The sequence below is a fragment of the Hirundo rustica genome, chromosome 6, assembly GCF_015227805.2.
Source record: "Hirundo rustica isolate bHirRus1 chromosome 6, bHirRus1.pri.v3, whole genome shotgun sequence".
In the NCBI taxonomy this organism is placed as follows: Eukaryota; Metazoa; Chordata; class Aves; order Passeriformes; family Hirundinidae; genus Hirundo; species Hirundo rustica.
Window position 1 is genome coordinate 6657138 of NC_053455.1, and position 139406 is coordinate 6796543.

At 40.8% G+C, this 139406-nt stretch overlaps 3 protein-coding genes across 7 annotated transcripts in view; all 3 read right to left on the reverse strand.

Moving 5' to 3' along the window:
• Positions 1-6232: 6232 nt before the first annotated feature.
• PPP2R5E (protein phosphatase 2 regulatory subunit B'epsilon) lies at positions 6233-77289 on the reverse strand. Of its 2 annotated transcripts, none has more exons than XM_040066101.2 (14): positions 76754-77289; positions 73988-74151; positions 36388-36584; positions 24006-24107; positions 21329-21421; positions 17218-17348; positions 17074-17133; positions 16336-16444; positions 15310-15363; positions 15162-15212; positions 14208-14327; positions 12955-13082; positions 11056-11157; positions 6233-8450 (listed from the first exon to the last, which is right to left on the reverse strand). In XM_040066101.2, the coding sequence occupies exons 2-14, from the start codon at positions 74142-74144 to the stop codon at positions 8351-8353; spliced, it is 1404 nt and encodes a 467-aa protein (XP_039922035.1). In that variant the 5' UTR covers positions 74145-74151; positions 76754-77289; the 3' UTR covers positions 6233-8350. The 2 variants fall into 2 exon arrangements, with proteins under 2 accessions (XP_039922035.1, XP_039922036.1); XM_040066102.1 differs by having other exon boundaries at positions 73988-74148; positions 76754-76867.
• A 25056-nt stretch (positions 77290-102345) lies between these two features.
• WDR89 (WD repeat domain 89) lies at positions 102346-121019 on the reverse strand. Of its 4 annotated transcripts, none has more exons than XM_040067767.2 (2): positions 120868-121019; positions 102346-103998 (listed from the first exon to the last, which is right to left on the reverse strand). In XM_040067767.2, the coding sequence occupies exon 2, from the start codon at positions 103975-103977 to the stop codon at positions 102808-102810; it is 1170 nt and encodes a 389-aa protein (XP_039923701.1). In that variant the 5' UTR covers positions 103978-103998; positions 120868-121019; the 3' UTR covers positions 102346-102807. The 4 variants fall into 4 exon arrangements, with proteins under 4 accessions (XP_039923701.1, XP_039923700.1, XP_039923699.1 ...); XM_040067766.2 differs by having other exon boundaries at positions 120925-121012; XM_040067765.1 differs by lacking the exon at positions 120868-121019 and adding an exon at positions 120703-120825.
• Positions 121020-127887: 6868 nt separating this feature from the next.
• The window catches only part of SGPP1 (sphingosine-1-phosphate phosphatase 1), a 17297-nt gene continuing 5778 nt past the window's right edge, over positions 127888-139406 (reverse strand). Inside the window, exons 2-3 of the mRNA XM_040068501.2 lie at positions 134149-134238; positions 127888-131940 (exon numbers count right to left, since the gene is read on the reverse strand). Coding sequence (XP_039924435.1) covers positions 131389-131940; positions 134149-134238 — 642 coding nt within the window. The 3' untranslated portion in view covers positions 127888-131388. The remainder of the gene's footprint in view (positions 131941-134148; positions 134239-139406) is intronic.

Sequence of the window (139406 nt, forward strand, 5' to 3'; positions counted from 1 at the left end):
ATTTCGCCCACCCTGGTTACTGAAAAAGAATGTTGTGATGGAAATGCTTTCCTTTCATCTGATTTTTCTGTTTCTGGTCAATAAAGCGCTGGGATGTAAAAGTGAATCCACTTCTGCCTTGAACTACCCTGCCACAATGAATGAGGTTGGCCCAGCAGCAATCCCATGAAATCAGGTTTATGTTGAAGCAACAACTTAAGTATCAGAAATCAAGTTTGTTTTATTGCTGCAAGATCTGGATTCCATGCCCACACTCCCTGCTGCGCTGATGATGCAATCAAAACAGGATATTCTACATCAGTGACTAATTGACATCCCAATTAAAAAAAAAAAAAAAAAAAGCCACTATGACATTAAATGGCTTATTTATAGATTCTGTTTTCCTAGACAATTAATTCAAGCATATAAATTTAATTATTCAATTTCAAATCCTAGTAGTAGCTTGGAAATTGTCCCATGAAATTATATATAGCATACATATAATTGTCAATGACTTTAGAGGGGGTTGGTAAATTAGAATAGGAAGCGAGAAGCAGTTTGGTGGTAAATTAGCAGCAACATAAATTGTCAAAATTATTATTGGAAGGGGAGAGGAAAAAAATGTGTGTGTGTGAGTTTTTATAATCTAATTTAGTTAATTTCTTTTCCAAGCAACTGATATCATAGGGGAAAGGGCACATTCTGGGCAAAGGGTACATTCTGGGTACACCTGATCCCCGCTGGAAGAGTGTTCTCTTGCACCTGAATGCCAGGACCCCCTTCTTGGTTTGGTCAAGTCTGAAGCACTCGATGTAAACCAGGGGGATCTTTGTTACTAGAGTGTATTTGAACTGCAGAGGAGGTCACTGAACACCAGATGAAATGTTCAGGGAAAAAAAGCTGAAAAATTGGAAGCTGAGACAAGAGGCCACCTCTTCTCTCCCAAATTCAGACAAAAAACTACAAGCAAGCAAGAACTCTTACACATGCTTGGCTGTCTAAGCCGTATTAGCAGAAGAATCCAAAAGGCTTGTGCAGCTTGTGAGCTTCGGATCCTTGCAGATATTGATCAGAGGACTTTTTTACAATGGTGTGTGGTGAGAGGACAAGGGAGAATGGCTTCAAACTGATGGAGGGCAGGATTAGACAGGATATTAGGAAGAAATTCTTTATTGTGAGGGTGGTGAAGCCCTGGCACAGGCTGCCCAGTGAAGTTGTGGCTGCCCCATCCCTTGGAGTGTTCAAGTCAGATTGGATGGGGCTTGGAACAACCTGATCTGGTGAAAGGACCTCTAAAAAATCCCATTTCTTTAGCTGACCACGTGGAAAGGCATTTGCTTGGAAAAGTCTGAAAAGCCCCCTAGTCTGTAGTTACGTTCCCCTTACGACAATCTCAACTAGCACAGCACATTTTGCTTAAATTCAGCCCATTACAAGTCCTACACTTGTGTTTGCAGAACCTAGTGCAGCACAGGAGAAAGAGGGGCTGGGGGCAACACACTGCTGTGAGAAATATCCTTTTCTTTGTATTCCTGAGTAATTTTTGTCTGGCCAGAACTGATGTTTGAAATGTGCAAAACTACTAACTGTGACAATTGTTGTCTGATGAGTGTCGTGGAGAGCAAATAGCAATAATATCCCCTTGTGCTTGTGAAATAGTCTGTGGGCTAACAAACTAATTACCACTGTCTGAATTCCACATTTCCTTCCTCCAGAAACCAAGAGTGTCGTTTGCCAAGCTGCAGTTTACTCCAAGATCTGGCACCTGCAGACTTGAGCCTGGTGCCTCCAAGATACCTGAAATGGAAGATTATGTCACGCAGATGCCCACGTTGGATGGAGACAGTTAAATAAATACACAGGGATTTTCCACTCATGCACATCATATGCATGGCCAAACATCTAAAAAAGCAGGGGAGCTGCTGCATAGCCTTTAGGATGACAGATGAGCACAAGCTCAGTACACTTTGCAGAATTAATATTGAAACTTAAAACTGAGCTGGATCATTTGTCCAGTTTGCTCACACAGCTCAGCCACGCGTGCTGAAAGTTCAAAAGGCGAAGATTCAAACCCGACCCGAGCCTGCTCAGTTCACAAAAGGTTTGCAGGTAACCTCTGCCTTTGCTGCTGGAGGGCTGCACAAATCCTTGTGCAAACACAAGGACTTTCCCTCCTGGCTGTCAGAGCCATTCTGTCCTAGTGTGCTCCTGCTGTGGCTCCAGCAATACTCACTGCTGGCTCATGGCTTCCTCTGGCAGGGAAGTGCAGAGGCTTCTTACACCAGGAAAAGCTCACAAAGTAAGAAGTTTCACAAGATTCAGGTGGTGTATAGAATATTCCTTTCTCATTCTCTTTGTGGAAGCTCTTCCTGGATTTAGGGATAATGCCAAGTTCCCAGATACTTTCAAATGCGTATCGAAGTGTGAACCACTGTATAAAAACCAGACATTCCTTTAAATGCATCTAAAGCTTTCCATCCTTCCCGAGTGACCCCCGACTTCTCACGCCTTCAGCGACTTCAAGGGGGGATAACACTGACTAGACAAGATGGACAGGGGGGAAACAAAACCAAACAAACGTAAAAAATAGCGCAAGATCAAGTTTGTGTATGACCATTTCTCGTGTCATGGAAACTCCCAGAAGAGCCTGTGGGCACTGCTCACAGTGGGTTAGCACACTTGCTTTCAAGGTATTTGCTAACAAATTCATGATATTTACTTCAGCTCCAATGCGTAATCTTTAAAACCACAGATCAGAATTTGAGACCTTGTATCAGTGTCCAGTTTAACTCCCAAGCAATTCCTTCACGGTACACTGAGGCACTAATTAATGCAGCCTTGGGAACAGCCTTTACCTGCACACAAAATTACTTTTGTAGGCTGCACACTTGTGATCTGAGGTCCAAACTTACTGTAAGATAAACCAGACATTCTGCTGCTCTTTGAAAAACCAAAAACATCCCTGAAAAGGAAAGACCAAGATGAAAAATTAGCAAAGCAATTATAACTGAAAGTAGGAAACTAATTTAAGTTTTTAATTCCCGACCTGTAAAGGTCGATTTCTAACTTGCAAGTTAAGAAGACAAATCCTACCCTGGAGGCCAACTTACTGCATGTTCTCTTTTTTTTTTTTTTTTTTTTAAACTCTTTAGAAAATACTTGCCTTGCAATAAGAAAGTAGAGAGACATGAAGTTGTTAGGCACCCTGAATATTGTCTTACAAGTATTTAAAGAGATTTGTGATAATGAACTCTTCTAACAAAGACAGGCAAGATCCAACTGATTAAAATTTAAGTTGAAAAAAAAAAAAAGGAAATAATTAAGGATTTCTTTCTATTGGAATAAACGATGTAAAACCCACAGTATTTAAAAATCAGATGTTTAATAAATATTTTCTCATTTTATTGAAGCAACCAGCTCTCCCACACTGCTGCTCAGTCCATTCACCTGCAGTGCCGCTTTCCAGGCTCTATCCCTGGCTCTCTCCAGAGGGTTTCCCCCACGTATGTGACCATCTCCACCCTTCACCTCCAAACTGCAAGGCACAATAGCATGAGCACTGAAACACTGGAATGCTGCCATAAAGGAACAAATTCCTTCACCAGCTGTAAAGCGTAAGGCTCAGAGGGTTCCCAAAGAACACTGTGTGGCTTTGATGCCTTTTTCCTGACCTCCCTCACAGGGGGGGGTTGTGCGAGGTACAAGGATACTCACCATCATCAGAGGACCTCTGAAAAAAATTACCTTAATGAAAACTGAGTGTTTACTGGTAATTCTGTCTGAAACTCAAATCATCACCTCACTGCTTCGTTTTTCGGGGTTTTTTTCCCTCCAGACAAGAGTCCTTATATTTGACACATGCAGATGGGTACCGGATTGCTGCAAGCTCACGGCTGAAAAGGCTCATGAAGTCTAGATGGGAAGAGGGGGAAAAAAACGCCAAGCACCTGGAAAACACTTCATTGCTTCTTTATTTAGATGCACCCACAGTACAGAGCCTCTTGAGCATGTGCAAAAGAGGAAGATAACACATTTATAGCTGGGAGCACCATTGAGTTTGAGTTTCTTTGATACCATTTTTAAGAAAGTAAACTGTTTGCAAAGAATGACATTAGAATCCAAGAGTTTAAGACCTGCTTGTACTTTATCCAGAGGTGAAAGATATTTTTATTATTACTTGGATGTAGAGTAGAAGACATTTTCACAGTCTGGTTGAACCAGTCTATATATTTCCATATGCACCTTTTAATATATATAAAAAAGTTTTGGTTTTCCCCCCTACCCACAGATAGTTAGATGCACCTAAGTTTAAAAACAGTAATGGGATCAGAGCATTCCTATGGGGAAAAATGAACTTTTGCTGCCCTCTCCTGCTTAAACAATGAAATGCTAAAATATTAAGATCTATGAATCTAGATGCTAACCTTGAAACAAAAAACATGACAGGTCATTAGCTATACTACAATCAAAAATAGGACAACAACAAGAAATGTATCAGTACTATTTATATTTGAAAACTCCTCATGGCTCCATGAGGTTATGAATACAACATATTTACAGCAGGTGATCCAAGTAACAAAAGTTCTTACTCAGAGAGGTTGTGATAAAAAGCACACGCTTCTGTGGAAGGGAAGCAACATTTGGATAAAAGTTTTCAACCAAAAGTAGTTCCATTCTGTTTCAAGATGCTGTTCCAGAGAGTTCAAAATGGGAAACTGGGCTACATAAAACCTGCTGCACATACCAACTAGGAAAAACTAATTCATGGATCACTCCAGAGCTGCTAAGGGAAGCACATGAGCCAAATTTAAAAAAATCTACAAGTAAATAAAAACATTCTTCAACCTTGAGCATCATCACCTTTGTCTTCTTTAAGGGCAACTGCTTTGGGATAGTGGTGTCACACAATTAAGAGAAAAGGGCATCTTTGTTTTCAAAGACAGAACTAAAAGGAAGTTATGTCAGTTTTACTTGGAGGGAGAAGAATCTCATCTTTCCCACTCCACAAAACAATAAAGAGCTTTTTAGAGCTCCTAATATATTTTCTTTTCCATCGAGTGAGAGAGCCTAGGGCTGTACTTACGCACGTATAATGTGAGTACAGCTGCTGCATTTCTTACTCAAGCAATTCTTGGCTCCGACACCCTCGATTTTTCCATATATGAGAACAGATAAAAAAATAAATTAAACCCTTTTACTTATGCTAACAAAACCAAGATTAAATTTACTGTAACTCTGCTAGCGAACGCTCCAACAGCATTAGAATACTTTTATTTAAAGCATTCCAACCTTTGGAAGAGAGACAAAAAACACTCAAAAGCAACGAAAGGAAAACAGTAAGGGAGACGTGCAAGATGAAGAAAGCAACGTGTGGTCAATTCAGAGTGCATGAGAGGAACTTTACTTGCACAGTTGTTACATCCCCATGACCCAATGCCCTTGCAGCTCTTTCCTGTGAGCAGACAGCGCTCAGAACCCTTCCCCCGGAGACCAATGTGGCCCAGGACACGCAGGACCACCCAACGCCTGCCGGACGAGCAGTCAAGAACAACTTTGACATGAACAAAGGTGGCTTGTGGAACTCAAGAAGCAAACAAAAGCGTAATTTATGACGCACTGATCACACTTGGGCCCACGGGCTGCCTTCCTCTTCCTCCTCCTGCAGCTCCAGCGGGAGCAGTGGGAGCCCTGTGGGGCCGGACATGGCGCTGGGACTGCGGCACAGGCAGGATCCTGGCAGCAGGTGCTTCTTCAGGTGCATCACCCAGCCTTTAGAGTCAAGTGACTTCATAACAACAGCACATCATCTCCTCCTCCTTAGGAACCTTCCTTCTCAGAAGTGATAAATCATGTCTAAACGTCAGACACTCCCCGCTGTCCCCGCGGCAGAGGCCACGAAATATTGCAACCCACCAGGTTCTCGTCAGTTTTGTACGACCAATAGCAGAACGACATGGCAAAACCAAAAGTAGTTATGAACAAACAACACTCACCTAAACTCTAAGTACAGGACAAGGTGCTTTTTCTAATTTCACATTGTTGTGTTTTACTCCACCAGGTGAAAAACATGAAGTTTTATTCCTCCATTCTTTCTCAGTTTTTCACAATGGAACACAGTCTTTGAGCATGAGTTTGAGTCCACCCTCTTGTACTGTGAAATGATCATTTCACACAGAAATCACACTAGAAAGCTGGTTTGGGTTTTTTTGGTAACAGAAACAAAAGACTGTCAAAATCAATGGGCTAAGGGACATGATTTGTTATAAATTTATTTAATCTTCAGTATTTCAGCTTGCACCTTTGCTTCAGCACTTTAAAATAAAATGTTTCAACTATGACAGTAACTGCCTAATTTACATTGCGTCCCAGTCAACGTTCTTAAAAGTAGCTCATAATAATCCCATAAAATCATGTCGTGTTTGGTGTTGCATATGACTAGTTTCACTTTTTTTTTTTTTTCCCCAGAATTAACAGTGTCAAGTTCTTACAAAACCTTGAGTTTACAACATTTGTGTGTGCAGACCCAGGAGTACAAACTGTGACCTGATAATCCTGAAACAGTCAGTAGTCTGGGAGGGAATTCTTTTTTACCTTTTTTCCATGCCTGAAAAGAAGAAAACTTCAAATTCTACTGTATATTTAAATGGTAGGAAGAAAAATATACAAGCTTGTATTTATACTGTATTTCTATCAATGGCAACAGGTCATAAATTCATGTTTGCAACTATCACAAAGACTCATGAACACCAATTCATTTTTATACTGTAAATACTGCTGGATTGATGGTTTAGGATTATCAATTCACTGTTGTCATATGTCTATAACAGTTCAAAAGCATCCTGGAGAAAAATCCCGAAACACATACCTTCCGGTATAGAATAATGCAACTGCATTAGCTAAATATATACTGTACATAAGTCTTATCAGCATTTTACCTACCAAAGATGTAAGATTCCACTTTCAAATACAAAGCAGATAGCCAATAATGTATACTTATAATACAGCCCTCTTCTTTGTTTTTGTATTTTTTTTTTCCTCTTTTGTTTTAAACAATTTGGTCACAATGCACCTTTGATATAAAAGCATTTTAAACTTTATTATTAATACTCAGAACATTAGGATTTCCAGAATTTTTTTTTTTTCAGTAGCATTTGTAGAACCACTTTTGGTAACAAATACAGTAGTTAGGAATGAGCATCCAGATGAGAATGCAGAAGTGTATAATCCAGAATCCTTTCCAGCTAAGACCATAGGGCTGGTACTGTGATGAGTAATAGTACTAGAACCACAAAAACACTAGAGTATGTTTCTTAGAGGCTACATCCTCTTTTGCTGGAACACTTTATAAATACATATTAAAAAGTAAGGCAACAACTCCAAACTGTCCAAACTGCTATCTCAACTCAATTTCCAATTAGATCCATGACCACTGGAGATTGATTTCACACTTGCGTTGTTTAGCATGTGTCTTTATTCTTTCTAAATGGTCCAATAAGAACATACTGTAATAATTCAGCAATTGAGTGTTTCTAAACCAACCCTGGCATGTGTGTCCAATGCTGTATCACTAATACTGGTTAGGTATTGAAGCCCAGGGTGTTACCACTGCCCTTTTTTTGGTTGTTGGTTTTTTTTCCAAGGATTGTGGACACTAATTTGGATTTGCAATAAATAGGTGCACGAATCCAAAGCTCCCTTTCCTACGATGTTCATCACCTACATGTTTTTTAATTCCTAATGTTCAAATTAAGGAAGCACCAGAGACAGCCTGGTACTAAAAAAATGCTCACACCAGTAAACAAAACTTTTATTCAGGACCAGTGTTTTTCATGGCCCTGATCTGAATGGACATTCAACTTATGAAGATGTGCAAAAGGAAAAGAAAGTCAAATTACAGTAAAGTTATCCAGAGAAGGAGGATGTTACACAAACTCATAAGGAAATGACAGTCTTTTTTCTCTTTTACTATAAATACACGTAACAGTTTAGCAGAAAGACAAGCTAAATTTTAAGATTGTTCACATTTGAAAGTTGTATTATACTCTCTGCTAACGATAAATAAGGAACAGGTCCTGACAATGGAATCTGACATTGCAATTTTCATCAACAGATCTTTGAAGACTGGTTTTAAAGAAGGGTTAAAACAATGATTATGTTTGCAAAGTTCTGAGAAGTCCATCTGTTGTCCAAACTTTGGATTAAAGTCCTTATTTTTTTCCTTTACTTAGAGACAGGTATATACAGTGCTGTTGTAATAATGAAACAAATGTGAAATCTACTGTAAAGTTGCACAATACAGAAAACTGTTGCTCCATCTTCTACTACATAAATGTGTGACTCCACAGGTTAATAATGCTGTTTTGTTTTTTTGTTAAGTTGGAATTATTCCATCACGTCTAAGACCTCTCTTTAATTCCAAATCCTCCAGTTTTTTCCACAGTTCTTCACGCTCTTTCTCTTTCTTCTTCTCACTGACAGATGAAATAAAACAAAGAGTTAGCAGGAGAGAAGAATGTATAATATTTATGTTAAAAAACATATAGTTGACATTAGGTAGCTGCACGAATTTTCTTGAACACAACTGCAATTTTCCTAACATATATTTGATTTTTTAATTTTTTTTCTTTGTTACCTACATAAATTTAACTAAACAATGCAGTATGAAAACCTAAGCTGAGCAAAGTGACAGTGTCCACAGACACTACTTTGCAATGAGGAATTAAAAGATGCAGTGGAATTTTATTACAGAACTAATCTGTCAAGATTATAAAAATTTCCATTACGCACTAAGTTATTTAATTATTTTTATGTTTATTTATTCAAGATATAAATAATCACATAAATCACAGTGGTTTAATAGAAAGCACTCCCTGATTCTTTTAGAATTATTATTTTTACTTACATTGACTGCTGGCTTCCCTACAGCTTAGGCACCAACCAAGGCAAAGTTCAACCTACAAGATGTGCCTTTTGTTCACTGAGTTACTCTTTTTCCACACCAAATTCCTGCAAGATCTATGTAGCATTTGCTTTAACGACAGACTGCAGTGGCTGATTTGAGAAAATTAAACAGCAAACCTAACATTTACTTTACCTGCATTGTTTGCTTTCTAAATTTCCTGTCTCTGCCACAGCCTACTGTGAATAAATCTCCTCGAGACTGCAAGGCACAAAATGCTTTCAAGTTCTATGACATCACCTTGTAGGTTTAGATGAAATGGAAATCTAACAATGACAGATACACAGATTCTCTGCCAATCACAGACGTCTTGAGAAGTATTTCAAGGGATTAGAAATATTCCTACATGCTTTGATTCAGTCAACATACCAACATTTGGCTCATTTGTTTGGAATTTTGATTTCCCAAGAGGATTTTAAGCATATAAAAAAGTACAAACAACTTTCAGATAAATCCCTGAAGAAAAGGAAAAGGAAATAAAAAGAGCCTATTTTTACTGGAAAGTATTTAGAATTAAATACAAGAATAAGTGAAATAGCCTTACATTTTCAGGCTACTTACCAATATTTATCTTCTAATCATTAGGAAATACACGCCTGCTTACCTAAAGGTCTGTTAGAGGATGATCATTTCATCCAACTTACCTATTTCACCTATTCCAGTCATTAATATTAAACATATTTCTCCTCAAGCTTTAAGTGGTATCAAAGCTACCCTTTTGAAATATGGCTTTATTAAGATGCTAAAGATTTTCTGAAAACATTAAGGTAAAAACTCCAGTTTATACATTCAGATTTTAAAATCATAAGAAGTAAATAAAAATGGTGAAATGGTTAGCACCAGCCTTGGTAAAAAATACAATGTCAGCAGGTGCAAATGAAATTATTTGTCCAGTTCAGCCACTAAACCTCCCCCATTACCAAGACAATAAAAATTTTTTGATAATTTATGCAGTGTCTGGTCCTGTTCAAAAGGTAATTTCTCATCTTAAGAGGCAAAGTGCAACACAAAGTGATTTAGGTCACTAAGCTGCCTCCATGAATAGCTGGATTAGATGATCCCTCCAAAAATTCTTTGCCTTTTTGGTAAGAAACCACACAGTTTTGTCTCAACTGCACTAAGAGATTGGCACTTATTTACCAATACATACCAAGAATATCTGACTTCTTAGTTTAAACAAGTCTCTAAAAGTAAAATACCATATTAATGAACTAGCCTGTTATGTGCAGATTTTTTGGGCTATAAAACAAAGTGGAATGAAAGGTCAGTGAAACTCCAGTCACACAAGTCAAAAAAACTGCAACAGCCAAGAGACTTTCAAGGCTGGACTGCCCTAAAAACCTCTGTTCCTCATGCAGTGCCCTTTGCATTGCTTGGGGGAACCTTGAGTCACAGCTAAGGTATGACTTAAATGAAGTGGCAAACTGTTCAAAGTTCCTGAAATTTCCTCATTTTTTTCACCTAATCTTTGCATGAGGTGAAACTTTTGAGAAAAGATGCTGCATTGTAATGGAGAAATAAAGATTAGGGAAAATAGGAGGAAAGACAAGCCACCACTGGAGTTGAACTAATGCCTCTATGAGTGGTGTATTAAATGGATCCTGCATGCTGAAAGACTCAGATACAGCAGCAACTCTGAATAAGAAATAAAAAGGCTGAGAGATGTCTCTTGGCTTTAAGATCACATCCAGCCTACAAAGAGCAGTCTGGAAAATCAAATCTTAGGGGTTTCCCTCATGGGTCTCAAATCTCGGCGTAAGTTTTCTTTTTTTTTTTTGAAGTCTTTAAGGGAAGTGTTACCTTTAAACCCTTGTTTTCTTTTTATTATTAAAGGCCTTGATACACTTAAGTGTTTTGGAATGCAGAGTCAAAAAGGAATTGCATGAGGAATGCGGATTCCCAAGCCATGCAATGGATACTGTATTTACTGAAGGCTTAAAGAACAACCTGCACACACAATCTCACATCCTGCAAAGAGAAGCCTAACGAGCAGGCAAGGGCAAAAATGGTGCAGGGTCTTTATGTCTGAGATTATGCAATTGCACCTGAGTGTAAGGGGAGAACTAAACTGCAGGCCGTGTGCAAGCTGACAAAAAAAAAAAGCTTTAAAAAGTTACCGCTGACGATCTGACTTGTAAGTGGCTGTCAGCTCGTCAAACATGGTGCTGTTCATTTCCATAAATGCCTTCAACACATTGTAGACTAAAGCCACAATAGCCCTGTGAAACATGGAAGAAGAAGAAAGAAAGGAATCCATTAGTTTCAGGTGAAATCAAACGTGAAATAAAAAGTGTCTTCTCTTCCCAGCCTTTCTGTGACCAATTCTGTTCCTGCAAGTATGGTTATGTAAATTCTTCGATTTCAGTGAAACTGCTTTTGATTTACATACTTAAAGGTGAGAATCAGCTTTCATGTCCATGCTGACTACTGAAATGGAGCAGGCCAAAACTCCAGGGTAAAAGGCAACAACAGAAAGCTATTACATGTAACTACAGTCCCTTCCCTCATGCTGTGGAGCAATTCTGAATGCAACTTCAGAGATTCAAATCATCAATGCTGGCAGAAGGAACAGAATTCAAACACAAAATGAAAGTGATTCATATTTCCTTATGACTCTTCTATGAAGCTGAATATTCAGTGCATCTATGCAAAATACAAAGCTGTATTTCAGGAGTGATTTCCCTGTGCTCATACAGTTCATATTCATTTTCCCTTTCACAGTTCCTGATCCACTACTCTGCCAGTCATATTCAGACCCAGAGCTGCTTAAGAAGCAGCTCTTCAGCCAGGAGGCAGTGAATCAACAGTACAAGTGCCAGGAACCTTTGGAGCTAATCCTTACAGCACACAAACTAGGTCCCATTTCCCACACTCCCCTGTCTCTCTCAGCTCTTCAAAATAAACTTTCATTTTTGTTGCCTACGTGAAAAATTGTCTTATAAACACAAAAATTGTTTAAATATCTCCGTTATTTTAGATGTGCCTTTACCTGGCTCGTATAACAAAATTTCTATGGGTATGAAAACTCTGTGAACTGGAATATTCTCATTACCAGAAGCATCCCAGTGCATAATATAAAAGGTTGGATACTGGTACTGGAGTACTGTGCCATGGAAAGCGTCCTTTTGTGACCAGTGTTACGTTACAGAGGCTTTCCAGCAGCATTAGATTTGTCATGTAAGCACACTTGAAAGTTTGACTAGGTACAGAACAAAAAGACCAATGTTTGAAAAGAGGAAACATTTTACAGTAAAGTCTCAAAGGAACTGGGACTTGCACATAGCACAGCTCATAAAAAATATTGGTTTTACTAAATGCTAATCATCTTGACTTAGAAAAACTTTCCAACTAAAATACAGGATATATGTCATCTAACTGTAATAGAATTTTTCACTAAAGCACTTTACTAGGGCATTCAGTTTAAAATAAAATTGCCTAATTATCACTATATCAATATAAAGTAACTGCTCAATTACTGTCATAGAGAACAGCTGTATTTCAATAAATTTAGGAAAAAACCCTGACCTAAGACTATACTGTCTGTATGTTTCATGGATGTTTTTAAAACAATGCCAACACCAAAAGTCTCCCAGAGGTTTCAGTTGATGATACATCTACAAAGCTTTATTAATGCCAAGTGATAATCTTCTAGACAATTTACAATCAGGCTGGAGAGCCAACCCGTTTATAAAAAAAACTGCGTAGGAGAAACACTTGATGAGCAACATTTTTCCTTCAATATTAATGTAACATTTAATTTCTTCTTTTTTCCAGCTTGTGAGAAGGCCTATTTTTATCCCACAAGGTAGTGATTTTTGTACACATACCAGTTAATTAAAAACACTGAGACAAGTTCAAGTGCAGACTAATATGTACTGGCATTAACAGAGTTGCACTTGCTCAGAGCAGCTTTGAGTCTGCACCTCTCCCATTCAGATGTTTTTCAGCAGACATTCCCTAAGTTTATCAGTGGGATGTCAAATGGTAAGACAAAGTGTGTAAATGCACAAACTTACGGATTCCAGTGTTCTTTAGAAATCCTGTAAAGGCTGGAAAACATGATGGGAAGTATAACGTTTGAGTTCTCCTCTATCAAACTCATGATGTATTCATTATTCCAATAATACAGTGCTCTTTCAGCCACCTTACAGTCAAAGAAATAAAATATTAGCAGGAATTCAAATACCTGTAATTTCATGATTTTCTGAAGGAAAAACAAATTACAGAGAAACTCCACGAAGATGAGCTAACAGGAGTCATTAGTTTTGGAATTAAATTCAAATCAGCAGCATAATATGCATTAATGGAATTAAGTTTCTATCCTGTAGTTCTGATCCCACAGCACCCATTCTCCATTTCCTGAGCAATGTGTTATTGCTCACTGAAGACTGGGTGCAGACACAGCATCAGTGCTGCAGTTGAGGAGGGGAAGGAAGAGCAAAGAGAGAGAGCGCGAGAGCGAGAGAGAGAGAGCGAGCGAGCTCCCATCACCCTTTCCCAAAATCAGGAAGAATGCAGTTGGAAAAAATCCAGCAGTGCTGGGATACCAGAGGAAGGAGACAGGGAAAGGCGCAGTAGCTGGGCTGGATAAGAGAGAGAAATCATAAGTGTGGGGAAGGTACCAAGGACAGTAATTACCCTGGAGAGGAGCTGGGGGATAGGAAGGAGGATGCTGATCTGAATTATGATTTAAAAAAAGATGTAGTCCAAGGAAGAGCTGAAAAGTCACATCTGTCTTTGTGCCAGGACAGATCATCAGTGTCTTAATATGGAGACACCACAGGCCATGAACTCTATATCCTCTTCACATATCCATTTACATCCCATCCACTCCCCTTCCTCCCCTTATACAATGTGATTAAAATAGGCTACAGTTTGTGTCGCCTCTAACTAGACACATCATTACCTGGTTAGAAGGAAACAAGTCAGAAAACAACTGCACAATACTGCACCAAAACCAAGGAGCAAATCCATCCTCCATTGTCTACAGGGCCAGCACCTGTCACTCAGTGAGAAGGGCTCAAAGTCTGCTTGGGCACAGGTTAAGGATTTATGAGGATCTCAGAAGGACAAGTTCTGTGCTGTAACCCCAAACACCTCTAACAAGTTATTCAGGGAGCTCAGACCTAACCTTCCACCCCAACATATCCTCTTCCACAGAAGACAAGTATTCAAAAATGTAACATAAAATAATGTTTGCATTTGGGGGGAGTTGCATTTGAAACTGAGACTCTACATTCCTGTAAAAACAATAACTTCTACCACTGACCTGAAAATGAGGGCTAGAGACACACTTGGCAATTTGTTTAAACAAGGGTTCCTGGATTTTGACAAATTGGGATGGTTCAATTACATCCAAGATTTCCTCCAGCTCTCCTAAGAACATGACCTAAAGACAAAAAAGAAAGCATTGACTATAAAACCTCCAAATCATCTTGCTCTGCAGAATGCTGGTAAACCTTTAAATTGCACTGCTTCAGGAAGAAACGGAAACCTCACTAGCTCAGTGAGACCCTCTCTCAAAAAATGTCATCAGTTCTACTGCTGGACTTTTAGACTCAGTCCCTTAAAACAAGGACAAGTTTCTTCTTCAAGTGCTGCATTTAAAGTATTCTGAATGAAATTCAGAATTGCACCAGTAAATACATCCATGCTGAAAGCTTTGTCTCCTACAAAGATCTGAACAACCAAGGCTTTAACTTTAATAACTAAGGAGATTCTCCTAATTTTACCTCATTTTTGAGAGCAATATTCAAAATAGCAGTTTTGCTGTTTCACAAAACCTCACTTGGGAAACTCTGATTTGCATCTGAAACAAAAATGCAAATGTTTAACTGCATCTTTTACATGTTTAGTAGGTAAACACCACATAAAGTATCCTTCATCCTCACTGGAAAAATACTGCCTTCATATGTAAACAATTCATATTCTAACAGTTTTCCAATCTATCCTCAACTATGTTTTATTTTCTCCTTTCTAAAAAATTCTCTGCAGAAGTACCAGGACTTATTTTGTGAATAGAAACCACAGTTACCAAACTTTTCACAGTCAAAACTGTTCAAAAAACTAGAAATAAAGTATTGAAAAATCATACAGAAGAAGTAATACCAGGATTCACCACAGCATGTGCTGGCAACAACGAAATATTTAAAGATACCCTGCTTATTATGTTCTACAGCAAAATAACTTTTTTTCTTTTTTGTAATACTAGTATATCACTTACCTCTTTCTGACTGCAGGTTTTTGGCCAGAACTTCATTAAACCTCTAATGACCTAAATTAGAAGGAAAAAGAAGTTAGATTTTTTTACTTTTCTCTCTACAGGGTAAACTATTCATAGTGAAAAAAAGAAGTATGGAAGAAATATTTACTGGTTCTGTGAGTGAGGGGTCCTTCTCCAGAAACTGTACTATGCAATACGCCAGCTGTGAAGAGGTAAGAATTTATGAAAAGAAAATTAGAACATTTCTATGAAGAAACCACAAAACCCCAACTTTTTAAAAAAGAGACAATTAAGGCAAGATGCTATTCAGCTCTCTCAAGCTACCTCTAGTTTTAGACTGACATGCATGGTTTGCACTGTGCAAATCCAAAGTTCAGTTTATAAGAAAGAAGAGGACACGTCACAAAAACAATTAGAGTGACAAAGTAGCACATAAAACAAAAATCAGAACAACGTGGAATTCTAAAAACAGTCATACAAGCAATGTTTTGAAGCTTCTGTCACACTCTTAAAAGATGTCTTTTTACTAATTTTATACGGTAAAGTTATGAGAATTCTTTCAAGATGAGTCAACACAGCTAAAACCTGGAATAAGACACTTAGAAAGCAGAGCTTTATCACCATAAGAAATATTGCACTATCTGAAAATCAGAAAGAAAGGCAACAGGTAGCAGTTATCAGAGGGAAAATTACATCACCTAAGTTAGAGGTATAAAGAGATGTATGAGAGCATAAATGCAGTATTAAGGAATCTGTAAGGGAGAATATTAAATGAAAAAATGTGGGTATTAGTATTCAGAAGGTTGCCAGGATGAAGAAGACCCTTGACAGCACAAGACTAAGGAAACCCAAATATTCTCTTGGGAGAGAGAATGGAAAAGGCAAACTTGTGAGAATGAGAACAGAGCAGAGAGAAAACCTAGAAAGAGAGCTTAACTACTAAATAAAATTTCCAAGATATTACAGATGTATGTTATGCTTTTAATTATCTGATCAGAGCAGAAACTAGATATTTATCATACAAAGGATACTGAATTAATTTGGAAAAAAACTACTGTATTTTTTCCACATTTAGAATTTTCTCCTACTTTTTATATGCATGTAATTAAATTTACAAAACAACCTTAAAATATATACGCCTGATTGTTATAGAAAACATTTTCATAATTTTTACCTGTGCATGGAAGAGTGATAAACTCCTGACAGTGTGTAAAGGGATCAGCACCTTCACCAGAAACTGTTTATGCTCTGCCTTGAGTGGTAAAGCAAAACCATTGATAATACTGGAAATTAAAAAAGAAATACTTGTCAGTGTCATCAGCACAGAGAGCAACACTGAGTTCTGAACAAGCACTTTCTAGATTAAAATATATTTAGCAGTCAGCACCTGGTTACAAACAGCCCTTGTAAACAGGTGCTGACTTTGGTCCTGCTTTATATTAGCAGGGCACTACAGATCTAGGTAGCAATCTAGCTCCCATTAGGAATAATCACATCAGCAGCTGCACAAACCTGTTGCCAAACAGCTAAGACCTTGTCTATGTGGTCTGTAAATTCATGTAAGCAAGGTGGTCTCGAGGAATTAACCTACCAAAATTAGAGTCACTTAAAACATTCAATCTGCTAAGTGTGCGCAGAAGAAAATAATCTTCCTGCATGTAAGGATGAAGTGTGCAGTATTTAATGGACTCGTACACATAAAATCGACCCAACACTTTGGCTGGAGCTTGCATGTAGTTATATATTCTTGGCAAAGATGTCACAGAGATTTGCACATGGGCTTAAAGATGAGCATGTGCTCACATCTGTTTTCAGAATCGGGGATTATCATAATACTTTTTCCGAATCCGACACTACCCTGACATGTCCACAAGGGAAGTCTGAGTTAGATAATAAAAAAAGACTCATTTACCTTCCTAAAATTTCCAACAGTTCAGCTACGCCATTGAAGTGTTCAGTTTCATAAACAAATCTAAAAAAAGAAAAGTTAAATATAAGCGATATATCAGTTTCCTAAAGCGTTCGTAAGCGAAAAGCACCTTCTTCCACAACTTACCGTAGAAAAATATTATTAATCTGTTTTCGGATAAATGCTCTAAGACCCAGGAACTTGCCGTAAATTCTGTGCAAGACTGTTTTTAGGTAGTCTCGTTCTCGAGGGTCTTCGCTGTCAAACAGCTCCAACAGCTGTGTTTAAAGGAAAAAGAGAACTGAAACAGGAGACATTTGACAAGCAGGACACGCAGACTTCTGTATGAAACTGAATTCATGAAAACACATGAACGAAAGAATGTGACATCCATGGTACCCAAGGAGTAGATATCCAGCATTAAAAAAATCTGCTGGAACCTCAGGATAACATCACAAAACTCAGAATAATAAATTTGTGGTTAACTAACTCCAAAATGCTGCCCTCCTTCTCCCCAAAAATAAATATGGTAAGACAGTTTGCCTTTTACCATCCACCAGTCCCTGACTCTGCAGAACCAGAAGATCTTTATTTGCTCTAATACTTAGTTCTCACAACATTGTGTCAAGGTCACATTTTTCTAATTGCTTGCAATTTATATGATGAGCTCTTAAGCCTTCCTAGTGATTGCATGGCCTTCATGCTGTGGAAAGACTGAACAGGGAGGTCCATGCCAGCACTGGATCTGCTGTTACAGGATCCCCACCAATGGCCACAAATCAAAAGCATCAGAGAGAATTAATCCTCCACTTTGAACAAAATGATGATTTCATTATCAACAACAATTAAAAAACCAAAACAAAACGATGAACAAAGGAAAAAAAAAACCAACAACAATAGAAAACCCAAATTTACTAAGTAGCTCTTAAATAAACAGCAAAATGATTGTAAGACTCAATCAAGAGAGGCGTTTTAGTGTCTGGTATTGTACAAAATACATCCCAAACACTGACACCTGAAGCTGCATGAAATGAGCAGCAGGAATATCACCTGCAGAACTTTGTTTTGTTCCCCTTGAATCCTCTGCTACAAAAGTATGACCTTCCCCTTAGCCACCTTCTTCATTTTTTGTGACACCAAAACATTGGCTGTTCTGGTGGATGTTTGGAATAAATTCAGAGGTAAACCTTACTTAAAAGCAAAAAGCACAACCAACTGCCACAAATGTGCAGAAAACAGGGAATTTCAGGTAATTTTTAGTAATCCTAAGCAACCAGTATCTGTCTTGCATGAAAAAGAAAGTCACTGTCAACCAGTACCCATCTTGCAAGAGAAATAAAGGCAGTTTGTCAAACAGGTCTTACAAATAGGTAAGATGCTGTCAGAAAATCATTACAGGAGTGGCAGAAAACAAAATAATCTTAGATACATAAACAGATAAATTATAAATACCTATTACAAGTAGATATGTCAGTGTATGCATGCTACACCTGATCTCTGTTAAACTGCTACACTTTGAGAGGTGAAAAAAGATAGGAAGAAAATTTGATTAAGAGTTGTTAGGCTGTCTGGGATTTTGCTTTCTAACATCCAGGTCTAGGAGTGATGCACTCATTCTTCCTCATTGTTTTGAACATTTCTGCAGCTTGCAATGAGACCTCACTGTATTTTCCTCGCAGTAAGAATCTCTGGTGGGATTTCATGATGGCAGTATGAGGTTTGTCAGCTGCCCTCCAGAGGTTATAAACACATTGCTTTGTTCAGTTAGTTCTAGATTTAAATAAATAAATAGTCACCTCATCCTTCCCCCAAATAGCACATTTCAGCCTAAGACAGCAAACAGCTGGAAGCTTTTATGTTTTTCATCTTCTTACTGGACTGAAAAGTATTTTTATTTCCAGTTTTCTTATGCAGATCCTCTCTGGAAACACTGCAAAACTAAGACCCGGTCTCTCATTTTAAAAAAGAAAGAAATAAATAAGACAATTATTTTGCTATGTCCAATTTGTTATCAGGTTTCAACAATAAAGTCTTATTTTTATGGATAAGCTGCAAGACTACCATAACTTATGTTGACTATTCTAAACATACACAGAAAAGGGAAATTAATTTTCCAAAATAGCAACCTACATAACACAGAGACTTGTGGATATATTTGAATAGTATGTCTCTTAGCAACCACTGCCAACCATTTCAAACTGTACATAAGCAGGCTTTAGAAATGAACAGCTACACTGGTAAATACAGTATTCTATTAAAACACAACATACAGCTGAAAGCCAGAAACACAGCTATACTTAAAAAAAAAAAAAGGCAAGTAAACAAGCAAAAAGTTTGAAAAACAGTCAATTTAAAATACTGTAACTTTTTAATATATTTTTTTTCATACAGGCATCCTTACTGCCAAGAAACACTTCATTAAAATTAAAAAAAAAAAAAAAATTTTTGAGAAGAAGTTGATTCCAAATACTCCAAATGTCCCACTTGTGTTGCCAGTGTCACAGGACACCAAAACTGCTTTATGTTCTTAAGTCACAAATTGCCTTCCTGTGTAAGGGATCTCAGTTGCAGATACTCAGGAGTTACTCCTGACACACAACAAACACAATAGGAAGTGGAACCCCAGTTCATACACAAAGTTTACACACAGGGAAATTTATCTACTTGCTTTTGTGTGTATATACATGTGGCTGAATAGAACTTTTTATAGAAAAATGTGAATTTTAAATTGACACACTGTGCACAACAACATAAAAATTTGCATCGCCAAACCACATGGCAAGAACATAGGAATCTCCTTTGACCTCTTAATTGTCATATCATGTTTTCTGATACATAGGTTTTAAATTCTCATATTCCTCTCTTTCAGCAGGTGCTATTCTTCCATTTAGTAGATTTAATGAAAACTAGCAGGATTAAAAAAAAAAAAACCACATTAAAATCCTTGGATTAGACCCATTCTCCTGTGCCAAACTGACAGTTATGAATGTCTTAAAAGGGTGCGAGTGGGATGTTGCCAGTCATGACCAAGTTCAGCAGCACAGAACAGGAGCATCTGAGAATTATTTTTGCTGGATTTTGAAGGAGAGTACATGCACTCATCCTAATGCAATCCTGCTCTATCTAATCAAACTAAAACCAGCCTGGAAAAACCTGTCAGGAGTGATTTATCATGCATGTTCTTTTATCTCCACCAGGTACTGGATGAACACATTGGTGCAACTCCTTGTCAAATCAGTACTGAGATGAACAAAAAGGAAACCATCATCTGGTTTGATCCAGATGAAAAATGCTCTTGTGTTTAGGAGATGGATAAAATAAAAATGTAAGTAATATCCTATTGCTTTTGTAGGATGAAGAAAGTCTTGTGGCACCGAGAAGGAAGTTGAATTCCCTGCTTTGAAATTTTGAATATAAGGACAGAAATTACTCTTTTCACTACATTTTTCAGGGATTCTTTCTCCAAACAACATACATGAACAGTAAAAGCACAACTTTCATTGCCTGAGCACTACAGGGAAAAATAAAAGCTCCATGAGTGATAAGGGGCAAGAGAAAAGTCTTCAGAAATGCTGAGTATCTCCTGCCAACTCTAGTTTGTTTTTTATTCAAGTGTCAGCCTGCAAGGAAATACCTTTTCTAACTAAGTAGGAACCTTTCTAAATTCCCCTGATTTCAACAGCAAGCTACAAACAGCATCAAGCACAAAGTTCTTTCTGACTCTGCAGTTATACAAAAACTCATGCAGGGAAAAGAAAACCCAAGACAGGCCTGTTCTCAAATCTGAAGGCAAAAGATGTTTGTGTGGAGTGTCCTGGCTTATCACACAAAACAACCTCCTTCAATCACCTCTGTATGTATAAACAATATTAAGACACATTAAAACTGGTGTTTAAGTAGTCTCTCTAGATAGAATGAACTGCATTTTGAGTCTACTTGTAGCAGACTTTTCATTTTTCAAGTTACTGTTTCAGCTCTCTCTCAAAACCAGTAAGTCAAATATTTTGATTGAGGTATCAAAACTGGATCCAAACCATCTATTTTATGTATCTATAGCAACAGAGACTGACATATAAACACACACACACACCTTTTTCCACTCCCTTCCTAGATTGAAAACTTTCACTGTAGATGCTGGTTTAGCCTTTTTCTGTTGCAAATGAAGTTACACTTTCAAATTCTCAACAAAATCTTTGTACAGGATTTTTTTTTTCCCCCAAAAGCGACACTAAGCCTTAAAGAAAACACACCAGCTTACCTGCAATACAAATTTCTGATCTATGTACTTTTTGGCAATGCTGGGCTGAAATTCTTGGCTTTCCAAAAATCGTATGAAAAACTCATATACAAGCTGCAAAAGAAAAAATAAACAAAACATGGGTTTAGTTTTTAATTTATCTTTATCTTTTTAGTATTCCCCTAAATTATTTTGTTAGAAGATTAAATGCTTTTTTTTTTCCAGTACAATGGGTTAATATAACGGAAAATATCTTTCTCCTTTATCAAATTGCCACCTTTTAGTTAAAATTAATTACATGAGGTTTTTAAGCTGCCTTTGCTTATTTAACTCCAGTCAAAGGCATTTCACCCACAAGAACAATCACTGCCATCTTGTAATGCTTGTTATCATCTTGTAAAGCTTCCTAGAGTAATTGGGAAGCACATTTAAACTGCCCTCTGAAATGCTGAAATCACATCAAATACAGACATTTTAATTCTGAAGGGGCTGGTGAAACAGTTTGGAAATATTTAAATTAAATTAGAAACTGCTTAGAGTAGCATTCTAGTACAGCTTGAAACACAGACGAAGAATACAAACCAGAATTTATTCAGACGTTCCTAACTTACTGTAAAGATTAGCCTCAGGGCTGGAGAAAATCTGCTTATTTTCATGCAATTCCATCTCTACCTAAAGTCTTCAGTGGGACAGCAAGACTTTTCATTTAGTGGAGAAAAAGAAGAGTATAAAAACCAGGGAACAAGGAAGTGAAGTGAAACAGAGACTGCTGTGGCCTCATAAGACAGCAACTCTGCTGTGTCACTGATAATGAGCTGCCAGCCAGCCATTCTCATTGCAGAACCTTTTCATAAAGAAGAAGCCATTGAAAACGTTTTCCTTTTTGTCTTTAGTGAGTATGAATATTGAGACTGAAAGGAGAAATTTTTAAAATACATTTAAAATACATTTTAAAATAACTTTAAACTTTTCCATGACAGCAATATGCTGCAAAACTGCTGCTGGTACTTTGTAACAGCATTCTCTGACTTCTCCAAGGAAGTAATAGGAAATCAAAAAGCAAGAGAGAGGTTTAGAAATAGGTTGTGGGAAAAGTGACAGCTTACATAACACCAACATTAAATCATCAGGAAACCAATTCCTTCGACTTTTCACAAATACTTTGGTGAGTTTCTTCTTGACAATGATAAGTCATCCACTGGATAAGAAATTCCATCATTTCTATGCAAGCAATGATTTCTTGAACTACAGCACCAGTGTCACCGAATGCACTGTTTCCAGGCAGGCACAGCTCCTCAGAGCTGCCTTGAAGTTTTGAAGATTCTTATTTTTTATGAAATTTAAATATAAATGAGGGATGAACCTACATTTCAACAGATTCTGAATTAGAGACCACAAAAGAGTGAGACAAACCACTCACAGGATTGTGAATGCAACTGTAAAACAAAATCCTCATTTCAGGCTGAGATCAATTTTGCTCCTTTGCTCACAAAACTCCAAACTCCACAAACTGTTACTCAAGGAAACTTCTTGTAAATCTACCAGTGGTGTGAGTCATTATCCTGACTAACACACAGAGGATCCTCATCTATATTTTATAAAAAAGAATTTACTGCATCAGTATCAATGAAGCTTTCTCCAGCTTAGTTTATGCTCTTCATTCAAAATCACAGAACCACGGAATGGTTTGGGTTGGAAAGGACCTCAAAGACCACCTCACTTCACCCTTCCCAAGACCAGGTTGCTCATCCAACCAGGGGCCCACCCAACCTGGCCTTGAACACTCCCAGGGATGGGGCAGCTTCTCTGGGCAACCTGTGCCAGGGCCTCACCACCCTCACAAGCTGAGAACTTCTTAATGAAGCGTAATCTGAATCTCTCCTTATTCTATCACTGTCTGACCACGTTAAAAAGTCACTCTTCCTTGTTTTTTTATAAGCTCCCTTTCAAGTACTGGAAGGCTGCAATGAGGTTTCCCTGGAGCCCTCTCTTCTCCAGGATGAGCAACCCCTGTTGTCTCAGCCTCTGCTCACAGGACATGTGCTCCAGCTCTCTGATCATCCTTGCACCCCCTCTCTGGACCCGCTCCAACAGGTCCACAATTTTCTCATGCTAGTAACTCCAGACCTGGATGCAGTGTTATTGCACATGGGGGTCTCAATAGCCCTTGTTTTGACAACTGAAATTCAGAGGAAGGGATGCTACTCAGTGAGCTTGAATCCTGTACAAACACCTGGGAGCAAACCTCGAGGAGAGGAAGGAGGACTAAGATAGGGATGCAGCTTCTCATTCATTTTTCTGATCAGCTGCCAGCACCTGTGCACTTTCATATGAATATTAACCACCCTCAATAAAGCAAAACTGCCTGCAGTGTCATCCTCACAATGCTCTTGCTGAAGTTGATGAAAAACACTTGTGCATCAAAGCAGCTGGGAAAGCAAAATAATTTTTAAATCAATGAGGGAAAACAGGAATATGAGAGACAACATCAATATAATTTTGAAAGAAATCTTTAACGTTTTGCAAGTATCACGAAGTTCTCTCTCATCTCTGTAGGCACTATATTAGAATCATAAACAGTATTAATAAATGTTAGTGTCTCAGAGACTAGTTCTGATTCACAGGTTAAAAAAAAACCCGAGAAAATTATTAGATACACTAAGCAATGACAAGAATTCTGAGGGAAATAATCAAAAACCTGTAAATGCGGCCACGATGCCTCCAAGGTGGGCTCATCTTCTTCTGGATCAAATTCATTGCTGTCACTAGGTGGGAGAGTTCTGAAGATATTGCAAGATACCTGAAAAGGCAAAGAAAGGAGGATGAGATCCATTCTTCAAACAGGTAACAGCTTTCAGGACTCGGTGTATCTGTACCTGCTCTATCCTCCATTACTTGTTTGGTTTTTTTTTTCCTGCTGTCTGACAAGGATCTTTAGCAACAGCACAGGGCTAAGGAACCTGTCACTTTACAAATCTGCCACCAGCCTTGGCTTTTCTCCTTTCCTCTAATATCCCAGCATTACCCAGTCTGCCATCACACTCCAGAGGAGCCCACCAACACACAATTCCCAATCCTGAAGGGCATCAATGGGAACCAGGAGTGCTTAAGAGTTGTAGGAAATACCATCAACTCGTACTTATAAGTGTTGTCATAGAGCACTTGGTTATTTTTGTCTGTACAGAGAAACATTAATGGTTAAAGTCTCATCTGTCAGCACTTGTTAGGGGCTGCCAGTGCAACTCACACATTAAATGCCTGGACGCCTCATGCCAAGTGCAGAACTTGGTACCAAATGAAAGCAAATAATAGTATTTGCTCGACACTTAGCCTACATTTTATTTCATGGCTGGCTCGCTTTGCTTAATCTTATTTAGAGGTACTTTGGTGAGACTGCCTGGCTTTGTGAGGTTCATGCTATCAGCAAAGACTGAGCCAGAGAGCTTTCCTGGGTTAATTAGAGTGCTGAATGGAGCGTACAGCTTATTATGGGGCAAATCTGATAAAGTGCAAACATGCTATAGGGCCTCTCTGCGCTTGGAAGGTGATGATGTGCCTTCCTTGCGCTCTGCTCCTGCGCATTTGACCCATCTTTAAGCTGGTTAATCAAACAGCTGGGAAAAGCAGCACGTTATCCCCTAATCTATACATGACCCCTTCAGAGTGGTTCAGACAAACTAAGCTATTTAAGACACAAAACTAGTAGCTTCTTCAGCATCTTTGTTTCTTTTTCCAGCTTTTTTTGCTCCTACATGTTTTAGTCCGTAAGGCATATTTTCAGTATGTTAGCAACTTAGTGAGAAAGGGCACTTTAAAGCTGAAATACAATCCAAATACTGATAAAACCAGATTTAAATAGGGTGAAGTTTTAGAATTTGCAAGACAAACAGAACAGATTCAGGGCACGGCATAAACAGAAAGACGAAGGAGGTAAGTGCAGCAAAGCACACGTGGTGCACCCGAGTGAGGGATGCTCACCGATCACAAAAGAGTGAGCAAGGCAAACCAGTGAGCACAGAAAACAAGAGGCCACCCTGCTTTGTGCTGGGACTTGTCCCTTCCTGCCACAAGAGGGTGTGTGCCACTGCAGTTCCACTCCTGCAGGCTCCACACGAGCCCCACTCTGCTTTCAGCCAGGAGAGCACAGCACTTACTGCAGCCTGCGCTGCTGGGGACTGAGCTCCTGCCCTGTACCCACATCAGCTGAGTGACTGCCAGCACTCATTAGGAGATCTTCTCCTTTCTCCAGCCTCTCCCCCAACTCATTCACTTCTCTCAAGAGCCCCTTCAAGAAGAAACATTTCTAATCTCATGAGAGGTCAAGTAACTATTCCAGGAATACACACATGTTACAGTTTGTCTTTCCTCAAGGATTCCTGAGCTCCTCCTTCTACTATCTCTGATATGAAAACGCAAGGAGAGGAGGAGAGTCATCAGAATTAGCAAGAGAGTTTCTATGGTAGAACACAAAAGAAGGTAGACAGCCCAAAGGATTCCCAAGTAAAAAGTGGGAAATGTACCTTGTATCCAAACATCTGGGATTCTAAAATACTTAGTCAAGCATTTTTTGTTAACGCTTCAGTGTCAAAAATCTCAGCTCTCCCAGGATTTGGATCAAAATAAGAAACTAAGAAAACCAAAGGCAGGGGGGTTTTTTGTTTGTTTGTTTTTTGTTGGTTTTTTTTTTTTTTTTCCTGCTTTAAATTTCATTTGAAACAAGAAAGAAAATTTCCTGCTTAAGTTTAGCTATACATGTATTATTAAAACTTGTACCTACAGATCACTCATCAGCTGTTTTGTTTAGAAACTGGAACAAATACTGAATTATGGCACAAGCAAAACCTGCAAGGGAAAGTAGATACTTTCAGAATGAAAAGCTAAACAAAGATAAATTCCTACAAGGCTCAAATTAAGTCAAACCAAGCCTCAAGCAGTGCCAGGGCCTTACCAGCAGGACAGAAATTTGAGAGGTTCAGCAACAATTAGTCAAGTGCCAGCACTGACACCTGGATCTTGAGCTTGGGACAAAATTAATACGTTTTCTGGAGAGCGCCTATTAAAAAACGCCAATCTCAAGGCAACTCAAAAGCATGGGGTTTTGCATAAGAAAATTAACATGCAGGAGTAAATGCAATGCAAGCTAGAATATGGTCCTAGTGTGCAGTTTGCTCTCTTTAATTTTCTGTTTTGCATTAGGAGTAGAGATAAGCTACGTGGAGCCAAAATGCAGATATTCTCCTGAGGAGAGCAGACAGAACAGGTTATCTTTAAGTGATTTCCCCAGGTTATCATAACTTTAGGAGATAATGTGTGCCATTACAGTTACATTAATCACCACAACACAGCACGACAGCTCATTTACATGCAGTGTCAATTTATAGCATGCTTATCTAAATCAGTAGCCTCTGGGTGGTTAATGTTTATAAGCCTCTAAGGGAGAACTGGAGGCAACAAGTCCTTCCATGCATGAACTGCCCAGCTGCACGTTGGAGACCCTGAGAGCCACCACACTAAGACAGGAACACGCTACAATGGATCTGGAAAGACCTTTTCTCACATAGGCATAAGGCAGCTATTTAGTATTTATCCCTGGGCCCAAGCAAGCATGCCAAAATTCCTTCAGCTGGATAGCTGCATCAATTCTCTCCTGACCTCTCCTGGATCATCAAGCCAGAGGACATCCCTGCCAGCCTGCATACACAGTCCCCAGTGACTCCTCTCCCAAAGCCAACACAAATGACTATGGATCGATACTGTCTTCCGTCTGCCGCTGATTAGGAACACCTCCAAACCCAGATGATATTTTTGGAAGGCAAAGCAGAACTCTAACATTCTAGAAAGTTGTGTAAAGAGAGATGTCCCCTCTCTGTCCTCAAAAACACCTGCATGCTCCTCTCCACGGCTGTACCTTTCAGAAGCACACACCAAATTGGGTGTACCAAGTCCACCACAGCTCCTCCACCACGCAGAATCTGAACACCCAAGTACCAGAAACCAACCAAACACGCAGTTAAATCTGCCCACTGGCACTGAACTGAAAACATCCAAGATCAAACTGGAAGTGGTGAAATGACAGATTTCTTAACTGGAGATGCACAGAAACCTCCGAGCTCTGTGTCAGTGTGTCAGTCAGGCACAGCTCACAGGATCAGAGTGGTTTGGGTTGGAAGGGACCTTAAAGGTTATCTCATTCCAACATCCTGCCATGGGCAAGGATGCCACCCACCAGAGCAGCCTGCTCCAACCCCATCCAGCCTGGTTTTGAACACTTCCAGGGATAGGACAATCATAACTTCTCTGGGCAACCTGTGCCAGTGCTTCACTTGCCCTCTTAATAAAGAATCTCTTCTCAAGATCTGATCTAACATCCAACTCCAACCACAAGCAAGACAAAAACTCTCCCAGGCAATTACAAGTCAATGTCAATTTGTTAAAAACAAACAAGATAGGGGAAGGCTGCTCTGTACCCCCTCAGAGAGCGAGCTGCAATTTCTGAACAGATCTGATGGCTGGTACCTCGCAATGCAGTACTACAAAATTATGAACACACAGGTAAAAGCATCAAGCTTCAAGAAAGCTTTATTGCCACATTTATATTTGAAATAACTTTTAGAAAATAAGGTAGAAAGAGGCTCAAGTCTAAAGTCAAAATTCATGTTTTGAGAAGTCCTCTCTTTGCCCCTCACTGGAGTGCTACAAAAGTGACAATGCTGTAACAGAAACATTTCACAAATTGAATTGCAGCTGAGCACTTCTACACTGTGCTGTTTGAAACAAAGATTTTTATCAGTAATAGTCTTCCTGAATGAAAGCTCAAATGAAAACAAACACACACACTGCAAAGTTTAATATATTCTCTACATAAAACCAGGGTAAAGTGGATACCCATTTAGCTTAGAGGGAACACCTGTTCTTCAATTAAAAGTATGTGAAATCATCCAAATAAACCCTATGTACATATAAAATTAAAACCCAGCATCTCTGCTCACAATGTTTAAACTGCTGTGCATAATAACAACACAGAGAAGCAATAAAATGTAATTAAGTCATAACATGAAGCCATGCTAACCTGGAGACAACAATGACCCCTGGAAAAGACACTGGACTTGTTTTTCTGAAATGTATCTGCATATGTGGAGTTTTTCAATATTGTTTACAGATTTACATATTCTAGAGCCTCAAGCAACTACTGCACTCACTCAGCTATAATCGCTCTATAAAATCTGCTGAATTGTTCCCAGAAGTTTGACTAAAGAACATCTTACAAAATGTAGTATCTAATTTTACCTTAAAAGATTATAAACTGTTCCACCAGCTCTCTTCTCCTAAAGTTTCACTACTAATTTAACTACAGCACTGCTTCTGATCTCAAGGCTGAATCTGCCTGGTACCCTGTTGGTTCTTGTTAAACCACCAGATCTCTTTTACACCTGTATATATATTTGCATATGCAGCATGTGTCTATCTATAGACAGGTATTTTTATATAGACATGACAACTCTCAACCTCTGTGTTGTTAAGTGGAAAAACAAAGCTCCTAAACCCAAGCAGTTGTTGGTTTCTGTGTTTGTTTTTAATCCTGTGATTATTTTTGCTTCCTTCCTTTGACCTCCCACCTGTGCACAAGTGCACTGGGGTATATATAAGAAGCCAGACCATCTCCCTCTTTTTTCCTGCATATTGTCGTATTAATTTATAGACATTCACTTCTTTGAACAGTGCAGTGTACCAGAAATTCATATCAAGATACCCATGATAGGCAAGCCACAATGCTCAGGTTCTTTTCTGCACCACTACTTGCCTGAATACAGTCTTTCAGGGTTTAATATTATGTGCCTTCTTTTGCCCAGCAGCATTACTTTTGACTTGGCTGCATCAAAATGAACTACATTGAATTGTGAACGCAGTCAACAATCCAGATCACAGGCTGGGGGGGAAAACAGTTCTTCTCATTTTCCCTTGACCTTTAAGTCTTCTAAAAATTCAATCAATAACCTGCAAGAATTTAGCTCTGGATCAAGGCTCCTCAACTTGTTAGCTTACCATCACCCACTTCAGTGGCGGTAGCATCCATATAGATGAGGAAGCAGCAAACCTGAGATCCCTGGGCAATGCTTCCCTTGGCACAACTACAACAGGAGAGAGCTGGTAGGACAAAACAGCTGGTGCTCAGTGCAATGTCCACGCCATGTGTGCTTAGAGGGAGGTGTTGCTTTCTAGTGACATCCTGCACTGAAAAAAGCAGTAGCTATACTCCTGCAGTGGATGCTGAAACCCAATTTATGAACCCTGAAACTTCTCACAGAAGCACAGAATAAACCACTGGGTTGGAAGGGACCTTATAGGTTGTCTAATTCCAACCCACCCTGCCATAGGCAGAGACACTTTCCACTTGACCAGGTTGCTCCAAACCCCATCCAACCCGGCTTTAAATTATTCCAGGGATGGCACAGCCACAGCTTCTCTGGGCAACCTGTGGCACACCAACCTAACAGTCAAGAATTCCATCCTAACACATAATCTGTCCCTGACCCCTTCCAAATTCAAGCCATAACCTTTTGATCTCCCAGTTTAAAGCCACCAGGCCTTGTTCTAATCTTGTTCACTAACAAGAATCAAGGTGGATTACAACACTTTGGATCTGAATTAGAAGTGTTAGTCCAGACCCCAGCCTAGAGGCAGCAGCCCTGGGTACAACCTTCCCACTTCTGGAAACTGGAGCTCTGCAATTCCACTCCAGGTCACCTAGACCAGAACTATCTGGGTACCCTACCAGCAACCCCATTCACCACTATCTCCTCGTGATAGGGGAAAAAAAAGCAAAGTTTTTGGATGATTCAATGGAAGAATTATTTATTTGATGTGTGCACAGATAATTCTATTTATTGTAGATTCTAATTATTGTAGATAATTCTACAATACAGTCTGAAAAATCATAGCAGTAGCTCAAGTATCTTGGGCAAATTAAAGCACAGTACCAGCAGAAAGAGCTCCTCACCTCTAGAGCAGGCGGGAGACCAAGGGAAAGCCTGCCAATGCATGAACTTGAACTCTAGACAGCATTACAAAACTCATGCTGTCCTGCACTCCAAACTAAAGAGCAAAACATACAATTCAAAACTCAGGAAAACAATCCCTCAGAAGAAGATTAACACTGTGCTTGTCTGTAGACAAAATGCTTTGAAGGTACTTAATAGGATGACACAGCCAAACTAGGGTGTGGGGATGTAAAGGTCCTTCAAGTAAATAAACAAATAAATAAATATAGGTTATATAACTGAAGTGCTTCTTGGAATAAGAAGGTGTTTTTCCAGTTTGTTCCTTTGCTTTAGACCTAGTCACTGAACTGTTAAGCAGATAAAGTCTGACAGATGCGAGGCCTATGTGACCAACCGCAGGAATAACGGATACGGGTAAATGTAATTACAGACTGTCCAGAAAAATTATTAGGGACAATTGCTGCAAGAGGAGCTGCCTCCAACTGATTTTCTGAGAGGAGTACGGAACATCAGAGCTTCTTCTTTTAATAAGCATTTAATATGTGCTAAGTGTATAAAGAAGGTGAATAACAAAAACATCTAACAAAAGTGTTTGGAAATAATGCATAAAAGAAATCAAAGATTCTTTTATTGCTTCTACAGAATTGGTAAACCTCACTAAAGAAAGAAGAATAGAATTTAAAATATGATGTCATTTTTCTGTATTTTTTTAACAATAGCATGGCTTGCTCCATTATTGCTGGACCTACATGACCATTTTTAATCAAAAAACATTGGGGGGGGGGGTGTCAAAGGACATTGCACTTTCCTTCCAGCATTTCAGACGGCTTCAAAACCTGTTCCACTTCCACTGAGTCAAGCTTAAGTTCAAGATTAATTCCTAATATTTTACAGAATTCCTGAACTTACATAAAATTCCAATTAGAAAGGGATATGATTTGTCAATTCTTGTGAGAGTATATGATTTCATTTATTTCCTTTAAATTCAAAATGACATTCAGTATTATATTTTGAAATCTAATACAAGCAGCAACAGGAACAGACAGACAGGGTTTTTGTTAAATCAAAAAGGTAAGACTGAATATAGGTGGGCCTGCAGTAAAATCTCTATCCAAGAACATTTTAACACAGAAACTCTGAAGATGTCATACTTAGTCATAAGACACAGCTAAAGCTATAGAAAATATAAAAGCCATAATGCCTATGAAGTCTAACAGCTAGAACACTTCCTAAAAATAGGTTCCTCAACATGCTAAAAAAATCATGGCTTAGCAAGATATTCTTTATGTTTAACGGGTCTGTCACAAACAAACTCCTGAACAGACTCTGCTCTCACATCTGTTGAGACAAACCTGCAGTAAAAACGAACGCAGTCTCTCTAGATTTATGTCAGCAGAAAGAAGAGAGGGAAAAAACCAAACAAAACACCCAAACCAGAACCTGACCTATAAAATGCATTTTTTGTGTTTATTTGGGTATTGATTTAACCAAGTTTCTTTCCCTGTGTTGCTTAACACAGCCTCTACGCCACATGACATCTATGATGTTTCACTTCAGCTGTACAGAAATTACAGTCTTATTTTACTCGATTTGCCATTACAGAAAAGATAAAGATGACAATGGGAAGCCAGAGGCATTTCAGCACTTAGAAAAGAGAACAAAGTATCACAATTCCATTCTAAAAGATGTATCTGAAGAGAGTTTCATTAGCCATCTCCTGTGGGCCGGCAAACACACATTGATGTTGCGTAAACGTCAGCGCTCAGGTTTACAGTTTCTAAAGAAGCAAGTAGGAGAGCTGAAAGGTTGCTCACCAACAAAGAGATTCATCCAGACTTCTCAATTTAACAATTTTTTTGTCCATTTTTTAAATGAAATGGATCAGTTTCCTCAATCTATGTCTTAACATCCATAAAACACAAACAGCTCTACCACACACACCCTTCAGGATACCACAGATAGTAACAAACATTTATTTCATTCAACTACCACTACTTAATCTACCAGCATCATTAGTTTAAGCCCCTACATTTTGCTCAGACAGGAATAAATTTTAGATTAAGCGTCCAATTATTGGCTCATAAAGTCCTATCACTGGCATTTCCCTCTTAGCAGAGTGTGGCTTAATTGGCAAGGCCATTTTTCCTAAGACTTGCCTGATTCTACAGAATATCATCTGCCCTTCTGAAGAACACATCAAACTGCAGGGGAAGCATGCTGAGCAATACCCTCCTGAATTCATCTGTTCAGCTCATGGCCATTAACACAAATCCCAATTGCTCTCCCCATCAACTGATATTGATGACACGGAGGAGGCCTCTGCAACTTGCTTTGGTGGTCATTAGGAGATTCTGTTTTATTCTATTTTTTTGAACAGCATGCCAGACACTGTATCAGGCTAAAGAGAGGGGTTTAAGGAAGCAGATTTGCACACAGGTTGACAAACAGCCAAGTGGTTTCACATTTAGCTATTTACGACATCGTATCACATGCTCAAGGGAAGAAGATGTAAACATGTGATATTACAAGCACGGATAAAGCTTTTAATGGCATAAATTTTAGATGGTCAGCATGAAAAACATCCATAAGTTATCTGGCTACCACAAATGACTTTTTCAAACCCTTATATTTTAGAAGCAATTAAAAAACCTCAGCTTTTCTGAAGAATTCTACTGGCAACATTTTCCTAGCCTAGTACGTCTAGAGCCAAACACCTTTTGGGTCACTAACAGAGATCATTAACATACACGTACATCATAAAACCTGAAAACAAAATAAGGCTCTTCCACTGATATTAATTTTTTGAATAGTTTAGATGATTTAGATGAGAAAACACTTCAGCTATTAATCCTTCTCTATGAATACCAGTAACCTTAAAAACTTTAGATTGGTCCACCTTTTTTTCTTTTCTGCTCCTGGATGATGCTTAAACTCACAAAAGAACTTTTTTCCCTTCACCTCCAAATCACAGTAGCCCAAAGGGACATGCAGGAAATATTAATTCTTCGATTCATAAACAGTAAACATAACAGGGCAGAGAACTTTCAAAGGGACATAAAAAAACTCGGCTCTATTTTGATCAGTTTTAAGATCCTGGTCTTTCAACCAAAACACTCCCATGACAATTGTGGCAGGCAGTCAGGGAAGATGCTAATTTGCTCAGGACATAGATACTGCTGTTTTCTTCACTGTCATAACAGGTCTGAGACTGTCAATGTGACAGCTCCCCAGTGAACACTTTTCCCTTTGGTGAAAACCCCCAAAAGTACCTGAAGGTGATAGCTGCACTCATGAAGTCAACTGTGCACATTTAAGTCTGTATCAATGTATGATTATGGGCACAAAACTGCCTGAAACAAGAACACGTACTCACTGCAAACAGCAAGATAAACCACAGAACAATGCTTCAGCACAAAGTGACCAATGCCATCTCTTCACCAGGCAGTATGTGCTGCTATATATATAGAATATATATATTCTATATAATATTAGATGAACTACCTTTCCCTCTAGGGCCTGTGTAACTGTGCTCAAAGTGGTGAAGAAGTCTTGCTTTTATAGGCAGAGACCAGCAGGAAAAAGCAGCATTTTTATCAGTCTATCTACAAAAAACAAAACATCTGCAAGCCTCAAAAGCCCTGGTGATGTGGTTCAGCAGAACCACTGCAATAGCATTTGTTGGAATGATCCACAGGAATCGTTCATGTATCCGCTATGGATTGATTCACACAAATTCAGTAGCAGAGCACTGCATCCTTGCTCCCATGGAATACCACCACCAAAGTGATTTTCCAGCAGCACATGCACCAAGAACTGTGGTGTGACACAACCACTGGCTGTGACAGGCACCATTAGGGGACTCCAGCTTTCAACTGCTTACACCTTCACCAAAGCTCAGGTGGCTGTTCCAGGCTAGAGTTTAATCCAAAATCTAATTTACAATTACAGTTACTTACATTTTTCTCATAAAATTCTTTAGGAAAAAAAATGTCCACTTCCCTAAATACTTAGGCATCTTTTTAGTTGTAAAAAAAATTAGGTTTGGGCAGCCAGGATCACTGGGTAGACAGACACAGGACATGAGAATATTCACAGTCCTCCCCTGCTTCAGTACCCCGGCACTAAAGAGGAAACTGCCTGGGTTCAGCACCACAAATGCAAAGTAGAAGAAAGCAGAATGAAGAAGGGCATGCAATGAAAGGAAAAGACAAGAGGACAGATTTCTATCAAAAAGGAGCTAAGCTGAAACTGGAATTTCTTAAGCTCCATTAGTAAATATCTATGAAACCCACTGGAAACATTCAGGCTCTATCTTTATTTCCAGTAACTCCTCCGTATCGTAGATACAGACTATATTTAAGGAAATTATTCAAAACCATGCTTCTCAAACTCTTTAGGCAAGACATTATTTCCTTAAGTTAAAAACTGCTGTATGAATCAATGTAAGTGACTGCAGGGACAGTAGGACCAAGGGGGTTTCACATTGTTTCATAGATTATGATCATTCAAACTGAACTTTTTAAACAATTACAAACCAAATTCTTCTTGTTTCTTGGGGCCCAAATTAAGGCAACACTAACTTACAGAGATTTTATCCAAGAGATGTTGCTGCAGCAAACAACTATAACCAAAGTCAACACAAGAATACAACCTCAGTAACAGAAATGCGAAAAAAATTACCAAATTCTCTGAGGGGATGAGTTTGGAGGCATCTGCTACACCCAGAAAAAGTCCCTCATTTTATTGCAGTTATCTGTGTATCAACATCCTTTCCATGCAAAGGGTGTGATATACTTTGTTCATCACAAGGGGTACACATTAGATTGAACTATCATTTGCAAACCGTTTAAATACTACAGCGCAGCACCAGCAGAAATATTGAGGAAAAAAAAAAAAGTCATTCTGTATTGTGCCTGGTATTTGAATGGTGCATGAGTTCACATACTGAAGAAATAACACAGCAAGCAGTTCATTCACAAGATTGGTCCAGCACAGAAGGGGGCAAGAGAGGGTGAGGGAGAAGAGGAAGAATGTGATCTCATAATTATAGGTTTTCTGACAATGCATACACACAAAGAAGCCATAGTAAGATTTTTTCATACACCCTTAATTCTGTGCTTTTTCCTTAATGATTAACTGCTTGATGGCTCTGTCACAATTTACAGCTATTTTTAAGTATTACAGACAAGCAACACAGCATGTATCTGTGTGTCAGAATAGAAGTGAGAAGCATATACAATGCAATGCAAAAAGAATTAACGTTTTTCTTCTTACAGCACATAGCCAGAGGATTCCATGAGCACAGAGTACCATTAAGAAATTGACATCACCAAATCTATACTTAATTAATTGCTTTCTCATTTAGAGAACAGGTTATAAGGGTTCTGTACAGTAGCACAGAACAAACATTTTAAAGCAGTGATTGATTTTGCCAGTTGCAGTGAACATTCTTCACCAAGCAGCATCTGGTACTGTTTCCATTTTTACACTGAAAACACTATTACTTAACAATTTCTATATACAAGGTATGGCTTTATAGTTGAGCAATTTTGCTCACTCTAACAGCACCTGCAGTGAATCCACATAACCCAACCAGGACATTTTCACAACAATCCTATACAGCATTTTCAGCATTTATTATTTTAAAATTATTATCCATGCATACTTCAAGCTATCTCTGCCTAAAGCAGACACCCAAGAGCTTGGAGAAAGTTCAAAGAAAGATAAGAAATTTGCAAAAATTATTCCATTATATATACTAGAAAGAGAAGGAAGGTAGATTGGAGGAAACATGAGGGAATCTGATTTTATGGCTGCTGGCTTTCTCCATCAGGAAACAATCCAGATTTCCTTTCATACATTTGTGACACTATAATAACCACAATCTACTTGACTTTTATTAAAAATATATAAAAATTAATATTTTTGTCTTTGGAGAATTATCTCCAAGCAATGTCTATTAGCAAATACAAGCCAAAGGCATCATTTAATCCACCTACTCCAGGGTTCAATTTCCCCCACAGCGTGTAACTGGAATTGCAAGTGGATTTAAAAAGAGACCATGAGAAAGAAATAACTCACCATTCTAACTACTTCAGGGTAAGTCTGCTCTGTCAAACAGCCTCTGCTTATTGTAATGTAGTCCACCAGTTCATTAAGAGTGGAGCGCTTGTATTCTTTCATTTTAAGGTCTGAAAGCGTGTCCATGAAGTCAAAAATGACACAGCACTGTTGAAGTTTCTTTAGGAACAGTTCAGGCTGCTCTGAAGATGGAACGTCTATGAAACAAGAAAGGAAATCTTTGTGAGTCTGGCATCTTATTATACAAAACAGGATTTCTCTCTGAAGATCAATTTCAAAGGAAAGCAGCATTCATACAATTCTTGTAAAACAGAGCTCAGATTAACAAATGAACCACTTATAAGAACTGTATTACTGTTGTGTGTTTGAGATCTTGAACATATTGTAGAAGGAACTTAATCATCAACTGCTATTAGGAAAATAAAGTTCACCAAGAAAGTCCAGGCTGAATTAGAGAATGGAAACACACCAGTATTCAAGACCAAATTTTACAATAAACAACTACTTTGACTGGAGGCTGGTATTCACCATCGTTAACTTAAACTCCAAAGAAGGATGAAAGAACTGTCAAACACATCAAGCTTGATTAATTTGTATTTCTAAAAACACTGCATCATTTATAACCCTGTAGGAATATACATGAATACATATATATGAATACACAGCAAGGCCATAATTCCACAAACAAGTTTTGAGTTTCAGTCATTACCCCCACCTTGACACTTCCCATAGCAAAACCAATTTCACTGAAATATAGAGAGGATTTTTTTGCTGTACTATGAACCCATAACATTCATCAATAGGAACATTTTCACAAAAAATATGTGCTTGACCAATAAAGTAAGCAGAATTCACTACTTTTGCTCTCTTTTCTTAATTCTCAGCAAATTACAAGACTTAATACAGTAATAAAAGGAATGTCAACTTCTAAGTTGTTCGTTACTTTACCAAATGCATTAAAAGAATACAGAGACAGCTTCATTTATGCAATGCTCATGTACACAAGAGGATAGCGATAGCAGAAAGTTGCAGAAATGAAATCCACATTTTTACTCTGAAGGTCTGTCCTCAGACTGGCGAGCACTTCACTTTCTTTGAGCTACCTGGTTTTATTTAAGGCACCAATGCCTGCCTCAGTACCAAAAACCATCGGTTCACTTTCCTGATCTCATTTAAAAAAAGCTTCAATAGTAAAGAATTTGTTTATTTCTTAAAACCCAGACTTCTAAAAGGCCAATCTAAGATGGAACTTCTCACTGCTGACACAAGAATAAATCGTAGTAAGGAATACTTGGCAAATGCGAGGAGGTGTTAGTAATTGTATGGTAGTTTTAAGTAGTTTTAAGACTTAAGTACCACGAATCTGTTTTGCTTAAACACAGCGCTTCAATTTAATTAAAACCAGTGCTTAAACACTAAAAAGAATAAACATGGATTGCAGTACAAATAAAGATGCAACAGTTTGTTCAACCTGTTTCTGTTTACAGCACTGAAGTAGTGACAGGACTCAACAGGGAATCTACATGGGAGAACAATCCTCCACAAACACCTCTGGAATACTGAAGGTCCCAAAAGCAGGCACCCTAAAACCATTCCGCTGGCCAGGCCTTTCTCACACATTCAGACACCTCAGAGGAGGCAGAGCTGAAACCTGAGAAGAGCCAAGGAGACACAGAAACTCATTAGCCTTCATCTGCAACAAAAAAGATCATTTCTATCCACGACCTTTCTAAGGTTACAGCCCTACAGGACATAAAGGGCCTGGGGAAGCCGAGTTCTGTGACTGCTCTCTTGACTACCTGCCTTCAAATAATAGGGAGATGAATGGACTTCAGAATTCACTGTTATTAACAGGCAGGCAACAGTGAAATGATGAAAAATGTCTTTCAAAGTCAGCCTTATATACAGGCTGAAAAAAAGGAAAAAGTGCAATTGGTTACTTTTCAAAAGCTTTATTTTTAAAACTTACACCCTTTCCTCTTTATTACACCTATAATCCATCACAGACCTTGAAAATATTTAAAAGGTATCAATACATTCTATGTTGTAACATGGCCGTAATGGGGTTTTGGTTGCACTCTTCTACATGACTTTTACATGCTTGCTTTGACCAACAAGGACATTATTAAGCAGGCTGAAATTAAGTGGGAACCCATTAGGATACAATTCAGCACAAGTTAAAACCAGACTCATATATATGACTCAAGATTACACTCATTTTAAGCAGGGTTCATATTAAATAAAAATTTTTAAATTACTAAAGCATTAAAATAAGTCATAAAAGTTTGTTTTCTTTTTCTTTCTCCTGTTAAGTATCTGGAGGTGTGGGAACAAAACAAAAAATATAATTACGTTCTTCTCAAGAAAAACCACTCTAAAACCCTTCATGAAATTCATTCCAGTCTGACTACGTCAACAGGCTGTAGGAGCCATAGGAGAAGCTAAGAAAAACCAAACCACAGCCAACCAAAAAACCTACAAACACACAAACAAAAAAAACCCTCAAAGCCCCACAGAATAAAACCCCACAAACCAATTGTTCTGGTCATATCTGCTTTTCTTTATTAAGCAAATTGCCACTCACACTAGAGAATACAACTCTTAAGAAGTTTCACTCAGTGTTTTTTCTCAATGCTCCTGGGAATTTGGGGTGCCTTGGGAACGGGGTAGCACCTAATGCCAGAGGTTTTTTGTACTTGGAAAAAAGGGAAGTATACGAGAGTAAATATACTTGAAAAATTAGAGGGTCCTAAGACAAGAAAAGAGTGGTGCAAATAAATAAAATCAGTATTTCGTGCTCCCAGCCTTCCCACACAGACCATGGCATTAGCTGGTTTGAGAGTTTGGGGTGGGGGGCTCTTTTTCAGGTATTTGGGGTACATACCTACAGACCCCACAGCAGAACTCCTGAACTTCTTCATGCAGCAGCTTGGAATGAAACACACAGGTGCTTACAGATGTTCACAGCTGGCTGATGAAAGAAAGCAAACCCTTTTCTTCTCAGCAAATACTCAGAGCTTCCAATGTATTTTATTCCCGTGCTAACACACTGCCAAACATTTAGGTCTCAAAATTTAATAACTTGCAATATTACCATTGTATCTACTTTCACATAAAAGAACAGAAAATTGAGCAACTGCTCTAATAAATCTGTGTACATACACATAATACTTTAATAGCCCATGAAATAAAATCAAAGTGACACTATTAAGTGGCACGTGTGATTTATGTCAAATGCACAGAGGAGTATACATTTATTAAAACCAAAATTTAAAGCAAGATAAATTTCTGTCTGGATGACTGTGAGAACTCTCCTCATTTTCAGGTCTTTGCTACAATTTCATTTTCAGGCTTGTCAGTTTTCTCTTTAGCCATTTAAAACTGTACAGAGCTTTTGAAATACAGCGAGTATTCACAGATTCAAAGGAAATCGGCTTAGTGAAAGCATGCACTGGTACATCTGAATGCTGATTATCAAGACAGAATCAGAGCTTTGAAGTCAAGTTTTTATAAAGTTATCAGAAAAAATGACAGGAAGTGCTATAATTTTTTTTTTTTTTAAGACATGGACCAACACTTTTTACTGCAAGGGCTGAAATACTAATTCTAAAATGGCTAAAGCAATTCTGTTCCTGTCTTAATAGCCTTTTCCCAAAATAATCCTAATCCAACCAGCCCTTCCCTTCTCATCAGTCTCTGCCTTCTGCATCCTTTTATCAACTAAAGACAAAAAAATCTGATAGCATACTTTTATTGGAAGTCTCTAACATCAATAAAAACATATTAACGTTTATACTACATTCATGTTTTAATTAAAGTAATTTACAAGGAACTCGTTTTGGATTCTATGCAACTAACTACGCACCAGAGAAACTGCATCCATGGAAGTGAGCTCTGGCTCTCCTCTCCCTGGTAAGTGAACAACCAGGGAGGGGGAGGACCTGCATCAGGTCCCTGATCCACTCCTGCCAGTTTTGCAATGAAGGATACAATGCTGGGAAGGGAAGAAGTGAAGATGTAGGGAGGGACTGAGCAGCTCAAAGCAGCACGGCAACTGTGAGGAAAAGCCATGGGATTGCAGACACAGGGCAGTATAGGGCCCAAAATCAGAATAAAGCCAGACAAAATACGCAAATTGTGTATGAAATATGAAGCAGAACTAGAGTATACTCACATATGCTACCCTTCACCCACATATGCACTATCAGAACATTTATGAATCATTAAAATCAAAATGCTTTCAGAATAACTATTGCTTCCAGTATATACTTTACTGGTATTCATTAGCTTGAAGGTGACATTTGCATAGAGAATTAGCATCATCTTCTTGTATGATAGTAAAAGCAAACACCACATTAAACACAAAAAATAAAAACACATACTAAAACCAAAGTCCAAAATGGGGAAGAGAGACTAAGAGTAACATTTTTATTCACATTAATTTTAAGAACTTCCTTATAAATATCCCAGCATCTGAGAACTCTGCATTCATTCCACCTCAGATTGTTTCCTCTTTCAATTAAGTTGCAAAATTTCAACTTTCCCTTTTGACTTAATAGCAAAATAATTCCTCAACTCGTCTTCAATTTTTTATCTTCCAGTTACTAAGAAAACCTAGCACAATTCTTCTTCTAGTTAAGTAAAACCTCCTTGTGACAAAAAAAAAAAATCTCCCAGACCCCTCCTGCTTTGCTGCCACTCACCAAATCACGTCAAATATAACCAAGTACTGTACAAAGAGGGCAGTGGTGCACAAAACTCTGCTACAGCTAACCCTCACAAATCACTAGGAAAGATTTTATTTTGGAAGCTACCTTTTGAGTTTTCATTCCAATAAAACTGGAAAAATTGAATTAGAAAGCCTATTGGTTTTCTTTGAGAAGCTGACTTCAACAGAAGGTCTAGGGTCACCCAGCTCAGAGCTTTCCCTAACTTAGTCCTGAAATACAGAACAACCACGTTTCCACAGGTCACTTTTCACAGCAGAATATTGGTCTTAACATTCCAAGAAATACAAATGTTTGCCCTCTTTTTCTTGCACAAATACTTCCTGAGAAAAATAATCACTATCCTGATTGCATTGATTTAATTTTCCTAACTGGCTGTCAATATTATGAATGCTTTGCCAAGTCAGTAATCAGTCATTTATAAGAGGTGCTTTTCTCAAAGCTGTTTCCCCAACCCATTCTCTAGACTTTATAATTATACAGGCAGGGCAGCAGTTAGGCACTGTGCTCCAAATATGTAAAATCTAACCAGTACAATTATTCACACAGCAATAAATACAGTGGGACAAACTCAAGCTGACTTTCCTGAGTGAAAACACTCAGAAAGAAAAAGCACAACATTACCACACCATCATTCAAACTGCACAATCAGTAATGCAGCACAGGACATAATCCACCAATTTCCTGATAAACAGCATCTATTCAGATAATCTGTCACAAAATTGAGAATTATTTCCCCAGCCGTAAATTTGCCCCTACTCAAACTGAGCAAATTCTCAACAAGTGGGAGTCTCCTGGGTTGTTCCACAGGGCTCCTGGATCCACAAATCCCTCCACTGCTTATAACACTCCCCAGTCGTTTCAAAGACATTCAGTAAACATCATTTACATGGGTGGGTATTCTAAACTCAGTGTAAATCTAACATATCATTTGAGTGCCTTGAATGCAGATGGGGCAGCATTACAAACAACACGGGGTTCTCCTTAACAGATGTATTCTTGGTCATATAAACTGCCCAGATTTTGTAATGTAGATATATTAACCAAAATTCTGCTTTTACTCACGTATGTGGTACCTCAAGTTTCAGACCCTGAATAGAATAATCCATGGATGAAGGGCTACAATTTGGCAATAAAAAGAATTTAATAAATCATATTTTTTAAATTTATACTTTTACACTTTATGAAGTTTCAGTTGAACCTTTTGTCTATTTCCACAGCAGGCACGGTGCAGGCAAGAATTTAAGTTTCTTCATTTTCATACAGCTCAATCCAGAGCCATGGCAGCCAAAGTTTCAAGGAAAAGACTCCTTTGGGCTATGGTTTATTTACCTGTGACCAACACTTGCTCATTCTCACCAATGATGTCTGTGCTGTGAACATCTTTCAACCTGGAAGTGAACTAAGACCACAAGCCTGGTTGTCAAAGCTATTTATGAGCCATAACAAAACATTATTCCATGAATACTCACTGCAAAAGTCTGTATTAGTGCAAACTGGCATTGATGATGTGCACACCTAAGTGAGTAGAGACTCCAAGGGACCTTAGGTTTTAGAAGTTTGGGTGCTCTCACACATCACTGACCTACATGAGGAATGTTATGAAACAGTTACATCAAGCATCTCAGATAATGATATGTAATCAAGGAAATACATGTCGGATAGTGAGAATTCCTGAGCAATTAATGAAAGACAAGACTGCCAGGGTATTTTGGTACACCAACTGTTGTCCCACAAAAATAGAAACTCACGAGATATTTGGCCTATATAGCGTCCCTTATGCTTGGACTGATAATCACCACTCAGCAGAACCCTGTCTTTTCATAATCAAGCAGCAATACCTTCATGTTTAGGTAAACTGACAACATTTTCAACATTTCCCCAATAGCTCTTCAAGAACTAGGATGAGTTTAATGAAATAACCCCAAGACAGTCAAAGTTTACCTATTCTACCTGAAAGTCCATTCAAGGCAAAAATGATCCAGGTCAAAGGTGGTAAAAGAAAAAGGTAAAGAAGAGGATTCAAATGACAAGATTTCAGAGCAAAACTGATGGAAAAAGAGCAAGTAGATAAATGTACCAAAAAACTTCAGCAGAGATGGAAGAATGGCAAAAAGGCCGTGAATATTATGAGGAGGGTAGACAGAGAGAAGGAAGTTAAAGAAGGCATGGAAACAACATAAATTATTAAAAGACCAGGAGAGAGAGAGAATGAGGTAGAGCAGGAGACTTGGAAGATGGAGGAAAAAAACATTTGGAGAATGTGTACACAATGAAAGTAGAGTATTTTAAAAGGATAAAAAAGTAGTAGCTCAAAGTGTTTAAGCAAAACAAGAATGAAGGAGTTAGAAGTTAGGGGCTAGATTTGATTAAGCAGCCATGTATCTGGAGGTTCCTGACACTCTGACATCTTTAATATATCCAATTACATTACTTATGGTGAGTTTGCCTAGACATCAAATTAACACTTATATTTTAGCCCCAGGCTGATCAAAAGTTTTGTAGGTTGCTTTTACTCTTCCCCCCCCACCAGTTTTTACTAATATTTCCAAAATAATTTTTAGTGATTTCCTTTTTTTCCAGGGAAGCAAGAAGGCTGGCAAAAATGCACATAAATACTATTTCAATTCCCCAACTTGAACACATGGCTTAAAGTCCCAAAAGAAGAAAAAAATACTTTGCTGAAACACTGAGAGTTACTGTGGCCAGTTTCTTGGACTGACTCAAGTTTCTTTTAAACTGGCTCAGAGAGTTCATGCCAGTTGTTTTAAGTAGGTTTTTACTGAATTGCACTTTCAAAGTACAAGCTGCCCTTTACTCAGCCCAAGTCACTGTTTGCTGAACAGTCACCAGAGAGAGCTGCTGCCCATGTTTGTCCTGCCACTCGAAAACAATGACCTGAGTAGTGAAGAAGTTGTCAGGATACCTTTGCCACGCACTTTCTGCCCAATACCATCTAGCATTATATATGAAACACTGAATGGTTACTTTTCAAAGTCTTCTTCAAGAAGGGCAAGGGGAAAAAAGCAATGGATTGTAAATGTTCTTTATTAAAAGAAAAAAAAAAATCCCCACTGCTTGTTTTTTTAAAATCTAAATGCATACAAACACAGACATCTTTCCATTTGGTTTTTGTTTCTTGGATGGTTTATTGTTTCTGGTTTTTTTCTGACACTAATGTTTTAATTTAGCCAGATGTATAAAGAAAACTCAAACCTGCGAGACAACACTACAACACAGTACAATCAGCTCATGCTTTGCAACTCCCAGAGCTGTTAGAATATTCTCAGTGTAAGAATCAAAATATCCACAAACTCAGAAGATCTCCCAAATTTTAGCATCATGCTCTGTTACAAACACAGGACTGACTCTACATGAGAAATCCCTGTAGCTGGGTTTCGTGAGGCTCCAGGATTAGTCACTGAGTGTTACTCTTTACACCTTTACTCAGTTCTAGCTGGTAGTGCCTCCAGTGCAGAGCCCTCCACCAGCTCCTTTCAGCCCTTACCAGGAGGAGCTGCACACCAGAATTAAAGTCAGGTTTTTCTGTAGACATTTGAACAGCAAAAGCTACAGGTAGAGCAAATGCAAAGATGAATTTACCTACTTGCTCAGCTCCTCTACCCTCAATCACATCCCTAAGACCAGAGGCAGGAACACCATGTAAACAAAGCCACTTTGTTTTCCAAGGGATTTCCCAAACACCCAATATAGAGCAAAGCTGCACAATGGTAACTTAATGCTCCATAGAAGTCACCCTGCTACTGTCTCCCTTTTCTTTAAAATCTCTAACAGTTCTTGAAGGTGCTTTTTAGTTTATTTTTAATTGCCTAGCTGGTCTCTAGGACCCTGCCATCCTCCATCCATTCCCAAGTTCTTAGTAGAGCACTGGAACCCAAAACATCAATAGACACCAAGTCTCAGCTCGTTATTTCAACTTGGTCGCGCTGTGCTCAAATCTTTTTTATCTCGTATTTGTTTTCTGTTAATTACAGGGAGAATGATAGATTACATTGCAGCTTCAGCTTTATCTTGCTACAATGGGTACAATTTTTTATTTTTTTTAATTTATAATGAACAGGACATTGTTTCCAGGTGTCTTAGATGGCAAAAAAAAAGAAAATGTTTACAACTTCCAGGACACTAAGAAACACCTTTGCAAAAACCCCATGATGGCCTCCTGATCTAAGAGAAGAATCCTTAAGAGGATTATTGTCTTTCTTTTGATAAGATTCTTACCAGATCACATTTTTTTTCTGCATGACATGAGAGCCCAGTGCTCTGTAATGATTATTAAATACAAGAACACAAACATGTCACAGCAATCTTACAGTTACCTTCCACCCTAAATGCAGTCTTCAAGGCAGTGCAGGATTTGCATTGCAATTCATTTCTTCAGTGCATTAACTACATAATGAAATAATGATAAAATTATATATCTGTACATGCTTCCTGTAAGAATGCAAAAAATGTATCTTGCTTACTAAGTGCTCTGAAACTGCCATCTGTCCAAATAAAATATGCAATATTCATTTTGCTTCAACTACAGAGCTGCTCTGTGAAATTTATACAGAAATGCCCAGACACTTGCAAAAAAGCTTGAATCAAGAGCACAGGAAACCCAAATCATAACTCTTATCCAAGCAGGCTCAGAGCAAGTGCCAGAATTGCTACTTTGCTTAACACTGACCCACTAATTTATCCCAAGAAGTCACAGGGATACTTCATTCTAAAGTGAAACAAATAATTATGTGAGAGCTGTTCTACATACATAACCCACTGTCTAAGAGCTCAGGCTTGTATTTTAAAATATTCACATTTATTAGCTTATATAATACGCATACATATAAAATACACATTTCTATAGCCCTGTTTATACATCGAGAAGAGTTTAATTGAACCCTGAAAACATGATTTCCATTCCCTTCTCATTTGGCAGCATAAATTTAGTCAGCAACATATTCTACTTTATGCTAATTTACCACAATAGTCTCCCAACGTTTTCCAGTAACGTGCTACGCAATCCAACTGTTCATTCTCTCACTCCCTCCACACAGGGGACAGTGTGTGTAATGGAGTAAGGAATTTATGGAACTGCACATGTTAAGATACTATGTTTGTGTAAGAAAAAGAAAAATAGTATTTAGTAAACATACCCCAAAGTTATGACAAAAGATGCAGGAACAAGCTGGGAATTGCTCCAAGGTCCCCAAATGGACACAGTGAAAGCTCAACTTCTTATACATTGTTAATATCTTCTCCTTCCAGTGTAAGCTCCAGCACTACACGACAACAAAATCACGGGGTTTGGCCTTCATTATTGATTTAGTTTTTTCAAATCCTAGCTTCAGCCCGCTGAGATGCCCAAGATGAGAATCAACACCTTGAGCTGGATTCAACGCTACGCCAAAAGCAAGCTGGGGTTGCAGGGGATGCCCCATCTGCAGCAGCAGGTCCCTAGGGGACACCGGCCACTGTTTCCTGAGCACGAGAACAAAATCCCTGCTGCATCCCAGCCACGGAAAACACAGGAAAAACTGAAGGTATGTCCTGATCTGCATACTGGGATAACAGCTCCTGGCCAGCTCAGAAAGCCCGAAGCATTACTCAGAGGACGCTACGTGAGGACTCTGCAGCCACAAAGAACCCATGTGGTTTCCTTGTCAGAAAGGCGGCTCCTGCCCCCGCCCCACTCCCTGAAAAGGTGCTCAGCGCTCAGGCTCCACAGCCCTCCTCAGACATGGTCACTTGTTGTGAGCCTCACGCTCTGTTATCCAACTCCTTGTGACAGTAACTCCAATCAGCCAAGCTCTTGGTTAAGGGAACACCCTTTTTCATACTGCCAAGCCCAGTATATATGTCTAAATGACAGAAAATAAATATATAAATCTTCTTTATTTTGCTTTTGCAATTGCAGTAGAGCTCTCTCACACTCCCTGGTGCACAGAAACACATTGCAATTCTATGCCACTTCTACAGCAACTTTTTTTGATCTTCATATTATTCAGGATCTGGAACAACTCAGCAATAGAAGGGAAAAACATGACATTTATATAATACTCGTCTATAACCTGTCAAGTTAATATGTGTAATATGTGCTATGCTGGGTATTTTATGTTATTATGTATTATCATTACATATACCTATGTAAAAAAAATAGCTGTTCCTTTAGAAATAGGATCTTGTCCATCACAGAATGGCTCCGCTCAGTTTCAAAGCAATGTAAATGTGAAACTCATTTACTAGTAATTATCCACCTTTAGAGTCTATTGCTCTGTTATACCTAAACCGGGTACTTTTGCTAAAACTTGCAAAATTGACTGACACAGAATATAAGGCCACTTTTCTCTCTTTTGAACAGGAACTTTTTATTTTGCTTCTGAAACCCTAAATGAGGTAGGCATTTTATCTCCCTAACATGGTTCTAGAGCTCAAAAACCTAATTTCAGAATATTTACAACTGTCTAAAAAGCAACCTTTATCATAACCTCACACTAGCACGAGGTACATGGACTTTTTTTTAAGATCTTTACCTCTGACCTCTTCAAAAACACTGAAGAAAATAATGCAGGGTTTTTCATCAGAACATTATCTACCTGATATGTGCAAATCCATCATAGGGGGTTTTGTCCCTCAGAAATGCTGTCTAATCCTGGGCAGACAAATATATCTGATGATCACTGGGCTTTTGCACATGAATTTCTCTAAAAGTTACTCAGACCCTCTGCAATATCACTATGATTCTAAGACAGCATACTGCGGTTAAAAATAAATATTCGACCCATAACAAACTAAAAGTTCTGTATTAAGTTCTCAAGAACAAGCCTGAGAAAATTAGAAACTTTAGGGACAAGGTTATGTCGTGCAAGTAACATAACCAAAGGTATAGCTCTGCTGGGCTTTGAGTAATTTTGCAAAGCCTTCCTAGCTTAGACTGTTACAAATATTAACCAGACATAACAGTTTAGGCATTAAATATAATTAAAACATTTCCTCTGTGGTTACCAAACAATACCCTTCATCATCAACTGCTACCCTCTCTACCTCTTCCAAGCTACTCATTAGTTAAGCTGCTTCTCTGTTGAAGATGATAAACTGAAATTAGATTTCCAGCAATATTTATCCCCACCTGTGCTGTGGTCACAAACTGCGTCTTGAAGGTGGCACCCTGGTCAAACTGAAGTCAAGGAGTGTTACTCTGGTTCATTACAACTGTGATTACACCTTCACTCTAATTGGCAGAAAGCTCATTGCTTACTAATGAAAAAAAAGGAAAAAGAAAAAAAAAAAAAAAGGAAGAGTAATCACATCAGTTGCGTAGTCCACAAAAAAAATTATCTGAGAAAAACTCAGCAGGAAAAGTGTGTGCTCTGCAGGTTTATACAAATATAGGTAACTCTAAAGTGAGGTGATTTAAATACACTACTGGTGAAATAGCGTAACATTCTGAAAGCATTTTTATAGAGCCTTTGTAGGTACAGTCAGCAAACATGCTTTGTATCTGTCCAGAGGAATACACAGATCACACCTTTCCTGGCTTGCCCATACTTCTCAGAAAGCAGCCAGCTCACCACTAGACCACTAGTAAGAAGTCTTTAACTTAAACACACCCTTTGTATTTAAAGATAGGGCTTCAGGTGCATCCCTCATGCCTTCTCTTTCTTCCATGAAGTATCAAATTCACTAAAACACTATTAAATGCTGAGTGAAGTAAGCCATCCACAATAAAACTGAGTATTTTAAGTAACTGCCTCCACTGGACTGAGGTTTATCACGAGAAGGCAGACAGTATCCTAGGTTCCCTTTATGCTCAGGCTATATCAGCAGGCACATATACAGATGGCCCTTTCCCAATCCAATAGCTAACATGCAGCCAAAGTAGGTCAGGGGGCAACAAAAGAGTTTTTAACTATACTAATCCAGCAGCTGCAGTATCCTATGATAACAACAGAGAAGGACCATCAAAGCTGTTCGGTCCCAGGACAAAGTTGTAACTGTAAAGGCTAGAAAGCAAAACCCAGCCCATCCAGTTCTCCTCCCTGTACCTCACATGGTACTTAATTATTTAGTCTCAGAGATGCCAGCAGTAGTCAACTAATTGCCTTCAAGCAAATCAACTGAAGCATCACTCGTGTGTGACTTACTCCTGCCTCTGACAGAGGCATTAATGTATCAATCCTGAGCATAAGAGCTAACAATCCAGAGAGCTGTACACCCACACCTCTGGTTCCTGTCATTTTCAGAGGATTCTACAGCTTGTTTCATTTTCAAATCAATGCCAGCCTTATGCTCTTGTCAAATGGGAGTAAGAGCCCAGCTCAGGAATTCCTTTGGCAGCAGAAGCCTGTCAGTTTGAGGGTCTAATTTGGCATTGCTTTTCGCCATTCCTCTGGGCCTCTCCTACCTTTGCCTGTTCACGGAATTTCTCCCAGTCCTGTACTACTCCTGTTAACACCCCTTTCTGAAAGGTGCCTCTTTCTCTTGTTTCCCTCAGTCTACAGCTGAAGACCTCCTCCAAGCCAGCCCCCAGCTTCTCCAAATGCCATCTATTTTTACCTAGGCGCTGCCGTCTCATCCGGATGCTGCTAATTGGCCCCTTAGTCACAACTGGAAAAGTAACCTGGCTGAGTAACTCTTTGTGAGCTGCTGCACTGAGGAATCTGTATGCCTCGCATTCATTCAGACAAGGAAGCTTCCCCTAAATTTGTTCTAGGGTTTCACACAAATTAACCAGAATACAGCTTCTAAGATTTTACAGCAGTGTCACTTGTACACTTTTTTTTTTTTAATAATGGCCTTCCTGCACAAGACATTTAAAGTTCGAAATCCTTAAGAAAGCACCATACAAAACAAGAGATAACTGCAGCACAGAGATCAACTTTACCCCGCCTATACACCAGGGTTTTTTTCCCCCCACATATTACCTACACCATACTGCAATCTTGTAAGGATTCCTCAAAAGAAATGACAGAAAACCCATGAAAATTTAGATTTTTGAAGACTGAAACAAGCAAAAACAGTACATATAATAAAAGGAAACCATTCTGAGGAGGGTGCTTTTCCACACTGACTTCTTTCTTATGTACGTGACACAGCCCAGCTTGCTACACAGCTACAAAATGATGTTTCAGACATCTCAGTGAACTCCCCTTGTTTCTCAATCACTTTGCTAATGAAAAGTTGAAACATTTTGGAATTTCCTCCCAACTATTCTGCTTCTGTATAGTTATCAACCAAATTGGCACAAACAGGAAAAACAGATCATGAGAAAGACAGACTAGTTAGGCAGCTTTTACTAGGAAAACACTGGGAAAAACAAATAACTAAATGATCTGAATTCACCCTGAATTATTTGACAGCCTTTGTAATATTTCATTATTCCACAAAAAAATGCAACTCTCAGATTTCGTGAATATCATCTGCAGTAACTAAAAGCGGAGTTTTGACAGATTAGTAATTCTGGATTCAGTGCAATACTGGCAGGATTGATACTATTTCCCAGGACAAAAGAGAGATCCTGTTCCACCTTATGAAGACAGCTCAGGCTGCCAAGAGTAAAGGGAAGGACCTTCAGCTGTGGAGCATTAAGAAACAGCCATTTAAAAAAACCCGATGTTTTGGAGAACACAGCATCCGGTAAAACGATGGAGGACTTTTTCCATGCTGGACTCGAGAGAACTAAAAATCATTTATTCTGCAAATGAGAAACTGAATGCTTCTATGATTGTTTGTTTTGCTGAGAAAGGAACTTCTTTTCACTTGAAATGAAGGCTAAAAGGATCTGCTTTAAATGTGATTCTACTAAAAAGAAAGAACACTTACAACAGACTGCAAAATCCTAGCCCAGCAAACCACCACCGTTAGCTGGCACATCCCTACTTCCCACTCTCACATCAGTGTGGTTTGGCTGGGGTTATTTCTCTTTTTAAAGGAACAGCTCCACATGGCTGTGTAGAGCCTTGGTGCTGACTGAGGACTCAAGCCACAGAGCCAGGACTGGAGTTAAGTGCAGAAAAGGCGTGCACTTCTCTTTGGGTTCAAACACATGCAGGTACCTCAAAACCAATGAGGAATCCCTGTTTCCAGTGACACAGCACCACGAGGGACATCCAGTGCCTGGAGAGAGCAAGGAGTGAGCAGGGAGAGAACAAGACCCCATCAGACACACAGAGCCCATCGTAAGAACACTGGGCAACCTGGGCCCAAGAACATCCCTTTCATTCCTCCAACTCCCAAATCTTATGGTTGTTCGCCCAAAATGCTGGAAAAAACGTCTGGGAGTTTCTAGCTGTGGACACAACTGTGATGGGACAGGCATGGTCACTTCTAGTTATACAGTCCAACCCTCCAAGAAATGCTTCAGGCATACCCAAGTACCTTTTGCCCAGGCAAAGGCCTGATGATTTTTCCATCATTTTACAGGAGACTCCTCTCATCCAGCCTCTGAGGCAGACATCCTTTCTCACTGCACACAGCCTTCCTTACCTGGGCACCCAAGTTGCCTTGGCCTAATGCAAGGTTACAATCAGGATTCAGCAAGGCAGAAGAAATTTAAAAGGCTGCTTGTGTAATGAAGAGGAAAATGACAGGTTCTTCTGCTTTGGGCACTACTCTTCGCACTCTGAGATAATCCTTCCTTGAGGCACCAGCTCCACTTTAGGGCACTCATGGGGTAAGTATTTATTCTTGGCCCTCCCTTCAATAGCTCAGATACCTGAGAAAAGTCAAACTACTCCAAAATTCAACCAGTTGGTAGACAGATGTAAGCTTAGGCATAGGCATTTTGATTAAAGGCATTGTAAGGCAAACAAAATCGCATTATTATACAGTAGTGTATTACTGTACAGAACTTTACCTGTTCAGGAATAAAATTTTATTATCATTTCTCCCCATCCTCACTATCTCCAAGAAACAGCACATCATGTAAGCAATGAATTTTCTCCTGTTTCCAATGTTACAAAGTGCTCAGACTTTGAAAGGCTGAGGGAAAAGTGGCTGAGCTCTCATAGCAAGCTCAGACACCGCAGTTTGGCAGCAGCAGCAGCACTTTTCCCCTCTCACTTGCAGAACAAACGGGCTGGAGCAGAGCTCCTTCTGCTCCTCCGTGCTCGACCCAACCTGTCCTGATATCAGGGAGCTCCAGTTCCCTGCCCTGCACCTGATACAGCTCCTCTTATACAACAGGTCTGTCCAGTTCCTCTGTGCTTCCTGATTCTGTGACTGAGCCACAAACTTCCCTCGCTTTTCCCCCTTCCCTGAACATCTCACCTTTCCCTTGGCACCAAGCCGCCATTAACCCTTAAATTTCGGGGAGCTCTAAGATAACAAGCATTGGTCACTTTCTGGTTTTGGGCTTCCTGAGCCTTTCAAGCGAACAAAAAAACAACCAACCAATCATAACAACAAAAAAAACCTAGGAAGTTTGTTTTCTCATGAACTCATTGAAATCTGTAGGAAGATGTAGTTTAGAACTCTTTGAAAATGTTAAGGGGGACAAAGAAAAACCACCCTGTGACCACAGCAAATGTCTGACTGACAGTACCTGGAAATCCTAGTGTTTTCTTAATGTCCACGGGGGAGAATACACAGCAGGTGTATGAAATTCCCCTGGACTGGTATTTCGAAACTAAGCTACGTTTTTATTATGCCTAAGCAATGCTGATGTCCTTTCTTAATCTAAACTGAAACACAGTACTTCATTCCTATTAAAAATATTTAAGAATACATTACTGGTACAAAAACTTCTGGATTTATAACTTTCACATAAAAACTTTGAAAACTCTAATTCTAGTTTGTTTTTTAAGTAAATTTTACCTTTATTCTGAGCATAATTCTCTACCACCAGCTGGAGGAGAACCAACTTAGGCCCTGGCACTTTCAACAACTTCAAAACTTGTCTTAACTTCAGCAGGAAGATGGGCAAAAAATAAACTGAAAATCTCTCTTTTGGATTAGAATACAAATACAGTCACTCTTAACATTCTTAAACACAAGGATCAGCCCTTGCTTATTAAAATGTTACCACAAAACACACCAGCCAGAGTAACACAAACATTAACACTCATCCTCCTTTACCTTTCAAATACTGAACCTGATTCAGCAATCCTTAATCAGGCAAAGCACTAATATAATCAAATGAGAATTAATTCTGAGCATCACAAAAACTGGTGTTAGTTCTGAAACGCAGGGAACACTATTACAGCATGGGGACTGATCCTACACTTCTTCAGATTTTGGGCCTCTCAAGCCTAGGAGAACTCTGCAGATAGGATCAGGTTATGTGATTTGATTTCCACAAAATGTCTCAAAGCTCTAAAAACCAGAAACAAAAGTATCATTTTAAAAAAATAAGGATCAGCTTTCCTCTGACTCCACTGCTTGGCTAGAGCAAGCACAGACAAAATATTCTTAAATGGTATCAGATGCTAAAAGTAGTCAAGTTATAAATCAAACCAAAAAGCATCCTACTTGAAAATTAGAGCCTAAAACATAAACCACTAGAAAAAGTAAATAAAATAACATCCCACCAAAAAGGAAATCCTAACACCTTACCCTTTGTTTATGCATGAAAATTTCAGTCACTCAAAACTGTATTTCAGAAAATACACCTTTTAACTATATAAGAAACTATAATAAAAATTTCTTATTTTTACAGACCTCTCCAGCTTGAAGAGCGTTACCTTCATTACATCCACAAGATGAGTATTTCCACAAGATGAATATGAAATTTCCATCAACACAGCACTCCAAATAACATCCCTCCTTTTAACCTGAGTATTTACTGAAGGTAAGTTTAGAAGTCCAGCACTAGCCTATAGTCTAATTCACTTGTCTAACGAGTGAATTATACTCATAACTGGTTGGTGATTAACACTAAACAATCCAACTCACACAAACAGCACAGCAAATCATTCTTTTCAAACTGCCAATCGCTGAGGTCAAAACATTCATGCTTTTAAGTCAAATTACAATCAACTTCCTCCCCACCCATTCTATTATTTCTTATTCACGCATTGACAAGAGCATGGAAGCCACTTCACAAAAAATCATGAGTCTCTTGGAAGAACCTACATTATTTAAAGATCAAACTATCCAAAAACCAAAAGAGGGAAAGGGCTTCTTGAATTTTAAAAACAAAACAAAGGACAAAAACAAGCAAAAAACCCCCAATCAAACAAAACCCAATCAAATTTCATTTCCCCTTTGATTTGTTTTAGATACCTCCTTTTATTCCCTCATCATTTTATCCTTTACTATGCCCCTCAACTAAACCACCTTTAGGATCAAGGCAAACATTTGTCTTCTACTCCACATTTTTTTTCAGAAGTTATCCAGACTAATTTAGCAACATTTGAATTACAAGCAATTCATAGGGCTCAGTTCTGGTCTCTGAGGAAATGTCAGGTTTAGATTTTAAACTGTAGTTGTTAAAAAAAAAAAAAAAAAAATTAAGAGGAAATAAAACAAAATACTCCTTTTCTCTTCCAAACTACGTTCGCGTAATCAAGTATTTTCCAACAAAACATCATCAACCTCCTCGAAACGCCACTTTTGCCAGCACCAACAGCGCAGGGAAGACAACATTTCCAAAGGACTTGTAAGAGCTGGAGTTTTTGGTGGCGGAACCTTGCAGCAATGCTGCTGACACAGGTTTCTGCTTACCCAGCCCGGATCCTCAGGGTAGCCGTGAGCAGGGAGCCATGGTCGGGCACGGGAGGCGGCTCCGCAGCTCCTCGCTGCCTACAACTCCACTCCAGTTTTCCTGGATAAACACGCCGGCCAGTCCTTTCATCATCTGCATAATCCCAGCCTCTCTGATTGCTGCGCTGTAATACCAGTGCCTCGGTGAGTTTTCTTGCCTGAATTATGGCCACGTAGAACATGACCGGGGGTGTGCCAAACAAGATGATTAAGCAGCAAAATACGACAAGGCGTGAGTTATGTTATTAATATTCCTATCTAGCGCTGGCCACAAAAACGAGGGGTTTGTGCAGCCAATAGCAGCTGTGCACAAAGCAAGCTCCTCCACTCCGACTCGCTTTCAAAATAAAAGCGACTGTTTGTTTTGAGCAATTTTATTCTTTGGTTGCTTCGACACTGGGCTGTATTTCGGCAGTTTCCAAATTGCTTCCTTTTTCAAACTCTACCTTGAGACGGCGGCGTTGAAGGAAACTCTTAAAAATGTAGTCTCGAATTACAAGCCTCTCTTGTCAGAGAACAAGAGCATAACCATTTTTCAACAAGATATATTGAACAGCAATTCACTGATACAAACATTTCATACACTTAAGAATAGATAGATATATATGAAATCTCCCTAAATTTCAGATTCATCAGCACATTGATTCATGTTTCCAAACTTATTAAAAAATAAAACAAAAAGCAAGTTTTAAGGAGTTCATATAAAATAATAAAACATCCAGGAAACCTTATTTAACCTTATTTTGCTTTCTTTTTTTTTTTTTTTTTGGATGTATGAATATGTAACATGTGACAATAAACTGCTGCATGCTACACTACCAAATTAGCAGAATAAACACTGAAAGCCCACACAGATGAATTTTTTGATGCCACAAAAGATTACTTCACAGTGTAGGGATGTGTTGCTCAATATTCCCTTAGACAAGGCATTTGCTACTGAACTCCTTTCAGCTGACAATGAGGATCTCCAATGCATGTGGTATCAGCCCTGTCCTCAGCAGTAAACAAAAGAGGGGAGAAAGGGCAGGCAAAGATAGCTGTGTGCAGTCAGGAAGTGAGAAAATAGAAGAGCTTAAGCAGGATCTTAGTTTAAAATTATTTTAATGCTATGGCCTTTCTTTAACCTGGTGAAGCTTGCTCAAATGTGCTAAGGAAAGGAAAAAGATCCGGTGAACAACAAAATGAACTATGGATTTCAGTTAATTTTTGAAAACCCTAAGAGTACACAACTCTTAAGAAAAAAAAAATTAATTTTGCATACTAAAATCAGGAATTACTACGTTACATTAAAAACCCAAATAATTAATTTTAAAATTTTATCCCTAAAAAAAAAAAAAAAAAAAAGAAAAAAAGATAGAATCTGATTGAAAAGCAAAAGACTTCATGCTCGAAATGAACCAATGAAGCAACACTGCTCCAGTGTGGATACTTGAATTTCACTAGGCACTTCATCACGTCTAATCAAGACTTTCTAAAATGTGTATCTGATAGTCTCATTTTTTAAAAGAAAAACAGAAATAATTCAATCAGATTTGTTGATATTAAAATAAAATTGGAGCAATCTTTCAGTTACTTAGCTGTCATAAAAGCAGCATATCTTAAAGAGTTAGCATAATGTCATATGTAATTTTTATCTTGTTTTTCCTCAAACCTGACAATAATAACTCTTCTTAAACACTGTCATTTTTATGCTGTATTAGTCACAAGATACCAATGTAAAAGAACGCTGAGAAATAAAAAGAGTCAGATTAAAAGCATCCATTAATTCTAAATGCCCAACTGGAGACATCCTGATTTTTCTGGATGTTTACTTAGCACTCTGTGATATTCAGGATTAGTTCCCACCAAGTTCACTTGCACTTTGAGTCATCATCCATTCTGTAAATCACCACCTCGTGTCTCAGGCACAAACAGCAAGTGAGCAGCTCTCATCAGCTAGCAGAGATTCACCCAAGATACAAAGAGCAGAGGAAACAGCAGAGGCTAATTCCTCCAAGGAAATATCCCACTAGTCTAACTCGTGAAAGCCTCACTTCCCAAATTCCTTCCTGCCTTTCCAACAACTTTCACAGCTGGGGTCTTCAAGCTGCAGATTTAGGAAACTGCAAGCTGGAAGAGGCTACCAAAGCAGGTAGTTTAACCTAAATGCAAACAGTCCCTAAGATATCCTACAGAAGCAACCCTCCACAAATTAATCTGGTAATGTGTGCTCAACTACAACACAACTTCTCAAATCAAGAGTCATGACTTTTAGGAAGCTCACAGAGAATTTATCATCCATTTAAACAGCTCCTGCCAGCACAGATTTTTGCTCCCTATTAAAACCACATGGTTCCTGCTTTAGCTGACAGCATTAGTTCTTCTATTTAACCAGTATTTCCTCCCCATAAGACACTATGACCATACCTGCCCATGAGCCTTTTTAATAAACTATTTTTAATTGCATTGGATAAAGCATTTTCTCTGAGTTCTCCATCATTCAGTGGGTCTAAATCTCTCTTATCCTCCTACAGCTCCTGCAAGTTTTGCTATGATGCATCCTCATTGATCTTAGCAGAGCCCCAGCCAGATCTAACAACGATGCCTCTGTCACACCTCAGAGGAAACAAATCACCCTCATCTGCTCCGTGAGGATGACACACGTACACTCTGGTTAATAACAGATGCTAAAATGCCTGGTCATCCTTAATTATGATAACCCTATGTAGCTGTTACACACAGAGTAATCTTCTGCTGTCTCAGAACTCAGCCAATTTTGGGCTGGTGTTCACAGACAAGGCAAAAAGCTGACCTAGGGCACAAATGCCACCCCTGACAAACAGTAAGGGACCACTAGGGGAGTCCTAAGAACCGTTTCATGTGGGCAAACATGCATTCTTTCAGAAACACACTTTTATAAACTCTGAAAAATGCCCCTGAAATTTAAGAAACTGTATACAGCAACTTTAGCCACATTACTGTATAGTGTAGTAGCAAAAAAAAAAAAAAAAAGTAATCAAACAACGAATAATGTATTTATGAAAACTGAAAACTACTTTCTCTCAAAAGCAGAACTAGCAGGCAAGATAGATCGATGCAGACCCTCTGAAAAATCTCTTGTTATTTCTTTGCCTCACTTTAAAAGTGAATAATATCTTTTTTTCTTTCATGTAATTTTGATAAAGTCTCCTAAGTTTTAGTTAAATTTGCCTACAATGAAGTGATCATTTCTAGAATAAGTAGGCCAAGGAAAACTCCATTTTCGATTTAGATTCAAACCAGAGATTGTCATTCATTTGAATATTATTTTGTGGCTCAATGTGAACTTTGAGCGCGACATGCTGAAAAGATAATGTTTTCCCCCGGTTTCTATAGCACCTGCTAGAAGCTTCAGGCACACAAAATCAAACCTATTCCAAAGGTACAAAACATTAATCACCTCTTTTGACATTCTGCAGGTTAAGTATCAAACGTGCTCTACTCGAAACGCTTTGTTACCCACGCTTTGTGCAAACCTCTGCTTCAGAAGCAAAACTATCTCCCTTGAAGTTAACTATTTAATAACCTGGCACAGAGATCCTCTCATCAGCTCTCCCCATGGAACAGGTCATAAAAGGAATCCCACTTAAAAATTAAAAGGTCATCCTCCCTGTTAAATCAACTACCCTGGTCCTGAGCAATGGATTCCTTAGGCCTTTTCTCTATGTTTACTCAGGCTGCACAACACCTTCACACTACTTTTATCTCCCCTCTCCATCCCTAAAAGAGAAAAAAAAAAAAAAAAGCTGGGATACTTGATTCCATGTGTTCCACACAGCATCTCACAGGTCAGAAATGAAATGGCTAAAGAGCCTTTAAACTCTGGCTCAGCAACAAGGTAAGAAACCAGGGCAGCTCCCAGGACTATCCAACCTGCAGAGGAGGCTCGTGCAGGGATGAAGAAAACTTCCCCTCTTGGATCATCCCTGAAGCTCTACACACACCCAGCAGAAAGTCCTACCACCTCAGTAACGATGCTCACAGTCTTCTTATGGTGCTCCCAAAGGCTGCAGCACAAAAGAAACCCTTCAGGTAAATTTTCATTCCGTTACAGCTTAGAAAAATGTTAATGAAACACTGAGCTTTCTGAAAACTTCAGAAAACAACACTCCAGAGCCTTCAGCTTAACTTACATAATCATGATCAGAAACAGTATTGCTCCCTTCAAAAATGAAGTTCAAAATGTTGCATAAACTGATATAATTTCAAAAAAATTGTAAGACAAGTGGGAAGAGAAAGCAGGACTTGGGGTTGGATTTCTTTTGCCCTCCCATCAAGACGAGCAAAATATTTGTAGCTGAACTCTTTTTTCTTTTTTTTTTTTCTTTTTTTTTTTTTTTTTTTTTAATTCAACACAGACAGCAGATCACATACAGACAGTAAGAACCTTTTTAAACTGCAAGTCCCCTGTCCTATTTGTCCCACTAATTCTTCCAGTCACTAAATGTCTCTTTTTTTAGGCAAACCTACTAAACAGCGTCTTAATATTTTCAAGTAGTTTTGGTCCAGGTAGCATCTGCCAACCTCTGAGCTACATTTAGCATCCTCCCACAGTTGAAGCCTAACAGACTTCTCTATTGAGACTTAAATCAGCAGCCTCTTTGTCTCCATGCAACTGCTCTTTTACTGAAAATGGCATGGCAGCACAGAGAGCACGATACGAATTTAAGCAGTGAAGCTGGGAGAAAACTTCTTGTTGTCTGAAAAGAAAAAGAAAAGTGAAATCCCACTTACTTCCTCACTGGAAAAAGCAAAATGCAGGCCCTCCCTTCCTGCAGCCACATGGATGCCATCCCAGTGGCAAATGCAGGTGGCAAAACAGACATTTCAGTGTTGAGAATCACTCACTGCCCTGTCAGGCAGTTCCCATCCCTTCCAGGGAATGGATCAGATGGAATAATTTTTAAGGGCCTGCACCAGACAAGGCCATGTTTTACATGGTAGCTTTTATTTTCTACAAAGGAAATCTCTACTCATGTAAATAAGCTTCCCTGCAATTCACATCTCCTGGCAGAATTCTCCTAAATTTTAGAAATACAGTATATTGAAATTCCACATCAACCTTTTTTTTTTTTTCTCTCTTTAGTACTAGATCCATGTGGGTTTTTTCAGCATTATGCATGTTGTTGTAAGAACAAACATTAGGACTCATGGGCCAGATCTACTTAACATTGCTGATCATCTTGTTTCTTCTAAAATAAGAAACCAGGAATATTTGTGTTTAACATCAACTACTTAAAACAAAAATTATAAATACTTGTGGACTTTGAACCCAGGCCTTCTAATGCAGTGTGGCTTCATTAACAAAAGACTGTGTTGTGCAAGCCTGCCATTTGACATGATCATTATCCTCATTCCCCAAACACCTTAGAAAATCAGATTATTTATCACTAGGTGATATAACAAATCCATCATCCCCTAACAAATAGTACCTAATACCTTTATTAGACAAAAACAGATACCCAACCTTTGATATTTTATCCTTAAATAAAACAAGTTAAAATTTTTTCAGAAGTTTTTCTCCTTCCATTACTCTAAGGAAGCAATCCCACAGAAGCCCTTTGTGCAATCCTTAGCATAACCAGCATCCCAAAGTGTTAAAGCCACCCTAAACAATCCCAGGACATGCTCATTTCTCCCAGGACAGACTTCAGGATGTGTGTGGATGCACGCACCCCCTCCTTGAAGCCAAGGTTAAATTTGCTCATGTTAGTGCATCCACTCACTCCCAAGCGGTCAGTGCTAAAAAATGTGCACTCCAGCTTCTGCCTTAGTCATGCACACAAAGGTAAACATCAATTCAACTTCACACAAGAACAATAAAACAGAAAATAAATCAATTCCTTTTGCTTAACACTGTAGGAGACGTTTAAGATCAGCCAAGCGGGAAATTTAATCTTTAATTTTATCTTATTTCTAGAGATTAAATACTACAAAACCTCTTTGTTATTTATTATTTGTTTCATAGGCATGAAAATATGAGAAGTGTTTACCTATTTTACTAGTCATTTCTTTTATCTCTTATTTGCCAAAATCTATCAATCTGACCTCAGAAGTAAATTTAATCTTCCCAAACTTTATAACCTTAGATACCATCTATCACACTATATTCTCCCCAATTCCAAAGATTTAGTTCTGCAGGAGATAAAGTGGATTAAAGACATATTGAGGATTATAGATTATGCAGTTAGAACAAACACAGGCAAGTATTTCAAATAGCTGACCCTACAGAAAGGAATCACATTCTGTTCTCAAGATGATATACAAAAATAGAAAGCACATTCCACTAGGAAAATATTTACTTAATAATTTATCATATAAGAACTACTACTGTACAAATGGAAGTACAAAAGACCACATATTGAAATCCATGTGAAGACACATATGTAATGCTTACAACACATCTTCAACTTGAATTGTGATTGGATTTACAAAGTTTACTCTATTCCAGCATGAATCACACTTCAGTTTTCCCTGAAAGTCCTATGTTTAAAACAGAGTCCAATTTTTTTGGATAGAAGAGGCTGACACACACAGTGCTGCCAAAATGTCTAGAAATACAAGCATAAAAACCTCCAAGTATCTAACTGGAAAAAAATGCCAGTGAGATGTAAGAATCAATTTAGTCCAGACATTAATAACTTCCTTAATGATTTCATGATTAAAATAGCATATAGATAACATCTTCTGAGGATATTAAATAGAGAACTTTGAGTAGCAGTAAAGTCAGAAATAACAGAAAAGAACCTAAGCAAATTCCTTACACAGCCAGAAAATAATGTGAAATTCAGTTTGGAAAAACATCAGCTAACACATCTGGGAAAAATAATTCCAAATATAGATATTCAATATGGACAAGAAACCTGGGAAACAACAATACAGAAAAACTGCATTAAATTAAAAAAAAGAGGGAGGGAGTGCTGTCCAGCCACTGAATGGGGGGAAGGCTGAATTACTTCCCATCCACCCATTTGACGACCTTCCCAAAATGAAGCACACACGGGTGGGTGCTCTATTTCACTCCCTACTGCAGCTCTGGACATGAGATATGTCCTGTTCCTTCAGACATTTAAAACTACATGGGCAAAAATACTATCAAGTACTGAGTGCTTTAGCTTAAAAGACCAACTGTAATGAAAAACAGTCTGTGAATTTTTTATTGGATATGATATGGTGCTTCAGAGCTTTTTTGCTATATTTGATATATCAGAGCTCTTTAATCCAGAAGTATAATACTTCGCCAAAAGCAAATAAACATGAAAATATGTTCATTTCCAAACCATTTGCTTTTTATTGACCATGAAGTTTTGGCACATCTCACCACAACTGAAATCACTTTGAAGATTTTGGCTCTCAAATGAATTTTTGCCATAGTGCAATGCCTGTTCATGTTGGGAACAACTTTACAAAACAAGGGAAGACAAACCAATGCTGCACTCGTGTCAAATGAGGTCGCCTTAGAATCTATATGAAGGGCATGGCAATCCTCCTCTCTTGAGTAATAAAGTTTCTGCAAGAGGAATGGTTGCTCCTTAAGAGAAACTTGCTTAGAGATACTCAGAACCTGCTTCTAGCCATTTACTTTTTTTTTTCCCCTAGGTATTATGGCATTCTTTCATTAGGAGAATATCCCAAAAAACTTAAGAAAAATACTTTTACATTGCTAATGGAAATTAGAATCTCCCCAATTCCCTCACATTCAGAATCAGCTCAGAAGCACATACAGAAATTTTAAGTATTATTTTGGGTTTAGTAGATTGCTTTTTCTGCTGTGAGGGTGGGGATGCTCCCCTCAAGAGTGTTAATTGGAAGATTCTGTCCCACTTGAGCTTATGGGATACCTGAACCAAAGCTTAAACTTGGTCCATGAAGCAAGAGCTCCAAATGCTGTTTATTGAACTTGACTGTGCACATTATGGATGTGGTAGTTTAGGGACAAACAGGACAGTAAAAGAACAGGAAGAGGAACAGACTTGTCCTGAGAAATTCAACACATTTCTCTTGTCACTGGAATTTCCCACAGTTAAAGGGAGACAAAATAATAAAAAAGAGATTCTGACAAGATCATCGACTCTGTGGCTGTCGTTTAAGAAAAAGATAGAAAATATTATTTGGGGCACTTGTTTGTTCTTTCTGAAATTAAAGAGGAGTGAGAAATTTCACTCTGTGACCTGGAATTTCACAGTTAATAGGAGGATGGAGTAAACATAACCTCAAGTACTTTGTTCTTCTCTCCTTCCTTGCCATGATTCCCACTGACTCATGGCAATGAAGTGTTTAGGATTTTTCCAGGAGCCTTTTCACTGCCTGGTTTATGCCTAACCCACAGTATAGAACTCGTTTTCTCATTTCTCCAATATTAATACTCACAGCAGCTCTTTTTACTTGTGACTACAGAGATTTAACCTGGCAGCTCAGATCATAGTCTAAAGCAATTTACAGCAACGGACACTTCTTCTGATATTATGGTATCCAGAATATAGGCTAACAACCACCCTGAAATACTGACTTCTTCTTGAAGGTCATTTAAAAAGCCCTGCATCCCAACCCTCTCCCACATACATAATGGATCTGATCCCACACCTTCATCATCCAACCACACCACACCACTTTTCCAAGAGCCAAGCCCAGGTGCCAGAACTCTAGTCATGGTCTCCATCACTTCAGGCACACAATTTTGGAGCTGCTCTTGTTAGAGGGACTAAGAACCACTTATTTCCATCAGCCTTCCTAGCCCTAAAAAGAGAAACTGAAGCAGCATCTAGTCCTGAGTAAAACACTTGCTCAAGTCTGGGTACAGTCAAAAATAGATACAAATTTTTACTCAGATTCCCTATTGAAGACAAATCACAGCAGTGGCTATTCTCTCTCTGCCTCACCTTTTCATCCTTTCTGCACTTTTTGAAGATGAATAGAAATTCCAGCCACTACAGTTTCTCAGGATCAGTGAAGAAGGAGGTTCTGTTTCCTAGTAAACAGGAGGGGGAGCAGGAAAGCAATAAATACAAGAGTGCATGGGGAAGAAAGGAAAAGGAAAATTATTGCATGAATAACAGATATGAAAATGTCTTGCAGCAAGGTCTGATTACTGCAACAGAGGCAGCATGGAGCTGGCATGTTCTTCCCAGGGCGGATCTCCATCCTGACAGGTCTAGTCTTGCCTCCAGAAGCGCACATAAACAACCACTGTAACACATGAATGGAGCTGTAGACAAGCAGACTAATTTTTTTCTGTAAAAATACAGCTACTTTTATTATATTGAGTTTGTCAATTACCTCTGCAATCCCCTCCACCTGGAGTGCTCGTTTTAACACGTGTGAGTTTTATCACCCTCTTGTGGAAAAATATGCTATCGTATCCATCAGAGGGTGCAGGAAGAAAAGGAAGTAGGAGTAAGGAAGGCAGTGATAAGGAACAAGCAAAGAAGAAAACAGGAGAAGTATGGGCTGGGTGGAATAAAGGGAAAGTGAAGGAGAACCCAGATGACACAGTACCAGCTCAACTTCTTCACAAAGCTCTCCCAAAAATGTTATTTGAAAACATCAAGAGAGCAATCTGCCAAATTTATTCTCCTTTGGTAACACTGACAATATTCAACCAGTAAGTTTTATTCTCTACAGCGATTCATGTACTGTCTCAGCTGTAATCATCATCTTTTGCATTTTTGTTTACACATAGATGGGAAAACGTATTCTCTAAAAACAGTTTTGAACAGTTAACCTTATATAAAATCAGAAAATACTAGACTTTCTAATTTATACAGAGACTGCATAAAATATCTATGTCCTGCTGTTGGAATGTGAAAGTGGAGAACACATGAGCGAAACTTGCCAAGAAAACTAATGAAAGTTTATGCGTTCACAGTACATCCTACTGGGTAACATAAAGGAAAAATCAGAATATTTAATCCCTCTAAAATCTGAAACCATCCTTCCCTCAGTTTCTGACTATCCACAGTAACAATCTGTAATACGAGAAATTTAACTTGCAGTAGATTTCCTTTGCAGCATAATCCATATGACAAAAGCAGTGAAAGCAGCAAACAAATTTGCTACCACCTACACTGTAAAACTTGAAAATCCAAGCTCAGTACAAGCACGTGCAAAGAAAAAGCCAAGGAAGTCATAATAACATTAAACTCACGACACTGCAAAGAAGCATAGAAATCCCAAACAACAAAAGCACAACTCACACGAGGTAGCTGTATCACAAGCACTACGAAAAAAATACATCACATACAATGTATCCCTAAAACTTCCTGAAAACCTTCCAGGAATCCCACAGAAAACTACAGACCACATCCAACACAAAGTAGTTACTTCTTCTTAAAGACACAACTTTCTTTCTGATACTTCTCAAAGAGTTAGAAACTCACTAACAATTCTAATGACAGATCTCCTTGACCTGATGATAAAAGAACACCCAAAGTAATGCGTCCCCCATTACCCACACTACATTTATGCCCAGCCACCCTTTACAATGAAAAGCATAAAACAGATAACCATGCAACTTACATTTATTTCATCGTTTTAATCAAAATCTGACAGCAAAGAATTTCCCCAGAAAACACACAATTTCAACTTAACCTTATTCTTCATGATGGTATCTGATTTTTCAGAATAAAAATTGCTGTAACTGAGTAATTTATCGTATCTCCTGCTGGGGGTCAAGTTCTAAAACTGCTACTTTTAACCAGCAGGGGCAGACAAATGTCAGCACTTACTCATCATCCCTGAGATACCACTGATGGTTTACTTCAACTTCTGCAAAATACCATCAAGTAAGGGCAGCTGAATCTCCAGCTCATGTTTTGCAGGAGATGCACTTTTCCCAATTCACAAAAATCTTCAGAAATACCCTAATTATGCACAAACTTCTGTAATCGTAACAGCAGACTGCTTGTCTCCACATCGCTTGTAAGTCACTCAGTTCTGAAGTACAACATTAAGGTATTAGAACAAGCTCTTCAGCTCGGGGAACACAAGAAGCTGCTGTTACAGAAGAGCTGGCACCATGTCCGACCATGTAAAACAGACTTTACAGCAATCTGATATTCTACTTTTTCTTTTAGGAAGCTACCCAGAAATGATCCATTTCACTTTTTTGCTTTCTGCCAATTGAACCAGGTGCAGCAGTTCTGCTATGTTATTTTCCTTCTCTGCCCCAGACTCTTGCAGATGCCACAGGAAAGACCTCGAACCTCACACACAAGGAAGACACTACAGTTAAGAATTTATCATACACATTGGAAAGGAAGAAGAGTGGTAAAAATCAATAAAGATAATAAATACAAAATAATGATCTTCTTTTCTAAAATGTATTAAAAATATTAAAGTGTTTTAAAATAAAATCTTAAATATTTGTTTTTAAGGGAAAAAAACCCAATCAGTTAATATCAGACACACTGTGAATTGAAAAATAAACTTCCTACAGGAAATTCAAACATAAATTGATACTGACACATGTATAATTTTGAAAATGTATATACTCTTTAGATTTGTTTAATGTAACAATTAGGAAAAAAGTACTGGTGAAAAACCTTCCATTACTGTGGATCATTATTACTCCTGATCGAACTGATTCCCCTTCAGTCTGACTTCAAGACTTCATTGAAAACAGACAAGATTTTTAACTAAGTGCAACAACTAAGGGCAGAGAAGTATTCTACACTGATTCTTTGGACAGCTGCCTTATCTTTTGAAACACTTGATAAAGATCCTCAGACTGTAGCTGCACTATTTTTTACTTTAAGCAGAAAACCACAGACACGGAAACTATCAACCCTACATAAATATCCACCAGCATTTCAGATCTGCTGAATTAACTGTTTGAGAGGACACAGGATCAAGCACATCACTAAAATCAGGAGGAGGTGGAATGTTTCTAACAATCTGTTTTACACCATGGCCCCACAGACACTTCTCTCAGCAGATGAGAGGCTGCACTTGGCTCAAGAACTTCTCAAAGACGTTTTGCCACCAGAAAAAACCCTCCTGTCACTGCACCTGCAATGACACAACCAGGGAGATTCCAAAGGAAAAGGAACGCTGCCATATCCAGCTGAAAGAAGATTCTAGTTTTTTTTCTAATAGATTTGCCTTAACCTCTTGTGAAACAAAGTGAGCGCATTTGCTGATACTTGTGAGTTATACAGTTACCAAGATTACAGTAATCCACAAATACCCACCTTACCAAAACTCCCTGAACTCCCCAGGTCCTCTCCTCTGTTACTAAGGATTTTTGTCTGATTGAGCCAAAGAAACAGTAATGACTTGAATGAAAAAACTGTAGGTGAAAGGAAGTTGCCCTGGACCTAAAAATAGTTGTGTGTCCTCCTCCCACTCCCCAGAAAGCATTAATGAAAGTGCTCTGCTCTCAGGGAGGCTGCAGCTTACAATGGATGAATGTGAAAGGACTGCTGCCTTACTATAAAGCTCTACCAATGAACTGAAGCAATACTCCATTTTAAAAACAGAAGAGAAAATTAAATAAACTCAAAACCTAAACTTTGTCGAAGACATGAATTATATCTATAGCTTATTTATATACACAGATATACTACACACATGTAATATACACAAACACAGATTTTATAAATGCACACATAATTCCAGAGATATGGAAAATGTGCTCTTTCACAACAGTAAAGCTCCACAGCATAATCAATTATAAAGGCAGCACTATACTTCAACAATCATGTGAACTATATAGAAATAATAGCTTGGCTAAATCAGAACTTGTACTTGTTGAAGGTACTTCAGGAAAGGAATATAAAGGAGGTACTTATTACAGAAACAGGAGGTTTTATTACAGACTCATAGGGTTACACTTGGGCACAGAAAAGAAAATGGCAATATTATTAGAGAAATAAGTATTACTGGGAAACGTTATAAAGACATACTGTACAAGCACAGACTGAAACCAAAAGTTTTTCATGATGTTGGCCAGGTTGGATGGGGATTTGAGCAACCTAGTCTCTGGAAGGCGTCCCTGTCCATGGCAGGGGGTTGGAATGAGATTATCTTTTAGGTCCCTTCTGACCCAAACCATTCTGTGACTCAGTGATTCTGTGATAATGTCTAAACACCCTGCAGAAAATTATCAAGATTTTGGACTCAATCTCATGAAGAGTACAGAAATACATTTTACATAATTACAACTTACTTCATTTTTTAAATTGTTAAAAAGAAAAGGAAAAGGTGGGAATCACTATCACTAAACACTTCCAGAAGCCAGACTGAGAAATTCCGGAAGTAAAACAATTACACTGGAGGCTTCAAAATCAAAACAAAACAAAACCACCTTCCCCCCCCCAAAAAAAAAAACCAAAAAATAACCCACCACCACTCTTGGGCGTAAGAAAATTACCACTCCTAGACAGATTCAGAAATAAATACAGAGAACTGACAAAACATTGGAAGATGGGGGATAAGCTGACAGAATTCCTCACCAACTGCACTTTCACTCATGCACTGTTCAGAGAAGAGAGTATTTCTTTTACTTTACCTGCCCAATCCCTATAAATGCTGCCCTACAAAACTACATTCCCAATGTGGGAGACAGTAACGAGCAACCAAAAAAACCCAAAAAACATTAGTCATGAGTGTACTGCTCTTTCTAAACACCATCAAACGCTTTTTAGAAACAATGAGAAACCTGTAAAATTAGTGGAAAAAATATTCTACAATGAACACATGTAAAGAAAGTGCATACTCAAAAGTCAACTGACAAGAGCACAAATAAAGTGAAGAAATTTATTACTTATGACTAGAACATCATACATATTCAAATAAAAATACTAAATGGGCTAAACCCTTCTTCCTTTTGAGATTGCGGCTCTGTTCCCAAATCTTACACAGAGATGGCCAATTATGTCCAGATTTATATCAACCAGAATGGGCATAAAACTCCTAGAAGTAGTTCCAAGATTCATCCCTGATCATGTACATGCAGCTCAAAACAAGTTCCAGTGTTTCTTCCATGCAATAAATTAGGACTTCTAAGATCTATTTCTATTTCTGTAGATAAAGCTGAATTTTATTTTGGGAAATCATAACCACTCTGACCCTAAATTCCTGTTTATACATGAGAAAAAAGCACTTAGCTTAGTGATTTTAACAGTTTACTGATATTTGTATATCTGATATCTGTAAAACATACCAAATTTCTCAAATGAAGAGCAGCGCAGACAAGATAATCAGGCAGCTCCCATGGAAGCCAACAGAAAACAGAAACTCTTTCTTCTTCTACAACTCAAATCATAATTATATTTCCCATATGAAGAGTGTTAGGTAGCATCCATAGGTCTGACAAAGCCAGACCTTTTTATGATAAAGGAATATTTTAAAAATTCAAAAGTAACTGCATTTGAACAAGAGGTGCACATCTTGCAGTTCTCAGTTTTTTCAAACTGTTAGGATTTTTTATTATTTAGGAACTTCAGCATTTGACCTATAGATAAGATTCATAAGAAAAGCTTATAATAAAATCTCAGCTATAGGGAAATAATTTAATGATCAAAGGCAAATAGCAAGTAGAAAGAGATTTTTCCCTTTTTGACTGTGCAATGCTCTTTTGTTGCCACTACACCAATTCTTCAATGCCATGGAAACTATCTGATAAATGTATTAGAAGCTCAATAAATTTCATAATATTGAGGTAGCAAAGCAATTGGTATTGTTGACAGAGAACTTCTGCTCTGAGAGCTTATTTTAAGGAGGAAAAATCATCTAAAAATAAAAATCATACTCTGAAATTTTTTCAACAAAAATATACAATAGTTGCAGAGAACATGAAACTAACCTTCGCTAATTATATTAAATCATTGGAAAATGTGGAAGGATGACAGGAAAAAAACCCACACCTTGAATTACAAAAATGGGATACAAATGATTTAACAATTAACAGTCTCGCTTTTGGATGGTTTGCTTTGCCTAACTTCTGTATTTGTAATGAGGGCAAGGGGGTGGGAACGACGCTGTGAGCTTCACGCAGGTTTTCTGTGCAATTTCTCAGGATGCTAAATGTGCATTCGTAAGACATGTGATGTTTTCAATCATCTCTACGTATGTTTTCATCCTCTGAACACTCCCCTACCTCTACAGACATTGGGCAGAAACATAAACGAACTCCCACTCCCCCTTTTGCAGGTAATACTGAAATTGCTCTGTTTTCACATGTCCAGCACTACAACGTACTCTTTTTCCAGCCAAATGCTTTCTAACATTGCACTCCTGCTGATCCACCTCTAGAGACTTCTAAGTAAAAAGAGCAGCTATAGAAAATGAAAGCAAAATAGCCCTCCAATAAATAATACACCTATCCAATGCATCTACAATCCTATTTTCCTCTACAGAACAAGAACAGATTTGAGGCATGCCACAAATCTGGTTAGCAAACCTGGGAGGGAATCTAAGGCACATAGATGGAATTAATCAATCCCAAAAATAAGGGCCCTTCACCAGGACTGCTCTGCCACAAGGCAGTTACCTAAGGCACATGTCAGTCTGGGTGATACTAGCAGCCTCTTCAAAGTAAAGCCAAAATCCATCATGCACTTCAAGATACACCAGGGAAAAGCATGCAACCTTCCAAAAAATGCAAGTAAAATGCAATTGCATCACAACTCCCATATGCACTCCCATCCCATTCCTCTACGCTTGGAACAAAGGAGAAAACACTGACTTTAAAGTGTTATACTGGACAACAGTTAGTTTTTAAAACATAACTACAAATCAGATTCAGTCACAACTCAATAAATAAAAATATGACGAAATCTTCTAAAAATTTAAGTCTTTACTATTGGCAAACAGCAGGTTTTTGACTTGGGGCTGTTGAAAGCCTGAGCTCAGACCATCAGAGCCTCAGGAAGAACACCTTTTTTCCAAATACATTACATGTTTGTTTACAAACTGATACCATACACATGCTTTAAAAAAAACACCACAAGAGTAACAACTTCATTTCTCTGTATTTTTTTTTTTCCTGAAATGAGCAACACTGAAATTCCAGCTGTTTCTACTACATTTCCTAAAAAGCAGCTTATCCTTCAGACTTGTACACAGCATCAAAACATAGCATCTCTCCTATTTTTCTTTCCCAAAATATTTTTATTACCAAATGAACAACAACAACAAGGCTGGTTTATCTATCTGTTTTTGCAATACAGACGTGTATGCTCACAGAAGGCAACAGACTGCATTAAAACACTACCAAAACAAGCCATTTCACTATATGTGACTCTGCCCCTGGGGAAAGGAAGGAGAACAGATAAGATGTGACAGATGTGTAGTCACGTCACTTAATACACTACTGGAAGGTGCTCAGATCATTATGGTGACAGGCAGAGTATAAGAACTTGCAAGGAATGGACCAAGCAGTTACCCAGTTCTCTGCATACATGATTCTTGTAATCACAGAAGATACTGAAGGCCATCAAGTGCTGTTTGAGATAAGGCGGCCTGCCAATGTCAATATGCAAAATATCCATTAAAAAAATAAACCACAAAACAGAAGGGAGCATAGCATGTATGTAAGCAAAACCCCTCCATCATGCGTATGAAATACATCTGATGAACATGAATGTGAGGTCTGTCCTCTAAAAATTTCCCATATTGAAATATTTCTAAAGAGGTTTAATTAAACTTGAATTTTCCCCAAACCAGGAAGCATCAACTGTACGTCTCCAAACTAAGTTCAGTTTCCTGAGAATTTAAAAAGCTATTTTGCTGGTATCTTTTCTCTCTTTCAGTTTAAAAGACAAAATTTTCCAGGATAAAACTAGAGATCATACGGAAATCATATGTCCAATCACTGGACAGAAGTAATAGGACTGGTCACCTGTTGGAAGGCAAGTGTAAACCCAAGACTTTCATGAAATTCCTCAAGAGAAGCATGAAAAACACAGGAGAAAATAATTTCCTCACTTCTTGCAGACTTAACAATCCTGAATGTTACAAATAATAATGTAGGTCAAAAATTTTTCCAAACTGCAGCGTGATTTTTAGCTGTTGGTGTTCCTTCAGCAGGGACCAACAGCGCTGCTGTTTAGGGAGACTGTAAGGCCCAAATCCCACCAATTAATCTGCAAAGGTAGATCCCTGTGCCTCTGGGAATCCGCATTAAGGCCAAGAGGGAAAACCAACTCCCAGGATCAGATTCTTAATTTGAAGCTGGACCACTCTAACTCATTATGACACTGATCATAAATGTCTCACCAACACTCTCTGCTCCCCATCTGTTTGTTTTATCTTATTATAGTTTTATATCTCAATCCTCAGGACTGGCTGCAGTAGTCAAATTAAGCACCTGGCCACGCCTGTGTTTCTGCAAGGGGAGGTGCTCACTGTTTTACTTATGCTTATGCCCATGCCTGGTTTACTCCCTACAGAATACAGTGAAATAATTACAACATCAATTTCTTCATTTGTACACATACAAATCTCAATGTTTTCCACTAATCCCATCGTTTAAGCCAAAGGATAAACTTCAGTCACCTTCTGAAACACAGCAACTGGTATGAAATAAGCTGTGTATCAAAAATTACCTGAAAAAGTGTAAAACTAAGCTTTAAAATGATTTCAAAGAAGCATTTGCTTCTTTGTCATATTGTCACAAAACAACAAAAGAGTTCAACAACAAAGAGGAAAAAAAATTTTAGAATCATAGAATAACCTGAGTTGAAAGAAACCCACAGGATCATTGAAGTCCAACTCCTGGCCCTGCACAGGATCACCCAAAGAATCACAAAATAATATTCACTGCAGATTACAAAGTCAAATCCAGTGGCACCAATCAACCCTCAACTGAGAAATGCCAAATAAAAGTCATCACCAGGCACAGTGCAGGGGGGGGCTGGGTGCACCTTTCCTTTGACTCAGGATATTCCATTTGTGCATTCTTACAGGGAGCCACAGAAAGAAGCCCATAATATTTTAAGGACAATTCCACTGGAACTAATCCTAGAATCCCACTTTTAATTAAAGACACACATTAAGGTGAGAGTTTTTTGGGGGAGGTTGGGGTTTTTTTTGCAACTACTGTGTCCTTATGAAGTGGGGTAGAGAATTAACCAAAGTGCAGTTCCACATTTATTACATATTTCAACACTCCGATTAACCCATTTGTCAAACAAGGTAGATGAGAGAACGTGGGGAAGCCCAAAAATGAAGAGAATGTATAGACATAGTATTAAAACTCATAAACTTCCTATTTTCCAGAATTATCAGCACCAGCCATGCCTATTTTCACTACTTATAGCAGAAACGAAGAATAGCAATGAAAAAAATATACAGAAGTAAATAAACCATTTGAGAAGTCAGTGCTGAAGACTTCTGAGAGGTGATTTCCCCTTCCTCACCAGACATTCTGAGAAGTGCTTTTGACCCCAGGATTTGTACCGAAATTCAGTGACGAGAAGAATTTAGGGGAAGCATTCAAGGTATCACAGAGATATTGGCATCCTTTTAAGAGTAGCAGTATGCTGGATCATACTTTTCCTTTTCAAATTAGAGGTAAAATCTGCCAGCAGAAACTCAACCAGCACTGGGATATGAAAGATCTCAAAACAGTATGGCCTTACCTAAGACCAGATTGGCAGCATCTTTCCCCCTGGGAGGCTGCAGCTCATGGGACATTTCCATTTCAAAATCCAGCAGAAGGGAGGACCTGGGAGCTATCCATGCATAAGTGGTATGAGAGGGGATCCCATCTCCTCTCTTTCTGTAGGGGCTGCAGTTGGCACCACTATCACAGGATGCAGATCCACACACCAAGGAAGGATGCTAAAAACCAGCTTCCTTTGGTTCACAAGTCCATTTACCCTTACCAAAATTACTGCTGATTTATGTCAGCTGCTGAGGATTCACAAACCAGAACACCCTTGCACAAAGCCTGAGAGCCTTGAAAATTTAAGTCATGGTACGGGTTAACATCAGCATTTAAAACTTTCAAAAGTATTGCAAATAATTACCACACCCTCAAGTCACAGATAAAATATTTTGTAGAGCTTAAATACATACATATATCTGGCATGAAGCATTTCTCAAGGCTGGGAAAATTTCCCTGCAATTCTTGACGATAGAATACTTCCATTTTAGAGGTTGGTTGTAGAGCAAAAATTGTTTTATTTATTCAAAATTGTGGTTGATCTTACCTTTTAGCAGAGGCAGGGGAGTTAACTCGATAGGCTTGCCCTGAGACCTAAACTGGGAGGAGCTTTGTGACCTCTTCTGTCTGGCTTTTCTGACGGACTTCCGAGAAAATCCGTCTACTTTATCCACTGATGGAGGAGTAGTTGGTGCTGAGGACATATCCCTACTGAAGGAAAGCACACGTTAAAAATGTGTTCCAAATGAGTGAAACAGGTAAAGATTAACATAAATTTTCCAAATACCTTCTTCCTGAGCTACCCTCCTGTTGACAATTCACACAGACAAACTGTTGAAGAGATCTAACCCATCTTGTGGATGGAATAAGCTTAATGGAACTTAATTATCAGCGTAGCAATCCCTCTTGCTTACTTTTTTATCTATCTCCCATTTGCCAAAAATTTCAGACCTAATGCTGACAGCACTGCACTCAGAACTTTGTCAGAACAGAACTTCATACACCTGTAGACCTGACTGTAGCTTTAAAACCGTAGCATTCTTTGAGATGAAGTCATTTCAACTCACTCTGCTAAAGAATGGGTACACAAAAAGGTACAGATGGTTTTTTGGCATTAAGGTCACCCATCCGCACAGGACAGAACAAAAATTCCGTCTATTTGCCACACCTACATACAAGATTCTATAGAAATTTAAGAAAGTATAGCAAAAAGTGCTGCTGTGTTTCACAATTTCACTAACATTGAGAAACTGTACGTATTACTTCTTTATTCTCCATTTCAGAAATACTCAGTTATTTTCCTGTGAGTCCCTTTACACGTACTTATTCCATGTCCTGGCATTTCTGGACAACTGGCAGCATGGTAGCTGTAAGTGCTCTAAGGGCATGAGACAGACAAGGTTTGCAGGGAGAGGCAGAGAGCCAAAAAAAGCTTCTGCAAGCAAAAGTTTGTTTGTTTCCCAACTTCAGCTGGCCTAAGCACTAGGCATTGCTTCTTCCTACCAAACCTGCCTTGGTGGCACTCCTGCAGCTGATTCTGTACCACTAGCACACACTGAATTAACGCATCCAGCTATTTTATTTACCAGTCCGGTCCTGTCTGTTAAAAAGGCCCATCAGAGCTTGATGAAATACATGAGTAATACTCAAGGGAGAGGAGACAAGAGGAATTCAGGCCTACATGTTACAAGCAGCTTGGTGCACAGTTAACTCCACCAGCATGTGCAGCTCCACTGAAATCAGCGGCCTCCTCTGCATTAATGACACAACCATTAACGAGGGCAGCTCTGTTGATTTCGGCCAGGACAGACACCCGTGCGAAGTTAAGCATCGGCGTAAGCATTTGCAGGATCAGGGTCTCAGAACGCGTCCTTGGAAAGCATTACTCATCCTCAATGTCTGTTGACTTCAATTACCAAAGTGACTCGTGTGCTACAAGAAGTTGATTCCACAACATACAGAACACTTTCGAGCGCTTATTATTTTTATTGAAATATCTGGTTACGCGGGTGCATCATAGATTACTAAATCCAGAGAAACAGGCATAATTTGGGTTTGTCTTTTGTATGAAAAGCTTTCAATAGCAATGATTTGTTGCAACAGTGTAAATAAGCTTCAAAAGATAAGAACTATTTAATGCAAAATTATATATAGGTGCACTGAATCTATCAAAAAATGGAGTATAAACTCCATAGCTTCTTCAAGGAAACATGTGCAGCACCCAGAAGCTGAACTGTGCAGCTGGCATTGCAAGAATGGAACAAAACCTTAGTCCATCTTTTTGATTTCTCCTGAGGTATTCTTTCACTACCAGCTCAGGCTTTCTAAATATAATATACTATCAGCAACATGAACCCATACCTTAAACTGGTCTTGTTTATCATCCGGGCGAAAAATAAAATGCCACCATCACCAGGGCATTCAGGCCTCGGCCAAGACTAATAAATAAAAAAGTCAGATAAACTCGAATAGAATGGCCTGTACTTTAGTAACCCACTTCCAAGATTTCAACAGTCCGCCAAAAAACACACAAAGTTACCTGTTACATAAACCAAATTCTGAAAATATCAGCAAAAACATATTCCCTAAACCTGAATCGGTTTGGCCCCATCTCATCAGAAAGCTTCCCCTCCTCATCACGTGCATCATTAAAGTGTAACCATCCCTGCAGAAATGTTTGCACGCTCTCTCCAAATTAAATTACAAAAAAAAAAGAAATAATAATAATGGACAGCGACTAAAGTAGATCACTTAAACTGCAGGATCATTGTGTCAGCAAGGAGCTTTACTGACACTTCTCTGCTGTAAATTTAGTAACAGTTTCCCTAACCTGCTTTATAAATTATTAAAATCTAATTCTAATTCAACAAGACTACATCCAGCCTAACAACCTTACAGTAAACACTGATCTTTTTTTCGTCTCTCCAAATGAACATTCGCTGCCCTGCATACACTATCACAGGGAAATACTCTGTTTCCACCAACAGCGGGGGGGAGGGGGGGGCGGGGGGAATAAAGCCCGAGATTATTTATTGTGTGCGAGGGGGAAAGCTGCAAACCCGGCCACCGCTCCCCGCTTCCTCCGCTCCATTCCCCGAGTATTTTGGTAAATACGAAGCCACGCTCATCAGATCCGCCGGTCCCGGGGGTGGGGGGGAAGTGAAAATACCGACGGATATCGGCGGGGAAGGGAGCAGAGGCGCAATTATCCGCTCTCGGCTGTCATTTCCAGACGGGATCTCCGCAGCTGGAACATGTCCTCCCGCAGCCCCCCGCGCCTCCTCCCGCACCGCCGGGCCGGCGATGGAGTTACCTTGACGCTCCTGGTAGAGAAGCCGGAGACGGAGGGAGGCGGCGGCGGCCTTGGCGGAGCGCGGCCGATGCCTGGCGGCGGCGGCGGCCCGAGTGCGGTTCTCGCCGGGCTCGGTCGCTGCCGCGGCGGCGCAGGAGCCCTGTAGGCCTCGGCCTCGGCGGCGGCGGCAGCGCGGCCTCCCCGGCGCAGGGCGGCGTCGGCGGCGGGTTCAGGCGCGGGCGGCTCCGCTCAGTCCCGTGCACTCCCCGCTGCCTGCGGTGCTGCTGCCTCTTCACATTCCCGGAGAAGGGCCCTGCGAGGCGGGAGGGAGCCGAGCCGAGCCGAGGGGGAGCGGCGGGCGCGGGGGGGTGCAGTGCCGGGCAGGGCGGGGAACGCTGCTGTTCCGCCGGCGGCTGGCGCGGGGGAGAGCGAGCGGGGGGTCCCGGTGGGCGTCGGGGGTCTCGCTCCTATTGTGGCTCTCAGCGGGCTCCGGCCATGGCACTCGCTCGCACGCACTCGCTCTCGCTCACAACCGAGCGCGCTGCTGCCACCGCCCCCCGCCCGCGGACCGCCCCCGACCGCCCACCGGAGCCGCCGCCGGGACGCGCCGCCTCAGTGGCGCCCGGAGCCGCCTTGGCCGCCGGGAGCGCCGGGAAAGGGCCGCCCCCTCCCCCGGCAGCGCGGCCCCGCGCGTCCCTCGGCCGGGCGAGCGGCGGGGCCCGTCGGCCGAGCAGCAAAACACGGCACTGCTGAGGGGAAACCGCGCTCAGGCTGAGGTAAAGCCCCGTCGGACCCTCTCGGGGGCCACAGAGCCGCTTCCGGGGGCGGACTGCGGGCGAGGGGCCGCGCTGGGTGCAGCCGGAGGGACCGACTGGGCAGTTCCCTTCCCTCCTTTGGGAAGCAGCGGCTGCGCCCCTCACTCTTCTCCGCTGCAGCTCTGCACCTTTGGGCTTCTTAGCCCGGTGTGTGATCGCTGTCTGCATCACCTTTTTTTTTTCTTTCTTCTTCTTCTTTTTTTTTTTTTTTTTTGGCCCCCAAGTATATTTAAATATACTTGGAACCAGCGACCAGCACAACGGCTGCTTGTAGATAGCATGGTTAAGTATCATGAATTTTGCTTAAATTTATCCACCCGCTGGCTTGGTGTTCGATGGTTTTGGTTTCTGTGTTTTTGTTGGGGGGTGTTCCCAAAATGCATCTAATGGCTACAGGGTAACGAAGCTGGGCAAGGGTCTGCAGCACACAAGTCTTGTGAGGAGCAGTTGAGGGAGCTGGGGGTGTTTAGCCTGGAGAAGAGGAGACTCAGGGATTTTTTCAGTGCTCTGCAACTCCCTGAAAGGAGGTTGTAGCCAGGGGTTCAGTCTCCTCTCTCAGACAAGTGACAGAAATGAAGGGACACAGTAGGGGATGTCAGGGAACATCCCTGCTGAGCCAGGGGACGTTTAGCTTGGACATTAGAAAGAATTTCTGTACAGAAAGGGTCATCAGACACTGGAATGGGCTGCCCTGGGAGATTGGTGGAGTTACTGTCCCTGGTTTAAGGAAAGACTGGATGTGCCGTGGTCTGGTTGGGAAGGTGGGGTTTAGTCATAGGTTAGACTCGATCTCGGAGGTAGGTCTCTTCCAACCTAACTGATTGTGTGATTCTGTGATGGTGTTAATTTGAATGTTATGTTTTAAAATAGGCTCCACCCTTTCACCTGTATTTCTGTCAGGAAAAAAATGTTGGTGTCTATGAGTAGCAGCCCTCCTATGTTGCTATGATCAAATCCCTCAGTCTTTTTCTTAGGAAATTAGCTTAAAGGCAGTTGGAGAGCTGGTTGTTTTGGTGGGTCAGTCACATCCCTCCTTTTTGTGAAGGTAGTGAATCCTCTCAACATCACTAACCCTGCGAAGGATATCTAGTTGTTGTTCTACTCAGCTTCCTGACTCAGCTTTTGGCATAACAGAGGAAGTGAGACTGTGTCAGACTTTGATTTAAAGTCATTTAAGCTGTTGTCAAACTGCTTTCAAAACTGCTAATTTTCAGCCAGTTCCCTGGTCCAGCTCCCGCTGAAGAACTTGGAGCACTAGTTAAAAGCTCATGGCCACTGAAATATGACTGTCATGGATGTGAGTGGTTTTGCCTCTCATCTCTCAAAATGCCTCTTTATATCTTAAGATATATCTCCGCTATGGTGTGGGGTTTTTTTGTTTTGTTTTTTTTTTTAACCTACAGACAGAGCAATTTCGCTTCCTTTCAATCCTTCCTGGTGTGGCAGTTTTAAACCTCTTAAGATGCTTATGTCTTCTTAAGTTATCCCAAAGTCATTCATGTCTTTTTTTTTTTTTTTTTTTTTTTTTTTTTTTTTTTTTTTTTTTTTTAACTATAGCACCCAAGACTGGACATTACTAAAATTAAGGCCTCAACAGCACCAGCATCTGCTGTCCTGCCTGTCACAGACCCCACTCCTGTTTACACATGCCAATACAGATGCTTTTGAGTCAGTCTGATCCATTCACAGTCTTGCTGACCTCTTTTATCCCCTCATCCATTTCTGCTGACCTCCCAAGCCAGGTATTTCTCCCTCAAGTAGACAGTAATGCTGCTTGAGAAATTATTTCCTGGAACAGCCCTAATGCTATGCCTTCATTTTTATTTTATCATCAAGCAGTCAAGACATCTTTTAAAATGAAGTTCCACGTGATGTTAAGTCAGGGAACTGTAGAATTTGTCATGCTCTGTAAATCGATTTCACTTCTCGGAAGAACTCTATTTAAAAAAGCAAAACTAAGATTGAACTATGCCACAGTTCCAGAATGGGTTGTGCAACTCTAAATTTAGGAGAGTGATTTGTACGTATTTGTAGATGTTTAAAACTTTAAATTTGCTTAAATTAAACCAGCTAAAATAATCTAAATGCAAACAAGGGTGGATAACAAAGAATGTGGGTCGGAGTTAGATCAATATAAGGTAAAATATGGCAAAAGCACTGTAACATCCCATTATCAAGGGACAGAACCTGTATTTGTATATGTCTTACTGTTCCACGTGCTTAATTCTGTTAGCTCAGAATTCCTCAGTTCTGTTCACTGCCCTGTGTGCTGCTTTTGATGTGATCAGTGCAATGAGCAGCTCGTAAAGTTACTGGCAGCACACTGCAGAAGGGAGGTTCTAGCACAGCCTGATGGCTACACTGACACTTGAGGTGCAGTTGAGCAAGTCATTTTACATGATCGTACTTCAGTCTTCCTAGTATGAGATGAATCCATCTTTGTAAAACACCAAAAAATCAAAAACTGAAGCCTGTGATGTGGGTATCTATGAAAATAACTGCCATAGAAGGGGTAAAAATCAACAGTGCTGTCCAAGTCCACTGTCCAGTGCACACAGATGCTTTTCGTCTTCATTCTGACTTTGTATAATAACTACAGAATTTATTCTTCAGTACAGCTGAACAAGCTGGTAAATAACCCATTCAGCTAATTCATTTCTTAGATGGTCATCATGTGGTCTGTTTGGTCCAGTTTGGCTGTGTAAATCATTTTTATGAAGTGTTTTATATCAGGTGATGTTTGGACAGTAAGAATTCAAGAAAAAATACAGGCTTTATCAGGGAATAAACAGAAATCTTACCTTTTCTTTGTCATGTGGCAATCGGATTTTATGTAGTAGGCTTCCCATTTATCTCCTGGTCGCTTTCTTTTTACTACTTTAATCTGTGAAGTCCTCATCTGTGATGAGATTTCAGAGCACAACATAAGATATGAATGTAAAACTGCTGATGTTTCAAAGGGGTATTGTTACTTGTCCTTCTCCTATTCTCTGTTTAGCCTGTATTTTGTACAAATTACTATTTTGAAAAGGGCTAATTGAATCCCGAGCAAAGATGGAGAAGAACTGAGTACTACAGGTGTTTTACATTGATGTGTATCTATATATGTTTATGTATGTGTTTGTATAAATACATGTAATACCAATTTGCAAGAATAAAAATTACCTTTCCTCAGATAAAAGTTCACGTGACCAACGTCTCCCATACAATTGTGTGGGCATATATATGAAAACATGTGCACATTCAGTACCTGGAGCCCTTCCCAGAGATCTACAAGGAATAATAAATCCTTTTGATCACTGTTTTTCCATTGCTATCAAAGGTACAAGACAAACCTATCCTTTTTACAACTTACACTGCCTCGCTCTCCTACAAAAGGGCTTTTAAAAAATAGCTGGAAAGGAATTTTCAGGGCCAGCTCCTCACCAGTTCATCCCTGCTTTTTAGCACCCAGACAGTCAGAACAGCAGTCAAGAGCCCTCCAGAGCTGAGATTTTTGTACCAGTGACTCAGATTTGTGCCACTTCACGTTTTTTTGTGTGACTGGAGTTCCACTAAGACCATCTGTTATGGCCACCCAGGCAGGAAAAGGGAGCTCTCATCCACACTGGCATTCTGCTCTTTGCAGAGCAGCTTATCAAACAGGATTGCTGCAGAGATAGAACCGTGGAAGTCCTGCTGGATTGAGCGATAAACATTAATGGATCTAGCTGGAGCTTGCTTCACCTGGCACGTGTGACATGTATTTGTCTACAGAAAGGGTCACATAATGCTGCATAAAGGATCTCCTCTATGTTGAAAGGGGCATTATCAGGGTACCAAGGGATTAGTCCAGATATTCCCAGTTCCAATGTAGGAAGCAAGAAAAGACTTGATCTCCCCAGAGAACTAATTATTCAGACCATCAGGAAAAAGACCAGCCAGAGAAAGTGTTATGGAGGAAGCAGCAGAGCTGTTTGAAGAGGCAAATCAGCATGTGAACAAGGCTTTTCTGATACATCTTTTAACAGAAATGAACACTGTGGAATGCTGCATCAGAGTATCTGTCCTGCTCCATCACTGTGATTGAAAGGGCACAAGCTGAGGCTTTTTTGTTTGCTTTCGAATCCAATCCACGTGTAATAAGAAAGCATTCTACTTAAGTCTGTGTACCCTGCAGTTGACTTCTGATTCACGTTTCTGGTTTTGAGGAGGAATGGTGTGGCTTTTAGGCAGTGTTTGCAATTGCCGTACCAAGTTTCTCTAATAATAAGAAAGTGCTTCTTACTCCCTCCTCCTGCTCCTCCTGGTATCAGCTGTGCCATGGCACTGTCTGTGCCCTCAGGAACTGAATTCCTGGTGGGTGTGGGGTAAGCATTTTAGGGTCATAGACACAACTACCAGAATGGGAACTAATTCTTCCTCTCTGTTTATAGACACTGCGTCATTTGAAGTCTGTTTCTGTAGTCAACATGGAAAGATAAGTAGGAGCTTGCTCGCCTTGACAGCTGGCTAGCTGCCTCCTCCAGCACAACACTGCTCTCACTTATTCCCCAATTCATGGGTTTGTTCCTACTTTGTTCCCCTCCCCCAGCGTCTTAACTTGCCTCCAGGCCCCGGGCACTCCTTTAAGCCAAGCTTTCTGACTTTTTTTATTCGCTTTCCTTCACTGCCAGTTTACCTCTTACCTTCCTCCAGCTTTGCACTTCACTGCTGGGCCAACTCCTCTCCCCAACCGTTCCTGCCCACCCCAACTGTCACCTACAACTGCCTCAGAAGGTTCTGCTGCTCCCTCTTCTCTTGGGGCAGCACCCACAGGGCCCCTGAAACTGCCTGGAAACAGCCAGGTATGTTACGTGGTCCCCTGTGCCCCTGGGGGATGTCAGAGTCTCGAGAAATGAGCTCAGCTTGTGTTCTTTGCTTTGTGATCAAGTCTTCTTCAAGTACCTGAAGGGAGCCTACCAGAAAGATGGAGAGGGATTTCTTAAAGAGCATGCAGTGACAGTACAGGGAGGGATGGCTACAAACTGAAAGAGAATAGATTTAGATTGTGTATTACAAAAAAATTCTTTATTGTTAGGGTGCTGGCACGCGTGTCCCAGAGCAGCTGTGGCTGCTCCATCCCTGGGAGTGTTCAAGGCCAGGTTGGATTGGGCTTGGAGCAACCTGGTCTGGTGGAAATTGTCCCTGCCCGTGGCATTGGGTTGGAATGAGATGATCTTTCAGGTCTCACTCAACCCAAACCATTCCTTGGTTCTGTCTCCTCAGTTATCTCTGCATGTAATGCATGATAAACCAATATATCCACTGCCATAAAACTCTTCAGGTGAGCCCCTTCTGCTGTGGCCCAGCTTCCTATTTGCAACATCAGCCTGAAAAGAACAAATGAGTAAAATACCTGTGTGTGTGTGTGTGGTGAAGGTGAAGAAGAATTGGTGCCAATATAAAATCTGTGCTGTGGTAATATTTGGCATATTATCATTATTGAGTGGCTTCTTTGACATGCTGTGCAGTCCCCACACTTGGGGAATTTTCAACATTATCCATTGTCAGGTGGGAACTGGAAGAATTTATAGCAAGAATCAATAGCCAAGACTTGAGTGAGAGCTGATCAAAAACAGAGTTGAAATTTCCCTTTTTAAGAAAGGAGAAGTTAAAAAAATAGTTTGCAGGGGCACCAAGTGGCACCAGAGGACACCTCTGGAAAATTTGTCTTTAGCTATATTTAGTACATCCAAAGAAATTGTAGCTCCCACTTGAGCCATTTCAGCTGAAATACAAATAAATAAAGAAATACTTTAGAGAGTTGTATGCTCCTGAGTCATGCTTAGTTCTAATATGTGCTTTTCTGGGTGAGCTCCTACCTTGGAGCAGATTAATTTCTAACTCCAATTCTATAGGTGTGCACCTGTACTTTATGTATTAAAGTCCATCAAAAATACACTAGGCACTGAAATTCTAATATTGAAAGCTTTTAGTACAATGGCTAATGAGAGCCCTTCAGACAAGCACTTCCCAGCAAGTTTGTTTTAGAATAATTATAGTTTCTTGCAATTACTGGCTTTTAATGATAGGCTGTTGAGACATTTTTTTTAGTTCCATAATCTTTGTAGAGTCTTTTGTTCTTGAAATTTTATCACCATCTTGATGCATGAGTGTGAGATGCTCCAGGGAAATGCTGTTCAATACCTGCTTGACTACAAATTTAAAATGTCATTTTTTGTCTTTTATTTATACCTAGGTCAAATTCATATTACGATCTTGGGTTCCTTCTTGAAAATTCAGTGCAGCTTCATTCAGGATCTTAAAATATGATGTAAGTCACATCTTGGAAGATGTGAAAATAGATTTTATTTCATCTTCTACATAAAGCATCTTTTCTGAGTTACTAAACTTTCTTCCAAAGTACACTGGTTTTGATCCAGAATTTCATTCCATGGCATTCAAACTGTTCTGATCACATCAAATGTCTTTCTACCCCCACTGAAACCCACCTCAGGCCTTCTCCCAGCATGATCCAGCGATTTTTCTTTGGGATGTTACAGGAAGTTACACAACAGTGAATACACTTCAGAGACTTTTTTCAGAATTCCTGGTAGCATTGCAACTCAGCAAACTGGTTTGATACATCTGTGTAAGCAATTTAACTTGTCCCCTGTTCCCTCACTGCATTGCTTTTGACAAATTGACAGAATTCTGTCAAATATACTCACCAAAGCTTTCATACAGTGTCCATCATCCCATTTAAATGGTTTCTTCACAAAAAATACCAGTAGTGTTAGTCCTGCTGGTGATCATCTGTAGGATATTTCAACCTCAACGCCACGTATGCAGATTTTTTAATTTTATTTTAGTTGCAAAAATAATTTGCCACCTGAAATATTCTCCACTTATTCAAGCCATTAGACAGAAATATAAGCAAGGTTGTCTGCTTTCCACAGAGATTTACAAAAATCCTCGCTATCTCCTGGGGAAAAAAGGATAAGAGACATTTGCAGAGAAAAGTGGGGCATCCATTGTTGCTGCATGTTTAATTTTATTTGATTTACTATACTTAACTTCTTCCCTTGTTGGCAAAAACAACCTTAGCTGCTGCTCATGCTGTTTGCCAGCATCTCCATCTGCATCTTTGGTTACTCCTCAGATTCGTTCTCCTCCTGCATTTGCAGAATGCTGCTTGCATCCTCTGGGCTCCCATGGGAACGTTCCCCCTTTGTGGCTAACATTCACAGCAGCATGGAGTTACTCTCGTTGTGGATGACATTTTCCTGCAGCTGCAGACACCTGAGCCCAGCTCCCTCTGAGTCCCTTACGTGGCCTTGGTGATCACTGCCAGTGATAAGGGAATGCCTCCGTCTCCTCTTCGGAAGTTTCGGATTCGCGCTGTGAATCCACACCCACGATTGAGTTCTGTCAGTAATCCCAAATCCCCCGTGAGAGAGTTTATCTGAATTAATCTCATCTTGTAATTTTGCCATGTAGGTTTATTTTGCAACTGGACCATTCCTTATCTTACATTTTGTAAGATTTTTTTTTTTTTGCTCTTGGGAGTGGTTTCCATAAAACACCTTGGAAGGCATTTATTCAGTCTCAAAGTTAGTGCTGCATTTACTTGGAATTTGGCCTGTTTTCTGCTGACCTTTACTTAAATGATTATGTATATGCATGAGTGCATGTGTATTTGTAGTGCTTTCTTTCTTGCTCAAGTTTAATTTTACCCCATAAGGCAAGCTTTCCTCTCGAGTGCGATGTCCCAGTTGTTTTATTAGGATTGTGACAAGTCTGCTCACACGAGGCACATCCACAGCACATCTGAAGGAAAGCAAACATCCTGTGTTCCTCAGCCTTCTCTAAACCCCAGCAGATGGCTGCTGCTTCGGCAAACTCTGCGCAATAGCGTGGATCACATTTCCCATGCAGCAGACTTATTTCTGGAATCCAAGCCTAGTATAATTCCAGAAGGTGGGAACATGCATCCAGCCACAAAGTGGTTTAGCCCAAATCAGTCTTACATGGTGACTCTGCATAGCTCAGCGCCTCTTGCCTTTTGGGATGGATGTACAATGGGGCTGAGCCAGCCAAAGTTGCAGGTAACAGCTTCCACATGCAAGACTTTAAACAACAAACCTGAAAGATCTTTGTGCTTTTGTTAGAATCTGCGAATGTTTGTTTTTTCTCTCTGTGATTAAGTATCTTGTGGAGGTAAAGGGTGTTCTTTGGAATGACTGGGTTTCCTTGATGCTCAGAGCCAGTCCCTGCTCAGAATCCTGGCAGGATCTGCAGGAGGTGATGTGTATTTTCTGTACCTCAGGTAACAATCAGGGGACACGTCCCACAGACAAATGTCCTTACCCTGGTTCCCTGATGTGTCTGTGCTTAACCCCCGGTCTGGAATCGGGCACTTCAGTGTCTGGGTGAATTAGCAGGAATCACTTTGCAGGAATCACAGAACCGTGGAATGGTTTGGGCTGGAAGAGACCTCAAAGATCATCTCCTTCCACCCCTGCTGTGGACAGGGACACCTTTCACTAGACCAAGTTGCCCCAAGGACCATTCAACCTAGCCCCGATCAGAGATGGGGCATCCACAACTTCTCTGGGCAACTTTTCTCAGCTTGAAATTTAACCCTGCATGTTTGTGCTGTGTTCAGGGACCCATTCCCATTTATTTTTTTCGAAAAGGAGGCAACAAAGGAGTTATTTGGGCTGCACGTCCAGGCAAATAACCCCTACTACGTCTGTTGAGGGTGTTGTGTCCTGAGGAAAGGTCAGTTTGGCAGGGGGCTTCATCTTTTCTTGCTTAAAATTTTTCTTCACTGAGCAACAGGCTTGGTCTCAGCCTTTTGTGCCCACTTTCCATCTCATGATGAAGTATTTAGCATCAAAGAAGGCTTTTGAAAGGACACCTGCATTCCTCTACAACTTGTGCGCTGATTTCTTTGCATGGTTGATCTTCAATGGGCTACACATCTGTTCTGTTGCATTCAGAGGCCCTAAAAATGATGCCATAGAATCATTAGGGCTGGAAAATACCTCCAAGATCATCAAATCCAGAAAGTAATTCTAAACAATGACAACATTTCTGATGTTTCCCCACCAAATATACTGATTATAAAAATGTCTGTGTGCAAGCTAGGCTGGCATTAACTCTCCCTCATCATTCAGAACCTCTCTGGCCATGCAAACCCAATACTCAATGTATATCATGGGATATTTTCCTACATCACACCAATGTAGAAAGCTCCCAGTGGCTCTGGAGTGTGTATCTCCATTAAGGATTCAGTAGGTTAGTCACAGTCCAAAACAATTGTCATTATTTCCTAAATCAAAGTTATTCACAGTTACAATTTCCTTTACAGGTCATCGGGTTTTTTTTTTTTTAAAAAAACTATTGTTAAGCCCAGCACACTGTTGGTCAAAACCTCTGACTAGTTGGAGTAAGAGATGAGATTGTTGATCCTGTCTTCAAACAGCTGCTTCTGTACTTGAAGAGACACTCCCTAGATGGTTATGACTTTTTTTTCACCACTAATGGGACTAAGTGTCATTGACTGGGTTAGGCAGCCAAAGACTTTCTTGAGATTTTTTTTTTTTTTTTTTTTTTTTTTTTTTTGACAAAAGGTTGTGCTCATAAAAATCAATATTACAGAAAAAAAAAACCTATCAACATTTCCCTTTATATACAGAGGAGTTTCCATTTGCTTTATATTATTATGTATCCTGGCCACAGAAAGATGGACACTGAAATCAGGTGGATAACCTGCAGCCATGGAACTCTGCCAGTAATTTAGTATATTTTGCAAATTGCAATATTTCTGCTCTTGTTTTGGTTCCTTAATCGAGAAGAAAGATTTACAACTGGTTGTATTGACCCACTCAAAGGTGTTTGTAAATAAAGCATGAACCACAAAGCTGCATCTGTTCCTTGTCCTTTTTCTTACAGTTTTTACCACAGCAGTGCCTCTTGGGCATTTCCACTGAGTTTTTCAAACTCGACAAAAGCGTCTGTGAGCCATTTTGCCTGCTGCAGTGAGCCACGTGGTTGTGCATCTGGGAAGAGGAACAACAGTATAAACAATGCAAAATGAGACAAACTAAAAGTCACAGAATCATTTTGGTTGGAAAAGCCCTCTAAGATCATTGATTCCAGCCTAACCCAGCACTGCCAAGCCCACCACTAAACTGTGTCCCCAAGTGCCACATCTACACTGTTTTTTGAACACTTCCAGGGATGGTGACTCCACCACTTCCCTGGGCAGCCTGTTCCAGTGGCTGTGTCAACCCTTTCAGTGAAGAAATGTTTCTTTATACTTTTCCACCTCTGCAAAAATTTATGGTTCTGGCACAAGTGGGCTTGAATAAAATTGTCATGAATGATATTTGTGGTCAAATGAGATCAAAATCGCTTATTCCTCACCAAGAGAGCTGGAATCAAGTGTAAGTACCTGAAGGGAGCCTATAAAAAAGATGGAGAGGGACTCGTGTACAAGAGCCTGGAGTGACAGGGCAAGGGGGAATGGCTTCAAAATGAAAGAGAGGTTTAGACTGGATATTATTTAAAAAAAAAAAAAATCTTTACTGTGAGGGTGGTGAGGCCCTGGCACAGTTTGCCCAGAGAAGCTGTGGCTGCCCTGTCCCTGGAAATGTTCAAGGCCAGGTTGGATGTGACTTTGAGCAACCTGCTCTGGTGGAATGTGCCTCTGCCCATGGCATTGGGTTGGAATGAGGTGATTTCAGGTCCTTTCCAACTCAAACCATTCTATTGATTCCATTTCTCTTGATGTTTGCTGCAACCAGAAGCAAAGGGCCGTGTGCACAGCCTTGCAGATTTTTTAAGTGGGAGAGAAGCTTCCTCTGAAAATCCTGATCAGAGTCACAGCCTAAAACACACTCGGCCAGAAGCCTTTGCTAAACACTGAGCCTCTCACCTTCCTGCTCCATACTCAGATCCCACACCCTATGTATATCCCACACCCAGCTCAGGGTTTTCCCCCTGTAACTGCTGTGGGTGCCCTACACTGCCCCAAATCTCTTCTACCCCGTCAGGGGCTCCAGCACTGCCACAGAGGAGGACAGCAAGGTCCAGCTCCTCAGGCCCTTGAAGAGGGCAGTGACCCTGTGTTGTAGCTATTAAAGAAGGTAACAGTTCAGGAGAGAAATACAAATAGCTCCCTACGAGCACAAATAAGGCACATTCAAATGTGTTTGTGTGTGCCTGCCTGGAAATTTGGCTCATCATTCCTCTCTCCATTTCTCCCTGAGAGGGTCACCAGTGCCTGAAAACACTGATGTGCCAAGGAAGCCAGTTCCTTGTGGGGGCATGACTCCGTTCCACACGGACATTTTCCCTTCTGTCACTTGGCATAATTCAGTATGTGACTTGAAAATTCAAAATATAAACAAGAGAGATGAACCAGGGCCAATCGTGTTGCAAGCAGAAGTCTCAAACCTTCCCAGTAAGTGAAGAATACCTCTCCTCTAGAAATACCACCCATTTCTCCATTCTTTTCAGCTTAACCAGAACTATTTCTTTGCAGCTTTTAACCTATGAGGAAATTTGGGCAAAAATACCGTGATCAAACACACATGTAGGAGACTATAAAAACACTCAATGACTCACAATACACAATTTATCAGGCAAGTTTCTCCCATCTCCTAGTTCTCCTATTCCTTTGAATTGCTTATTGCTTTTCTTTTTCCTCCTCAGGATCATTTTCTCCTGTAACTTTGTTATTTTTTTTAACAGTTCTTTCACAGTTAAAAACCTTCAGGGTATTTAGGCATCATTCTAAGAATGACAGAACTATCCCCTATATTGGCCTTTAGTGGCTTCTGGCCATTCCCATGTTCCAGGATGCACCAAGTTACTGCAGTTTTTTCCTGAAAATTGATAAATGATACACCTGAGCTAAACAAATAGGAAAAAGCCAAGAATTTATGGGAGTGCAGAGGGCATGATCTTTTCAGAGAATTATTAAACTGAATTAACAGGAGTGCCAGTTTCTTAACTGGGAGGGAAAGCAGGGAGAAGAATTCAATGAAAGGTAATACTCCTGGCTAGAGTTGAAAGATCCATTCTACATTTTGTCAGAGGAAATTATTTTGAGGAAGAAAAAAAAGAAAATTTTATAAGTATATGAAAATATACTCAAATGTATGAAATATATGAAAGTATATATGAATATTTGTGATGCTTTAATAAATGAGGAGTTGTCATCTCTTGTGAAGGAAACCCAGTCTTAATTTCAGCATTGCCTGTGCTGTGGTCTTGCACGGTGTAGGCAAGTTCCTGAATGGTTAATTTTGGCCTCTGCCATTACGTTGTGCCTTATTTCTAATTGGAATTACATCCAGTTTTGGCTCTTAGGCATTCATCCTGTCACATGTTGATTACTGCAATAAATATTGTCATTACTGAATTTACTCCTATATGCAAACTGAGATCAGAGTCTGCAGTGCTCACAAGCTGTTTCAGGCAGGATAAGCAGACTCTTCAAACCTTCTGTCTTCTCTCCTGTGGTTTCCCAGCCCAGGAGAGGGGAAGGGCTGCAGGGTCAGTGGAGAAGAGGTCCTGGAGCCAGGCTTGTACTTTGGGAGGTTCCTTTTTCCCCTGTACATTATGACTTTGCAGGGAAAATACCGATGTATTTTAGTTAGGCATCCCACTCTGGTAGTCATCCCACCAAACCTGAATTCAGCAGTTCTCACAGATTAGTGTAGCAGGATAAGATAGTCTCATATTCTTGGCTGTTAATTAATTTTATTACTAATTGTGAAGTCTTCACAGAAGCCTCCGTTGCAAAAGAAATTTTAAACATGCTTAAGTCTGGATGTTTCTCACACGTAAATAGATCTCAGTGGCACACAGGCTGTATTAAATACTGCATTTGAGTTAAAGCACTTTGAGAAAGGACAATTCCTTGTAGTGGCCTGAAGCCAGGTGCCCACCAAGCCACTCTGTGAGTTCCCTCCTTCAGCAGGATGGGGACAAGGGGAAATAAGATGGAAAAAAACCTCACGGGTCACAATGAAGGTAATTAAATAAAGCAAAAGTAAAGGCCATGCACAGAAGCAAAGGAAAACAAAGCATTTACTCCCTACTTCCCACCAGCAGGCAGGGTCCACCACTTCCTGGGAAGTGCTTCAGCATGGAACAGCGGTAAGGATGGAATGCCCTCCCTCTTCCTCCAGTCTCAGCTTTTATTGATGACCAGGCATCAAATGGTCAATTTGGGTCAGCTGTGCTGGCTGTGTCCTCTCCCAAATCCTTGTCCACCTGCAGCCTCCTGGTGTTATTTATCAACACCTTCGCAGCTACCAATACACAGCACAGCCTGTGAGAGCTGCTGTGGGGACGATTAACTCCATCCCAGCCAGGGCCAGCACAGTACAAAAAACATCTTCAGCCTTCCCGTGCTGGAGGCTCTGAGCACTCACAGCCATTGCAGACCTGTCCTGCTTTCCAACAACGATGATTTTCAAGGGACTGTCAGTGCCCTTAGGGCAGTAAATACAACACTGCTAAAGTGTTGGTAAGCAGAGCTGCAGGAGAGACCCACGGGTTTTTCAAACTAAAGTGAAATGAAGCAGGCTTGGTTTATCATCTCTTCCTACATAATGCACAATGGCACCGAGCAAAGACGGGCTCCTGCACACTCGTCATGCTGTCTCCCAAGTGTGTGTGGTGCTAAGAGCTCCCACAGGTCCCAAAACCCACACAGGAACACAGCAGGGAAGTCAAGTCACTGCAGCACAGCATGGAAGGCAACAGCCCCTGTGTGCCCCATGGTCTCTCACCTCGCACCATCTCTTCCATATCACTCGCTGTTCTTGTTCTCCCATCCAGCTCTTTAAGGATAAAACCTACAAAAGAAAACACCAAAAGGTTGCTTCGGTGCCACACATGGTAAAAAGCCTCAATTCATCTTTATCTTGAGGCCACAGAGGATCATAGCTGGACTTTTCAGAGGGCAGAGCATGGTAAAAGTCCTTGCCCAGGGGAGAGGAGCTGGACTAAGCACAAACTTCAACCCCACTGCCCCCATCCCCAGGCCCAGCTCCTGCTGGCCTGGCACAAGAGGTTCCCTGCCTTTTCCCTTCCCCTCGCCCTCATTAGCAAGGAAAACAGAGCTGGCAGCAATCCCAGCACCGCGTTTGCTAAATGGATCTATTAAAATGTAAACAGAGATCACGTTGCAGGGCATCATCATAAAATACCGCGGGTGACAGCTCAGCTGGTTCCCAAACACTGGCTGGGCTGCGCCGAGCTCCTCTGGCACATCACAGCTATCCTGACTCTTCCTCCTCTCTCCAAACACTTGCCCACTGGGGTTTTGGAAGGCTCATCATCTGCCAGCGCCCCGCAGGCTCACACCGACAGGAGCCTCGCTGCATCTCCAGCACGTTTTGGGGCCTTGCGATCTCTCTGAGGCTTTCTGCTCCAGGAAAACAGCGCTCTGGGGCCTCAGAGGCCCCTTGCCATCCCTTCAGAAGCCCTCGAGTTTGCAGTTTAGCATTGATGGAGCACAGGACTGGCCACACGGGTTACACCTGTCTTACTCCTGCCTGATACACATCTAGGAGGAGTTTTATCACCTCTTTGTCTGAGTTCCAAATGAATATTTTCCTGCTCTCTCCCCTGCTGCCCCTCCCCAGGGGCTCTCAGGAAACCACCAAGCCATTGCTTTATTCTTTCAAGAATTCTTTAAATCCATGTGTTCATTCACCTCCCTGCCACAGTCTGCAAAAACTTGACAGAAATTGGAAGGGGCTGGGGAAAGGTTGGGGGTTTCTGGTTTGATGACTTTCCCTTGCTGCTGTTCTCATCTCTTTCCCCTTCCTTGGGTGGTTTATCCCCTCAGTACATCAGCTGTGTGCCCCTTGTCTCTCTGTCCTCTGGGGTTCCAGACCCCAAGCTTCAAATCTTTAAATTAACAAAATAATTTACCCCCGGTGATGGCATTATAAACTACTCAAGAGGCCAAAGCAGTGGCGGCCTTGTGGAGCAGAGGAATGGAAGAGAGGCAGGAATTCCTGATCCTGATCAGCTCTGGCACGGATTTCTTACGTGCAGCAGGGGAGGGTTTTGCCTCACTTTCCCTCTCTGAAATGAAAAGTACAGCAGCCACCCCCTGTTTGAGACACTCGAAGGACAAGCTCTCTGGCAGGACAGCCCACTGTTTATCCACAAAACACCACGGGCAGCAGGGACAGGGCTGATAATCCTGCAGGAAAACCTTGGGCCCTGCTGAACACCACCAGTGAACACCACCAGCAGGTGGGAACACGTCACAAAAAGGTTAGTAGTGGCACTCAGAGAAGACTTTCCTAAGGAAGATAAAGGGTGAGGGTGTTTTGTGCCATTTTCAAAAAGCTGATACAATATTTATCAATGGGTTTCAAGACCATTCTGCTCATTAAATATATAGTAATTAAACCCTCCTGATGGAACAAAATGCTTTTTTTTAGTATTAAAAAAATATACATCTGTGCTTTTAGAAACTTAGATTCCATTTGGGTTCTAAAGTTTAGAGGTTTTAATTTTATCTATGTAACATAACTTTAAAAATGAGCCCATTTACTTTAGTTATACTGGAGATAGTTGGTGGGGGGGCTGGGAGAGAACTTAAATCCTGTCTAAAATCTGGGAAAATAATCTTTAAGTGACAGAGGACCATTTTCTTCCAGGAGATTAGCAATAGTTTATTATTCCAAGTATATATTTAGACTATTCCACTTAACACTGCTGCTTTAATATCAACCACATTAAACCCTTTCTAATAGCTGTTTGCATTCGTAAGTGGTTCCAAGCTCCGAAAAGCGGAGCAAAGTGCCTCTCAGGCCATCAGCTGAGCACGGCTGCTCACACCTGATCCCTCTGCACATTCCAGCAGGTAACAGGGCAGCTGGGCTCAATGCCCTGCTCTTCCCACTCTTCTTTCAATATCCTGCGTGAAGCCCCAGGGCCCAAAATGCCAGCAAGCAAGAGAGCGCTCCTAGAGCACTCAGTAACATTCTTGCAGTTTGGGATTAAAAATATTTCTTTTAAAACAGCATGTTTCCTGTCTCTTCAGTGCTGTCCCAGCGCTTGTGTGGTGAGCCAGGGAGTTGGAATTTTCCTGGTAACTGTCAAGTTCACTTTTGCCTAAAGAACAGAAATTGTTTGAGATGAAGAAGAGCAAGGCAGGGAACAGGAGGTTCTTGGAGATCACAGAATCATTAAGGCTGGAAGAGAGCTCTAAAATCATTGACTGCAACCATCAACCCAGCCCTGCCAAGGCCACCACTAAATGTCCCCAAGTGCCACATCTACACCTTTTAAACCCCTCCAGGGATGGTGACTCCCCTGCTGCCCTGAACAGCCTGTTCCAATGCTTGACAACCTTTTCTGTGAAGGATTTTTTTCTTATGTCCAATCTAAATCTCCCCTGGTCCAGTTTGAGGCCATTTCCTCTCATCCTGTCACTCGTTCCCTGGGAGCAGTGCCTGATCCCCACCTGGCTCCACACTTCTGTCAGGGACTGGTGGAGACTCATGTCTCCCCTGAGCCTCCTTTTCTCCAGGATAAACACCCCCAGCTCCCTCAGCTGCTCCTCACCAGACTGTGCTCCAGACCCTTCCCCAGCTCCGTTCCCTTCTCCAGACTCACTCCAGCCCCTCAGTGTCCTTCTTGCAGTGAGGGGCCAGAACCGGACACAGACCTTGAGCTGTGGCCTCACCAGTGCCCAGCACAGGGGGACAATCCCTGTCCTGGCACAGCCCGGGTGCCACTGGCCTTCTTGGCTACCTGGATTCTGCTGTCTCGAGTGTCAGTTCAGTAACGCTCTCCTTTGCAGCAAGGCAACACCAGATTGCACAGGAAGTTAAAGCATCTTTAAAAAAATAAAATAAAATAAAATAAATATATATATATATATATATATATTTAGGGAAAAGAATGGGAAGACACAAAGACAGCAGCAACTGCTCTTGGCTCTTGCTCCTCTAGGCCAGCCACACGTGCAGGATTTATTCTCCTAGGTCTCCCAGCAGAATGCTCTGCTTTGCCCCCACATGAGCTGTGCAGAGCTCCCTGTGGCCTCTCTCCCCCGAGTTCCTGACCGTGGCACAGGTGGAAACCCAGGATCCACAGGGAGAAGCTGCGCCGTGGCTGAACTCGCCCGGCGGCGTGGAAAAAGCGTTAAGAACTGGAGGGGTTTTGTATTTTGCAAACAAAAGGAAGTTCATTTCCTCTATTAGCTCACCATAGCACTGTGTGCAAAAACATGCCTGGAGCTCTTGAAACACCTTCACTTGTTTCTGCATCTACCAAATTTATTTATAGAGCCATCTGGAAAACACTGGCTCTTCATTTACAAGATGCTACGGAGCTCTTCGGAATTGTTGCATCAACAAAACTCTCTGAAAACACCCCCACCTACAGAAATCGCCAGCCATAATCAAGCCTCAGGAATTTTGTGTGTGTGTGTGTGTGTGTGTTTAAAGAGTACTGACAAGGCAGTTGAAACTGCTGTATCCATGCATAAATAGGTAATTCTCCATGTGCTAATTCTGCCATGCTAGTAAATCTATTAAATGTGTCTAGTAAAAAAATCAGCAAATGGTTGTAATACACACCCCTGTAAGAAACCACAAATACTTTAGCTATGTCTCGTTTAAATGCAGTCCTGGGGCATTCTAACAGCTTAGAAAATAAATGGGAGCAAATCCCTTCCATGAAATAGAATAAACCTGCTGCCTTAGAACGTCTGAAACAAAAGCAAGGTGAAACCTGGGAGACAGGAGTGTCCTGGCTGGCAGGTGGGGACGAGAGGGAAGAGCAGCTCTCGCCCCCTGCACGTGGCCCTGAGCTCGCTGGGAACAACTGAGTTACAGCTCACTCACTGTCTAGGCATCCTGGCAATAAACCACAAGAGAAATGTTAAAATAATAACACTATTAAGAATAAATACGGATTTGGGCTTATTTTAGCCAAAATGTTTTAACAAAGCACCACTATTTATTCCTTGGCATGTGGTCGGATGCCTGTGTGCTCCTATTTCTACATTCCTGAATTGCCTTCATACTTTCTCCTGTTTGCAGCAGTTAGGACTCCATAAATTTAACCCAGCTATAAGAATTAATTCCAACAATGATTTAATCTACCTGTGGCTTAATTACCACACACATCTAGAAAGCTTCACAAGATCTTTATTGCTGCCATGTTGATGGGTTGCTATCTCAAGGCATCCTCCTGACCCATACAGCATTATGTGTCTTCATTTATCAAAACAAGATTGTTTTATAAAGTGCTCATTCCTTTCTAATAAACAATAGGTTGTCCAGTGCTGGCCTTATTCAGCCTTTGGTTTTTGGGGTGTGAAGCACAGCCACCATCCTAACTGATCCAAGGAACATCCCCCTATTTGTCCTGATCCCTCATATATCAGCCCTAAGCTGAGACAGTTCACCCAGATCATGGCTATGGTGAAGCTCTGAGCTGTCCTTCTACAAATAATGCCCAAATTACTGTTAGAAAACACTGCACTCTCCATTCTCTAAATGTCTGAGTGAAAAACTTTCAAAAGAACCTTTGAGATCTCCATGTACCAGTCAGGGTTCCCAACAGAAAAGTGTGTCAACCTCAGTTTCTTCAAGACATACCAGTCTACCTTTCTGCCTTCATTTTTCAGGTATCTGCATTACTAAAATCAAAGACATAAAACACAACCACTATTCTTGGTCTATGGGCATTGCTCTCCAGAAGTCCCAGGACTTAAAAAAAAAGTTAAGGGAGCCACTTCCAGCTGTTTGGCCTGCTATGTGTGTATTCAATTTATTTTAATCTGGACCTGAAGCACCGAGGGCTGGCATACATTGTACTTGCAGGTATTCAATTCCTTTAAAAATCAAGAATTGCTGTATTATAAACATCCAGAAAACTGAACTTTCAGTCTCTAAAACTGCTTCAGTTTTTATCTAACATACTCTCCAAATCAGTAAGGTCAAATATATTCCCTGGGATGCAACAGTCCTTCAGTCTCCTAATGTGTAGTTTGAGTTATTGGACCTTCTTTTTTCCCCACTTTCAGGACACTTCTCCAAATGATAATTTTAAATCAGCACTGAGAGCTCCCCTGAACTCCTCCCAGGATTTTTCACTGCCAGTTTGGGGTTCCTGCAGCCATAGGCTGCTCAAGTATCACCTTTATGGGATTGGAGCTCCACCAAATCTTTAGTCAGAGCATGAGAAAGACTGAAATTGCTATTGAAAATGTAACATATTCCCTTAAAAATATTGGTGCCAAGATGGCAGGAAGAGTATACAGAATAATATTTTCTGACACTCTATTTCCAGAAAAGCAGCTAACTTTCAAAATACAGATTTCAAAGTATCCAAAGGCATGAGGAGGAAGGCTGGAAGAAGCACACGTGCAGAAATCCCAGCAGGACAGGAGGCTGAGGCCAGTAACTGCAGGTATCCCCTCTCCCCTTAGCCAACAAACCTGTGCCAGGTCACAAACTGGTGCAGAAAAAGGAAACAGAAACAGAGAATTTATCAAAGACCCCCAGAATTGGTTGACAGGTTATCAGCAAATAACTCTGATAAGGAACCAGGGAGCTGTATAATCACCCCAACAGCAGCAAGTTCACAGACTGAATTGCTGCCCTTAGCTGTCATCTCCACACCAACTCCTGCCCTCCTGTTTTCCCATGGCAATTGGAATCCCCAAATCCACTGGTTCCTGCAGAGCAGGGAGAGCAAGAGTGGCTCAGCCAGGGGCTCTGCTCACTGCTCCTGGAAGTGCAGAACTCCCAGCCCTGGCGAGTGAACACCTTCTGCCTCTCACACGCTCCACTGCCAAATCACACAGACAATCTCACAGACAAACAGGAACTGGCTTTCATGCTTAAAGGGTGTTTATGTCTTGCATAATTTATTTGAGGTCCTACCCTGCTTACATCAAGCTCAAGAATAAGCTCTTACCTGTATTTCAGAAGAAAGAGGGTCCAGCTCCTTATCAAGGAGCTTCCCTAGAGAGATGCCCTGTGGAAGGGTCAGCTGGAGCCATCCTCCCCTTTTTCTTCCCTCTCTCTGCTTCCCCCCCTCCATTTGGTGTGATGTGGGAGTGCAGAGCCCAGCAGCCCATGCAAGAGAGCTCCCAGAGGGAAGGAACAGGACTCATCCCTTCAGAAAAGCAGGTGCAACTTATCACTACCCCGTCCAACATAGACCAAGAAGCCAAGCAACAGAAGACCATTTTGAATGGGGGAGAGAAACAGCTCCAAATTAACCACAGCAAATACAGACAAGCTTTAGGAGATGGACAAGTGTGTCAGTTCCTTCAGGAGTACAAAAGCTTTGTTAATGAACACTGCAATTAACTGAATCCATACCCAATGACCTCCGGAAAGAAGAAAACCTCTCCTCAGAACACAAATTTTTAAGGAGCGCCAAGAGGATGGGGCTAGGCTCTTTTCAGTGACAGGACAAGGGGCAATGGGCAGAAACTGATGCACAGGAAGTTCCACCTGAACATGAGGAAAAATTTGTTTATTGTGAGGGTGGCAGAGCACTGGAATGGCTGCGCAGAGAGTCCGTGGAGCCTCTTGGAGATATTCAAACCCTGCCTGAACACAATCCTGTGAAGCTGCTCCAGCAGGGAGTTGGACCAGATCCTCTCCAGGGGTCCCTTCCAACCCCAGCCAGTCCAGGATCCTGTAAAACACAAGATGCAGCTCCAGGAGTGTGCAGGGGCCGAGTCAGCACTTGCCATGACAAAATGCATTGCTTCACACAACACTCTGACCTAGAGAGCCACGGCACGGCAGGAGCCAGGAGAAAGCTGTCATTTGGAACAGCACAAAGCTTCATGCCTTGAAAATGTTTCACTGTATCAGCTTCTCTGCTAAGGGATATTTGACTGCAGATGTGCAGTTTGAATGCACAGGACACGTGCCATATACAATCTGACCAAGGAACAGCTTATGGCTGGCAACTGGCTAAATAAATTCCGCCCAGAAATGAATTCACAACATCAGATTGGTCAATTTCCACCTCAACCCCAAAGTGTGGGTAAAATCCTACACTCAAGTGTTATCCACAATTGTTATCCTCAATTGTTATTGAAGTTATCCACAGACTATGGGATGTCATCCTGAACATCTTAACTTGAAAAACAGTGGTGAGTGTGCAAGTATTGCACTTTGATTACAGAGAAAAGAAAAAGAAACAAAGAGTAAATTTCAGGAGGTGCCAAATGCAAGTAAGTTAATTTTCATGTATTTACAGCAGGATAATCTCCCGCTGCTCAGATATATCGTCCAGCAGGTTTACTATAAACTCTGAATAAAGATGGACACTGGTTTTTGCATTTAAGTAGTCTATCTGGATTTCTGCTTTTCATTTACTGGAACAAATCTGATAGTGCTTCCGGAGTTAAAGCTTCCCCTGGGGTTAAACAATTCACACAGTGATGATTTCCCAAAGCTACTTACACATAGCTTCAATTACAAAAGTTTTATAAAGGTCAGATCTGGGCTCCTGCGAGGCCTCTGACACAGTCCCCTACTGCATCCTTCTGAATTGGACAGAGATGGATTTGATGATGGACTGTTGGGTGGATGAGGAATTGTTGGATGGTCACATCCAGAGGGTAATGGTCAACAGCTCAATGTCCACATAGAGGTCAGGGGGTTCCTCAGGGCACCAGCACTGTTTAATTAATGGCACTGACAGTGGGATCGAGTGCAGCCTCAGCAAATCAGCAGATGACACCAAGCCCACTGGTGCTGTGGACACTCCTGAAGGATGAGATGCCACCCAGAGGAACCTGCACAAGCTCAAGAAGGAGGACCACTGGAATCTCATGAGGCTGAACAAGACCAGGTGCTGGTGCTGCACCTGGGTCAGAGCAGCCCTTGGTATCAATACCAGGGGATGAAGGGATCTAGAGCAGCCCTGCCCAGGACTCAGTGCTGCTGCTGGAGAGGCTGGCCAGGAGCTGGCAGTGTGTGCCTGCAGCCCAGAAAGCAAATCCCACCCTCAGTGCATCCACAGCAGAGCTGGCAGCAGGGCAGGCAGGGCGTTCTGCCCCTCTGCCCATCTCTGCCCCTCGGCTGAGAGCCCTCCTGCAGTGCTGCATCCAGCTCTGGGATCCCAGCACAGGAGAGATGGTGCAAAAGAGGCCACAGAAATGCTCAGAGGGCTGGAGCACCTCTGCTGTGAACACAGGCTGAGAGCTGGGGCTGTGCAGCTGGAGAAGAGAAGGCTCTGGACAGACCTTATTGCAGTCCTTCCACACCTGAAGGGGGCCTATGGAAAAGATGGAGACAAACATTTTAGCAGACCCTGCTGGGACGGGACAAGGGGTAAAGGTTTTGAACTGAGAGGGTAGATTCAGACATTTTTTACAATGAACCAAACAATGGTACAGGTTACCCAGAGAGGAGGTGGATGCCCCATCCCTGGAAACATTCAAGGTCAGGTTGGATGGGCTCTGAGCAACTTGGTTGAATGGAACATGTCCCTGCTCCTTGCAGGGGGGTTGGACTAAATGGCTTTAAAGGCCCCTTCCAACGCAAGCCATTCTGTGCTTTCATGATTCAGAGTGTCCTACCAATGCTGAAGCCAACTTGGAGGTGTCAAAATTAACCTAAGAGATAAAATACTGTCGGACAAGATAACCTGATTTTGAGTCTATTGTCATTTATGTGATCACACATGGATTCTGCCTGTGCTCCATGGTCTATGAAATTGTGTCTGCAGCTCACAGAAGCAAGCAGTGCTAATTACTTGTTCACTTGTGGTTTCCATGCTTATTTTATGGGTATTAACCTGAACTTAAGTCAACCCAAAAGAAAAAGAGAAACAACAAAACTGAGCATTTTCAGAGGCAACACAAGCCTCAGTCTCGTGACAGCTGCTGTGCCTTTGCGGAATTTTAAGATACAGACACACATTTTTTCCCTTCCGCTGCTATTTCTGTTATGCACGTAAAAGGGAGAAATCAGCTTCCCAGGGGAAGTCATGGCTTCAGCTGCGACTGATACAGAACAAATCAATATCCACCTAACCCTGAAACAAGGTAACAGGCACAGGTTGCATACTGCAAACTCTCCAGACCCAGAACTCCCACCTCTGCTGCTCTAATTCAGAGGCAGCTGGCAGAGCACGCTGGAATTTCACTCAGCAGACACTTGAAAGCAAGTGGAGGCAACCACAAGCTCCCTCTCTGCATTTCTCTACGTGCTCACAAACCTGTCCTCAAGAAATCAAGCATGAGACAGACCCAACGACTTTACTGCACTGAATGTGTCAAGATACCAGGAAAAGAGTGGATAAACATCTAAAAAGCAAGTTGTACACTGTGCCTGCAATGAAACAGGTCTCAGAATCATCCTTCAGTCCCCCACCCCCAATATGGCACTGAACCAAGTCAGGCCCATGAGGGCTTTACAGTGAATGGAGAGATGGAGGGTCTTGGTGCACTCAGCCACAGAACAGGCAAAGAACAGTGACCTGGGATAATAAATCTTGAGAGGGCACATGATCCAGGTGCATCACAGCCCTGCCACTCACTGCCCACCTCCTCTCAAAATAGCACAATGTAATGTGGAAAGCAACGGATAAGGATGTTGGGGGCAACATGAATTTAACAGAAGTAAGGAAAAAAGTGTAGAGAGCTGTGATTTTCAAATTGAAGCTGCACTTTTAAATAACCAGCAGTAACAAAACCAAGTGAATCATCTTACTTATCACCAACAGGCAAACCCAAACCAACAATGGATTCACAGTTGTGGCTAAAGGGTATTAACAGTCTGTGAAACATCGTGTGGAAACTCGATACTTGTGGTTGAAAAGGATTCAATTCCAGAGATGATTCAGGCATCTTCAGCACAGCTGTAACCCTACACTAGACTATGTTCTGTACCTCAGGAACTGTTCCTAAACTCCAGGATAATCCTCTAGGCCTGATGTTCAGGACTTGTTCTGAAAGAATACCTCTCCACCCTCAAAGGAAAAAAACAAACACCCAACCCCTCTCTTAAATCCTTTGCCAGCTCATCTGTAACAGAGCAATTCTTAAATTCTCTGGTGCTGGTTTCAGTGTAGTGCACATGTGTAACTACAGCCTAAATTCCAACACCATTTGCCTGCAGTGGTCCTGGGAAGGCTGGAGGTGTGTGTGCAGAGCCAGGAGCACAGGTTGGAGCCTGCCAGCAAAGCAGAATAAGCATGAAGTCTCACCCATTTTACAAGTACAGGGCTGGCTTTGCACCACTCAATGGGTATTTGGTGGAATAATAAAACAAAGCTCTCCTGGGGAGATGTCCAAGCATAAACCTCACTGCAGAGAGACATGTTTCTTAAAGGACACAGGCCTCTAAACCTCTAAAAGGTTTAGTTAAAGTCTCCTCATATCACTCTGTTCCTCCACAACTACAGTCTCTGAAGGCAGTGTTCATTTCTGGGTTTCAGCATCCCCACCTGGCATGTGATACCAGTTTCTTTCAAGTCAGGGTTTGGGACTTTAAGCACCACTGGTGTAATTATACCCATCAATTTCTCCAACCCACCCAAGATCTCCCCAGTCTTCCAGGTGCACTTAATAGGAGAGAATGAAGCTGCTTGCAAAATTCTTGGGTATTTTCATGCAGGAAATAAAGCTAGTTTAACAGTTCTCATACAAATTAGCTGCTGTTTGGTTGAATACATTCATATCTGCTATGAAAAAGATGGCTCTATCAGCTGCTTCTTTATGAGCTTGTTCTAAACCAGTGATGTGACAGTGCAAAACTACTTATTTTCTGTTTCACTGAGAAGTAATTCCTTCAGGCATTAAGACTTGACATAAAATCTTTTACTAAATTGAGCAATTTCATTAAGTTTTCTGTGAAGAAAGCAAAATACAGCATGGAATACAAAACCTTTTAAAATGTGCCAGGGAATATCATTGGGAAGGTAACAAACTATGCAAGCCACAGGCCTGTATTACACATTTAAAACATTGTCTGAGACATTAAATAACCACAGAAACAGTTTTATATAATATGATTTCATATCGGTTGTTCAAGAACGCAGGAGCAAACATTTACTCTTTTCTGATTAATATTAGCAACTTAAAAAAAAAAATAAAATAAAAGGCATTCTTCTGATGACTGAAATACATTCCCAGGGGGAATTCAAGCACCACAGCTCTTTCCACAGAAAACCTCCAAGTAAAACACGGCCAAGTATTGCCTACAGAGAGATTAAACACCAGGAAAGCTCTACACAGCAGAGATTCCCACTTTAGGCATTTCACTTCTTCCTGCTTTTGAGGGAGGTGTTGTGAACTCTCACTCTCTTCTGCACGGAAGAAGAGATCTTCAGAGACGCTTTCTTTGTGAGGGACCTCTCCACAGCCCCGGGTTTCCATAGCAACAGCTGAGCATCCTCTCCACCCGTCAGCAGGGACTCGTCCGTGGGGCTCCAGCAGAAGGAGCGGACGGTGGCCGAGTGTCCCCCACACAGGGTCCCCACCAGGCTCAGCCCATCGGTGCTGCAGCTCAGCAGGTGGATGTCTCCCGTGGAGGTTCCCCCAATCAGGAAGAGTTTCCCTGCCTTCTCGTGGTAAAAGCCACCCACCAGGTAATGCAGGCCGTGGCTCTCAGCGCAGACTGACTCTCTGACATCCAGAACGCGCAGCAGGGTTAGCGGCTCTTCCGTGTCCAGCTGGGCCGTGTCCCACCAGCAGAAGCCTTCGTCGTGTGTCACGCAATAGACCTGCTTGTAATCTCCCCCGGACCAGCCCAGAGAACTCACTGACGAATCTGAATTGCAAGTTGCTATCAAAGCGTCGTCTTCGTTATCCTCGTTGATGTCAAACACGTTCACCAAGCCATCGGTGGACCCCGACACCACCAAATTGGGTTGGGTAGGATGAAAACGGATCTTGGTGATGTCATCATTGTGACTTTCAGAATAGACTCCCAGCGGTTCTTTAGCGGCACCAGCACAGTCTGTGAGGCCTCTCGCGTCCCAAAACACCAGAAACGTGTCCTTCTCGACTTTCTCCGTCCCGGCACAAACGATGAGGTCGCTGCAGCTGACGTCGAAGCTGATGAAGACGTTGGAGGGGTAACCACTGAACACCTGCACAGGCTTCTGCGAGGCGGAGCGGACGTCCCAGCACCTCACCGCGCCCTGGCCACAGGCCGAGAACACCACGCTGTCGCGGGCGCGCGCGAAGCGGACCCCGCCGAGCGCCCCGGGCCGGCCGCGGTACTCCCGCAGGAATCGCAGCGTCTCCCCGTCGTACACCCTGAGGGACGCGTCGGAACAGCAAACCGCCACGAAGCGCCCGCTCCCGGGCCGGGCAGGCGCGGAGGTGTCGATGTCCAGCAGGTAGGAGGGCTCCTGGCCGGGCGCACAGCGCCTGGCTATGCGCAGAGCCGCCAGCTGCTCCTCCACCTTCTCCACGGCCGTCATCTCCCCGGCCTTGCCGGGAGCCTGCAGGAAATAAAAGCCACGGAGAGTTTTTAATTGCAACGTTCTTCAGCAGCGGTAGCTTTAAAAACGCCTCGCGAGGAAGCATCTCGTGCAGAAGCGATGCGTGGAGCGAAAATTCAATTATCCCGATGTCCCCCCCCCACCACAACCCCATTCACAGGAACACAGAGCGGGAAAGGGCTCCCTGAGTCAAGGAGTCCAGCCTCTCGTGTCTGTAAGCACCACACCACATAATCCCCTTAACAGATTAAACAGTCTATCTGGGAATCCCGGGGAAGTCACAGAGCTAAATATGCTTCATTATTTTTATAAAGTAACGCGACGTTCTCCACGAGTGGAAGCAAGATGAAGTCACCCCCTGTACCTGAGGAAGAGTAAGTTTGGTTCTAGGAAGCGCAGCCCACAAACGGCTGCATCAGTACAACTGCAGGAGAGCTCTTAAGTGAACTTCTGTGCTGAGGGACGTGCGCAGGGGAGGCAGAGGACAAGACCGAAATGACACAGCAATACAGCCTGCAATGGCCTGGTGAGGTCATTTTACAAGGATTTAGGTGCCCAATGACGCACAGAAACACCTGCCAGCGAATCAGGGACCACCTAAACAGGCTATGTGCCCTGTGGAATTCGCTGCAATTAAGCACCTCAACGTTTTCTGAGCCTCCTGTAACACCACAGAACACTGGCTTTTAGTGCAGCTGATAAAAATCTTCCCTTCAGAGATGATTCCTCTCTGGCACTACTGAACTCTCCTAGAAACCCAAACTATTTCAGCAATGCACACGAATGCAAACTTCACCCAGCAAAACCAAAATTAAACAAAATTCTCTTGGTTCCTCTCACAGATTCACTTCTAAAATATGCCCTAAAAAAAAAGGAAAAACATAGTTTTCCTTTCTATAACACAACAGAAAATTCTATTCTGTAATTGCAATAAAGACTCCATCAATTCAGAGTCAGGAAAAGCACAGCAGCATTTACATTTTAGAGACATTTGCAGTGGTTTCAGCTTTTTAAAGGAAGATCTAGGTATGTTACTACAGTCATCCACTTCTGTCAAAAACAGGTTCAATTAGACCACTATTCTGTGTTTAAAAAGAATCAAAACCAAAACATTGAGGGAATCACAGCAGGTTTTAAGGAGTCAACACCAGTGATTTCTCACTGGTGCTGATATTTCCTTAAGGTCTGGACCAGCAGACAATCCCAGGTACCACATGCATGAAATGACCCTTTAAAAAAAAAAAAAAAAATCCAAAGAGAAATGGAAGAAAAAGGCAGACACAGAATGCAGGAAGATATTCTCATGCCTTCCCAGCTGTTCTATCATCAATTTTTCCGCAAATTCTCCAGGCTGGGTTTTTAGGGGTGGAATGTGCAAGTTTCCGTGTATTACTTGCTTTAGTTGTAATTATTTTAATGGTCCATGAGAGACCAAAAACAAAGGAAAAGTTGCTGGGACAAAGCTGCATTCTGCTTTTTTTTTTTTCTTTCTTCTTGGCGTTGTTTGTGGCTTCTGGGGTTTGCTTTCCCTCCTCTGGTTTGGTGCACACAAATATTCACGACACCACGTGACAAACCAGCGAATTCTTAAAAAACAGCTTAAGCAGGCACACATAAAAACTTAATTCCCAAGTCACAAATAATCTCACTAAGTGATTTGCCTCAGCAATATCCTGACAATGAGGTCCCCAGGTTAATCTTCTACATCAAAGCAACCTTTCAGAGCACATCTACCAGTCATTTTTGCCATAAAATGCAGACATCCTGTGGAAACTCCTTTCCTCTCCGAAGCAAAGAAGTTCAACGTGTTTTCTGGCATTACCCTGTGTACAACCTACCCACAGAACTTGTTCCTTACTTTTCTGGGTATGTCCTCAAATGAAACAGGCTTTTACTAGAACTATTACATAAAGCCAACTGTTCTCAAACGCTGTTTGCTACGCTGCTTAAACACAAAACTGTTAAACATCCATGCAAATTAATAATATAACCTGAAGAAATGAAATATTTTTAACATTATTAATGAGGAAAACTGCTTAATTCAATTTACTGAAGAATTATAATGGAAGCTTCTATTTAAACAGAGTTTCAAACACACATGCTTGACGGTGGAGAAAGGAGTTTTTGTAAACCAGCTCTCCTGCAGTGCTATGGTTACTAAAAAAAATCAGGTTATCTCTGTAAATTTCTTGTAAGAAAAATGTAGTTTTCCAAGCTGACCTGAATTTTAAGCTCAAAATATTCAGACTTTGTCTACTCAAAAGGCCAAGTAAACTCAAACAGACATGTTCCTGACAAATGTCATCCATTTGGAAGGCAAGCTGCAGTTGTTTAAATATTACTGACTATGATAGAGAGTATCTTTCAATAAGCAGCTCCTGCAACACTCATGTCAGAGCTTTTACTGCTGGGGAAGGCGAGGGAACTCTACAAATACCCAGAAGTTGTAAAAAGCCAGAGTCTGCAAAAGGAGGTTCATTCAGTTTTAATAGTATTTTCTGGGAAATAAAATTAGCTCAACCCAACTCGTAAGCTTTTGCCCAGAATGACTTAAGTACAGCTATTCTGAAATACCAGAAAATGCTGCTCATGTTTTCAGACAGAAGAGAAATTTCTACCATCAGGAAGGTGAAAGGCTCAGTTTTCAATTCTGTTTTCACACTGCAACAACTAAGACTTAAATTGTGTTTGGTGGCAGCCAGGTTTTTTGCTAAAAACTCAGTAAAATGTCTGCCTTAGTAAGAAAGTCTTCAGACTATTATGAAATTGTGATTGAAGGTTATATAAACAATTCATGCTCAAACTTCAGGGTGTAGCTGCCAGCCCTTCCTTTTCAGAAGGGGAAGTCACTGTTGTATTTTTGATGGGAAAGTTTAAATGGCAGGAATAGGATCTGTGTTAAATTTATGAGACAAATAGGAAACAATGCTCTTCCAAACACAATAGAAGATAACTAAGCACTGGACTGCAGCCACCTACAAAGCACATGGTCCTCTGCACTGAAGCACTTTTAGTTCCTTAAGCTCAACAACAGAGGTATCTGTTTTCCAAAGAATCCTTTGGCAAAATCAGAGTCTTTGAAATGTTTTGGACACAGCACAAGAGCCAGTTGTGATGATCAGAGAGGAGAACTGCTCATGTTTGCATGACAAACTCTCTGACACAAAGAGTTGTTACGAAGCTTGCTCTTGGACTGCTCCAATCCCAGAAAAAATCACAGAGGGCACTGGCCAAAACCTCTTCTTTCCCCATGGTTCCTCCTCCTTCCTCCTCAGAATGTGGGGTCGTTCATTAAATTCAGGTTTTTCACTTTCTCCAGCAAGGTCACCCACAGTCTGGATCTATAGTGTCAACACTGACAAAATCCAGGTGATGTCAAGGTGCCAGGAAACCCCTGCCACCACTGGGATGACACACCAGGACCTGGCCAGCCACTTGTGCTTGAAACAGAGGTGCAATCCCATCCTTAGGCATCACCATTCCTTATGTGGAACAGCTGAATCTTTCAGTTGTGTCCCCACCTGCACACCCTGAGCCAGGAAAAAAACCACCTTTTATAAATTAAACCTGAAATTTCTGTTTTTATATCTAGACTTCTGGAACTACACTCAGGTGATCTGTTCTGTGAATTAAGTATGCAGTTACAGGCAACCCCTGCACATCTCCTGGAAACCACAACTACCAGAAATAATAACCTTCTGGAAGGACACTCAAAACTCATTACATCTTGGGAACTCAGAATAAATACCGTCCTCTGAAATAACCGAAAATATTTTGACCTCCAGGGCATCCTACAAGGCTCCTTTAAAAAAGAAATAAACTCCATGTTTAGAATAGAAGGCACGAAGTGGAAGTGATGCCAAAGAGGCAGGACAGGATTTTCAGATGCCTTTGTTAATGTGTTTTGCACTGGTGGAGTGTGGAAACAACCACACAGCAAGACTAGAAGCAAACAGTTGTGCCAAAAGCAGCACTTTCCAACGGTGGGGAAATGAAAAGTAAGTACCTATCTGCACAAATTAAACACTTAACATTGTCCCAACACATACTGCTGTGCTGTTTGTGCAGTATTCTAAAGGTTGCAGCTTCAGTTCAAGACAACAGGCTCATCAGCCCTCTTCAATCCACAGCGTTTTTCAAAAGATAAACCAGCAAATCATAAGTTATTTCCCTTTTCCTTTGAGTGGTGTACAGAAGATGCTGCCAAGTCGCATAGCTCTCCCTTCCAAAAGGGAATGTTAGCTTAAAAATATCGAGAAATACAAATTTTCCTTTGAAAAATACCGGGAAATATGTGGAAAAATGGCACATTCTCAAAGACTTAATCACTAACCTAAGAGTAACTTATGAGTAGGAGGGTAGAAACACGTAATAAAAATGAAAAAGACCTGTAGTTCTGGCAATCTTCTTCTGCAGAGGTCAAATACCAAAAATAGCAAGGGATCTGAACAGCAGCAGATGAAATCTTGCACCGTTCTTTCCTACTATAAACAATGCAAACAGACCCTCCCTTTATTTTCACAATTATTAAAAGTTCCAGAGCGAGCTGAGAACAAACCCGGAGCTCTGGCCAGCAGGAAGCAGCTCGGGCATGCACAGGACATGTGGGTTGCATCTGGGAGCAGCTGCCAATGCAGGGAGAACACATCAGTGCTGCATCTCCCAATGCAGGGAGAACACATCAGTGCTGCATTTCCCAGTGCAGGGAGAACACATCAGTGCTGCATCTCCCAGTGCAGGGAGAACACATCAGTGCTGCATCTCCCAGTGCAGGGAGAACACATCAGTGCTGCATCTCCCAATGCAGGGAGAACACATCAGTGCTGCATCTCCCAGAGCAGGGAGAACACATCAGTGCTGCACTTCTCCAAAGCAGGGAGAACACATCAGTGCTGCATCTCCCAATGCAGGGAGAACACATCAGTGCTGCACTTCCTAGTGCAGGGAGAACACATCAGTGCTGCACTTCCCAATGCAGGGAGAACACATCAGTGCTGCACTTCTCCAGTGCAGGGAGAACACATCAGTGCTGCACTTCTCCAGTGCAGGGAGAACACATCAGTGCTGCACTTCCTAGTGCAGGGAGAACACATCAGTGCTGCACTTCTCCAAAGCAGGGAGAACACATCAGTGCTGCACTTCCTAGTGCAGGGAGAACACTTCAGTGCTGCACTTCTCCAGTGCAGGGAGAACACATCAGTGCTGCACTTCCTAGTGCAGGGAGAACACATCAGTGCTGCACTTCTCCAATGCATGGAGAACACATCAGTGCTGCACTTCTCCAGTGCAGGGAGAACACATCAGTGCTGCACTTCCTAGTGCAGGGAGAACACATCAGTGCTGCACTTCTCCAAAGCAGGGAGAACACATCAGTGCTGCACTTCCTAGTGCAGGGAGAACACATCAGTGCTGCACTTCTCCAGTGCAGGGAGAACACATCAGTGCTGCACTTCCTAGTGCAGGGAGAACACATCAGTGCTGCACTTCTCCAATGCATGGAGAACACATCAGTGCTGCATCTCCCAATGCAGGGAGAACACATCAGTGCTGCACTTCTCCAGTGCAGGGAGAACACATCAGTGCTGCATTTCCCAATGCAGGGAGAACACATCAGTGCTGCATTTCCCAATGCAGGGAGAACACATCAGTGCTGCACTTCTCCAGTGCAGGGAGAACACATCAGTGCTGCACTTCTCCAATGCAGGGAGAACACATCAGTGCTGCATTTCCCAATGCAGGGAGAACACATCAGTGCTGCACTTCTCCAGTGCAGGGAGAACACATCAGTGCTGCACTTCCCCAATGCAGGGAGAACACATCAGTGCTGCATCTCCCAATGCAGGGAGAACACATCAGTGCTGCATTTCCCAATGCAGGGAGAACACATCAGTGCTGCACTTCTCCAGTGCAGGGAGAACACATCAGTGCTGCACTTCTCCAGTGCAGGGAGAACACATCAGTGCTGCACTTCTCCAATGCAGGGAGAACACATCAGTGCTGCATCTCCCAATGCAGGGAGAACACACCAGTGCTGCACTTCCTAGTGCAGGGAGAACACATCAGTGCTGCACTTCCTAGTGCAGGAAGAACACATCAGTGCTGCACTTCTCCAATGCAGGGAGAACACATCAGTGCTGCATTTCCCCATGCAGGGAGAACACATCAGTGCTGCACTTCCCTAGTGCAGGGAGAACACATCAGTGCTGCATCTCCCAATGCAGGGAGAACACATCAGTGCTGCACTTCTCCAATGCATGGAGAACACATCAGTGCTGCATCTCCCAATGCAGGGGAGAACACATCAGTTCTGCATTTCCCAGTGCAGGGAGAACACATCAGTGCTGCACTTCCTAGTGCAGAAGCCAGCAGAGAAACCCATTGCTGGGTTTGTTATTTCACAATAACAAGCAGAGGGAGAAGGGGTTTTTCCAGCATTCCCTCAAAGCCTGCTGAAGGCAGAGAGCATTTAGTCATCAGGCAGGAAGGGAATAAAATGCAAGAGAGGCTACGCTGAAGTGCAGAGACAAGATGTAACTGCCAAGAGAATTATTTCATCCTCTCCAATCAGCTACATTTCGCTTCCAAATGTAAGGCACAGTCAGAAAGAAGCTCCATGTAATTCTTCATTTGCAGTACAGAGAATATTGTACCAGTAGAATAGAAAGGAGGAAAAAGATAAAACACAAAGTCTACGGGAAGGTCAAAAAAATTAGGTTCACCAAGCTACTTGCCTTTCATGAAATCAATTCCTGCCCTCCCACCAGGACTGAGCTTTGGGGTACAATCCTGTTTAGCAACGGAGAGAGGAGCTGTAGGTGGGAGAGAGAACCAAGGAAATGGCCTTAAACAGTATTGGTTGGAGGGGAAAAAAAAGTCAGAGGTGGGAGAGAATAAAGGGAAAAAGGCCCAGGTGCTCAGTGCTTTGGGATTCAACGATTTAAAAAAAAAAAAAAAAGTAAACTACAACTGTTCTGAACTCATCTTCTGGTGGCATAAACAATTGTTCACATCAATACAGAAACAAAAAACTTCTTTTGAATATTATACTGGACATCCATAGAGAGAGAGAATGCAAAAACAACTTTTTGTTGGATCAAGCATAGTTTTAAATGCATAGATCACAAAAAGCATATAGTGACTATTTTCATCAAAAGAAGACTTTCAAAAGACCTATCCTGACTTTGCATCCAACACTGGAAAATATGGTGGAGATCTAGAGAGATCTAGAACATTAGGCATGCCTTCAGGTCCAAAGTGCAATGAATTAACATTCAAACTTGAGTAACTGAAAGCCTATTGACAGAAAGTCATGAACCAAAGAAATGTAAAGAACTGCAAAAGATCACATGACCAGTTGAAAAAGTGTAGGATAATCCAATGTACAATTAAAAATCCCAAATAAACTAGAAAGCACTATACAAAACTACAAAAATGCCAAATTACAAATTCTGGCTTCAAAATTAAGGCAAATTTATTAAAATATGATGTTCAAATGGCTAGCCTACCTTCCCTAGAACAATTTCAAAGACCCTGACATAAACATGGGAAACACAGTTTCTAAATGCTCAAAGAAACTGTGTAAAATTGTAATTAGAACACATTTGAGAATAGAACTTTCTCAGTCTTCTCTTTTCATCCAATTCCATGCTACTGAGAGAGGAGCCACAAAGGAATTTGTCCCCAAAATACCACTTTGCCATGAGGAGCTGGACCCAAGAACTTCCCTTCGAGGGGAGCTTTCCTTGTAGTGACCTCAGCAGGCAGAGGATGCATCCAGGTGTGGGTGAGGTGGTCATCCAATAAAGGAGTAATAAGAGGATAAGAGATGCTCTATTTTACTCTAGTGGCTATTCTCAGATCAAGCTGGCAGGAGCTGCAGCAGAAGCAATCCTATTTTATAAAGACAGGTCTGAAAGAGTCCCAGGCAAAGGGTAAATTATAGACAGAGATACTGCAATTGGGCTATTTGTATTCTCAATTCTGTGTATTATGTTTTCTTGGTTTTTTTCTGGCAAAAAACCTGTATTTAAAAACACTCTGAAAGCTCATCTATGCCTAAATTGCACTCTCAGAAGCCTCTGAACAGGTAAACAACAAATGCTGCATCCTCAGGTGGATTCTAGAGAACAGGAAAACTGTCCTAGTGCTGAGCCCTGGCTTTTGCACTGAGCAAGGCTCTGACATGGGGGTCAAAGATAAGGTTTGTGCCTGTTTCCAATAATGGAACCACAGCTATCCTGCCAGTCTGCTGCAAACCTTGAACACAATCCAAGTCTCAGCCTTCTGCACTTGTGCTTATCTCATCAGACCACAGCCACCACAGAAAAGTCATTTCCTTTCTCCTGTGAGCACCTCCCACCGAACGCATCATGCTGAGATGACTTCTTGTAACCACAAACACAGGAAAGAAGATCCAGGACTAATCAGGCTCTCAAATAACAGCCAGCCAACAGCTGCTGGAAATCAAACACGGAGGGTACAATGGTCACCTGCATGTAGCATTAAGTTTTGATCCATTCACATTTCAACACAGCAGCCAGGAGCAGCTCAGAGGAGGCTCCTGCTCACTAACAGCATTTTCCTTGGTGAAGAGGTCCAACAGCTTTGCTGTCTGACTTGGCACTAGGACTATGCATTGAGATGGTCATCTCAAATAAGACAGAAATAAAGTATTTATCTAAGTGGATTTGAACAACAGGCTGGCCTACAAACACCTCCTAATCCTGACTGTGGCAGAACAGCTCCCTGAGCAATTCCCAGCAAGGGCCAACATTCACTATTCACTCCTCACTTTCCCAATCAGTGAAACAAGGACAGTATTTGGCCAGCTCACAATCCTTGTGCACACAAACATTAGTAAGTACAGTTAGCAGCACATTTTCACAGAAAAAGCCTTGTTCTTGTAGTCTACACTACAAAATGCAATGCAAAAGTCACTGTGACACCGTGGTGCAACTGCAAATTCCACAATCTAAAAGTGCTCTGATGCTGTTTCAAGTTTGGGATTACAAGAAAGGACTCTTGGAGTGATGATTTTCAGGGCCATTTTAAGCTGAACAGGCAACACCATGTGAACAGGCAACACCAATGATCCACTCTACAGAGAAAGGTGAAAGGAAAAAATTACTTACACAGCTGCATGAATAATTTATTGACTCTGAAACAACACCATTTATTTCCTTCAATTTAGAGACTGCCACTTACTACCAACATCCTCATATACAACAAAACTGGAAATAAGTAAGAATTCTTCCCAAAGATGAATAAAATTTGCTGAAATTCTTCCAAAGAATTTATTTCTACACCACAGGAAGCCCGGTTCAGCCTGAATTTTGCAGCAATCATAATAAAAGAATGTAAAGAAACTTTGCTGTAATTGGAATAAGAACTTCTATTACCGCACACTGGTGCCAAAACACCTACAATGACATAAAGTAAATGTTTTATTTACTGGAATATTTCAGAAATTCTTTCACAACAGTAATTTACCTTAAGTACACTTCATTATCTCAGCTCACTCTTCAAAACACAAAACTATTACGTTCCCAAGGCTCTTTTCTTAACAACCCAAACTTAAATCAGTTGCTGGTGAACAGGTAAGAAGATAATTCCCTACATGTGCAGATGTTGGGGAATACAAGACAAAGAACATTTGTGTGCTTGGTGATTTTTAGCCCCACTCTAACACCACTGCCCAAGCAATTCTCTGCAGTTCCAGATGTATGGCACAGGCACAAACATCTGCCAAGCTTAAGCAGGGAAAATGACTTCTCCTCATTTTCCTCATCTGCTTCCCCAGAACTTGCAGATCACTAAGGTGTCTTCGCCAGTCACATCCCACAACATCCATTCTTTTTATATTTAGCTACTCCAGAACATCCCCACGTCAAGGTAATTTGTCAGACCCTCTCCAGTTTCAAAGCAACAAGAGAAACTTGAGATCCCTGTGTGCCCGTGACAGTTCACAGACTATCATTTTCCAAAACATGCTCTTTGTGCACAGTCTGACAGCTGGAGGCTCTGCTGAATCTTTATCATGCCCTAAGCTCAATTTTCAATGCTTTGTAGCAGACAAAAGGAAAAGATGTCATCTAAGTGGCAAGAGGAGGATGGAAGAGGCTGAAATAAAGCGTTTCAGAGCTATGTTGCCTTTATCCTGATCAGGAGAATTTACTTTTGAGTCTCCACAAAAGATGCTAAGGCATCAAGGATGTGGACATTGAACCCATGCAAGGCACTCTCTTCAGCTCTTTGTTTTCAGCTCTTTGTTTTTAGACAGAGCTTACTCTTGAACCATACATGGAACTCCAGCAGCAGCTTCACCAATGCCATAAAAGATAAAAACAACCCAGCTTTTCATTTTCATGACACCCAAATGCATAGTGATTTTCCATACTCCACTGGAAGTTCACACTCAACTGCTTTTTTCACTCTTTAAGTGATTTAGGACTCAGTCACAAGAAATAAAATCATGAAAGGGAACGATAAAGGAGAAAGTGCACAGGTATTGATACTCCAGAGTTCCTGATCAAGAGGTCTCTGATATGCAGCAACACAGACAACCCCTGCTGGCAAAACCAGAACTCCACGTTTTTGTTAAGACCCACAAACCCCAAAGGCCTGGGTGAGGAACTTAGTCTTCTAAGATCCACAAACACCTTTCCAACGTCTTCAGCAGCCTGTTGTGCCAAAATAAGACAGGGATAAAAAGCAAAGTCAAGAGCTTTTTGCATTTTAATAACCCTGCTCTCAAGCCATGTTTGTTCTCCATGCTTAAGTAAACCCATATTCCACAGGGTCATAGCAGGCTCCCAGCAGTGCCCTTTGCTGAGGCCAATGTCTTGAAAACTAAGCTGTAATCAAGTGCAGAGAAGGAAGGGTGAGATGATGCAGGTACTGGACTGTTTATATCACAAGAAGTAGCTGGATGCTGTGCCTTGTGTAGCTTGGCAAAGACAGAGATTGAGCAGGGATACGATTACTATCTACAAATACATCAAAGCAATAAATGCTGGGGAGGGAGGGGAGCTACTCCAGAACAATACTGGCACAAGAGTTTAAGAGTATAAACTGACCATAAATAAAATATGGAGCAGAAATCATAAAGTTTATCTTAAAAAAATACTTCCCAGTTATAACAGTGGGGATAAAAACTTTAACTTGTCTTCATCTGCTTTTATAACCCCGCCAGCCTGGCACCCACCACTGTCCTTGCACAGCAAAGAACCCAAATAGGAAGGCAGACTGAGAAACAAGCAGCTCTGAGATAAGCTGGCTCATCATTCCTTTCTGGAAGATACCACGCTGCCAGGCAGACAACAGCAAGACACAATATTTGCTCAGCCCATGGTTTGAAAACCAGCTTTAAGACCTCAGTAAGAGGGCGTGTATGTGCACAGAGAGCACGCAGCTTCCAGCTCAAGGAGGCCTCCTCTCCACGCTGCTGGAGCTGGGGACAGCAGCCGAAGGAGCCGAGGGTGCTCCTCCACACAGCCACAGCTGACACCAAGGATTCGGGGTGGAAACCCCCAAAGTTCGGGACCCTCCACGCTCCTGGAGCTGGGGACAGCAGCCGAAGGTGCTCCTCCACACAGCCACAGCTGACACCAAGGATTCGGGGTGGAAACCCCGAGAGTTCGGGACGCTCCATGCTCCTGGAGCTGGGGGACGGCAGCCGAAGGAGCCGAGGGTGCTCCTCCACACAGCCACAGCTGACACCAAGGATTCGGGGTGGAAACCCCGAGAGTTCGGGACGCTCCATGCTCCTGGAGCTGGGGACGGCAGCCGAAGGAGCCGAGGGTGCTCCTCCACACAGCCACAGCTGACACCAAGGATTCGGGGTGGAAACCCCGAGAGTTCGGGACGCTCCATGCTCCTGGAGCTGGGGACGGCAGCCGAAGGAGCCGAGGGTGCTCCTCCACACAGCCACAGCTGACACCAAGGATTCGGGGTGGAAACCCCGAGAGTACGGGACGCTCCATGCTCCTGGAGCTGGGGACAGCAGCCGAAGGAGCCGAGGGTGCTCCTCCACACAGCCACAGCTGACACCAAGGATTCGGGGCGGAAACCCCCAGAGCTAGGGACACGCTGCCCGGGGCTGTCATTCCGCTCTCGGCCACCGGGTGTCGCCAGTGACCGCCCCAGAGCAGCGCAGCGCAGCGCGCGAGCCGCGATTTGCCCGATCCACTGATAATTAACACCAGCGTTAATAAAGCACACGGATTTTTTTCTTCTTCTTCTTCCTTTTAAAAGCCTCCGTTCCTCAAATCGGACCGTTCATCAAAAATCAAAGCCTTTGTGTAGAACTGCCTAGCACGAAAAACGGAAGGAAAAAAAAACCCCAACCAAATTCAACTATGACGCTACTTTTCTTTCTGAACCATCAGAGGTTAAAAATATACAGGTTCTTTACTAAAGTCTCACTTGGTGACTTTAATCCACAGATTTTGATCATTCAGACTTCATAATAATGCGGGATGCAGTTTGTATGTCCCTGCTAGGCACACATGAACACACAGGGAATGAGTGACTGGTGTGCATTTGTATTTCTCTTTTAGCATCCAGCTCCAGAGACAGCCATCACTCCCATCCCTTGGGAACAGGGATGGAGAAACCAAACCCAGCAACTACAAACCCTCCCTCTCTCAATCCCTTACACTCACGTCTATCTCCCACAAACATTCCTCTAGCAGGAGTGTTCCATGCACTGCAAGGTAATCGCTGCCCAAGACATCAAACCACTAGAATTAAACTTTTCTTTAAATCTGTTTTTCCCCCTTTCAAAACTGACTCGTGTATTTCCTTAGATATCCTGACAGACATTGAATAAATTAAAATCAAATCCTCTTACCTCGAAAAACTCCCTCATAAACTGCATAAAAACTCAAGTAAGTTAGAATTGCTAGTAAGAACTGCATACTTCTAAACAAGAAAGTTTGTTTTCACAGCTGCTTATCCCTTTTGATTGCACAAAGGAGTAATAACACTTAATTCCAGCTCTCACACTCATTGCCACAGCAACAAAGATACACAAATTATTTTTATGAAAATATCCTCACATTGAAAAGTGAACAACATCTGAAGCTTTCTATTTCAGGTACTGCCAGCATACAACTCCACTTTGCCAATTTTAATTAAATGCTGGGCTGTGGTTTCACCAATTTCACTGCAACACCAATTGTACAGCACTTTTGTATCTTATTTTTAATGAGAAGCTGAGCAGTGGTTTTGCCTTGAGATAACAGGAAATAAGAAAGATCTCAGTAGTTATGGTGAGCTGCAGAGAGAAGTGCAAGAGAAAACTTGTTAACCACTCAAAAATTAAAAAAAAAAATTGGTTTCTGCTGAAAAAAAAGCAATTGCAAGAAAGTTATAAGCAACACAGCAAAACAATCAATTCACTTTAAAACTAATTTTGGATTTGCATAATTTAATTTAAATCAGCAAAGGAACTAAGAGTGTTTTAATGCATCCGCATTTTCACAGGTAAGATTCAGCTGTCATATTAAACAAAGAACCCTTTCATTTTAATGTTTTTATTAGGTTTTCATTTATCTGGAAAACTACAGAATTAAAAAAAAAAAAAATAGCAAGTGCCCTTTCAAGGCCACAGGGCATTCTTATATAAAATAAGTCTCAAAGAGGAAAACAATAGGAACTAATAAGTTTTGAAATACTTACACTCCACTATCTGTTCCAAATTTAGTCTCAAACTAAACATTAAGGTCAACTCAAAACATTTTCAGCAATACATACAGTGCGATAAAAAATAATACTAAACCCTGGTTGTAGTAACAACCTGAAGGAAGTTCTTTCAGATTGATGTGAAAAAGGAGTGATAAATTAATGTAAAGTCTGTAAAGGGTATAAACAACAGTACAAATGGTTTATGTTGCAAAGGAGATCAGATTAGATAATGTAATAGCCCTTCTGGGCTTTAACACCTGACATAAATAGAACCAAAATTTATCAGACTGAAGAGTTTATAGCATTATATGAACTTGTTAAAATGGACAGCTGCAATTATTTGCTCCCTGCCAATACTTCTCCATTATTTTGACTGTTTAAAAGACTCATCCAGTAGAACCTTGAAACAGGACAAAAACCACATCCTATGCTGGGACCTTCAGAACAGCCTAGCAGAATTACCCAGTGTTTGTGCTGCAATTTAAATGTGATTTTTACAGTCCTGTACACTGGCTTAGCTTCTTCTTTCCCACCCCCACTTCCTGCTTTGTTCTCACTGAAATATTTTGTTAAAACTTACATCGAAGTATCAGCTAAGACAAAAAAAAAAATCATACAAACAATTCAACCAAGGCAATATTTCGGCATCAGACATCCTTCACTCCCAGTCTAAAGCTTTACTTACCAAAGCACCCATCTCTAGCCCATTTCCCAGTCCCTCCACCATTCACTTAAGAAGCTAAAAAAGCACTAAAAAGTGCAGAAGTTACCTCCACATATATTTCACTAACCAACCCCAAATTAAATGCAGGAGGAAATAAGAGAGGAAAATGCAGCAGCAAGAATTTATGTATCACCTCTGCTAAAGGAAAGGGGAGAGTTGCAGGCACGTGAGAAAGGGAAGAGCACCAGTGGGTGCTGAGATAGGCTGAAGGTCCCTGAGGAGGGCAAAGGTGTGTTTGAGGTTTTGGGCAATATGCTCTTCTTCTGCCTTTCCTATGTCCTCCGTTGCCCATCTTGCACCTGCACTGCTCTCAAGAGCAAAAGCACACTCCAAAACCTTGAGAATCACAATTCTCAACACTTCTTCTCAATGTCTGCTCTGAAAGCCACTAATGGGTTTGTCCTCACACAGGAGAAGCTGAGCCACACAAAACCCATCTTTTCACTCACCAAATAAACACAAGTGCTAGATTGTCTGCAGAGGCAGCTTGGCATCAACACAACTGAGCAGCATGGTAGTGCTGAGTGCCTTCTGTTTTGCCCCTTTTTCTTTTTTTCCCACAGAAAAGCCTGGAAATACCATCATTTTTATACTTCCAGTAAAAAGCACAACAAAGCTGGGAAATGCTGCCAGCAGGTAAAAACCATCTGGTCTCTCAGGAGACCTCCCACGCAGTCAGGTACAGCCCAGACCCCAGGGCTGCCCTGCAAAAATGGTGCAGGGAAAGAAAAAAAAAAAAAACATTTAAAAAAAATCATCTTGAAAGACTGAGAAAACTGGGATTGTTCAGCCTCGAAGAGAGAAAGCTTTTGGGATGACATAATTACTGTACCTGAAGGGAGCCTGCAAGAAAAATGGAAAGAGACTATTTATCAGGGCCTGGAGTGACAGGAAAAGGGGAAATGGACTCCAACTGACAGAGGGCAGGAAGAAATTCTTTATTGGGAAGGTGCTGAGGTCCTGGCACAGGTTGCTCAGAGAAGCTGTGGGTGCCCCATCCCTGGAAATGCTCAAGGCCAGGCTGGATGGGGCTGGCAGGGTGGAAGGTGTCCCTGCCCATGGCAGGGGGTTGGAACGAGATTTTAAGTTCCCTTTCAAGCCAAACCATTCAATGAATCTACGCTCTTTTTTAAAAAAAATTCAAAACCATCATCAATCATCCCATGCACAGAATAACTCTTTCGTAGAAAAAAAAATAATATATTTATTTCCAAAAGATCTGAGACTGTAGAAGAAACAGGCAGGCCCCAGGTCACGTCAATGTATAAAGAGGCTGCCCAAGAATTCTGGGCTCACCCTTCCCTACAGGGCTGTTCCTTGACCCCATAAAAAGATATTTGCAGGAAAACACACACAGTTGTGCCAACATGGATCCTTTAAACAAGCACCATGTAAAATCAGCACCTAGAAACCACGGGGTTCACATGAACATAAACCTGCTCAGTTACTCTGCTGACAGGGACAGTTGTCTTCAAGAGCTGCTCTGAACATACACTGCACTAAATCTGATTAATCTCTCTAACAGGAAACCCACTGAAAATATTGAGAAATAAAAGGCATCAACATAACTTAGTTCTGAGAACAAAGTTTTTACAGATGTAAAAACCAGCATACCAAGAAAAGAGCTTGTGTTTCTGCATTCTTTCAAATATGTACACATGTCTAGGAAAAATTAATTTAGAATTATAGGATTATGGCTCAATATGAGCCAGTAACATAACACAACACAGAATTGACAATTCCATTCCCTGTGTCTTATAAGAAAAGTTAATTCTGCAACACAGCATACTTTGAGCTATCTGTTGATTATATAAAATATAAATTAAGGGTATGTGTATCACAGCTTTGAGAGCAGTTTCTCTTACTACTTTTTTATTCAGAACCATAGAAAAGTTTCTTTTCTGCTCTTTTTTCTTCTCTTTGGAGTAAAACTACCAAACAAAAAAACCCCCAAACTGCAACTTTAATTTCTTCTTCTGACCTCTTCCAGACTTGTTTGGGTATGGGGTTTTTTTATTGTTTTAGACTATTACTATCATTAATAAAGATTCCCATCTGCTCCAAACCTGGGTGAGGTCAGCTGATGCTCACCAACATAACTTCCTAATTCATATATTGTATTGAATCACAGAATCATGAAGGCTGAAAAAAACATTTATGACCGAGTCCAGACATTAACCAAGCGCGGCCAAGGCCACCACTAAACCGTGTCCCTGCGCACCGCATCCATATAATTTTGAACACTTCCAAAGGATGGAGATTCCATCACTGCCCGGGGCATCCTGTTCCCTTACCCGGATCGTTATCCCTGTTCCCTGCCGGTGTTCCTCACCCGGATCCTTGTCCCGGGTCCCGGTCCCTGTCGGTGTTCCCTACCCCGGATCCGGGTCCCGGGTCCCTGTCCCTGCCAGTGCTCCTCACTCGGATCGTTATCCCTGTACCCCGCCGGTGTTCCTCACCCGGATCCTTGTCCCGGGTCCCGGGTCCCGGTCCCTGTCCCTGCCGGTGTTCCTCACCCGGATCTCTATCCCGGATCCCGGATCTCTATCCCGGATCCCGGATCCCGGATCCGGGTCCCGGTCCCGGTCCCGGTCCCTCAGAGCCGCCCCGGCCGCCGCCGCGTGCGCGCCGCACTGCCCCTGCAAGCCCCGCCCCCGCCGCCCCATTGGCTGCAGCTGCCGCCACCTTCCGGCCATGGAGGCGGGGAAGGAAGCGACGCACGGGAAGGGGATTGGTGCAAAGGCGGAGGAGGCGTGGCCGGCCCGCATTCGGCGCGGTTTGATTGGCTGGCGCGGGGAGGCCCCGCCCCGGGGCCGCGGGCGCCGCTGCGCTCGGACATGGCGCGGGTCTGAGGGCGGCGGGAACGGCCGGGCACCGGGAAACGGGAGAGTGCTCCGGGGAGACACAGGGAGCTGCACCCTCCAGAGCAGGAACACAGAGGATTAGTTCCTAGGAGGGACCCAAACACGAAGGAGGACAAAAAGGTTAATTAGGTTTATTAGGTTTCCTTTTCCTTCAGCTTGCTGTTCGATTTCCCCAGATCATTTTTTTTTTTTTTTTTTCCTCAATTAAACTTCCAAATAGTATTTTTCTCTTTTTCTTACTTACCAATTACTAGGGTGACACATCCAGGCTATGAAAAGGAAGATGACATAACCAACATTTGCTTATTTTAATGTTTTATTTAATATGGCCCCAAGTTTTATAATTCAAAATTCCTTGTTCTACTCTGAATTTACTATTCAGCACTGATGAGAAGCATTAATCCATAACCTTGGATGGATGTTACTCAGTGAGAAAAATAATTTGTACCTTTATTATCATAGCTGTTAAAATCACATGGATAGTCTTTTCTGATGTGAATAATATTACCAATATCATGGACAAAATAAATAATTCCAAGACTTTTTTTAAACATAGAAATATTTTCATTAGCTTAGTTTGCACTTCCATCATTTAAAACTGGAATCTAAGCATTTGAGCTCACTATGTATTGTTCTAGCAAGATAAAAAAGCTTTAGTTAAACCAAATTACATAGTCAAGTTACAGGGACAATGACCATAGAGCAGCATAAAAAACACCTTTTAGTTCAGTTTAATGTCACCTTAAAGCAGAAATTCAATCAAAAGACTTCAAAATATAATTTCATTTTTCTGTCACTAGCTGTGTGCAACATCTTAATTCTACATGCTCCAGTATAACTTTTGTTTTTATGATTTTTACTTATGTAGGTACATAAATAATGCTTGTATTTATGTTCTACCAGTGCAATTATCTTTCAGTGAGCAGATTACGCTTTTCTCTTGATCACTCTGCAACATTTTGAGCAGTTTGTTAGAACCAGACACTTGTATTCCCGAGGCGTCACAGATGCACAGCTCCCCAACTGCCATGAAAAAGTGCCCCTTTTTTGCCTATTTTTGCTCCTTAATGGTTATTTGTTGACATTTTTACAGTGCACTGAACACAGAAAAGTATCTAAATACATCCAAGCACAAAGACCCAAATTACACGCTTCTGTTTTCACAGTAAATACCTTTCCCTCGCTGTGAAGCCTCGTCCTGCCAGAGCTGTCACCCAGAACTAAAGTCTGCTCACGCTGCTGAGATTAACTCTGCAGATTTCCAAACAGGGGGCAGATGATTGCACTGAAGACACAATATGTGTTATAAGACTGAATTGCGAATGTCAGTATTACAATAATATTTTCAGCTGGTAGTTTTTCATCTGAGTTTCTCGGGGCAGTTGCCACGAATTCATCAAATACCTTCTGTTCATTGTTCATGTGGTAAAAACAGCTGCAAGATCAGCTGGAATGCCACAGTTGACAGCCACGGATTTGGTACAGCCCAGTACTCCCAGAGGAGTGCAGCTGCATTAACAGCAAATACCATTTTCTGGGTAGCACACCAGTGCTGCTGAGTCACAGTGCACCGTGGGCAGAGATGCAGCTCTGAAGTTTACAACAGGAATTGCATTTAGGGCAGATGCTCCACAGCTCACTTGTAACTCTTGACAGTTACTTTACAGACGTAAAAGATATTTTGAGAAAGGAATCTTTTAAGATCCCCGGATTAAAAGAAACTGAAGCCTAAATAAATCTGAGTTTCAGTGTCATGTACTCAAAGCCAGAGGTCAAGAACTCAAACAAAATTGTCTGTTGACATTTTTTGTTGTTATTTGCTTCCATCTACCTAACATGCCAAGGTTATTTTTGTGCACTGTTGTTTAGCTATCTTTACCAACGTTTTCACTCCAAAGTTTTGTAATTATGTCCATAGAGACAAAGCATTACATACCAGGGATCAATGAACATAACTCCATCAGCAGATTCCTGCAGCTGAAGTAGCAGAAGTTAATGTGGTTTGCTGGAGAAAGGGGTTTATTTTTAGCATCTTGAAAAGGTACAGCTCACTGGTTTCACTTTTCAGTTCTCCTCTGTTGGGGATGAGGGGGAGCAGGGAGCTCACAAACCTCTCTCCAGCATTTTTTGCCAATTCTATCCGCAGAACTTGACAAAATGCACAACAGAGGCAAATTTACTATGACTGATGATAATCAAGTTTTGGGATTAACTGAATGCACTTCAACGCTAAATTGCCACTTAGTGCTCAATAAGCATTTATTAAGCCAAAATCAAGGGCTGATTAAATTATATACTCTAATTACGTAGTACAATAAAAAGTTTTGATTGCAAAGTCAAGTTGTTGGGTAAGGACACCATTTTTAGAGGGCACCTCAGAGTTAGCAGTGCCTGCCTGCACATAACCTAACTTCCTTCATCCTGCAGTAACAGAGCTGTGTCTTTCATCTCTTTGCTACAGCAATTCTTAATTTTAATAATGCTGCTGTTGGTAAGGGTGCTCACACTTTCCCATAGCTGCACAGGGTGCCAGGTTAAGATTTTATATTGGATCCTGTTGAAAGCAAAAAGCTGGGCCATGCACTGCAGGCTCCTCCTCAGCCTCCCTGTTTACTGTAACTGTCCCTAAGGGGCCGAGTGGATGCCCTAGGCACATTCAAGTAGGAAAACAGACTGCAGACATGCATTTCTGTTTTCCTGGTCATCCTCACTGTCTGAACAGCCCAGCTAGGGGCGTACATATTGAAATTTGATTTTTTTTATTGGCAGTTTTGTTAGTGGCAAGAATTCCAGATTTCTTCCTGAAGTGGAAAGGTCAAGCTGGGCACTAAAGCAGGAGCATTCCTTCTACCTGAAGTGCACGGATCACCTAATGCGTTCTCAGGGGATTTTTGTGCTTGTACAGAAGGAAAACAGTGGAGCCAAGCTTGAGCCATTACCCTTCTTGCTGGCTGTTCCCAAGAACCTCAGTCGACCCACGCACGGGTGAGCTTCCTGAATGCAAAAGGCATGCATTATAAAGCAGCTCAGATCTGCTGCTCACTGCCTTTTGGGAGGGGCAATTTCTTGAGAAGGGAGATTTGTCAGATTCCACAGGCTCTGCAGGTTTCTGATGGGAGGGTACCAGCTTTATTTTTGCTTCTGTGTCTGATCTCCTTACCCCACCTGAGACAGTTTGACACAGAGATCATTAACAGAAGGCTGGTCCCCAAAAGCCCAAGTTCAGCACTAGGCCACTGTATCAGATGTGTATGTCGAAGCTCTTGATCCTAGTGCTTGCATATCTACTGAAGTATATAAATTGTAAATTTATATAAATAGTAATTTATTTGCATTGACAAGAAAGAAAACTCGGCAACCAGAGGTTTAAAAAAGGTGCCCAAACAGGACACGAAGTGTAAAGAGCCAACTTGACCCGAAGCATTTATTATTTTTCTCTCAATTATACATTAGTCAGGTTAGTCAGCCTGAAGTCTAGACACAACACCAACACTGACACACGGCCAGTGCAGCCGGAAAGAAGTGAAGTGCTGCTGCAAGGCAAAGCACAGGGCAGTGCTAATTGCCATCTCTGTGAAACCACTTTGAATGCCACACCAGTTGACTCTGTGCTTTTACCACTCTCTTAAAGAGATTAGCAACTTTTACACCTTCAAACCTTATTAAAAATGATCAGAGAAAGCATTAGGTCCCATAAACATCACCTCAGAGGAAATATTCTCACTCTCAAAGCTGAAGGTGTCAATTTGAGTAAAAGCTTTATTTAATTTAGAGTTTCAGCATCTGCAGCTGATGGATGTACTGCAGTCCACAGCAATGACCACTAAGCAATCAGGAGCCATTACAGCATGAATAATGCTACGAACAGTAAAATCACCAAAACCAAATTATTAAAGTACCTGCTGCATATGGTGAAGCGTGGGAAACAGCATCCCTACATTTCCAGTTCGAAAATCGTTGCAAGTTAGTAGAAATCTGGGTCATCATGTTCTGAAATGTAATCATTCTATAGGAGGCAAACATGATTACATCCCTTTGCCTAACAGCATGAGGTAGGCAATTGCAAAGGAACTCTTCATTACAGGCATTGTTTTGGCAATCTTCCCAAGGCAGTTGTGGATTTGATTAGCCAACAGGACTGAACTCTCTACAGCAGGAATTCCCACCCACGTATGGCTACTGGCATACCAGGAGAGATGGAAAAACATGCTGAGTTAAATAATTCAAGGTAATTTTTCAGCTGACACAGAAGCAGAGTGTACTTTCTGCTTATGCTTGCTAAGCTACTCCATCAAATCAGCCTTACACATTTAAGGGGAAAAGAACTTTCAGAAAACAAACATGGGGGTTTGTTTTAGGGTTTGAATCCATCCACAAACTTAAATCTTGTCCCTGAGCAGCACTGGAAGGAATAAAGACAATAACACAACTGAATCCAACAGGAGTTTATTACCCACGCATTGCAGATTACGTTAGACACTTCAGTTACCAGGCAATATAAGCTTAAGTATTAATTGACAACTCAGAAAGTGTACAATGAGTACAAAATCATTAACAAGAGTATAACAAAAAGTTCTGATGTATTAATTTTTAAAACATCAGTTGTATACTATTATACAGCAACCATTATATCACCCTCAACTAACTTGGGGCTTGCATCTCAATTCTTTTGGTTTTTTTTTAAATCAAGTTCTCCAAGAGGTTGAGAGACTGGGTTACAACTGCATTATTTCCCAAAAGACTACTAACATTACAGCCTTACCTTATACAGACAAAGCTGCTTTGTATTTTATCAACACTTCCTTTTATCAGGGAATGCAGTAACCAGAAAAAAAAAAAATCTATGCATAAAAAAACTCCAATACACAATAATATATGTATCTATATTGTACTACAGATTTCATATAAATCAAGTATAGGCCAAATTTTGGCATAATTTTTAAGTGCATTAAGTTTAATACAAAATCCCCCTCAGACTCTACTCTTACTGTTCCCATTACTTGTTCCTGAACTGATCTTCTTCAGTTTTGATACTTTAAATATATCTTGAGTTGTCTTAAGAGCTAATTTCCATTTCAGTAATACCACTCTTATCTTTCATTACACTTTCAAACAAAAAAATAAATTCGTGGGAAAACTTAGTGACTAATTTAGTCAGCATTCAGTGACTAATAAAATTCTCCAACTTGATGGGAATTCTTTACATTTATTAGTCAGTATCTTTAAGGTACTATTATCCACGTAGCCTCTCTTCTCCTTTGATCCTACAGGAACAGTTTCTGATCATACACTGCAATACAGGAACAGTTTCTGATCATACACTGCAAGCACACCCTGCTTTCCTTCCTTTTCCTACAAGGCCTCTTACCAACATGCAAATAATTTCTGGTGCAGAATGGAGTGCAAAGAAATTTTTCTAATGCATAGCAAAACTTGCTTCAAAATCAGCATGTGATACTTGCTTTTTAGAGAACACCTGAAGTGCTGTATCCTCTCTGCCACACAATATCACATTTTGTTTCCAAATTCAGCTTTCATTGCCTTTGTTCGGGATTGCAAGAAGAACAGCGATGTTAGTGACCCAATTAATCTATCAATCTAACAAATATATCATTTGCACTAAATTTTAAAACAGGCTTATATTTTTTTTTCTGAAACAAAAAGGCCACTTAAGCTTTCCTATAGAATAAAGTCTGGCAAGAAGTCATTCAACTTCCTCCCACAAAAAAAGTTAAGTTTCCTCAAAGTTGTCTGTAGAATACAGAAATAAATTATGTAACCAAACATTGTACACTAGACCAAAGAACCACTCAAGAATCAATTACAATGAACTGAGTCACAAAACCACAAGAAATCAATTCTCCTCTCATTTTATCTGCTGACTTTATTCTGGGGTCTCTTCATTCACAGAGTTATGGTACAGAGGGGGAGTGTTAGAAATGTGCAGCCAGTTCCACCTACAGAGATCAAGCTTCCAAGTCAAAGCCCTTTTAGCAATCTTGTAAAAACAGGGTTAAGTGTGATTTTAACAAGGAAAATCACCCAAAAGCAAGGCTAGCACATTCAGAAGCTAAGTCACTCCACACACACTGAGTCTGCTCACAGATCAGCACAGATTTGCCTTTTGGGCTTCATTCTCAGTGTCATGGGGATGGAACCAAGTGCAAAACTCCCAGTAAAGTTAATAGGAGTTTGACAGCAATGCCCCTTCAGAATTATTCAATATCTTCTGTATTGTGTGTGAAAACTGGAAATTTTTATTGACAAAGCAAATACTGAAACAGAAACAACTTTTAGCACAACAGATGTATTTACTTACAGCATGCAAGAATTTGTTTTTATATAGTTTTGCAGCTAACAACCCTTAATTATTTACAAGTTCAAAATTACAATCTTCATATAAGTAGCAATTGTTTACAGAAGTTCTGGACAATCCCTCAGAAATAAGCAAAAAATGGAGTAAAAAATACTGAGAGCAGTAACAATAACTAACTAACTAACTAACTAAAAAAAAAAAAAAAAAAAAAAAAAAAAAAAAAAAAAAAAAAAAAATTACTAGCTTTGAATATCCAGACAATTTAACACTGTTCTGGTAAGAAAAAAAAAAAAAAAAAAAAAAAAAACACAAAAGCCATATATCACATTTGGAAATGCCATTTTAAAAGAAATTAATCTTTCTGTTTGGTTTTTCTTTCCATGAGAAATGCTGTACATAACCTTAAAAAAAATCCAAATAAATAAACAAAACCCAGCTCCCTATGGTTTGCCAATTTACCTTCAAGTTGCTCCTTCACCTCCTGATCAGAGACCCAACAGCTTCATAAGTGATCACACAGTTTTTATAAACATGAAACTTTTTTCCAAAATATCAGATTCTAAACCTCACCCAAGATGCAATGCACATGTCAGTTCTGACTGAGGGCCAGGTCAGAAAAAATCCTGCTCCTATGTTTAAGGCAGTCTCAGACGAATTTGCGTCTCTTCCACCTCTTGGAAAACAGAATTTTGTCAAATTGCTCTCTATCTGCCTGTTGGTTTTAAGGTTTATTTCATACAATATTTTAAAATAAGTCAAATTTAGCCTGCAGCTTTTTAATAAATGTGCTTTTTTACCTGGTTCTATAAAGTAGGATTTCTCTCTGGGACTGAGGGAGTTCAGGATGTAACAGGATGTTTTTGCACCACATCATAAAGGGTTTCAAGCATACTGTCCTTCTGGAAAGACAGTTGACTACCCCTTAAAGCTATGTTAACTTTATAAATAAAGAATTTGGTACCAGCTGGTGCTAACACTAGAAATACTTTGCATGTTCAACTCCAAGAATAGATTAGGGCAAAGACAGTGCTCCAGTTTTACCTGCTGCTTTGTTACGCCCAATTCCAAGGAATCTTAGCTTATTAGTAAACAAAATTCTACTCCTGTACAAATACTTTACTTGGATTTTTAAGCATTTACATGTCTGTGATTCTTTATTCTCTAAAGGTATTCATATTGCATGACTTTTTGTGCTAACTGCCCTCTCGAGCATAACCCCTTATAAAACATGAAAATAGAACAGTAGAACTTTTTCTCATGTAAACTTCAGTGAAGTAGCTGCTGAAGGTGCTGTACAAACACTCTGATGGCCATTTCCTGGGTACTGGTACATGGAACGTGACATTTTGAACTTACTCAATGTAATGTATAAAAATATAAAAAATATGTTTATGACAGCAGAATAAGCTACAGTGCAGTTTTCCTCAGCCTGTTGAAAGCCCTGTGTGATCTTTTTCACACCTTCCAGATCCTCTACAGTACATCTCATGTTCCATTAATACTAGAAGAGAGCAAGCACAGCTAGAAAATACAGCTTTAATTATGCTCTTTATGAGGTAAACTTGAAGTTTCTATAAGTTCAATATGTACCTTAAAAAATTAGTTTTGTTCACTTACCTTTTCTGTGCTAAAATTTAAACATTTTTTGCTATAAACTGTAAAGCTAGGATATTTACGGAGAATATGCCCTAAATTTCAGAGAAATTATCCTATTATTTTTAACAGTCCTCAGACTAATTGAATATAATTGAAACTACACCACTTGCTTAGGGCTTTAAGCATAAGGCATTTTGTGTACATTCCCCCAGCTATTTATTTCATGGCTATCTTGGTGTGTGAGGCCAAACCAGTGGAAATCCCACTCTCAAAACCCCAGAAACCAATTTACCTTTTACTGCACATTCAGCATTGAACTGCAAAAGAGGAACAGACCCAAAAATCAAATCGAGAAATCAGCACTGAAACAAGCTAACCATTTTCTACTGGGTAATGTCTTTTCAGCTATGGAAGTTGTTTAACACACTCTCAGTTCTGAATGCCTCTGTTTGAATACATTCATAGCAGTGCATTCAGGATGCACTGGAAAAATGCACCAGAAAAGTAAATTTTTCACATCATCCAGTGCCAGTGTACCATAGACCTTGTCTGCTTCAAAGAAAGTGAAGGTGATTTTGTAAATCTACATACTAACAGCTTAGAGATATCTCCAACACAAAAAACCCAAAGTTCTAAAACCAAGTATTGTTTACAAAAAATGTAGGGTTTGTATTCCATCTAATCACCGTATTTCCCAACCAAATGATGTTTTTTCTGAAAAACACATACATACAATACAAAATTAAGTAATTTGTGTCTGGACAGACACTGAGACAGAGCTTCCTGCATGAAGTTCCTGACCTGGAAAGAACAGATCAGGCAACGCATGAATGAGACAAAACAAAACAGAAAAAGGCACGTGAAGTTACACTTGAAGGGAAAAGGATCATGGAAAGCTCAAAAGCACATAATAAAATCCTGCCAAATTTAGACACCATGAACTGTTCATGCATTGACCATACTGTCCTTCTAGACTGCTCACCGTCTGTCAAGCAGAATGATTACAAGTTTACTTTAATTGTTACATTGTCTTATAAACTATCTAAATCGGGTAAAAGTGATAATCACCTTTAAATATAGTATATTAATGCATAAAAATACAGATTTTTCTAGAATAAGTATTATATTTTCTAACCAAATACCTAAACGCAGTGGTCCTTCTAGATTAGTTTGGAATAATAAGTGAAGCCCACTTCTTTGCAGAATGGGGTGATTTTATTGTTTATATGTTTAAATAATTTATTTTTAATATCCATCCACTGTATAAACAATCTCCAGAAAAATATATCCTCTTGCAGTAACTTACAATACACATTAAAAATACTTACAAAAGGGACTATTGTTCATTTACAACATCTTGAGCTCAAGGACACAATTCATGAGTCATTTAATTTATGCAATTTTCATCAGGAAAAACTGAACATTCTGGTTGACTTGGACCATGTCAGCAACATGGACAATATAACATTTTTTAGTACCTGCCTAATTATGTAAGACTTTCAATAAAATTAGGCATTTTTACATCACAGTATATATGGCATTTCTTAATTTAGCAACAGAAAGGCACAGTTATTAAACCATAAAATACAGTACCTGAATTATATGTACTCTAGTGATATCTATCTATGCTAATCCAGACATATTTCTCCACAAAGGGGGCTAAGGAAAATGGCTTCTGCTTGTTTGTTTAGAAAAATTCAACCTCAGTACGAGTTTGGTCCGTTAGAAACAACTGTTAGCTGAAATACCTTGAAGCAGGACTTCAGGAAAGAAAGCAAATTTAATAGTCTATGGTCCAACAGCTTGAACTAATCACCGTGAAATGGCAAACAGATGATGAATGGAGCCTTCTGATTAGCTGTCAGACACAGCTGCTGAAGTGTCAGTGTACGGTGACAGGTACAGACTGGCAGCCATCCCAGATACATTCACTGCATCACACACACACAGACTTGGTTACAGCAATAAGTCCAAAAAGAGCATTTACAGAGGTCAGCACTTCTCCTGGACTGATGCGTGACTGCTGGCCCTAAACCATCCCCAGAGATGTGCAAAGCCCTTTAAATGCTTTGCCTGCTTTGTATTGCTGTTAATAGGAAGACCCTGCTAAAAACCAAGCTGGCCGGCCTTCCCTTAGCAAACTAGTGCACCTCTTCAAAAAGCAACTTAGCTCAGTTCTCCCTACCCAAAGTGACCAAACTGCATCAGGAAAGACCAATGAAGTGGAAGAGGCAAGGAACAATAAACATGAGGGAGAACCCGACCATTCCGTAGGTAATGTAGCGGTAGGGCAGCTCGACCTCCATGCGCTGCCTGGCTCGCCGCACGTCGTCGTGCGGGACGCGGAATATTTTACACGCCAGCGGAATCGTGGCTTTCTTCATGGCCACTTTGGTCAACAACAGAACAACGACTCCAATCAACAACCGCAGGATGGCTTTTCCAAACACCGTCACGGTGAGGGAGGACACAGACAAGGGCAAGGCGTGGGGAGGAGGATCCAGCTGCAGACCCACCATGTAGTTGACGTGAGAGCCGCAGGCCACGCCGGCACCGCAGCCCAGGATCTGAGCCGTGTCTCCTCGCGACGTGCTCCACGTGTCCAGGGTGAAAGAGAAGATGCCCAGGGCCAAATGGAGACTGATGATAATTAAGGGTGCGTATTTGTAAGTTAAGTTGAAGTTGTCGATCAGGTCCACGACTGGATGGAAGACAGCCAGGATAAGAATAGCATACAGAAATCCAGCAATAACATCCTGTTGAGGAGAAAGATATGCTATCAGTGTAAAAACCATTAAAAAAACACAAACCCCTCAAGTTACATTAGCAAGAATACAAGCCTAACTGCTGTAGTGTTAAAAGTAACCTGTGGATTCCCGTCTTTTCCCTTTTCAACACTCAATCTTTCTTACCCTAAACATAAGGTAAGGAATTGCATTTGATCATCTGTTTACAAATCACCTGCATCCTGACCAGATCATGAACGAAGTTCTGATCAAAGGATCCTACATGGAACTTGCAGGGGTGATGGTTTTTAACTAAAAAAGGGGGAGATTCAGCCTGGATATAAGGAAGACTTTTTTTTTCCAATGAGTGTGAGGAAGCACTGGTACAGCTTGTGCAGAGAAGGTGGTGGATGCCCTGTCTCTGGAAACATTCAAGTTCAGGTGGGACAAGGCTCTGAGCAACCTGTTCTGGCTGAAGATGTCCCTGCTTATTGCAGGGGGCTTGGACTAGATGATCTTTAAAGGTTTCTTCCAACCCAAAACTATTCTGTGATTCTTCTAGGATTTTTTTCTGCTGGCAACATTGGTCTGTGTCCAGGGCATCCAACCTACAGTCAGCACAAATCCAGCCCAGCTAAATGTGTTCTGCCAACTTAAGTTTGCTGAAACAGCTCAACAGTGGCTCTGAGGGCCTGGGCGCCAACACACCCAAACACTGGCAGCAGCAGCAGCTGGGGCAGCAGTCAAGGGCCACTGCAGCCAGGCACTACAGCAGCTTCAACTTCCCACCAGCTTCAGAATTAACAATGCTGGAAGAATGGGAACTGTTTCTAAATATTAAAGGAGAGGAAAAGATAAACTCTGTGGCTGCCTAACTGATTTTCAGTTTTACTATTGTTTTTAAAGGTGTTTTCTTAATGAAAAGGTTACTCTATTTTTTACTTCAGCATTAAATTTCAGTTAACTGCTGACTGATCACTCAGTTGCATGGAATTCTCTGCTAAATTTGTCACCTTCAATTGTTAAAGAAGAATTTGTGCAATGCAAGCACTACAAAGTGGCCTGCCTTCATTTTCCTGCTTATCAGCTCTTCCACATGAGCCAGGAGGTGGAACTTCAATCAGCAGAGTTTGTATTGCTCCAGCTTCAATGAATCACTTTTATCTGCTTCCACTAATTGAAAGCTTGATAAAAGCTCTAATAAAATTGACTAATATAAACATCAGACTTGTTCATTTCAGAAGCAACAAAAGCTTTCTGCTCTATTTGCCACCTCCTCCCCCCAAACTTAGGCACAGTGGTTGATGTATATTGCAGGCACCACATGGTGAAATGTATTCCTTCAAACTCTGCAGAGGATTCAGATGTGAAACTGCAGAACAGCCCTGTCTGCTTGCTCACTATTTGTTGCATGCCTTTGTTCTCTGACATTTTGTGTCAGCTGAACTATCAGTCCATCACATCATCCATGACAGACTGGTTTTAGATTGGGAAGCCATCTAACTTCCCAAATGCAAAAATATAATTTAGTTTTTCTGAGCTGCTTTATCTTCCCATGCTCCTTTTACACTGTGTTCATCTACCAGCTTTTCTACTCCCTACCAGCTTATCCTTTTCTGTCTCTTAGCTTTTCTTCTAGCATCTTTAGCTACCCTCATTAGTGGTCTTGCATTGCAATTACTACTTTGTAGTGTTCTTGTTTTCTCATTTTTACATTGCATGCACTTGTGCTACAGTCAGGGAGTTTTAATCCTGTTTAATAAATGAGTTTGTTTTTCAAAGATGACAACTCTGTTACCCGGTTTTAGAAACTCTAGCATGTAGAGTGGCACTCTGAAATGCACATGCTTTGAGCAGCTGATGTGTAGTGAACTTTTAATAGCCTCTTTCTCATTCTGCAAAATGATTTCTACTCTGCAGAGGAAAATTTAGTCTACACTTTAGAGCAGTCATCAATTTCTGCACTAAAAAATGACATTAAACACCTGTTAAGTTTCAACTGTGGCCTGAGTTTATAAAAGACAAGTATAAGTTTAGCATAAGAGCCACTTTTTAGCTATTTTATCAATTTCTATGCTGAAGAAACATGTCTTCTGTTTCTGTGTGGTAGGACATTCAAACAAATACATCTGTATACAATTTTGCCCTGTAAAACCTTCAATGTGATGGAAGCTTATAAAATCAGAAAAGGATTAAAAAAACCAAAAGGTTTAGTAGTAGATTATATTATTTCCTTACCAAAATTGAATGCATTCCCATATAAATTCGGCTACAGCAAACCAAAGAACACCAGCAGAATGCCAGGATCAGTCCAAACATAAGGGGATACTGGCAGGAAAGAAAAATGCAGAAACTGTATTAGAATTTGGAAAAAATAAATTAAAAAAAAAAAAATCACTCTGAACATCCCATAATTAATTCCAATTAATGCCACTGACGCTTACCCTTTTCCTTGCCCTAGCCTCCACAGGCCAAGCAGAGCACCTTTTCTTAAAATCATTATTAAGTCAAGCTTTCAACCTTCCTCTGTCCTCCCTGCATTTAGAATGTATGAATTTCAGTGCTTTGATCTTTGTCAAAGCAATAAGAACTGTATCAATCTCTGTAGCAGTTGTCTTGCCACGCTCTGACATCCCAAATTGACCACTTGGGCACAGACAAGTGTGTTACACCATGGAACAGTGTTTCACTGGGTGAAGCAGCTCCATCACATACCAGCATTGTTAGCAATGACACAGGCAGAATAATGTGGCTTCACTTTTTTTCCTGAAAAGGAGGAGCTCATAACAAAATTACAAAGAAATTCAATTCCTTCCTCAATTCTTTGTTTTAAAGCTTCTGCAATCATTGACTCAATCTCTGGGTATCAGCATGAAACTCCTAACAGTAACCTTTTTTGTTCTTTCCAAGCCCACATAAATTTTCTCCTACAAGCCACATTTGTTAAACAAAAAATCATCAAATAATTACTTCCAATTATTTTTGACTTTTCACTTTTTATTAATAAGGACTGTTTACCAGGGAGAAATAAATTATTTTGCTTTAATAAGTACATATCATGTAGAAAACCAGTTTTTTAACTTTTTCAGGTTTCAGATAAAACTATGCAATTTTACATATTACAGCACAGTAAGAAATACTTTCCCCACTATTGCAAAAATGTTGTACAAGAGAGGATACAGCTTCCTTTTTTTGCCACTATCGTATAAAAGACGCAGTCACAAGATAAAATGGCACAATTCCAAAATTGCTTTGCTTCCTACGATAAACATTTTCAATATAAACAGGCAGCCTCGATGTAGTCAAACCTAGGAATAAAATCTAAGAATTACAGGCAGTTTTCTTCCCCTTGTTCCTTTTATGGGCAACCTGAAGGGTAGAATATCCAGCAAATTAGAGAAAATATCTTTAAAATTACTGGAGGAAATTCTCTGTCCTCTGTGAAGGCCACTTAACAGATTGTAAAGTTCCAAAATCAGTCTTTCAGTTAAAGGTTTGAGATAGGATTATCACTCTTCTGCATTTTTCCAACCTTCCCTGAATTCTCAACTCCAGGACCATGTTTGCATGACAAACCCAAAATAACATTCTCCAATTAAGAGAAAATCAGGAAGATTACATTTCATATAAGAAGCAGATTTCATATTAAAATAAATTCTAAATGTCCGGCTCATAGTTCTGTTCTATCTAGACTAAACTCTACTTCCTGCAGCAACATTTGTCTTTGCTTCTATCACATTCATCTACAAACTGGATCTAAACAGAACTGTGTACTTGTGACTCATTTCTGACTGGAATGATGACAGAACAAACTCAAGTTTCCTGCCTTTCAGAACTCTGCTAATCCCGGGCAATGCACCAGTAACTCTGTCACACTCACACGTGACTGCAGAGTTACCAGATACCAACACTGCTACAGCAGCCACAAAAGCAGCGTTTTGGTACCCTCCAAGTGCAGCCACATCCTTCTGCTCCACCGTGCTTTTCCCTTTGCCATTCTCTCAGGGTGGAAGGAATGCTCCCTGCACGGTGCTGCTCCTCCCTCCCTCCCTCCCACAGCACTCTCCAAGCAGAAGGGCTGCATGTGCAGGGACAGCTGTACCCTGTGGCCTCTGAAGCAAAGAGCAGCTTCAAGTTTCAAACTGTTTGGCCATCACTTGATACCCTATGTCCGTTCTTGTCTCCTGACACGCATCCTTTGTGCTTTCAGAGCCCAATTAGGGATAAGGCTTTTCTTTAATAAATAAAGATTTGTCCTGTTTCTGCAGTACCTGACAGAGGCTGGAGCTTTAGTAGGAAGATGAATGAAGTGCCAGGCTCGGCAGCCGTTCATGATGCTGTAGGTGAGAGGCTGGGACAGGGTAAAGGAGGAGGTTAGAGCAACTAAACAACAAAATCCTGAGAACAAGGAGTATGAAGGAAATAGTAAGGTGGGAAGTCTTGTTTTAAGAGTCCTGAGCAGGTGACTGTAAACAGCAGGGAGACTACAATAATTCTGAAAATGAAAGAAGAAATGCTTGCTCTCAGGGAAGTCACAGGGGAGGGGTGTGGAAGAAACGGAAACTCCAGCTCTGAAGAATGTTTTGGAAAAATTATTTGGCTCCGTCATATCTTACTCTAATTCTGAATAAATACTCCTTAAACCAACTGAGAACACGGGCTAGTTTAGTTTCTCTAGCAAGGCACAGTAGAATAGCTTGAGTTGAAAGAGACAGTTCAAGGCCATCTAGTCCAAGCACCCTGCTCGGAGCAGGGACATCTTCAACCACAACAGGTTGCTCAGAGCCCCATCCAGCCAGGCCCAGAATGTTTCCAGGGATGGGGCATCCACCTCCTCTCTGGGCAACCTGTGCCGGTGTTTCACCACCAGAAGTAAAAAACTTTTCCTGCATCTGATCTAAATTAATCCTCCTTCAGTTTAAAACCATCACCCCTTCTCCTAGCACAAAAGGCCCAAAGGAGTTGGCTCCCATCTTCCTTACAGGCATCCTTTAATTACTGATCACAAATTGGGAACAACACCCTGCATCCTCCCTGGCCTGTTTTCACTCCTACCTTTTAAAGCAGCCACTGGGTTCAAGAATTCCCAGAACACCAATCCGGTAGCACCTGCTTAAAATCTGCCCTGAGGTGGGAAGACAAGCTGTGTTTGGTTCTCACATACAAGGATAAGTGCACAAGGTGACTAAAGGAGGATATCAGCACTCCCACACACCTCTGAGCTCAGCAGCATGCCAAGTCATACCACCAACAGGGGACATCACCTGGATCCTTGTAAAAAAAGCTGATGCCATCAACTTACTTCCAAATTGTTGCCTGCAAGGCTGAGGTACCAGCAAGCCTTATAATAATGCTGTCTTATAATAATGGATTTCAAGAGTCTCCTCTCTTAATCATAAATGCATAGTCAAAGGAAGAAACAAAGATTTTACTAGGTGTTCTACTTAAAACAGGCACATTTTATGAGAGAAATGTGAAAATTTGAATATAAACTTATATCAAGTATTCAGGGAAGACAGTCATAAGCACCTTTTATTTTTATAACGTTGACTTGAGTCTCTACTTAAATGAGAGCTATTAAAGCAAGACAGCTGAATTCCAGCAGTTTTAGTCCCATGGTTCCTGGCATGCCAGATCAGACCTACAGAGGCACAAAGGACAAAAGATCACAAGCTTACTTCCACTCTCTTCCCCAATTCACTGCTGGTTTTACACAGGTAGGCATCAGAAGGCAGACTGGCATCACATGTCCCTCCAGACGAGGGTGTGGAAGGTTGTCAGAGATCACAGCTGGGAGGGGTAGACATAGAAACCAGGTTTCATTCTCTCAGCTGTTCTTTTTGATAAAAGATATTGATGTACCATTGTTCTTGACCACTCTTGGTGTCACTTTCAGTCAGATACTCAGGAGCCGCCCATTTTGGACACAAACATCTCAAACCCTGTCTCCATGCCCTCAATTAAGACTATCTTATGTATATCCTCAAAAACTCCTTATGCCTCCTCCATAGCCAACATGCCACCTTAACAATTCTGAGTGTGGGGTTTTTTTTCCTTTGAATTGCATACTGCTTTCTTTTTTATAAATTAAAAAACCCCAAACCAATAGGCATGTTATTTAAAAAATAATTCTTAAAAAAGTTAATTGATTTCTTAACTTCACATATTAAGGTAAAGCTAGGGATAAAACTGATTGAATAAACTGCTCATCATGTTTCAGACCTCAATTTTGTTCCCACATCCAGAATCTTGTTTTAATCAAAGAAATTGAATTAAATTCATATTTGTAAAACAGCAGTGAAACTACTCACAGTAAGTCTTGGAGAACTTTATGCCCTGTGTTTTTGAAAGAAAACTCCCATCCTATAGAAAATTCCACTACAGCCTCCAAAACTGACTTTCAAGCTCTGACTGGACTATGCACAAAACCCTTCCCCATCCTCCTCCCTCTCCTTGATCTTTTTGCCAAGAGTCTTAATAACATAACCATTGTTTAAAAATGCTCATAAGGAAACAATCTGTCCTAAAAGCTTTGACCTAGGTCAGAAAATTCCTTCTTTCATAAGAGAACATTATTAAAAGACACTCTAAATGCTCACTTCTTTACCTTTTTAAAGCGCATTCTACACCGGAGAGGTTTCCAGCACCCACAAATGATTCCAAAGTAACTTCCTAATATTTTCAGTGTTCTACAGTATATAATGATCTTTTTTAATCATATCATAACTCAGAAGTTCAACTTGAGTTTGAGACAATTATTTTGGGCTAAAGTTTCACTGAAAGAATCCAAGCAGCACTTGCAGCACCAGGCTTTTAATAAGGTATTCGGGCCATGTATTGGCAGCAGTCATATGAAAAACTATAATCAATGTTTATGGGAATGACTCCAGCTGGACAGATGAGTTCAAAAAGCACAGCATAAAAATGATTTTGTGAAGGGAGCAAAAGAAAAGGGAGAAGAGGATTGTTAGAAAAGAAAGACCACCAATCAGTCATTTCAGGAAAAATAAACTTTTTATTTCAAAATGGGCCAGGTGGTAAATACCACTGGTTAAGCTACATTTATCAATTATTTTCTTCTTGCACTGACCAACATTAATATCAAGAGACATAAAAACCTCAGTGTTTCAAATCACTACAAGAACCTCTTTTTAAAATTCCAAGATAAACTTTTCAATGCCAGTCCTGAAGGAAGTTAAAATATTTAATTTTCTGCTACACCTAATCTGAAAAGAAATTAAGGAGTAACAATAGGAATTAGCTTGTTATTTCTTTTCATTGCAGTAATTAAAAAATAATCCCTCTCTGAACACAGCTAGCAAGAATCATTTATTGCTTGCTCTGTTTATGCCCCAATACCTAAAACTGCATTTTTTCTGCAAAATAGTGTTTTCTCAGTTTAATTAGCACACCCTATTTGAAAGAGTAAGTGCTTTACATGTGTACAATGCACCAAGAAAAAAGAAATGGCTTGAGAAGTATTTCCTTTGAATTAC

What these genes read in the sequence shown, in the direction of transcription:
- PPP2R5E (XM_040066101.2), bottom strand. Translation starts at nt 74,144, where the DNA reads ATGTCCTCAGCACCAACTACTCCTCCATCAGTGGATAAAGTAGACGGA. An exon ending in ATCAGAAATTTGTATTGCAG is followed by an intron (nt 17,349 to 21,328) that starts GTAAGCTGGTGT and finishes CTTTAAACACAG; the next exon opens with CTGTTGGAGCTGTTTGACAG. An exon ending in TACAAGTCAGATCGTCAGCG is followed by an intron (nt 8,451 to 11,055) that starts GTAACTTTTTAA and finishes TTCATCTGTCAG; the next exon opens with TGAGAAGAAGAAAGAGAAAG.
- WDR89 (XM_040067767.2), bottom strand. Translation starts at nt 103,977, where the DNA reads ATGACGGCCGTGGAGAAGGTGGAGGAGCAGCTGGCGGCTCTGCGCATA.